General features: G+C 40.9%; 5 protein-coding genes, 1 long non-coding RNA gene and 1 pseudogene across 9 annotated transcripts; 4 read left to right on the top strand and 3 right to left on the bottom strand.

The window, feature by feature from the left end:
• Positions 1–17,443: 17,443 nt before the first annotated feature.
• Positions 17,444–44,568, bottom strand: SAAL1 (serum amyloid A like 1). 3 transcript variants are annotated; one of them, XM_023230863.3, is made up of 12 exons: positions 44,388–44,568; positions 41,437–41,550; positions 34,652–34,735; positions 29,833–29,912; positions 28,003–28,062; positions 27,747–27,862; positions 26,890–27,070; positions 24,675–24,757; positions 24,399–24,587; positions 21,061–21,257; positions 18,517–18,609; positions 17,444–17,861 (listed from the first exon to the last, which is right to left on the bottom strand). In XM_023230863.3, exons 1-12 carry the CDS (start codon positions 44,517–44,519, stop codon positions 17,790–17,792), a joined length of 1,401 nt encoding a protein of 466 aa, XP_023086631.2. In that variant the 5' UTR covers positions 44,520–44,568; the 3' UTR covers positions 17,444–17,789. The 3 variants fall into 3 exon arrangements, with proteins under 3 accessions (XP_023086631.2, XP_023086629.2, XP_023086630.2); XM_023230861.2 differs by having other exon boundaries at positions 17,449–17,597; XM_023230862.2 differs by having other exon boundaries at positions 17,449–17,597; positions 21,061–21,254.
• Positions 44,569–50,499: 5,931 nt separating this feature from the next.
• SAA2 (serum amyloid A2) lies at positions 50,500–72,585 on the bottom strand. 2 transcript variants are annotated; one of them, XM_023230779.2, is made up of 4 exons: positions 72,295–72,585; positions 70,628–70,977; positions 54,027–54,121; positions 50,500–51,319 (listed from the first exon to the last, which is right to left on the bottom strand). In XM_023230779.2, exons 2-4 carry the CDS (start codon positions 70,660–70,662, stop codon positions 51,177–51,179), a joined length of 273 nt encoding a protein of 90 aa, XP_023086547.1. In that variant the 5' UTR covers positions 70,663–70,977; positions 72,295–72,585; the 3' UTR covers positions 50,500–51,176. The 2 variants fall into 2 exon arrangements, with proteins under 2 accessions (XP_023086547.1, XP_023086548.1); XM_023230780.2 differs by lacking the exon at positions 70,628–70,977.
• A 4,004-nt stretch (positions 72,586–76,589) lies between these two features.
• On the top strand, positions 76,590–77,652 carry LOC111555051 (annotated as a pseudogene).
• Positions 77,653–83,509: 5,857 nt separating this feature from the next.
• LOC111555074 (mas-related G-protein coupled receptor member X3) lies at positions 83,510–89,444 on the top strand. The gene is made up of 2 exons (XM_023230893.3): positions 83,510–83,678; positions 88,142–89,444. The coding sequence occupies exon 2, from the start codon at positions 88,167–88,169 to the stop codon at positions 89,133–89,135; it is 969 nt and encodes a 322-aa protein (XP_023086661.2). The 5' UTR covers positions 83,510–83,678; positions 88,142–88,166; the 3' UTR covers positions 89,136–89,444.
• An 8,799-nt stretch (positions 89,445–98,243) lies between these two features.
• LOC111555005 lies at positions 98,244–101,552 on the bottom strand. Its single transcript, XR_002735389.2, has 3 exons — positions 101,087–101,552; positions 100,845–100,998; positions 98,244–99,446 (listed from the first exon to the last, which is right to left on the bottom strand). It is a non-coding gene; the product is annotated as an uncharacterized LOC111555005 (long non-coding RNA).
• Positions 101,553–114,937: 13,385 nt separating this feature from the next.
• On the top strand, positions 114,938–116,369 carry LOC111555007 (mas-related G-protein coupled receptor member X4-like). Its single transcript, XM_023230758.2, has one exon. The coding sequence runs from the start codon at positions 115,354–115,356 to the stop codon at positions 116,320–116,322; it is 969 nt and encodes a 322-aa protein (XP_023086526.2). The 5' UTR covers positions 114,938–115,353; the 3' UTR covers positions 116,323–116,369.
• A 17,527-nt stretch (positions 116,370–133,896) lies between these two features.
• LOC111555006 (mas-related G-protein coupled receptor member X2-like) lies at positions 133,897–136,639 on the top strand. Its single transcript, XM_031933822.1, is given in 3 exon segments — positions 133,897–133,934; positions 135,924–136,313; positions 136,315–136,639. Coding segments are annotated over 3 exon segments (753 nt in total).
• Positions 136,640–144,179: the final 7,540 nt, after the last annotated feature.

Raw genomic sequence — 144,179 nt, 5'->3', positions numbered from 1 at the left:
AGACCTCAGACGTTAGAAGCCATATGGCATTCTATCCATGTTCAAATTGAAACTCATTTGATGAGGCAAAGGGATGGAGGGGAGAGGTTAGGCCAGGACATAATCCTCAAGATCCAGATCTACTAAATCTCCCTGCAGAAAGCATAGTAATCTTCACAGTGTGACATCTTCAGTGAGCTCTCACATCGGATGACACCCAAATGGCTTTATAGGAAGAGTGGCATACAAGACTGTTTACACACAGCATTACACAAATTTCATTCCAAGTCCCCTTCAGTTCTCAATTACACTTTTCAAAATTACAATTGGAAACCCTGGCTATCACTTGAACTTCTCTGCTTCAACACATTACCTCATGAAATGTTGGCGTGCGGCCATTTCAAACACGCTGAGCAAAATGGCCCAACAAGTATCGATCACGACAAAGCCTTTCATTTGCTGTGCATTACAGCTTGCCAAAAGTCACACAGTAAGTGGCAGAGGGGGAACAGAACCTAAGGCCTCACTTATCCTTGGAAGCATTTCACCTTAATGTACCACAAAATTTCAAAAAGCAGATTAAGGAACCCAAAGTATATATTTCATTTTTCAGTTCCTTCAGGTTTTTAAGACTTCATTAACTTTGGGTTCTGAATCATATAGAAACCTCCTTTAGTGATAATTATGAAAGCACTCAATACCATCCGGGAGAGCCAAGACATTCTAAGACTAGGACTCATTATTTACATTAAGACAGTGTGAATGGTGCCCCCTGGAGTTGTACCATGCAGCATTCCTGCTCAAGGTAGTAAAGCAAACTGTGCAAAAATGCCATTTATATGGAAACACAGAATGGTCTGAATCATTAGCAAGTGCCGGCTACTCAGATTTTGGGGGTGAGGAAGACTATCTTATAGCATGAGAATCAACTGTGCTTGGGGAAATGGGCCCCGTTACTTGGGCACACTTGATTTCCCCCAGTGTCTGCTGACTTAATGTTTGCTTTGTGTTGTTCAAAGAGGCATTATCGCCCTGCTCGTACAGTGCCACTAGCCTTTTCTCCAACAAGTTAAACAGCATTTGTTGAGGCTGCAGAAAACAAAGCCAGTATCATTTGTCAAATTAATGACCTCTGAAGCTTTTATGAAAGGGTATGATGAGTCTACATCAGGGGAAATGAGCAAACGTGATGATTAACCTCCCTTCTTTGTTTCTCCAACTGAGCTTAAGGTACTGTGACCGAGCTTTCATGGAAATCAGGAAGATTCTGAGAATCCAAATGTGATCATCTGGGAGAGTTAAGAGAACAAAATACACCATGTGGAGAGGCAAGGAATGCCACTCCTGGAGTTCCAAATGGATAGAAGGAGAGAGCTTCCTCTCATCTTTGGGAAAATCCTATCTACATAGCATAAATGCCCCGTACCCCACCCTGGAAGAGGCTAATCAGAGGCACCTCCTCATGGGTGCCAGATGTTAGAAGACTTTACAGGCTCCATTGCGGCAGAAGGTAATCAGAAAGGCCCAAGCCCCACCTGACAGAGAGCAGCAGCATGACCTTAAACTGCCTTTATTGGTCACTTGGAGAGGGAGGGTCCATTTTCCTCAGTGGGCAACAAAGCTACTGATAATCAGATGCACACACAACGTGGATATAACCTGCTGAGGAAATGTTTGATATACCAAAGGGGCCAGGACTCACAACAAGCCTGGCCAGGAAAAAGAACCCTCAGAGAACCCCAGAGCAGCCTCTACTTTGTAGATGATATGAGTAAATACAATGCAGACAGCCACTTAGCAAGTTCAGAGCCACTTCCAAACGGCGCCGGGAGCCTGGCGTCAGCTCCTGCACAGCGAGCTCCATTCTCTCCCCTTCAGGCTGTGTGCATATTCACTCCAGTGAGTCACAGAGGCACAGTCCCAGGTGTGCACCTGGCCAAAGGCACAGAAGAGGAAGTTGCACATGTGACCATCCTCTGCCAACCGGCCCACGTGTGCAGCAGAAATCAGTATTGTTTGCCTCTGTAATAAAATAATTGAATACATTTTGTAGTGCTTTGAATCAGCCTCATAAGTGTCACCAGGCAACTCTTCCAGGAAGGGTAGGGGGATGGTGAGGTAGAGAACTCCAGGGACACAGAGAAGGACCATGGTGTGTTTCTTGCAAAGCCCTTGTGCTGGAAATGCTATGAAAGCAAAAACTTTATGCTGACCATGAAACCCAATCAATATAACACAAAATTCAGGCCAGGTACGATGACTCATGCCTGTAATTCCAGCATTTTGGGAAGCCAAGGTGAGCAGATTGCTTTAGCTCAGGAGCTCGAGACCAACCTGGGCAAACGTGGCAAAACCCCATCTCTACAGGAAATACAAAAAAAGACTGGGAGCGGTGGCTCATGCCTGTAATCCCAGCACTTTGGAAGGCCGAGGCAGGTAGATTACCTGAGGTCGGGAGTTCAAGACCAGCCTGGCCAACACGGTGAAACCCTGTCTCCACTAAAAAATACAAAAATTGGCCGAGTATAGTAGCAAGCACCTGTAATCCCAGCTACTTGGGAGGCTGAGGCAGGAGAATCACTTGAACCTGGGAGTGGGAGGTTACAGGGAGCCGAGATCACACCATTGCACTCCAGCCTGGGCAACGAGAGTGAAGCTCTGTCTAAAACAAAAAAAAAAAAGGAAAAGAAAAAACCCAAAAAAAAAAAAAAAAAAAAGCCAAGTGTGGTGGTGCATGCCTATGGTCCCGGCTACTTGGGAGGCTGAGGTGGGAGAATCACTTGAATCTGGGGGGCAGAGGCTGCAGTGAGCTGAGATCATGCCACTGCACTCCAGCCTGGGCAATAGAGCAAGATTCTGTCTCAAAAAATAAATAAATAAATAAAAATTCTCAACAAAACTACAGAATCTTGCACTTGCAGCAACCAATGCTTTCACTCCACATTGGGGTTCCCTCTAAAAGCATTGCAAAAATCCCTGTTAAGGTCATGGGCCAAAACAAAGGGGAGACAAAACCACAAAGGGTGACATCTGTTGCTTATAATGGTTTAGCTGTCATGTGGTGGTAGCCGTAAGATGGCTGCTAATCTGCATCTTCAGCCAAATTCCACTTCTGAAAAGCTCGTGCTCACTAAGCAACCAGCTGACTAGACTAAGACCACCTCAAGGATAGGGAAGGGCAGATTCAGATTTTATGGCACCTGAAAATCATTCAAGTTGGGGGCCTTGTTCAATAAAAATAATGTAACATTTCACATTCAAAATTGCTAGGCACCTCCCAGAGTCATGGAAGGAGAACACGTGACCAAGTGAGGGGCCATTAAACCCATGGTTCCCAAACTTTGTCATAGAGTAGAACCACTTGGGGAGCTTTAAAAAGTCCTGGTGCCCAGTTTGCACCCCATCTCAATTGAATCAGAATGTCTGGGAGTAGAAACCAGGCACTGGCATTTTTAAAGACCCTGTGGTGATTCCAATCTGCATCAAAGTTTGGGAACCACTACCTTAAGGGTTAAGCCTTACTGAGGTAAGTCAGCCTCCAGCTAGTGAACATAGTTTTCATTCACTTACTTAACTAACATTTGTGGAGCCATTGCCCTATGCCACGCGCTGTATCCGCCAGCATTTAGTGCTGTGCCTGACGTGGAGCTGGCCATCAGCAAATGCTTGCTGAATATAAAAATGAATACGTTCAACTGTGTCTCCTGTTTCACATTGGAGACGGGTTGTAGACTGGATGTGCAATTCCAGTTTATCTTTCTCTTTAGATGTGTCAGCATTTTAAAGGAATACTTCAGGCTTACCCCAGGATAGATATGCTTCATGGCTCCACCATACACATTAGGTGCTCCCTGTAGATTCTGGACATAAAATCAGTCAGTCAGCAAGCCTACTGAAATATAATGAAATCTCTTTTTTATCTGCCATTCTGCTCTTTGTTTTCTTGAAAATGGATCTATGTATGTGGAAGAATATTGAGTATCTCTAACTACAGGGATTCCAAAAGTCTTTAAGGATTCTTATTTTATCTACCTTATCTATTTTACCTATCATAGCTTCAGGAACTTCATCTCCCCCTACTCTTCCCCATATTGTAGGGTCTGAGTCTCAAAATTCAACTCATGCTGTTACTCAAATGCAGAGAGAAAGGTAACAGCTTCATTTTGCCTGTGACAAATCTGCTATTTCTCTGGAGCCCCCATCTGTTAGTAGCAGGAAAATTAACAAACTGAATACCCAATTCAGTTTCAATCTACTCTGGTCCAATAACTTAAATAGATCCTTTAAGAACTGCCCAGTCCTTAGTGGGGCCTGATGGCAGGTGCCTGTAATCCCAGCTACTTGGGAGGCTGGGGTGGAAGAATTGCTTGAACCCGGGAGGTCAAGGCTACAGTGAGCCAAGATTACACCACTGCACTCTAGCCTGGGTAACAGAGTGAGACTCCGTCTCAAAAAAAAAAAAAAGCTCAGTCGTTAATTAAGAAAGAAAAAAAAAGATTCAGTGCTTAAATAGCTTCGTCTTAAGATAGAGCCCAACTTTATGAAGAGAGGTACACCTATGAGACCTCATGGTAGGTGTGGAGAGGATTATGTTCTTTCCAACTCTAGCCTCTTGGTTTCTAACGAGCTGGTTGCTTCACTACTCTGTGAGGCTGTGTCATGAAGCTAATGTAATTTAAGGATTTTGTTTTTCTTGGCCTGGGTAAGACTCCACAGTACTCCCTGAGTGAGTAGGCCTCATCACAGTTCCCACTGGCAACAAACCTTTGAGCCTCTCACATATATATCATTCTTCTAGTCTCTGCTGTGGCACAATTGTTCCCTGCCATGCAGGTGTGTTGGCAGGTCCACTAACTCTCAACTCAGCATTGATATTGCATAGGAACTTGAGGAATCACAGGAAAGCTAAAAATTCAGAACCTCCCTCTACAGGTGCGATATGGCTAAGTCTTGGGTTGGAATGAGAGTGGCCTGAGTGATTTCCTTGTTAAGTCCCAAAAGAGGAGTGGGTGGAAGCATTTATCTGCTGTCCTTAACCGTCATGGAGGGTGGGCAATGGTGGAAGGGTGCTGTTGAGCCTGCATATAAACTGCAGGGAGATATTCTCTCACTAAATATATACATCTCTTATAGTTGTGTAATCCTCAAGAGACCCCCACATCTCCGACTAGCATGTAAGTTGGAAGAGTGAAAGTACATAGCTTCAGGAGAAGTGAGATGGACCTTGAACTTTCAGAAACTGATGGAATGAACAGCCATTAACTAGCCCCCTTGTCTTCCTCCTATCTTGAATTGTCACCTCCTTAGTCCCACTGACTGAGCACAGTGCTTAACACACGATAAGGTCAAATCTCAGAACACTTTGGAGTGAATGAATGAACGAGAAGTGTTGATCTGCAATTCAGTTTCTCTCTTACTGGTTCAGTAGACTTCAGCAAAGCACTTGGTGATCACACACTGGAAGTTCATCTTCGAATGAAGACATGACACTCTCAATAGGACCTATGTTCATTAACATCCTGTTTCTCCAGGGAGGGCTGCACCATCTGCCCACTGAAACTCTCCAAGGTCCAGCAGCAACCTTACTGGAGTGCAGTTGGAGAGAACTGGTCAAGAGTGATGATAGGGGCTTTACAAAGAAAAAATTGAGCTCAAATTTTAGAGCCAGAAAAAAAAAAAAAGGATTTTAACCAAAGATAAGTATTCCCAAACTCCACGATGTGGCAAATAAGCTTATGGAAGCTCCTCTGTATTAGACGTAGACACAGATGAAAATCACTAGACCAATCCAATTCTTCTGCTAACAATCACGTCAACTACCAAACTCCTCTTCTGCTCCTTCTGCACTCGTTTCCAGAACCAACGTCCACTCCCCGGGACAATCTGCCACATGTACACTGGCTCCACTGCCCAGTGTTTCTGTTGTTTGGAATTATTTAGGCACAGCTGTAACCCTTTTCCCGTAACTACCTCCTCCCCACCATTCAATTGCTTTCTTCTGGTTCTTTTTATCTACAATTTCAAAAGAAACATTTTAGCTCCCATTGGCAACAAATCCTTGAATCTCTTTCTCATCATTTCTCTAGATGAGAGGCTTAGAGGGAAAATAAGACAGGAAGAATTTTTTTTCTTTTTCAATTAACTTCAATTTCTTTCAAGTCTGAGTAAACTCTGGGCCCAGAACAACCAGGATGATATAATTATGGAAACTATTAATCTCTCCATCAAAGGAGAGCCAGCTTATGGTCACGGAGCAATTGGCACGATCCTCTAAAGGGTTTCTGCAGCATGATGCTCCTGGCTTCCCTTGGAGTCACAAACGCTCAGGGTACACCTTTTGGGAAGTAGGCAACTTCCTAAGAAAATGAAATAATCCATGAGTACTTCATGAGTTGTTCTGGGAAATTGGGCATTTTTCCTTAATTGCTCTAAAGAAATAGCCAACCCATATTAAAGTAAGTTCAAATAGAATGAAAGAGAAAAATCTAACATTTTCAGATCACTCAAGGCTCATCCAAAATTGTGCAATTTGCATCTTTAAAGACCAGTCAGATATCACTTGATGTAAGCAACAAAGGGGTGCATCTGGGACAAGAAGTCTCCAAATTGCTTTGAATATTGAACACCACTATCATGGGAATGGCAACAATCTCTAGAGGTCACTTAGGACACACAGAACAGTTATCTGGTTTGTTCAAACCTAATATAAATATAAAAATAAATTAGAGAATTTAATTTAGAGATTTTGTTCCAGGGCATCAACAAACTTTTTTCTTCCAATGACAGCAGAGTACAGACTTCTCTGTGATGGGGGACAGGGGGCAGCGTTAAAGGATTTAGGAGTTTCCTCCAGAAATTCCTGCCAATTGGCTTATTCCTGGGTACAGGTAGGAAAAGTCCAACACCTGTAGCATTTTGCAGAAAGCACATTCATAGATTTACAAATGCCATCAGCCTTCCCGAATACAGTCCCCAAAACAGAACGAATTTGCGGAGATGCCAAATTCCTCAAATGGTTTAGGTTCAGCAGGCACCACTCAAAACAAAACTACATGATCCTATGTTGAGTGACATAATAAAGCCATAGTATATGCATTTGCTTGAATTGTGGGCTGTTATTAATATACACAATCCCTACCCACCGACTGCTTTCAACGTATATTGATTCCTGGAAGCAAGCCCATACTTCAGGAAGTCAAACTCCTCCAAGAGAACAGGAGGCCTCTTTGTTCCTTCTTCCCACTATCCTGTTGTTGGAGCCTACATGCACATTGAGCCTGAGCAGGAAGGTGTCACTTCTGTGAAGAGAACTTTAATTTCTCTTGTAATCATATAAAGCCTGAATGGTAAGGGGGAAAACCCATAAAGGTCATTATAAACAGATCCTGTGATGTCAAAAGAAAAACAGCTGGAGAGAGGGAGTTTAATAAGCAGCCTTCTTTTATTATAACAGGCTTGACGTCATTGATTATTTATTATTTCCAACACTAAAACATAAAGCCATGCGCTACACTGTGGACCACGATGAAAAGGATATGTGGACTTTTCTGAGTATTTTAATATCCTCTTATTGACAGTAGATAGAAGATCTGAACAAGGACTGGGAACAGGAAATGATTTTAGTGATTTCATTACAGTAATAGAGAAAAGCATTACCAATGGCAGCATTTGGCAGATGGTCTGGTAAGTCCTCAACCTCTAAACAGCCTGCAGGTCAACGAGCTCAATATTGATACAAGGTCACTATGTAATTATGAGGTGTTCTAGAAAGCAGAATAGTTTTTATAAATACGGGCTGTAGCCTTGGCAGTGGAACACAAGAAGTTGGTGTTTAAAAGTTAATTTAGGACGGGTGCAGTGGCTCACTGCGGCCTGTAATCCCAGCACTTTGGGAGGCCGAGGTGGGTGGATTACTTTAGGTCAGGAGTTCGAGACAAGCATGGCCAACATGGTGAAACCCCATCTCTACTAAAACTACAAAAATTAGCTGGGCGTGGTGGCAGGCACCTGTAGTCCCAGCTACTCGGGAGGCTGAGGCAGGAGAATCACTTGAACCTGGGAGGCGGAGGTTGCAGTCAGTCGAGATCACACCACTGCACTCCAGCCAGGGTGACAGAGCGAGACTCTCTCAAAATAAAAAAAAAAAAAGTTAATTTAAAACCATTTCACAAGGAAAGGTATTTGAGGCAGCCCAAAGTATACAGTAAGACCACAGCTAAAGAGTTCTTGATGTTTCATTACAAATCAGATTTGCGGTGAAATACCAAGCATGGTGCATCTTTATTTAGATTAGCTCTAGTGAAAAATAAATGTGGTTGTAGAATTTTCAGAGTTTCGAGACTTTTCAGATCTCATTCAAGAAAACCTAAGATGTTATCAGCCAATTCATTTTAACCAACATCAAACATCATTTTGGTGAAGTCCCCTTAGAAACAGATTTCCTTGGAAAAAAACATTAGTGTTTGGAAGCTCCGTAATATGTGAGATTTGTACAGGCCTTTACAATTTCCAGTGTTAATTTAATCTCATTAACACTCTTCAAGTAATCCTGCAGGGTAGGCAATTTAACATCATCTCTACTCTATAGATGAGGATGCTCAGAAAAGCTAGCTGACTTGATCAAGGTCATACTGACCCTTGATCAATGGTTTTCTTTTCATTTTCACCACTAATGTGTGTTCTATTTCTGTTTGATATAATCTATTTCTGTTCAATAGTCTATGTATTGTAACATAATCAAAATCATATTTCATATCCAATGTGTTGTTTCCTTTTTTTTTTTTTTTTTTTTGAGGCAGAGTCTTGCTCTGTGGCCCAGGCTGGAGTGCAGTGGCCGGATCTCAGCTCACTGCAAGCTCCACCTCCTGGGTTTACGCCATTCTCCTGCCTCAGCCTCCTGAGTAGCTGGGACTACAGGCGCCCGCCACCTCGCCTGGCTAGTTTTCTGTATTTTTTTAGTAGAGACGGGGTTTCACAGGGTTAGCCAGGATGGTCTCGATCTCCTGACCTCATGATCCGCCCGTTTCGGCCTCCCAAAGTGCTGGGATTACAGGCTTGAGCCACCGCGCCCGGCCTTGTTTCCTTTTTTTAAAAAAACATGCTTCCCATTATGCCATACCTGCTTGGTCAAGCATGGGTGTGAAATGTAAGTTCCTCCTATATCCTTATAGCAGACCTTTCTGTAGAAGGCTGTGATTTTGAGTGTCCAGCGCCAGTTCATCATATGGAGCTATTTTTCCTGAGCCCTAGGTGGGGCAATCATGTTCAGAGGTGAGAGCAGTGGATCTGGAGTTCAGCTTCAAATGTACTATTTCCTTGTGAATTGTCACTTAATAAGCTGTAAATCTCTCCCAATTTAGTCTGGTGTCTCCCTGTACAACCCATCTCTTTTGTTGACATTGTTAGTCCTTTAAATGTTTGTATTCCTTGGAACTTTGTCCTAAGTCCTCAACCTGTATCTCTAGCCCACTCTCTCACAGAGTTCCAAGTCTGTATGGAAATGGGACATCTCCATGTGGATGTCCAACAGGTATTCAAAATTGAACACATCTTTTACCCACCTTTACCTGCAACTCTTCCTGGGTTACTTCCCTATCACAATGAATGACGCCGTCATCTATTCAGTCACCTAAGCCAGAATTCTGGATTTAACTTCTCACTCTCCTTTGCTTCCAATCGATGCCCAAATCCAGTTGCGTCTACTGCTAAACCTCTCTGTATCAAGCCCCTCCTCCTTCAGAAGGCTTTCAGTGATCATGACACTTTAAGGGCTTCTCACTGCCTTCAAGGTCACACTCAGCATAGTGATGTGCCACTGAGGACCAGAGAATTTCCCTTTTCCACTATATTTTACAAAAAAATCCTCTCAGCCCCATGAGACCTGTGGTTTAGATCTCAAGGGCACACAAGAAATCAATCAGTTGGCTCTTCGGAACCTTATATCATGGATGGCTTGTCTCTCATCCAGAATTGGGGAACTTTCACTACCCTGTACCCTACCCTTCTGTAACCCCACAGATACTTCCACATTTCCTCTGTCCCTTATTACATTCCTGGTGCCATTTTTTTTTAAAGATGGGAATGCAAATGATCATGTCCCAAGTAGAATTTATTTATTTATTTATTTATTTATTTATTTATTTATTTTATTCTTTTTGAAACAGAGTCTTGCTTTGTTGCCCAAACACTGCTGGAGTGCAGTGGCGTGATGTCCGCTCACTGCAAGCTCCGCCCCCTGGGTTCACACCATTCTCCTGCCTCAGCCTCCTGAGTAGCTAGGACTACAGGCGCCCGCCACCACGCCTGGCTAATTTTTTTTGTATTTTTAGTAGAGACGGGGTTTCACCATGTTTGCCAGGATGGTGTCGATCTTCTAATCTTGTGATCCACCCGCCTCGGCCTCCCAAAGTGCTGGGATTATAGGTGTGAGCCACCGTGGCCCGGCCCCAAGTAGAATTTATTATGAGTTAAATTTACTATAGGGATTTGGGCATATCTTACAGACAACCTAAAGCAGCAATTACTGCTGGAACCCATGAGACTGTGACATGAAGCTGTAAAGTGGCTGAGCAATTAAGGCAGCTTTTCTTTCACACTGTTTCAGTGAGAGGTTACTTCAATAATGATGTGTAACAAACTACCCCAAGATTCAATGCTTCAAAACAATAAGCATTTAACCACTGATTACAGATCTGTAGGTTGGCTGCAACTCAGCTAGGTTAGGCTGAACTCCATGCAGATTTAAAAAAAAAAATTTTTTTTTTAAAGGATGGGGTCTTGCTCTGTCACCTATCCTGAAGTGCAATGACACGACTACAGCTCACTGCAGCCTCAAACTCCTGGGCTTCAAGCAATCCTCCTGCCTCAGCTTCCCAAGTAGCCGGAATTAACAAGTGCAAGCCACCGCACCCGGCGCCGGCTGCAGATTGGGTTTAGGTTTGCTCCATGTTTCTCATCCTGCATGATCAAAGACTGCCCAGGGCATGCTCTTCTCACGGTAAATGACAGGGGCACAAGCAAACTGCTGGAAGTACTCTGCTTACATCAGCTCCATTAACATTCTGTTGGCCAAAGCAAGTTACGTGGTCAAGCTCAAAGTCAAGGGACAGGGAAGTACACTCCATTCACGGAGAAGCCATGGCAAAGGGCACGATTCACAGAGGTGAAAAATGGAGAACAATGATCCAGTCTGCTACAGGATGCATGACCTCTATGTAGACCAGCTTCTTCATCTCTTCCTCTTACACATGACTCTGGAATTCCAGGCCCATTAGGGCAAGATTTTTGTCTGCTTTGTCCACTATATTTCTATTACACATATTTTGTCTGTTTTGTTTACTGCTGTCTTCCTAGTACTTAGCATAGCTGGTACACAGTGGATGATAAATATGACTGGCTGCCCCCCCACCTCCCCCAAATAGTGCCCTCAGCCTTGTAAGTTACATGATTTAGAGAACAGTGTCCTTGAGCCAACCTGAGTTGTCCAGCTTGGGTTAGGAGTAATTCCCTTATTAAACCATATGCTGTAACCAGGGAAAGAATGTGGGCAGTCCAATGGCAATTTTGGAGAAAGGAACATGGATACGCAGATGGCCTAGCTGTCTCTTCCACATGATGTATCAAGACCTTCATGCTCCAGTCCATGCCTCCCCACAGTATGCAAGTACAGTATAGTGGGTAAAAGAATATTCATTAGGCTAGGCAGGTCCAGATCCAAGCCCTGGGTCAGCTACTTACTACTAAGTAACTTTCAGCAAGTTATTCTACCACTCTGAATCTTCATTTCTCCATCTATAAAATGGTGACAATTACCTTATGGGATTATTGCAAAATTAAATAATATACCTAAAGACCTTTAGAGAGTGTCTGACACATAGTAAATACTCAATAAATGGCGGTCATCTCTAACAGGAAATCAAGTCTGGTGTCTACCACATCCTTCTGTGTCCTTAGGTACATTTTTTATCACGTTCGTTCGAATTTCAACTTTAGCTGATTGTGTGGGGTCACACACTTAGCCCAAAGTAGCCAAACCACACGTGACTCACAACTGCTTGATACAAAAAGACTGGCAACTAGGCAAGAATTTCTCTCTCACAAATTTAAAGAAATACCAAGAGAATAAAGTGATTAAGCTGGCAGAACACAACTCCCTAAAAAGGAGAGGTTGGTGTGGTCTTGAGGGTCCACATACAAGCTGAAGTCCTAAGAAAGAAGAAACGGAAATAAGGAAGCCAGTTGAGACAGGGACTCAGAGCAGACCCTGATGCCACCTCTTTGGGGGCAGATCCTCTCCCCTCCAGGTCTGGTTTCAGTGTGGCATGGCCCTCTCCCAGAACTGTGATCCTTGCCGGAGCCCTGAGGCATGAACAATTAGGATAAAATGAGAATGCCCTACTCCGTGATGCTACTACACTATAGAATCTTGCAAACGTCCAGGGAAAACACAGCTGTTAAGAAAGGGCAATCACGTGGGCACAATCATCATGATAGGAGTAGCCTGATATCACAAAATCCTTGGCTGTGAAATGTGAACTCATGGAGGTTTTCCGGCTCTTATATTACAGATGTTCCTTGGGTTGTGTAAAATTGGATTTAAGCAAATGAGACTTCATGCAAATTATCTAAGATACATCATAAAAGCTTAGTGATGCAGAGATTTTACATTCTATATAGAAATACAAAGCAGTCAGGTTGATGAACAAATAATATGAGAGGTGAGTGGAGGCTAGCTGCACCACCACAAGGTGCCCTCCTGCTTCTAGTCTCACCTTTTTTTTTTTGGTTGCTGGACTGGCCCACAAGACTCAAGACTACATTGGCCCAGGCTCTTGTAGGTTTGACTAGCCCAATGACATAAAAGGAATAAGCATCATTCATAATCAACTTAACGCTTAAGTTGTGTATGATTTATTTGCTTTTATAAACCTTTAACAGGGAGGCCAGATGTGGTGGCCTGCAATCCCAGCACTTTGGGAGGCTGAGGCAGGATTGTTTGCGGCCAGGAGTTCAAGACAAGCCTGGGAAACATAGTGAGAACCCATCTCTACAAAATAAATAAATAGGCCAGGTGCGGTGGCTCACGCCTGTAATCCCAGCCCATTGGGAGGCCGAGGCAGGCAGATCACCTGAGGCCAAGAGTTTCAGACCAGCCTGACCAACATGGTAAAACCCTGTCTCTACTAAAAATATAAAAAGTAGCTGGGCAGGGCACGGTGGCTCATGCCCTGTAATCCCAGCACTTTGGGAGGCAGGGGTGGGTGGATCACGAGGTCAGGAGTTTGAGACCAGTTTGACCAACATGGTGAAACCACGTTTCTACTAAAAATACCAAACTTAGCCGGGCGTGTTGGCATGAGCTTGTAATCCCAGCTACTCAGGAAGCTGACGTAGAAGAATCGCTTGAACCCAGGAGGTGGAGGTTGCAGTGAGCCGAGATCACGCCACTGCACTCCAGCCTAGGTGACAGAGTGAGACTCCGTCTCAAACAAACAAACAAACAAACAAAAACACACAAAATTAGCCAGGTGTGGTGGTGCATGCCTGTAATCCCAGCTACTCAGGAGGCTGAGGCAGGAGAATCGCTTGAACCCAGGAGGGGGAGGTTGCAGTGAGCCGAGATGGCACCACTGCACTCCAGCCTAGATGACAGAGCGAGACTCCATCTCAAAAAAAAAAAAAAAGAAAAAGAAAAAAGAAAAGAAAAGAAAAAGAAAACCCACAAAATTAGCCAGGTGTGGTGGTGCGTGCCTATAATCCTAGCTACTCAGGAGGCTGAGGCAGGAGAATTGCTTGAACCTGGGAGGAGGAGGTTGCAGTGACCCAAGATCATACCACTGCAGTCCAGCCTGGGCAACAGAGTGAGACTCTGTCTCAAACTAAACTAAACTAAACTAAACTAAACTAAACTAAACTAAACTAAAACTAAACTAAACTAAACTAAACTAAACTAAACTAAACTAAACTACTAAACTAAACTAAAATAAAATAAAATAAAAATGAATAAATAAACAAAAATTAGCTGGGCATGGTGGCATGCACCCATAGTCCCAGCTATTTAGGAGGATAAGATGGAAGAATGGCTTTAGCCCAGGAGTTTGAGGCTGCAGTAACCTATGAGTGTGCCATTGAACTCTGGCCTGGGCAACAGAGCAAGACCCTGTCTCTGAAAAAAAAAAACCACCAAAAAACAAAAACCAGTATAATGGAACCCCATGTAATTGTCACCCAGTTTCAGCAACTCCAATTCACAGCCAGTCTTGTTTCATCTATTCCATCAACTTCTTTCCCTTTGCCCCAGACTAATTTCAAGACATCATACTATTTCACTATAAATATATAACTTTTAATAATCGTTCTTGGATTGGATCTCACACCAGCAACAAAAAGAAAAAAATATTCTATTCAGGATCCTGAGGCAGGAGGATCGCTTCAGCTCGGGAGTTTGAGACCAGTCTTAGCAAGAATATAGTGAGACTCATGTGTCCAAAAAAAAAAAAAAAAAAAAAGGAAAGAAAAATATGGTATGGTCAAGAGGGCCATTTGCCTATTTTCCCTTTCTTAAAACTTCTGACAGGAGCATGGAGGAAACTGAAGTTGCAAAGTGGTAAAAGAGAACACATGCTCAAGCAGAATAAATAATTCAATCCTAAATTAATATGGACCTATTTCTTCTTTTTAAAAAAGGCTATTGATTGGGTCATAAAGAATATTAGTTAAAAAAGAGTATTAGTTGCAGAAACAGAATACTAGAGTTACAGATCGCTTCACAGCTAGCTCAGACACAGCATCACTATTGCCCAGTCCTGAAGAACAGATAATGGCATTCAATATTTCATACACTTAAGATTTTCTGAACCCCTAACAGAGGTTGTTTTTTAATGTTTATAGTCGGTTTCTGCATGTGCTTCACCAAAAAAAAGTACATCAGGCTGAGAGGTGGCTCTTAAACTTTTTCCCACTTACATACTAAAATTATTCAGTAACTAATGCAAAGCAAGGCAATAGGAAATATTAAAGATAGAGTAGGAAAAGTGGGAAAATTCTTTTGATCTGGAAAAATGAACCTACCCAGAAAACAACAGTTTAGCTATATCCCATTTGCTGTAGGGGATAAAATATCTCTAAAAAAAAAAAAAAAAAAAAAAAAAACACAGTGGAAGGAAACCATGTCTACTTTCTTAGTGGTTTAGGTACTTGAAATATCAAACTCAATATAACAAATGCTAACTCAAGCTCATTTTGCATTTTTCCTCTTCCCTACCAAAGAGTATAGGGAAAAAAATGAGTTTCCATTTCATATTTGTATATAATTTCATTTGTGTATAAAATTCCATATTTATGGTTCTGGAGAAAGCACCATTTCAAAATATCACTGCAACTGATTCAAGCACTAAATCTTGTGAGTGAATACTTCAGAACATGTAGCATTAAAAAGGCTTTAACACTGGTCACTTAAAAGTATAATTTATAGACAGAGGATGTTTTCAAACATACCAAAGTACTATGAAAATATGTACCAAAACTCAAAATGTTAACAATAAATAAGTAACAAAGTAAACAGCGTAGGTCCAAGGCAGAAATGTGAGCAGAAAATAAATTGGACACTCCTAGTCTTCCCACTACTATCCTTTCTCTTTCTTCCTCTGTAATTTACCATTTTTGTGGAACACTCCTTCAGGTACAATAAGGTCCTTGTGCTTCCCCTTTTAAAAAACATGCTCTCAGAAGGCCGGGCGCGGTGGCTCACGCCTATAATCCCAGCACTTTGGGAGGCCGAGGCAGGTGGATCACGAGGTCAGGAGATGAAGACCATCCTGGATAACATGGTGAAACCCTGTCTCTACTAAAAATACAAAAAAAAATTAGTCGGGCATGGTGGCGGGTGCCTGTAGTCCCAGCTACTTGGGAGGCTGAGGCAGGAGAATGGCGTGAACCCGGGAGGCAGAGCTTGCAGTGAGCCGAGATCGTGCCACTGCACTCCAGCCTGGGCGACAGAGCAAGACTCCGTCTTAAAACAAACGAACAAACAAAACATGCTCTCAGGAAAAAAATGTGAAATTCATACGCACTGAGGTAAACATAACTAATAACCTCAAGTATTATTCTTAATCAGTATTTGCATCTTAAGCTTAAACTTTAAAAAAAAAAAACCGAGTGGAATTTTCGTGTCAGCTAGCAGGTAGGAGTGATTTCATCAGTGTCTTTCAAATCTCATGTTGAATGTAGTCAATTCAGCCTACCAATAAGGTCAGCACTGAGGACATGCGAATATGCATATACAGTGTAGTATATATAAACCTACTAATGAGATTTCACCTGTAAGATTTACTTTTATGTTCCAGTTCTTTTCAGCAGTGACACTTCCAACCATAAACCTACCTCCAAACTGGAAATTGTATTATCTCTTACCAATATTATTATTCTGTTTTATCACCAAAAACCTCTCAAGGAAAGAAAACAAAGTATGAGGCAAGACCAATGCTTTAAAGCCAAAAAACTGATAAAAATTGGGAACGGGCTATACCAAAAGTGAGGTTTAGAAAGCTGGCTTTGTTATTCATAACAGATATTTTCTTAAAATCCATTAAAAAGCACCTCCTCGCCCAGCCAAACACACGTAAAGACTTGGTAGGAAAAAGCCCCTTCTCTCCCTTCTCCTTCCTGAATGTGGATAAAGGCCCAGAGATGGCACAGCCCCCTTAACCACAAGACAATAAACATGAACACAAAGGTCCACCTGGCAGACCATGTGAAGGGCGAAAGGAGCCACCTCATCACATCTGGATTTTTGCATAAGGTTCCTGAAAGAGATCAGATTCAGCTACGATAGGAGGGTTTCTGTTACTGCGGCTGAACATACTTATAGTGGATACAAAGACGTAATTCTCACTTAAAAAAATTTAATTAGGCCGGGCATGGTGGCTCATGCCTGTAATCCCTGCACTTTGGGAGGCCAAGGTGGGCAGATCATGAGGTCAGGAGATAGAGACTATCGTGGCTAACATGATGAAACCCCTTCTCTACTAAAAATACAAAAAATTAGCTGGGCGTGGTGGCAGGTACCTGTGGTCCCAGCTACTCGGGAGACTGAGGCAGGAAAATGGCGTAAACCCGGGAGGCGGAGCTTACATTGAGTCGAGATCACACCACTGCACTCCAGCCTGAGCGACAGAGTGAGACTCCATCTCAAAAAACAAAACAAAACAAAAACCAAGTTAACAGCTATGAAGAAAATCGACACTGATCTCTCACATATCCTAAAAAGAACCTCAATGATAAGCTTACACTTTTGTTTTCCTCAATTGAGAATGATAAATATCACATACTATAAAAAGAGGGGTGACGGGGGTGAAACTCCAGATTCCAGCGTCAAAAAAAGTGAGACAAGTCTAGGACAGAAAAATGTAACACCAGACAATTATGGTCTAATAGGGCTTTAGCTAATATTTCCAATAAGTCAATTTCAACTGTCAGTGAGAAAAATAAAGTTTATTTCTTATGCAGAAGTAATTCCAATTCAGGTTTTAAGTCTGAACCTTCAAACTTGGGAAGCTTTTTTCCAAGTCATCAGCAAGCGCCTTATCAACTTCATGTAGGATTTTAATAAAATCTTCCACCTATGAGTCAAACAAACAAAATCAAACACAGAAGAGAAAAACGTGGTTTAAGGTACTGATTGCTCTACCTGTGGTTTCTAAATGGTCCAACGGAAAAGAAACGCTGGCAGATCTCCAGATGACAGTAACAGTACTTCCTAAGCAGTCTTCTAAATCATTCTCGAGGAAATGACTGTTCTTTCCCATTCCGTTTTACTCTTCAGCTAGTACTTCTCCCCCTGCCTCCTCTTTACAGTTTGTTCCCACATTCTGTCCTTCATTTTCCTGAAAAAGTTCTTATTGTGAAATCTGATTCTAATGGTAGGAAATGTGATGTCATTTGTAGAACCATAAAAACCTACTGCCTATCCCAAGAATCTGATTTTAGTTTAATATAGATGCTACCTACTTCATAACAGAAAGGAGTACTATAGATTCAGAGCTGAAGTTTTCCTCTTAGAATTATTACTCCCAATAGTAGTACAAATTTTCCAGTAGTCATCTTTTTTTCCCCCAACCTTTATTGTAGACTCAGGGGGATCTAAATGTCTAAATGTGCAGGTTTGGTACAAAGGTATATCACATGATGCTGAAATGTGAGGCACAGATGAACCTGTCACCCAGGCAGTGAGCTTAGTACCCAATAGGTACTTTTTCAGCCCTTGCCCTCCCTCTCTTCTTCCCCTCCTCCTGTAGTCCCCAGTGTCTACTTTTCCCATTTTTATGTCCATGGTATCCAATGGTTTTAGCTCCCACTTCTAAGTGAGAACATATGGTATGTGGTTTTCTGTTTCCAGCAGTCATCTATCTGACAAAGGCATTAAGTCATATAAATTGTATATACTATAATTTTTGACAATGACCTTGAAATCAAGTGCTTACTTGAAAACATTTAGTAATCCTACAAAACTTGGCCACCTATACATTTACCTATACTCACCACAGGGCTATAGAAAGGAAGAAGGTTTTGAAATGCACAGGAACACTTCTGTTTGCTCAATTGGCCTTCCTTTACTCCCTGAGCCACCGTTTCCTAAAACAACAACATTTAATGTCAAAAAAGGAAAATTTTTTCAAGCTTTAACTAGTGAATAAAAACAAATTAGGATATTCAATTCCCTCCTGACTTCATAGGCATTTCAAATGTCCCAACTGAACCCACCGACATCAAGGAGGCTTATGTAACCCAAACGTGTTCTCCACTGTTGTCTTTATTTTAGTAAAGGACACCACCATCCACCCTGCTACACAGACTACAAACTCAGAACACAGCGAAGACTTTTCCCTCCCCTCTCCTGCTGACCCTTCCCGGCAAGTGCTCAATTCTCTTCTACCAAATCTCTCTTACCCCATCCCTCCTCTCCATTCAAACTTCCATTGTTTAGGCTGCCATCCTCTTTCAGATTATTCTTGAAGATTACCAACCACAAGAGCCTGTTAGTTGATCTCCTGCCCTCCAGCCTCAACTCTCTCTACTCCTTCCTGCTCCTTCCTCTCTATTGCTTTTGGAGTAATCTTTCTAAACTGATCATATCACTTGGTGCTTAAAAGAAAAAAAATCTTTAGTAGCTCCTCAGTTTCTTCAAGATTAAGTCCAAATCTCCTAAACATGGCATATAAAAATTTGCATGACATAGCCCTAGTGTATCCTCAGCTCACCTTTCTTTGATGTTCCTACCACTTAAAAGTAGGTGCTCCAAAAAACAAAAGCAACAGCAAAGAATGGGAAAAAATACACGCCATAAATATGGAAAAGATGCATTATTACCCAAGAAATTCATACAAATGGATAAATTATAAAAAAGGATAAATTTTAATTGGATAATTAAAAATTATTATCCAATTAATTATCCAATTAATAATTTTTATTTAATTATCCAATAATTAAAAATTATCCAACTAAATCAAATGGATAAATTATAAATGGATAAATTTATAATCAAAATGGATAAATTATAAAAAAGTAGGAAACAAAATATACGACATCCAAATATTTCAATCTCATTAATTTAAAAATGCAAATCAAAATAAGACACAATTTATTACCTGAACTTTGACATAAAAATTATAATACCCAATAATAAGGGTCAAGTAAAAGCCAACATTTCACATGTAAATAGTATTTTGACAAAATATGGCCATTATGCCTTAGCTATCTTCATATTTATAATGTTGAATCCAGTAATTTAAATTCTGTAAAACCTGCTGAGGTAATAACCCCAAATCTGGAAAATACAAATAGGGAAAAGAGAAGCAAGACAACTAATAAAAAAAAATCACCAGAATAAGAGAAACCTTTTGTTTCATTTTGTTTTTTGAGATAGGGTCTCACTTCGTCGCTCAGGTTGGAGTGCAATCCTTCCATCTCTGCCTCCCAAGTAGCTGGGATCACAGGCATGTGCCACCATACCCAGCTAATTTTTCTATTTTTTGTAGAGATGAGGTTTTGCCATGTTGCCCAAACTGGTCTCAAATACCTGGCTCAAGTGATCCACCTGCCTCAGCCTCCCAAGTGCTGGGATTATGGGCGCCTGGCCAAGAGAAACTTCTTAAGGAATACTCTTTAAAAAATTCAGTGGGTATGAATAAATATATTCTTCACAGCTATATTTGTGGCATTTTATATTCATAATACAATATATTCATAACATATTCATAATATATTTCTTTCCAAATATATGGATAGAAAAAAATATGGTCAAAGGAGGAATGTTAATAACCACTGAACATATTCAGGGAGAATATTCCTTAAGAGAAGTTTGCAGTAAATTTTGAAAACTGATTATTTGGTAAATTAGGTTTAAACTGGCTCTCAGTAAAAAGTCTTTCATCTAGAATCAAGAAAAATGCTTATAATATAGTGTTAAGGGAAAACAGTAGTCCATAAAAATTGCATATGCTGGGTTAAAGTATAGGAAAAATGCATTTATAAAAATACATGCATGCAAACATATGCATATGTTTGTCATACATAAATATACCAAACCACATCAGCTAGCAGTTTTTAAGATTATAAACTCATGGTGATATTAAGATTTTACTTTATTTTCCCAAAATATATAGTACTTTCTTTTTTCTTTTTTTTTTTTTTTTTATGAGACGGAGTCTCGCTCTGTCGCCCAGGCTGGAGTGCAGTGGCCGGATCTCAGCTCACCGCAAGCTCTGCCTCCCGGGTTCATGCCATTCTCCTGCCTCAGTCTCCCAAGTAGCTGGGACTACAGGCGTTCGCCACCTCACCGGCTAGTTTTTTGTATTTTTTTTTTTTTTTTTAGTAGAGACGGGGTTTCACCGTGTTCGCCAGGATGGTCTCGATCTCCTGACTTCGTGATCCGCCCATCTCGGCCTCCCAAAGGGCTGGGATTACAGGCTTGAGCCACTACGCCCGGCCTATTAGTTTCATATTAAAAAAACAGTAATTGAAGTTGGAGCATTAAACAACCCACACTTTCTTTTGTTCATGACATCATCAATACTTCTTTCCTACCTTTGTTAATGCCTGAAAAATATTAGAAAGAAATTCACATAAAATATCCTTTAAGATTTTCAGGTGGAAATCATCTTGGGTTAAATCAGTCTTTTTAGTTTCTTCTGTGTTAGACTCTGTCGAGTTCTCTGTTTTTTTCTGACACTGTTCCATATTTTGTAAGACTCGAATGAGGCTGTCAATTAGAGGAAGATCTACTGTATAAACAAATCAAGAAACATGGAATTGGCCAGTTAAGTTTGGTTTTTCATTCATATGTATTGAATTAGTGCTAGACATTATTATTTTGGGTACTACAGATACAGTGGTAACATCAGCAAGATGTCAGCCTATAAGAGGCTTACATTTTTATACTTTCAAATAAGTAAATAAAATAGACTATTTTAGGTTTTGGTTAGGTTCTATGAAGGAAAAAGAGGAATATAGCAGTCTAGCAGGGCAAGCTCTCTGACAAGGTGACATTGAGTTGAGAACTAAAGCAATAAAGACTCAGCAATCAAAAGAGCCTAGGAGGCCAGGGGTGGTAGCTCACGCTTGCAATCTCAGCACTCTGAGAGGCCAAGATGGGCGGGTAGCTTGAGCCCAGGAGTTCAAGACCAGCCTGAGCAACATGGCAAAACCGTGTCTTTACAATAAGTACACAAAAATTAGCTCACAGGATTTTTCTACCACTACCACTGTTAACATCTTGGTCCAACTTATAACATTTCTTGCTATGAGTTAATTATCAAGAATCTCTAAAAGCCTCCTAACTCATCTCCCTTTTGTACCAATGACTCCTACATTTCTCATCAAAACAGCAGCCTATTAAAGTCAGCTCATGTGTATTCAACTTCTGCTTAAAACTCACCATGATTCCCTACCTCATTTAGAGGAAAAGGCAAAATCAGGCCCTCCATACTCCACCTCTCTGGCTCCATGTGCTACTTTGCTAAATCCACCCCAGCCACATGGGATCTCACTGTTCCCCCTCAAATATACCAGGCATACTTCTGGTTGAGGGCTTTTACACTTTCTATTCCCTCTGTCTGGAATGTTCTTCTCCCCAAGTATGCACGCAACTCCTCCATTCTCTCCCTAAGGACTGTACTCAATGCCACCTTCTCAATGAGGTAACATATTTATAAATGAAGATCTTAAAAATATTCAACGTTCTTTTTTTATTAAAAACTCTTAATAGAATAGAAACAGATTAATATATCCTTAAATGGTAAGACATATATCTTATTTTTAGGGGGACAAGGGGGTGCAGAGTCTTGCTCTGTTGCCCAGGCTGGAGTGCAAAGGCGTCATTTCGACTCACTGCAGCCTCTGCCTCCCAGGTTCAAGCAACTCTCCTGCCTCAGCCTTCCGAGTAGCTGAGATTACAGGCGCACGCCACCAAACCTGGCTAATTTTTGTATTTTTAGCAGAGACAGGGTTTCACCATGTTGGCCAAGCTGACTTTGAACTCCTGACCTCAGGTAATCTGCCCACCTCAGCCACCCAAAGTGCTGGGATTATAGGTGTGAGACACCGCACCTGGTTGTAAAACATGTATCTTATACCCAATAATGCTAAACAGTGGAACTCTAGGATTATTTCTAATAAAATCAGGGAGAAGGTAAGGATGTTTTCTACCATCACTATTATTTTACACCAGAGATTCTAGGCAACCCGGAAAGATAAGAAGAATAAACCAGAGACAGACAAGTGATAAAATATATATAATTTAAGCCAAAGCACTATCCCATAAAGCCCAAAGATTATTACTGGCACGACTACTAAAAATAGTAAGAATTTGGTAAGGTTACAGGATGCAAAGTTAATATACAGAAATCAATAGCCTTCATATATTCCAACAACAATAATCAGTGGAAGAAAATATGTCATAGACAATAGTAAACCCAAAAGATAAAATATCTAGGAATGAAACTAATAAGAAATATCCAAAATCTATATAAAGAAACCATTACTGAGAGACACAAAAAAGACCTGAACAAATGAAAGGGCATAACATATTCTTAGATATTCTATAAAGTTAACACGATGTCAATAAAAATATCAGAAAGTTTTTGTTTTTGGAACTTAAAGTTAGTGATAAGAATAGTTAAAAACATTCTGAAAACTTAGAATGAAGAGGAATTTGCCTTATTAAGTATTAAAACATAAAACCTTAATATTTAAAAACACTATGGCTACTAATATATGAACACAGTAATGGAACTGAATAGAATATATAGGGGAATTTTAAAAATAATGATGAAATTTCAAATCAGTGTGGGTAAACTGGATTATTCACTAAATGATGTTGAGATAACTGGGTAGCCCTCTGGAAAAAAAATTGATACCACTAGTACCAAAGTTATCAAAGGGGGAAAAAAGAATTAAAGCCACACTTCACATGTAACACCAGAATAAATTCTAAATGAATCATGAATTTAATTGTGGTCATAAAAATCATTCTGTGAAAGACTATGTGTTTACATAGGAAAATATTCATTTTATATTTCTAAATGAAATGTTGGCTAAAAAGCAGAATTAAATATATATGCATGTGTTGGATGATAAGATTACAGACATCATGTTTCCTCGATATTTTTTATAAGTTTTTAGGCAGGGTGCAGAGGCTCATGCCTGTAATCCCAGAACTCTGGAAGGCAAGGCAGGAGGATCATTTGAGCCCAGGAGTTTGTGACAAGCCTGGGCAAGATTGTGAGACCCTGTCTCTATAAAAAATTTAAAAACTAGCCAGGTGTGGTGTCACATGGCTGTAGTCCCAGCTACTCAGAAGGCTGAGGTGAGACAATCACCTGAGCCCAGGAATTCAAGGTTGCAGTGAGCTATGATCCTGCCATGGCACTACAGCCTGGGTGATAAAATAAGACTCTGTCTTCAAAATAAGTAAATAGGCCAGGCGGGGTGGCTCACGCCTGTAATCCTAGCACTTTGGGAGGCCAAGGCAGGTGGATCACCTGAGCTCAGGAGTTCCAGCCCAGCCTGGCCAACATGGTGAAACGCTGTCTCTACTGAAACAATACAAAAATTAGCCGGGCACAGTGGTGTGTGCCTGTAATCCCAGCTACTTGGGAGGCTGAGGCACGAGAATCACTTGAACCCAGGAGGCAGAGGTTACAGTGAGCCAAGATCACACCACCACACTCCAGCCTGGGCAGCAGAGCAAGACTCTCTTTCCAAAAAATAAAAATAAATAAAAAGTAAAATAAGTAAATAAATACGATAATAAAATAAATTTTTGAAGTTTAGCATATTTTTATAATTAGGGAAATGAAAGCATTTTTTAAATGGGAGAAATCAATGAAATGAAAAACAATATGAGCCTAGGAAATTGTACTTGCCTTTTTCTATCTTTAGATACTCTTGCTCAGTCTGTGAGGCATAAATGGCAGACAACACTGAAAAAGCAGAGGCTAGCACTGTTTTCTGTTCTTGAAGAATGATGGGTGGATCATCAGACTGGCAGAATTCATGGCAGACCAGGTCAAAAAGTAAATTCCAAATGTCTTTTCCAGTGTCAGGACAATGTACTTAATAAAGACAACAAATAAAGCAGTACTTTAAAATCGGCAAACAATTAAATGAGTAACTGTAGCGCTTCCGATAAACCATCTTACCAATTGCTTGAATTCCATCATCCACTGTAGTAAGCAGTTGTAAAATATGCATGTAAACATCAAGCCATTCTGGATTTTCAGAACTAAATAGGAAAAGTAAAAGCACTGAATCAACAACGTTACTGTCCAGGGGATTCCAATCATTCATCCATTCAATAAATATTTATTCCTCTGCCAGCCACTGTTCAAGGTGCTGAGGATAAAACAAGGAAAGGAACGAAGGCTCTGTGCTCGTTAGAGCCTTTATATTCTAATAGGGGGAACAGCAAAAAATAAATATTATTTAAAATAATCAACACACACAGGACAAGAAGTAAAAAAATCTTTTTGGCTCTATCTCATAAAAGCAACAATGCAGAAACCTGCTAGTTGATACTTTATCATTTTGGTTTGCTTGAATAATCAGAACAAAATATGACTGCGATTTTTATAGTATGAACGTAAGGTCCACTGCACCATGCATCAACAATAATGATGTTCTGAAAACGTCTCAGGATTATCCTAGCTCCCTAGCTGAGAATACTAAAAGCATATAAGTCTAATTTTTATGATCAATCATTTGGATTCTCAAAAATCTAAATAGTTTGGAAACTCATAATCTTAGTTCTTCAACCAAGCAAGTGAAAAGACAGTGAACAATTAAAACAATGGTTTGGCAAATGTTTATTTAAGTACTTACAAATTAAATTTCAGGCACTATGTTAGGAGTTGAGAAAACAGATGTACAAGATGTTATCCCTACCTTCATAAAGTTTATACTTTAATCATAAAGTTTATACTAGAAGATTGCTAGCAGGGTAATTACCATAAAGTGGTATGAATGTAACACTATAGGGCTAGGAGCCACTATATAGCAAGGAGACTTAGTTTGCAGGGTCAGGGAAGGTACCTTAAGAAAAATGATGTTTACACAGAAAATGAAGGGGCAAAGAAGTATGTGAGGTGGAGGAAACATACTGTGCAAAGGCCTGGAGACAAGAGAGCTGGTTCAGTTGAAGAAGTGAAGCAAACTTCACATGACTGAAACGCAGAGTACAAGGAATAAGGATAGCACTACTGGGCCTATAAGCTGCACTTTATTTTTCTGAGAATTTTTCATTTACTTCATTCTTTTTTCCCCTATTTTATTTATTTATATTTTGGATTCAGAAGGTACATGTTGGGGGTTGTTACATGCATGGTGCTGAGGTTTGGGAATACGGATGGTCCCATTACCCAGGTGATGTACACAGTACCCAAGCTGTGTTTGTGTTTGTTTTTGTTTTTTTCTGGACCTTATCCTAAGGAAGGTAACTGAAAAGACTGAAGCATGAGAGTGAGATGAGTGCGTAATTTGCAAAAACAGCTTTAAAGTCTAGGCTTGGGAAAAGCAAGCATAGAGGCAGGAAATTCAAGTAAAAGAATGTGGCAGTTCTCCAGATGAGAGACAATAATGGCTTGACCGGCATGGATGGAATCCCAGAAAAAGTTAGGAATAAGGGTTGGGAGTTGACTACAATGGGAAAATACTGGGGCAGGAAAGATTCTGTAACGGCTTTTCCATTTCTTCTACATTATCCAAATAGGACAGTGATTACATCATTTACTGAGATTGAGAATACTGATGAAGCACGTTTAGGGAAAGATGATGAATTTAATCCTTACTTGGATAAAGGATACAAAATTAATAGGTTTTGATGTGGCTTACTCAGCACTAAGAATGCACTAAGCAAATCACTAAGCAGACCAATTTAAAAATTAATTTTCTAGTGATTAGCAATAAACAGTTTTAATGACCTGTAAGGCTTAGTAATCACTCTTGACAAGACATCAGAGTCCCAAAATCAGTCACTTATTGAAGACTGGCATATAAACACAAGGAGCAAAAAAAAGATGTGCAACATTAATTAAGAAAGTTGTTAAATGTTCAATGTAAAAGCACAAGAAAATGTTTTCTCTTTGATTTAAATTACATAAAATATGATAAGACAGAAGCCACAGTTAATGTTGAATAACATCCTACAGCTAAATGATAATGTAACAGGAAGTTTGCAACCACTATCATTCTTGTAAAAAGCATACAGGTTGCATCACAAATATTAGTAGTGAATTAACGTAACAAGAAGTGACTGTGTACTTTATTCTGTTATAAGGAATCTAAGAAGACTTTTATATCTGAGAATACTTCTATCAATTGCATTTTCCCAGAGCACTTTGCATGAAAGAGCTCACCTACCGTACTTGTTTGGCAGCTTCGAGTATACAGGGCACGAGCCGAAACACTGGCTGCTCTTCAGACTCTTCCTGGGGTTGGTCCAGAGGCTGAGTAGCCCCATTTCTGACCCATTCCAACATTAGTTTCTCATCCAAATCAAAGAGCTTGTCTACAACCTCCCCCACCTTCACCAGCAAGTCAACTGCAGAGAATAAAACAGATATTGAAATAAAAACAAACTGCTAAAAGCAATAGGTGTTAAGCAAAATTCCTAAAGCTATTCTAACAAAACCAAATCTTGCCAAGGCAGTACTTATTCTAAAGGGTGATTTACTTATCTCACATGTTTAAATTTGCTTATTTTTCCTCATTTTTAAATGAGGAATTCATCAGTGTCCCAGGAATTTAAGAAATTTTATATCTTCAATCAAAAAACTTTCTCCAAAAAACAAACAAACAAACAAAAAGCTGGGCATGGTGGCTTACGCCTGTAATCCCAACACTTTTGGGAGGCCAAGGCTGGATGACTGCTTGAACACGAGTTCGAAACCAGCCTGGGCAAGAAATTGAGACTCCGTCTCTACAAAAAATTTTAAAATGAGCTGAGCATGGCGGTGCACGACGATAGTCCCAGCTATTGGGGAGATTAACAGAAGGATACCTTGAGCCCAGAAGTTTGAGGCTATAGTGGGCTATGATTACACTACTGCACTCCAACCTGGGTGACAGAGCAAGATTCTGTCTCAAACTAACAAACTTTATTACCTTGCACCCAAGGCTTTTTTCAAAAAGGTGACTTCTAGAAATAGTTACATGGTTTCCTAAAAATTAAATAAAATTTAAAACATTTTTTTTTTCTAGACTACATGATGACTTACCATTTGTTGAACTTGACATAATGAAGCAAATGCTATCATAAATCGCTGGATGTTCCCGGATCCTTTCAACCCAAACACTGGCCACTTCTGCCTGGGAAAGGCAAGTAAGCAACAACCTACATGGTAAACGTGGGTTGAATTTCTACTTTTCAAAACAAAAAAAAACAGTAAAGGGAATTCGAAAATAAAAAATTAGCTTTTTTTCTTAGCTACTCTTATGAGTAACCTTATAGAATTCATAAAAGGAAAAGCATACCTGCTTGTTTCCAGCAGAGTAGGTGGGTCTGAATCATACAAACAGTGCAATAATACCTGCCTACAAAAACAAAGAAGTTAACCGATATGCCTCACTTCTCGCATTTAAAATATCCGAGTTTTCATTTAAGTTTTTTAACATCTTTATTGTGAAATACAGCATGTATTCAGAAAAGCCCAAAAGATACAAATCTATAGTTAATAAAAAATTATAAAGCAAACACTCGTGTTTCCAAGAAACAGAACAGAGCTGCATCTCGGTAGTCACCATGTGTCCATTCCAAATCACAATTCTCTTTCCCATCTAGAAATGATGATCATTCTGATTTTTCCAGCAATCATTTCTTTACTTTGCTTTATAGTTTTATTATTTTATATATTTTGGTGTTGCTTTATACTGCAGGTAAAAGGATTAAGAGGACATGTTGAATAAATAGACATAATCTGGGAGGTTATTCGGATTCATGAAGATGGTCAAGGAGGGGAGACAACATATGAAATAAATTATATTATACTTATTCTTTTGAGTCTTCATTTATTTGCTGGAAACTATACATGTAAGATCCACCCATGTTGTTTCTTTAGCTGTTATTCTTTGACCAATTGCTGCAGAGCACTTCATTGTGTGAAAATAACACAATTTATTTTTCCAGACTACTGCTGATGGACATTTGCAATGATTCCATTTTGGGGCTATTTCAAGTAATCCTCCTATAATATTTTTAAGAGTTATCCTGATGCACATGTGCACAGTTTCTCTTACCATATATGCCCACTATGAGCTGGTCACAGCACATGCATATGTTCCAACGTGACCAGATAATGCCCAACCATTCTAAAGTGGTTCAACAAATTTATTTTCCCATCAGCAAAATAAATTGCACCATACTAATATTAAGATAAGCATTTACTTGAATTTATAACATTTGTTAACATTTCTCATTTTTGGAGTTTTGATAGAGAACATTATAGAGACCAAACATAATCCTAAGTCATTTGCTCCATGGATGACTGTAAATTACTGAGGAATAAATACTCTGAACTAGGATCTTAAAGTCCCTCCATAACTAGGAGTTATCTCTTTCTGAGAAACCCAGGTACTTGAATCCTGTAATAAAACCCTCACGGCCCCAGCTCTGACAAAAACTGCCTAGAACAGTTTTCTTAACCTATTTGGGTACAAATTTCTTTGAGATTCTGATTAACAGCCACGAACCCTTTGCCTAGAAAACTAATACACCCACAAAATTTAGCATATAATTTCAGGGTGTTCTCAGAACACAGTAACCAAACTTGGGTTTCCTCCGTTAAAAAAACTTCTGCCCAGAACTTTACACATGGAGAAGATAACTAGCCTCGAAGCAGAAATCTGAAAGTCTTTTCATCACAGAGGCAACCCTTTATCTTCTAGTTTGTTGGCAAGTCTTATCCTCTAAGTCAGAGCTCTCAGGATGACATTATTCAACAAATCTAGTTTCTGCAGACTCCAGCTGAGTCATTGGATTCCCTGCACCTAAAATGTTTTGGATTCCAGTTGGCTGCCCCATCTCCAAGTTTTGTCCCACTGGTTCTTCCCCTATCTGGCTTACTGCCACCAGCTGATAATTCAGGTTCCTTTGCTACCGAAGAAAACAGGCTTAAATCCTGAATCATTTCAGTACCTCCTGAAGAAGCCCCTAGCTACCATCAACACACAATGAAGTTCCTAGAGAGTATTCATCAAGACAAAGAAAAGACTATCTTTCAGATGTGCTACTTTTCCTAAGTATTAGAATTTCCTTAAGGGTATAAAAGAATATATTTTAAAACATAATTATATAGTAAGACTTACCCAAGATTTTTCTCACTGCTGATGGACACACATATCTCCTGGAAACAGGCCATATTACCTAAAATTCCCACACAGATTTCCTGCCAAATCAAATTTTACAAGTCACAATGGCTCTGAGACGAAAAACATAAACAAAAATATCAACGTGAACAAAAACTTTCACTGAGCCAACTTTTGGGGTAAGGCAGAGGGGAGGCAGGATAAAGACATATACTGCCTGTACCCTAACTTTGACAAGCTTACAGTATTTGAGAAGGGATGAAAGACATAAGAACAAGAAAGGGCAAAGGCAGGAGCTATGGAAGAAGAACTCCTATCGATAAAACGAGTGTTAAATGATTGACAGGATTGAGATATGCAAACAAAAAGACAGACGTTCAAATAAGGGGAAAGTATCAGCAAAGGCAGGAAGGGAATCATGTACGTGGCAAAGATGGTAGACAATAAAGTACTCCGGTTGTGGCACAAAGTGGGTGAACAGCATGAGGTAAATACTGCCGGTATAAAGGACTGAGATTAAGGGCTCTGAATGCTGTGCTGAAGAATTAGACTTAATCTGGGAAGTTATTTGGAATCATGAAGATGCTCAAGGAGGGGAGACAACATACTGAAACAGTGTCTTAGAAAGATTATTCTGGTGGCAAAATGCATAATGTATTAGTGTAGTCCCTCTTTATCCATGGTATCAGTTACCCATGGTCAACCTTGGTATAAAAGTACTAAATGGAAAAGTCCAGAAATAAACAATTCATGTTTTAAATTGCATGCCTTTCTGAGTAGCATGATGAAATCTTGCACCGTCTCACCCGGGATGTGACTCATTCTTTCGTTCAATGTATCCACACTGTATACACTGCCTGCCCATTAGTTACTTAGTAGCCATCTTGCCTATCAGATCGACCATCATGGTATCTCACAGGCCTTGTGTTCATGTCACCCTTATTTTACTTAATAATGGCCCCAAAGCACAAGAGTAGCGATGCTGGCAATTTGGATATGTCAAGGAGCCACCATTAAGTGCTTTCTTTACACGAAAAGGTGAAAGTTCTTGACTTCATAAGAAAAATATACAAAAATGTATGCTGAGGTTGCTTAGGATCTCTAAGAACAAATCTATCCATGAAATCGTGAAGAAGGAAAAGGAAATTTGTGCATATTATAAATAGGGTTCAGTTCTATCCTTGGTTTTAGGCACTGGGGGCCTTGGAATGTATCCCCCAAGGATAAGGGGAGACTAGTGCATAGGGAAAAGAAGTTGAAAAGAATTTAAGAATCTATCTCAGTAATAGTTAATTAATATGTAATAACATTTATTACCACTCATTATGGCCAGGCATTACTCTAAGCATTTTCCATGTATAATTTCATATAATAACTTAGGTGATAGGTACTAATAGTATCCCCATTTTTTCAGATGAGGAAACTAAGGCACAGAGAAGTTAAGCTACCTGCCTAAGATCTTGAGATCTCCAACTAGAACATGGCAGAGCTCCAGAGCTTGAGCATTTAACCACTATTCCAAACTGCACCTCAGTTATCAAGACGCAAGAGGAGGAGGGCCCTCAGGCATGGAAAAAGATGAAGCTGAGGAAGACTCTCAAGGTGAAAGCAAAATAATCCAATGTGAGGATAAGGGAGAAAGCAGCTGAACTTGACTCCTAGCTTTCAAGTTGCCTCATTTCCCCAGTCAGTGATATTGGTCCCATTGACAGGAAAACTAAAAAAGAAAGTGCATAAAAGGCTACAATGAGTTCAGATGGTACGGTGTTTCCAAGCTTGCTGGAACGTAAGAATCACTCAGGGAGCTTGTTAAAAATACAGATTTCCAAATCTCATCTCAGATCTACTGAATTATAATTTCCAGGATAGAGCCTGGAAAGCTATTGTTTACCCAGCATATACCAGGTGACTTTTATGATCAGATAAGCGTGAACATAAATCACTGAGGACATATACAATTCAGGGTTAGAGAGCACAGTTGACCCTTGAACAACACAGGTTTCAATGTGTGGGTCCACTTATAGGTGGATTTTTTCTAACCAAACTTGGAATGAAAATAGTGTCCTCAAGATGCAAAACCTACGTAATATGCAGAGCTGACTTTTCATACACACAGGTTCCACAGAGCTCACTGCAGAATTGACTATGTGCGGATTTCAGTATGGGGGAATGTCTTGCAACCATCCCCCTGTATACCAAGGGACAACTGTACAGCATGCAAGCAGAGAATGCCTGAAGAAAGTTGGAGATGTGACATCAGTTATCAGAAAGGAAGTTGAGGCTTTGCTCCTACAGGTGAGTTGCAACTTAAAGGTGTAAAGAAAACACATAAGTTCACTAGGAAAATGAATATAATGAGAGCAAAGGATCAGGCCTCCACCTTATAAAAAGTCCATATTCAGGACAGTATAAAAAAGGAAGAAAGAAAAAAGCCAATGAAAGGTGAGAGAGGAGTGAATCAAGAGGTCAGAGACGACAGTGAGATGACACAGGAACTACAGAAATGGAGTTTCAAAAAAATATGGGTGCTTAAATGTTGGGAAAAGATTAAGAGTGAGTAGGGGCAGAAAAAAACCACATACATTTCCCTTATAAACTAAAGAGGAAATAACTGAACTTCCAATCAAAGATCAAGTTTTTCTGTCTTGGCTGCTCACTGGAATCACCTGGGGAACTTTAAAAGCTGGCCAAAGTCTCACGCTTGGAGATTCTGCTTTAACTCATCTAGGGTGTGGCCTGACTCAAGATTTTCAAAAGTTCCCCAGGGCAAAGCTTCTCAGAGTGTGGCAATGCTCCAGAGCACCAGCGTCACCTGAGAACATATTAGGAATCCTAGACCTACTGGACTAGAAACTCTGGAGGGGGGCTTGGCGATTAGTGATGTGGGGACATGCTTAAGTTTGACAGCCCATGTCCCAGGTGATTCTAACATGCAGCCAAGGCTGAGAATCACTGTGACAGCAGACAGTGGCCAACGGGTATATACAACAATATGACTAAATCCTAAAAGGTGCCATTCCTGACATAAGCTTATTTCTTTATACACTAGTAGTGAGTAAATATATTTAAGCCAGAAAAACTCAGTACAAAAATAGCATAATCGTCAAATCTTACATTAATATAAGGAACCAAGGAAAAAATGGTTAATCAGGCCCTAATTCAGACAGAACATTCTACTTAAGTTAAGAATTTTAATTCAACATTCAATCTGTAAAAACACACTATGGAATTCTCCATTTTATAATCTGAAAGAAAGGAAATACAGTACAGTGGTTATACCTGAGTCAGGCCTAGGCTGAAATCTCAGCTCCATTCTTTCCTAGTTGTGTGACCCTGAACACATATCTTCACCCAAGATCTAGTTCTTTAAAAGTATACCTCATAGTAGTAAGACCAGGTATTCAGTAAACAGGAGTTCTTCATAATTACAATTATTGAACAGATATTTACTAATCCATGTATGCACAGCACATGGCAATTTACTTGGCAATAAAGCACAGTACACTGCACACAGTATATAAAGTCCTCTCCTTTAGTCTTTATCTATTGTTCTTGGCAGTTTACTAACAGCAATGACCACTGAAAGCTTACTTACTTACTTGGGAAGGTGTGGAAGGAAAAGTACTACTGTGAATAACAGATGCAAATACTGAGAAGGGACAGAAGGCACCCAAAGGGAGGCACAGAGACAGCGTGAGACAGGGAGTAGAAAGGCCTGGCTAAATCAGAAGGGTTACCTGGTTATCCAGATTTTATGCTGGAAAGATGAGTTAGGTTCAGAGAGTAGAAGTCTTGAGCAGCAGGCTGAGTTTAGAATAGTTTTCAAGCAATGGTGGATTTTGTCAGTAAAAAAGAGCAATCAACTGAAAAATGGGAGGCCCAGGCTCTGCTCCTTGCTCTGATACACAATAGCAGCATAACAGTGGTTATGCCTAACTCGTCTCCACAGCTGTCAAATGAAAGTGCTAATTTCCCTGGTCCGGCCTGACTCTATAATTCTATGATTCTAATAATTTTAAATTATTAAATCATTACAGGCATGTAGCTCATGCTTTTTTCTTTTTTTTTTTTTTTTTGAGACGGAGTCTCACTTTGTCGCCCAGGCTGGAGTGCAGTGGCCGGATCTCAGCTCACTGCAAGCTCCGCTTCCCAGGTCTACGCCATTCTCCTGCCTCAGCTTCCCGAGTAGCTGGGACTACAGGCGCCTGCCACCTCGCCCGGCTAGTTTTTTGTATTTTTTTAGTAGAGACGGGGTTTCACCGTGTTAGCCAGGCTGGTCTCGATCTCCTGACCTTGTGATCCACCCGTCTCGGCCTCCCAAACTGCTGGGATTACAGGCTTGAGCCACCGCGCCCGGTCAGCTCATGCTTATAATCCCAACACTTTGGGAGGCCAAGGTGGGAGGATCACTTGAGGCCAGGAGTTCAAGACCACCCTGAGCAACATAAGGAGACCCCTGTCTTCACAAAATAAAAATGAAAATTAGTTGGGTGTGGTGGCTTACACCTATAGTCCCAGTTACTTGGGAGGCTGAGGTGGGAGGGTCCCTTGAGCCCAGGAGGTCAAGACTGCAGTGAGCTGTGATCATGCCACTGTACCCTAAGCCTTGGAGACATAGTGAGACCCTGTCTCAAAAATAAAATAAAAAAAATTTAAATAGCAAATTACCTAGGACCTGGCAATGTTCAATTAATATCTACAGGCTGATTTGTTGATTTACTGTCAGTAAGAAAATCAAAGTGAGAAAAATAAATGACCATCCAGCACTATCTGTTCTTATTGCTTCAAAGAAGAAGGCTTTAGAAATGTACATACTTACTCTTAATCGAGGACACTTGGACTTAGCCAGTACTCCCATGAATATATCAGGAGCGTTAAATTCTTGAAGAAATAAAGCCACATCCTGAAAAGAAAAATGATTATTAGCGTGGATATTTAATATTCTTCCCTAAACCCCAAAGCTTAGGCAACCATAAAATTCTGTATTAAAATTAGAATTTTAGGCCAGGCGCGGTGGCTCACACCTGCAATCCTAGCACTTTGGGAGGCCAAGGCTGGCAGACTGCCTGAGCTCAGGAGTTCACGACCAGCCTGGGCAACACGGTGAAACTCCGTCTCTACTAAAAATACAAAAAAACTAGCCGGGCGTGGCAGCATGTACCTGTAGTCCCAGCTACTCAGGAGGCTGAGGCAGGCGAATCGCTTGAACCCGGGAGGTGGAGGTTGCAGTGAGGCGAGATTGCACCACTGCACTCCAGCCTGGGCGACAGAGCAAGACTCTGTCTCCAAAAAACATTTAAAAATAAAATAAAATTAGAATTTTAGACACAAGAAAAGAAAAAAAAAAAACCACAGGCTTAGGAACTGTGTCAACAGACAAAAGGGATACTAGAGAGTCTTTATGATAACTGGTCCCAGACAATGGAACAATTTTGTAAACAAATCTAAACTACCTACAATACTCCGGAGGATTATCCCACTCTTTTCTGCCCCGAATCTATTTACCTTAATAATGTTTCTGCCCACTAGGAATTCTCATTAAACACATCCAAACACATTTGGTGATTACCTATGAGGTATTAAGCTAGAAGTGGGGGACAAGGGAAAAAAGCAACACGCTGGGCACAGTGGCTCACACCTGTAATCCTAACACTTTGGGAGGCTGGTTAGAAAGCTGAGGTTGGTGGATCACTTGAGCCCAGGAGTTTGAGACCAGCTTGGGCAAACATGGTGAAAACCCATATCCACAAAAAATACAAAAATTAGCCAGGTGTGGTGGCACATGCCTGCAGTCCCAGCTACTTGGGAGGCTGAGGTGGGAGGATCACTTGAGCCTGGGGGCGTTGAGGTTGCAGTGAGCCATGACTTTGCCACTGTACTCCAGCCTGGGCAACACAGCGAGAAAAAAAGAGTAAAACTTGGCTGGGAGAGGTGGCTCACACCTGTAATCCTAATACTTTCGGAGGCCAGGGCAGGCAGATCACTTGAGCCCAGGGGTTCGAGACCAGCCTAAGCAAACATAGTGAAACACCATCTCTACAAAAAATACAAAAATTAGCTGGGCATGGTGGTGTACCATCTGCAGTCCTAGCTACTCAGGAGGCTGAGGTGGAAGGATTGCTTGAACCCGTGAGGCACAGGTTGCAGTAAGCTGAGATATCGCCACTGCACTCCAGCCTGTGCAACGGAGTGAGACTTTGTCACAAACAAAAACAAAATTCCTTCTTGTCCTCCAAGAGCTTAAAACACGGTAGGGGAAAGAAGTCAAGAACTGCTATAGGGTCCTGTCCAAAACCAGAACTTGTGTTTTCAAAATCATCAACAGAATAAAAAGTCTGATGACAATGTAACTGTGGTAGCCTCATAACTTTTTCCTAGAGAGTCTGCCACGGTGCTGAAAGGGGCATAACATACAGGTGACATGTGAGTGGACATGTGGCCCCAAATGGGCCAAATCTCACCTAGGAATGTAAGACACAAAAGCTAAGTAAGTTTGCTTGGGGATTTGCAATGTAAAATATATAAATGAAATTAAGTTTCTGGCTGTCTACTGCTTCAGATTTTCACTAAATTTGAGGTGTATATTTGAGAAGCCTTAACTTAAAATATAAGCTGCATGCATTAAAGGGCCCTGGAACGCCTCAAAGAGAGAGGCAATTATTCTCCACAGCAACTGAAACCAGTAACCTGCCAGACAACTGACTGGGAGAGACACACTCTACTTACTAAAAGACCATGGTCAGAGAAAATAATATTTTCAAAGATACACTCTAAACTGAAAGTCATAACAGCAGATTCTCTTCACTGTAAGTGATCAAGCTGTCTGTCCTGTGGGCAATTCTTCGTCACATGCAGAAATTTTTAAATTTAATGGTAATTCCTGGAGTAGCACAAGGGTGGCCTAACAATATCAATACCAACAGTAATAAAATTAACATTCATTGAACAAGTATTAAATGCCAGGCACAGTGAAGTGGCTTGCATGCTCTCTCACTTAATTCTCAAAACAACTCTATCAACTAGTTAACATTATTAGTCCCATTACACTCATAAGCAAACTGAAGTTTAAAAAGTTCAGCAACCTGCCCAAGATTATACAGTCTCAGTAGAGTAAAGCTAGGATTTGAACCCACCTGAGTCTGACTTGAGCCTTTGGTCTTGCTTTTTAAAAGAGATGGGGGTCTTGCTATCCTGTCCATACCGGAGCAGTGGCTATTCACAGATTCACAGGCATTATCATAGCTCACTGCAGCCTCCAACTACTGGGCTCAAGTGATCCTCCTGCCTCAGCCTTCCAAATAACTGGGAATATAGGCAAGTACCCAGCGAGACTATGTTCTTAACCACTACAACATGCTACCTCTCAGGTATTCATCTCTTCATTCATTACTCCCCACATATTTTCTGAAAAACCTAATAGGCACTGTTTTAGATTCTGGGGACACATCGGTGAACAAGCTAAATAAGGACTCAGTCCCAAGGAATTTTCTTTCTAAATAAATGAACAATAAATATATAAACAACTGAACTACACAATTTCTAAAAGAAAATAAGATGGTATGTGCTAGAAACCCAGATAAAGGGGGCTACTTTAGACATGACATTGAAGAAGGTATTTCAGAAGGGGTGACATTATGCTTTGATGAGAAAGAATTTAAATCCATCAGAGGACACATGTAACAGAGTGAAGCAATTCTGTGGGAACACTGAAATAAGAGAGGTTAATTCTGACTGGAGGGTCTGGGGTGGCATCACAGAGGAGGTGACACTGAAGCCGGGCCATAAACAGTGAGAAGGATTTTGCCAGCTGGAAGCCATTCTAAACAGAGAGGCATGAATAGCACCCATGGACACGTGAAAGTGCAGGAAGTATCTATCTGGAGGTCTCTGGTCCTCGCACACTGAATTCGTGGTTGCAGAGCAATAAGAGACAAGGCTGAGATATAAACTCACTAGACTTTGCACCACGGACTTCAATGGTCAGTGGAGAGCTTAGTTCTGAGTGATGCCTCAAGGGCACCTCTTGTAAGGGAGCAAAAGGAGGCCAAAGAACATGACTTTGCCCCGCACCAATAACCTCCTTCAAACAGCAGCACTGTTTTCTCAATTTTAAAACTGAGATTGTCACCCTAAGAGTTCATTTAAAACACAGGTTTTATTTCTTTTTTAAAAAATGTAACCATAATTTATCAATAATTGTAGAGCAAACAGAAAGCAGATCTGAACAATACTCTCTACCAACCTGATCTGACATTGGTAATAAGATACTCCACCCAACAACAGCAGAACACACATGCTTTTTAAGTGAACATGTCTTTTAAGTGATAGTAAAGACAAAGTAAAGACAAAGATAGATTGGTAAAGACAGACCATATTCCGGGCTATAAAACAAGTCTCAACACATTTAAAAGGATTCAGTGTTCAACGACCACAGCAACAGAAAGATAACTAAAACATTCCCAAATATTTGAATCTTATCTATGAATCAAAGAAAAAGTAAAGAATATTAGAAAGTATTCTGAACTTCTGTGGCCATGGTGGCTCATGCCTGTAATCCCAGTACTTTGGGAGGCCGGGGCAGGCAGATCACTTGAGGCCAGGAGTTCAAGACCAGCCTGGCCAACATGGCAAAACCCCATCTCTACAAAAAGTACAGAGCAAGCGCTGTCTTAAAAAAAAAATTGTAAACACAGCATATCAGAATTTGTGGAATACTGGTAAAGCATAAATATTTAGGGAAAATTTTATAGTGCTAGATGTCTATCTTTAAAAAGAAAGATTTCAAAGTATAAAGTATGTGGACAACTGATTTTTGACAAAGATGCAAAAGCAATTAGTGGAGAAAGGATCTCTTTTCAACAAATGAACTAGAACAATTGAATATCCATAGGCAAAAAAATAAACTTCAACCCATCCTTGCACTATGTACTATACAAAAATCAACTCAAAATGGATCACAGACTTCTATGTAAAACCTAAAATTATAAAACTTTTAGAAGAAAATGTAAGAAAACAACATAATTAAAAAACAGGCAGAAGATTCAAACAGGTACTTCACCAAAAAAGATACACGGAGTACAAATAAACACATGAAAAGATACTCATCGGCCGGACGCGGTGGCTCAAGCCTGTAGTCCCAGCACTTTGGGAAGCCGAGACGGGTGGATCACGAGGTCAGGAGATCGAGACCATCCTGACTAACACGGTGAAACCCCGTCTCTACTAAAAAATACAAAAAAAACTAGCTGGGCGAGGTGGCGGGCGCCTGTAGTCCCAGCTACTCGGGAGGCTGAGGCAGGAGAATGGCGTGAGCCCAGGAGGCGGACCTTGCAGTGAGCTGAGATCCGGCCACTGCACTCCAGCCTGGGCGACAGAGCCAGACTCCATCTCAAAAAAAAAAAAGAAAAGATACTCATCATTAGGAATTAAGGAAGTCCAAATTATAATCACAATGAGCTATCACTACACACTTACTAGCATGGCTAAAATTAAGAAGAATGACCATACTAAGTGTTGATGAGGATGAGGAGAAACTGGACCTGGAATTATGTCTCACACACTGCTTGTGGTTACGTACAACGGTAAAAACTGCTTAGGAAAACAACTTCAAAGTTTCTTAAAAAGTTCAGCATACACTTACCATATGATCCAGTCAGGCCACTTGATATGGTTTGGCTCTGTGTCCCCTGCTAAATCTCACCTTGATTTGCAATCCCCATTGTCCCCATGTATCAAGGCCAAGACTAGGTGGAGGTAAGTGAATCATGGGGGCGGTTTCCCCCATGCTGTTCTCATGATAATAAGTGAGTCTCATGAGATCTGATAGTTTTATAAGCATCTGGCATTTCCCCTGCTCACACTTCTCCTTCCTGCCACCATATGAAGAAGGTGCCTGCTTCCCCCTCCCCTTCTGCCATGATTGTAAGTTTCCTGAGGCCTCCCCAGCCATGCTGAACTGAGAGTCAAGTAAACCTCTTTCCTTTATAAATTACCCAGTCTCAGATATTTCCCTATAGCAGCGTGAGAATGGACACACCGCTCTACGTATTCATCCAAGGAAAAGAAAAGTATATGTCCATACACACTTGTATACAAAAGTTCACAACAGCTTTATCTGTAATAAACCTTAAACAACTCCAACATTCATCAACAGGTAAAAAATAAATTGTGGTATATACATATAATGGAACACGATTCGGCAATAAAAAAAAATAAGCCATTGATATACACAACATGGATGATTCTCAAAATAATTATGCTGCATAAAAGAGCCAGACCAAAAAGAGAATACGAGCACATTTACATAAAACTCTAGAATACACACTAATCTGTAGTGACAGAAAGCAGATCAGTGGTTGCCTGGAGACGATGGAGGAAGGGAGAGGCAAGAGGAAGAGACGACCAAGGACCATAAAGAAACTTTTAGGGGTGATGGATATGCTCTCTATCCCGATTACAGTGACAGTTTCATCTGCGTACACATTGTCAAAGTTTATTGGCTGGGTGCGGTGACGCACACCTATAATCCCAGCACTTTGGGATGTCAAGGTGGCTGGATCATTTGAGATCAGCAATTCGAGACTAGCCTTGCCAACAGGGTGAAACCCTGTCTCTACCAAAAATACAAAAATTCGCCGGGATTGGTGGTGCATGCCTGTACTCCCAGCTACTCCGGAGGCTATGGCAGGAGAATCACTTGAGCCCTGGAGGCGGAGGTTGCAGGGAGCTGAGATCGCACCACTGCACTCCCGCCTGGGTGATAGAGACTCCATCTCCAAAAAAAATATTATCAGTGTCAATGATACTTCAAAACAATAGGCAGTTTTTTTTGTGTTAATTATACCTCAATAAAGTTTTAAATAAAATGACTGAAACAATGAATAGCCATTGATAATTTTTAAGAAAATGAGTACAATTAAGTCTGTATTTCTGGAAAAAAAGATAACAGGGGTGGCAAAGTAGAGGACAGAAGGGAGGTGAAAGAGACTAAAACAAGGATTTTAATCAGGAAGCTACTGCAAAAGTCTAGGCAATAAAACAAGAGAGATCACATAGGCCATTTAATCTCTTTTGGCCTCTATTTTCTTAACTGTAAAATAAGAGTACTACCTACATTACAGGGTTATTGTGAAGATCAAATAGAATACTATACATGAAAATGCTTTTGAGCTATAGAATAAAATACAGATATTAAAACAATGATTAATATTGCAACTATAGACATATTGTTTATTTTCCTCTCCTTCTAATACTATTATGGTATATTAGTGGTCTTCTAACTCCTCACCTGCTCTCAAATATATGGCCAGAGTTCTTTTTAGGTAGGTAAGTATCAGAACTTTCCTGGCCTACATGTGTGTAGGAATACATTCATAAAAGCTATGTATTTAGTCCCAATCTATTGAGAGCTCAGATCCTCCAGCCTCAAAGACAGAAGTTTAGCACTATAGCTCATAGGATCTCATTCCCTATATCATATATGAGTGTGATTACAGACAGGAGATAAAGCCTTTCCCCAGAGTGAAGGACTGAACCGTTTTTAAAACTCCATTCACCATCTCCTCACCCAACAGTCTTTTCAGAGTTTTGTTTCCAGCCTCATACCTCATCCATTGACATATCCCATACTCTGCAAATTTCATTCTCCATTTCTTCATCAAGTTCCGTCTGCTGCTCCTCATCATCTGAGCTAGATTTGGTGTTTTCAGGGCTAACAATCTTCAGAAACACAAAGAAAGAAAACATGAATAAAAGTTGTCTACAATACTAACCAGGCACCCAAATACAGCAGGTGATTGAATAACATCTCCTTGTAATGCTGATGAGAAAAAATTACTTGATTCCTGGCCAAGGCCACCGTCTGTGTGGAGTTTGCATGTTCTCCCCATGTGTGCATGAGTCTGTTCCAGATACTTTAGTTTCCTCCCACATCCCCCACATTTGCACATTAGCATAACTGGTGTGTCTACATGGTCCCAATCTGAGTGAGTGTGGGTGTGTGTGTACCTGTGATGGGATGGCATCCTGTCCAAGGCTGGTTTCTGCCTTGCACCTTGAGCTGCTGGTATAGGCTCCAGCCACCCTCAACCCTGAACCAGAGCAAGTGGGTTGGGAAATGGATGAATATAAATTATTATAAAACAAAAATCTGTAAAGAAGACAATAATCATAGAGATGCACGACAATAATTATGGGGTAGGAACGTGCTCAGTAAGCCTGACTTATTTGTTATTGTTTTTGGACTGTACAGTAGTAAGAGGTGGTCATTTTTGCTTTGTAAATATTTATTCCTTGATTTAACATAATCAAACAATAAAAGTTGTAGTGATAATCACTACAACCACCGTCACTCACTAACTCACCAAAATTAGGTAAACAGTTATCTTGTTTTTATTAACCTTTCTTAAATGTATTTATAGCTCACATTTATCTCAATATTTAATACTAGATGTGTTTTGGGTCCTCATTTAGAAGTTTGGTGATGTTCTTGTGTCCAGAAATATGCCACAGGAACTTAACTCTTGTTTATATCAATTAGCTATATAAAATTGGTTTCATTATCAGTAATTTTGCTTAAAGTCACAATTTCCAAGAACCTACTGATGTTAAGTGAGGACTTACTTTAATAATAACCCATAATCGTTTAGAAGACACAAAGAGGCTACCAGCAAAGTATCTTTTCTTGCAAAAACCTTCTTTTAAAAACTTAGTGCCTTGGGTAAATCTATTCTTTCAACATTCACAAAATAAATACTGTTGCTAGGCACTGGGGTAGATATACAAAGACGAGTTAGATATAATCCCTTACTTTTAAGATTTTTTTTTTTTTCAACTTTTAGGATCTAGTGGGGAAAGACATGTAAAGGGATAGTCATATTAGAAAAAGCAAAGTGGGCAGGGCGCGGTGGCTCAAGCCTGTAATCCCAGCACTTTGGGAGGCCGAGACAGGCGGATCATGAAGTCAGAAGATCGAGACCAGCCTGGCTAACACAGTGAAACCCCGTCTCTACTAAAAAAAAATACAAAAAACTAGCCAGGTACTCGGGAGGCTGAGGCAGGAGAATGGCGTAAACCCGGGAGACTGAGCTTGCAGTGAGCTGAGATCCGGCCACTGCACTCCAGCCTGGGCGACAGAGCGAGACTCCGTCTCAAAAAAAAGAACAAAAAAAGGCAAAGTGATTCAAATGAATTGTGGACAAAAAGTTGTGGCAGCAAAAATGATGGACCAATGATCTATTCCCGGGAGAAGATGGGGAACTTTATCTTAGGTGTTGATATTTAAGCTAAATTTTAAAGGAAGAATAGTATTGTCACGTGAAGGAGGAGAGAAGTGAGTATTCAGAGGAAAGTACAAGAGTTCAGAGTTGAGAGAGGGCCTAGCATGTTTGGGGATGGTGAACAGTTCGCTGTTGATGGCACACAGTGTATCACGAGAAGATGAGGCTAGAAAATGCACAAACAGCCCTCGATCCCAAGCTTCAAGAAATATGCATTTTTCTCCTATGCAAAGGGAACTAAGCAGTGTCATGAATAGCGCTGTCTTTAAAGAAGATTATTCTGGCAGCTGTGTAGAAAATTAACTGGAGAGGATAGAGAAGAGAAGCAGAGGAACCAATGAGGGAAACATGAGAAGAAAACTCACATTTACTGACAGCCTCCTATAAGTCAAACACCATGCTAAGCCCTCTATGGCCATTATAATCTCACTTAACCTACACAATAACCCTATATATGATAATATAAATATTATAATCCCATTTTACAGAAATTAAGAAACAGAGGTTCTGAGCCGTTAGGTGACCTGCAGCTAGTGGGTAATGAAGCTGTGTTTTTTGTCTTTTTGAGACAGGGTCTCCCTCTGTCCCCCAGCCTGGAGTGCAGTAGCTGGATCATAGCTCACTGCAGCCTCCAACTCCAGGCTCAAACGATCCTCCAGCCTCAGCCTCCTGAGTAGCTGGGACTACAGATGTGCACCATCATGATCGGCCTTTTTTTTTTTTTTAGTTTGTAGAAACCAGTTCTATGTTGCCCAGGCCGGTCTCGAACTCCAGGCTCAAGCGATCCTTCCGCCTCGGCCTCCCAAAGTGTTGGGATTACAGACATGAGCCACCGCGCCTAATCAGAAGCCACGTTTTTTATATAAAAGTTGTATAACCCTAAAATCACCATTTATTCTATTACAACTATAGTCCATGAAATATATAAACTAAGGACCTGGGCTTCAGAAATGACAGTGGGGATGGGGAGCAAAACCCGAGCAATGCAGTTACACGATCGTGTATTTTTGGAGAACTTGCGAAACTAAAATAGAACCCCAAGTATTCCAGCATCCCTACCATTATACTTCCTTTTGTGTCGAGAGACCCCGAGGGGCCCCAGATAGTTCTGAGGTCCGCAGCGGCCGGCGAAACGCAAGGAGCGAGGTCCCGCAGCGCACGCCTGGGGAGGGGTCTTCGTGGGGACGGCGGCTCCCGGGGCAGGAGGAGCCGCCAGAGGCGGAGCCCGGGTGCCTGGGGGATGTGGGGAGAGCCCACGCGTGGCGCGAGTTTCCACACCTGGATGAGTCCGCTGAGGACGCCGAAGAGCCAGTGTTTGCTGTAAACCGTGCTCCCTATGCAGTCTCCACCGGCCACCTCCTCCTCCTCCTTGTCGCGACCCGGGGACGGCGGCGAGGGGTTGCGATCCATGACTTTGCCGCGTTCCGCGCTCGAAGGCCGTGCCGGAAGCTGCGGAGGAGACGACCGGCACCCTAGTGCCAGAGCGCCCGGCGCTCCCGGCGGGACTCCCCCTACAGCGCCCCCTGCTGTTCGAAGCTTGGCCAGCCAGCCAAGATGGCTTGACCTCACCCACCCCATTCTACCCAGGACCCAGGCACGAACATACTCATAATTATTTGTCACCCTCACTGAATCAGGTGTTCCATTTCTCCAGGAGCTCTTAGCCTCATTGAAGAAGGAAGGGTGGGGGCAGGGAGGAAGGCTTAGGAACAGATGTGAATCTCAAAGCTAGCGAACTTACTCTATTCGCCCTCTGTTCCTACAATCCTCTGATCTCTGGTCAACGTTGCCATTCCTAAAAATATGCGTGGGCGAAGCTGGATGACTTGTAAGGGATTCCAGGGATCCAAACTGATTCGTAAAGCTAAAAAGGCACCATTTGTCCCCATTGGAATGGCAGGTTTTGCAGCAGTTGCTGCATATGGATTATACAAATTGAAGAGCAGGGGAAATACTAAAATATCACATCACCTGATCCACATGCGTGTGGCAGTCCAGCTTTGTTGTAGGAGCAATGACTGTTGGTATGGGCTGTTCCATGTATCCGGATTTCTATGCAAAACCTAAACCTTAGAAGAAGAGATGTTGTCGTTGTCTTGTTGGAGGAGCTTGACTCATTAATGAGTCATCTCATTATTGAAGTTACATGTTTATATTAAAAATAAATTATTTGAGTAGGTTCAGATGATACTATGATATTTTGAGTTTTCACTTCCTTTCGTGTAGGCTTGATTTGCCTTGTGACCAAATTATTAGTGACTCTAGTTCACTAACTAGATCATTCAGGGGAGTCAAGTTAACACACCAGAAACACGTCACCTAAATGAACTTGATGGTGTTAAAATGTTCAAATTCTTAAACTGTTAAGATGAAATTAATACTAAAGAAGATAGCAGGCCAATCCCAAAGTACTCCCAGTTTGCTGCAGAATCTTGCATGCTTTAAATGTTAAGAGTCCAATTTACTCCAGTTAATTTAACTTTTTTCTGTCTGTCTTGTGGACTGGCTGACTCTTTTAGAACTCTTTCAAAAAAGTGCATGAAATATAACTTGTAAAGCCTCACACAACTGGCAGTATTGTGTGCATGTGTTTAACCCAAATCTAGAAATCTTACAACAGACCTGCATAGTATTAGTGTTGATTAAATAACCATAATTGTAAACATGAGAAAACCTTAATTATGAATTTCAGTTTTGCACTTTTGTAACTACAGAATTACATCTTTGCTGCTGTTATATTAGAATAATTTTTCAGTGTCATCTTGAAACAGAAATATGTATTTTAAGCACCTATGCAAAGGTAAATGAAAAACACTTTTTAAATGATTGCATTGTTTATTTTCTCCATAAGAATCATAAACATTAAACTAAACAAATTACCTATGATGGAATTGATTTACAACTATCCACTTTGATTTAATGGAATTAAATTTATAGATGATATAACCTACTTCCACATGAAATTTCAAAAATATCAATATAATGTCCAAACAGGAATGGAGACATGCAATTATTTAAAATAACATAATGTCCACTTGAATATTTTAAATACTGAGTCATAACTATATTAGAAAACATAATGAAGGTGCCCAATGTTTGCCTAGAATTACTGTGATAGTTAAGCCAAAGTCAAATAAAACATAGAGGTGAATCTCTAAATTTAAAGCATTTTATTTAGGAAGTAAGAATTGCAATTCAGGGCATACAGACAGATGAGACAGGTGGTTGTCTTCGATATATCGGGGGTTTTATAAAAAGAAGTGTTACACATTGTTTTGAAAGAAATTTCATTGGTTTTAGTAAGGTTTGGGGGAGCGTGCACGCTAGGATTGGTGAGAGATGACAGCAGGTAAAATTAGTCTTAGAGGCACAGTAGGTTGTTTCAGCAGCTGTTAGGTAAAACTGGTCTCCATTTACAAGAGGCAGTTTCAGCAGCCAGGCTTGAAGAGAGTTACCTTTTTGGAGACAGAGGGTCACCCTATGTTGCTCAGGCTGGTCTCCAACTCCTGATCTCAAGTGATCCTCCCACCTCAGCCTCCCAAAGCGTTAAGATTACAGGCATGAGCCACCACACCCAGCTCATTTCTTTTATTATATACACACATATAGGTTGTGTTTACCAACCATCATATTGATGTAAGTCCGCAGTCCAATACTTGCTGGTTTATGCTATATAATTTATGGTAAATTTTGACGTATACTCATGGTATATTATTCGTTTTATTCTTAATAAAATAAAAATGAGTTTCAAAAAGAAGAGGCCAGGACTGGGAGCGATGGCTCACGCCTATAATCCTAGCACTTTGGGAGGCTGAGGTGGGCTGATCACTTGAGGTTAGGAGTTCAAGACCATCCTGGAAAACATGGAGAAACCTGGTCTCTACAAAAAATATGAAAATTAGCCAGGTGTGGTTGCACACACCTGTATTCCCAGCTGGGAAGATGGCTTGAGCCTGGGAGGTGGATGTTGCAGTGAGCTGAAATCGCACCACTGCACTCCAGCCTGGGCGACAGAGTGAGATCCTGTCTCAAAAAAAAAAAAAAGAAGAGGCTAGTCTAAAATTCATTTATAAGTTGTTGACATTGCTGAGATAACCTCCCAATGTCTTCTCAACTTTTATTTGCATCTGATACTCACAGCTAGGCTTCATGAGTTTTTTTTCTTTTCTTTTCTCTTTGGATCTCAGGTGCACAGAATTGGATTAATCATAATCCTTAGTTATTACAGAGTCTCGTATGTCATCAGTGTGAGAATGAAACAGAATTACATTTTATAACCAGAAGTCAGTGTTTTTTCCTTTTTTTGTGTGTGTCCCCAATGTTTCTCACTTTGATCCTGAACACAGGTCAATTCATACCTTCCTTAGTTACTCAAAGGTTATTGAAAGTACTATACAGGGCTGGGCGCGGTGGCTCAAGCCTGTAATTCCAGCACTTTGGGAGGCCAAGACGGGCAGATCATGAGATCAGGAGATCGAGACCATCCTGGCTAACATGGTGAAACCCCGTCTCTACTAAAAAATACAAAAAAACTAGCCGGGCGAGGTGGCGGGTGCCTGTAGTCCCAGCTACTCGGGAGGCTGAAGCAGGAGAATGGCGTAAACCTTGGAGGCAGAGCTTGCAGTGAGCCGAGATCCGGCCACTGCACTCCAGCCTGGGCAACAGAGCGAGACTCCGTCTCAAAAAAAAAAAAGAAAGTACTATACAGGCCAGGTACGGTCTCTCACGCCTGTAATCCCAGCATTTGGGGAGGCTGAGGTGGGAGGATCACTTGAGCTCAGGAGTTGAAGACCAACCTGGGCAACATAGTAAGACCCTATCTCTACAAATATATATAGTTTTTAATTAGCCGGGTGTGGTGGGGAGCACCTGTAGTCGCAGCTACTGGGGAGGCTGAGGTGGGAGGGTAGCTTGGGCCCAAGAAGTTGAGACGGCAGTGAGTGGTGATCATGCCACTGCACTCCAGCCTGGGCAACAGAGCAAGACTCTGTCTCAAATAACAAAACAAAACAAGAAAACAGTGTTATACAGGTAGTAATTTAAAGCCATAGGTTTGATGGCCTTTAGTTTGTCTCAAAATGGTAACTAGAAAGTCCAGGTCCAAGTCATGATTTCAAGCTTCCAATTCATTTAAAATGAAAATTTCTCTCCCCTTTCCTAGTTCAGCCCACTATAGAAGGGTACTTGAGTCTGGAGGGGGGTGATGACTTTGTTTCTCTCCCCACTTTCTCGTCGCACAGATAGACAGCTGCTATTTCTGACCTCTCGCTGATTAGCAGGGAAGGATTGGAAGTGAGAGGAGAGGGAAAGGAAAACGCTTACTTGACTGGTGTTTTCATAAGATGGTTTCATGTTCTTTGGACCCAGCAGGTGTTTAAAGCTGATTGTGTGTGTGTGTGTGTGTGTGTGTGTGTGTGTGTGTCGTGGATTCTTCACATATACCACCTGTATTGCTGGAGACGCCTCTCCACAGCTCCCTTGAGTAGTGAGGCAACCTCCTCCATCTTGCTTGTTTTTTTCTCAGCTCCTTATTGCTCCCCACATATACAGATTTGATATGAGTTTCATAGATTAGTAACTAGGGTAGTTCATGGAACACATTCATAGGAGGAGTGATTACATGAACTCATGTGCAAGTGTGTTTTATAAGTTCTAAACTCCAATGCAATTGCTAGTTACAGCAAATGGTTAAGAATGTTGACTCTAGCATCAAACTAGCAATGCAACTTGTGTATGTTATTTAAATTGTCTGTGCCTCAAATTTCCTGAGCTCTAAAATAAGGATAATTAAAGTATGAGGATCCAGTGGATAACACAAGAAAGCACTTAGGCCAGTGCCTGGCCCCTGGTCACCGCATCTTGAATAGCAACTGTCATTCTACCACCTTTATCATGATCACATTTTCTTTCACTGCCATTGACTCATTTAGAGGAGCTTGAAAATCAACCAGCAGGAGGACTGCCATATTAACCACTGACTCTGACAAGGATGGACCTGGATTCTCAAGAAGGCATGAACAAAGTGCTACCGACGCATTCATTATTACCCCAGGGTAAGGATTTAGGAGCTGACAGATCTGATTCACTGAGAAGATGACATTTTACCCTGGCACGAACCAAGGAGTAGGCAAAGAGGAGAAATAGCTTTGAAAGGTATTTCTTAGTACCATGGACAGGGACTGGTTGACCCTGGGTTTGGCAAATGAAGTGGGGAAAGATTCCTGGGATTATGCCTCCGTGGCAGGGAAAGAGAACACTGAGGAATCCAGATTCCTGGGGGGAAGAAAAGAAGAAAGGACACAGCTGACTGGACAGAAAGGAGGCCTGGACATAGAGGGGCCTAGAAACAGTCCACTGTAACCAGAGATACTTGTGCCAGCAAGACCCAGGAGAGAGGGCCCAACTTGGGAAATAAACTATGTGGAGTGTCTGAGAACACCCTTCTCCAAGAATCCAGGATTTTCTGGGATTATGAAACGAATAGCCTCAGGCTACGTAGTGAACCTGGAGATGGTCACTGCTGGGGCCAATTCATTGTAACTCCAGGTACTTTTGCTTTTTTTTTTTTTGCATTTTTATTTGATTTCTTTCTTTCCTTCTTTCTAACTTTCTTCTTCCTTTCTTCATTTTTTCCTTTCTTCTTTCTTTTTAGAGACAGGGTCTTGCTCTGTTACCTGGGCTGGAGTGCAGTGGTGTGATCATAGCTCACTGCAACCTTGAGTTCCTGGGCTCAAGCTATCCTCTGGCTTCAGCTTCCCAAGCAACTGGGATAATAGGTGCACATAACCACACCTGGCTGTTTCTTGTTTGTTTGTTTGTTTTTGGTTTTATAGAGATGGGGGTCTTCCTATGTTGCCCAGGCTGGTCTCAAACTCCTGGCTTCAAGCAACCCTCCCACCTCAACCTCCCAAAGTGTTAGGATTACAGGCATGAGTCACCATGTCCGGCCCTTATTTGCCTTTTTGAAGGTGTATTATTTGTCTACAAAACCATCTGGGCCTGCTGTTTACTTTGTAAGAAAATTCAATCTCTTAAAATAATTACAGGCTAATCTAGATTTTCATTTCTTCTTTAGTCAGTATTTGTAAATTGTATTTTTCTATGATTTGTTGATTTTTAATTTAGTTTTAGACTTCATTGCTGAAGTTGTTCATAGGATTCTCTTACTATCTTTCTATTTTATGAACCCTATAATTATAGGCTTATAGTTGGTCCATATTATGGTCCATACAATGCGGTCCGTGTTTAGATATAGTTTTCTCCCCAATTCCCACTACTGTGCATTAGTGCCTTATGTTTTAAAACATGAAACAGTGATGTTTATTGGTCATCCCTGTGGTACTAAACAGGCCCATGATCCCAGGAAAACTGTCATATTCTGCTTCCAGATTCCAGAAACAAACTGGATTTCACAATCATTTATTAAGCATTTTTATGTGTTCTGTATCAAGTACTAGGGATATAGTATTCAGTAACTGTAGGTCAACAAATGTCCCTGCCCTCAGGGCTCACAGCCAGGTCTCCTGAGAGCAGTGTGAAGAGGAAGCTCAGTATTTCTCAGGCAGGCCAGCAGGTTGGAAGTGATTGGGGTCTTTGCCACTCTGGCCCCATTTGTTTGTAGCGTGGCCAGACAGCGAGTCCTCCTTATGGTCTCCTGTGAGTCTCTGGACATTCTCTCTGGCATTGCTGCAGTCCAGGCAAGCAAAGAGATTAATCACCAGGCCAGTGAGCAACAGCCCACCCTCCCATTCTCCGCTTTCCAAGGGGGGACTCTGAGAGGAGCCCAGAAAGGCCAAGGAAGTGGTGGTGAAAACACTGACCCTGCCTGGGCACCGCCCCACTCAGCCAGGCTGGGCTCCCCTAGGCTGGATGAACAGCACCCAGAGAGGGAGAGTGAGGAATCACTCTTGCACTAAGATCACCTTGCACTAAGCACAAAGGCAAACAGAGAGCAAGAGGAGGAGGGTCTGCAGCCTCTAACTTCTCTACAAGGAGCTTGCCTCACTCCTGACTGTCCAAGGCGGGCAAGCTCTGCTCACCCATCACCGGCAACATCAGGAATGTGCATTACTTGATCACTTCTGCAGCCCAGACTCCCCCAGGCCCCCTTTGTACAGCGTCATAGTTCCCCCAAGCATGGAAGTATTTGTCTGAATTTTTGTAATTGGCTTCTTTCATGTCAGAGTAGGCTCTCCACATGTCTTTAGTCTCTGGAAAGGAAAGAAAATGATCAAAACAAATATGTCTGGGAAAATAGAGGAATGAACAGTTCTCTTCTCACTAATTTCCTCCCGAAGATTTCAGCCTTTAACAAAGCCCTTAGAAATTGTACTGGTTTGGAATAAATATTCTTCTACTTTTCACTTCCCTGGGTTAATGTAATGAGAATTGTACTTGGTGTAAGTTTCATTCTGTTTGATTCCATTCAAAGTTCTGTTATTACTTTGTTTTTAACCATGTGTGATGCACCTAAAGAAGAGATGAAATGGGCCTTAAGGGATGTTTCATTGTACAATGAACTTCTTCCTGGAAGGACCCAGGGAACCCTTCGACCAAGGTGTGAGAACACAGGGGATTGTGAGGGAGGCTGCAGACATACGGCGCTCCTAGTCTAGTCAATGGGAGAAATTCATGCCTGTAGTTAGAGTGAGGACAACTTGGTCCTGAGTACATCTGAATGTTCAGGCTGTATTTAGAAACTGACATCTGTCAGAATTCAGTCAACAAGTGATAAAGGTGAGTTATTTAAGAAAGCTTTATACAACTGGGTAATCAAATTCAGAAAAAGGACAACTGACCCACTAGTTCAGAACCTCAGTGTCCCCCCCAGTGAAATGGAGGAGTATTGCCTGCCTCAGAGTGATTATGCAGAAGAACAGAGAAAATGCATGTATGATGCCTAGAACATTGTGGGTGGTCAATATATTATCATTTCACTTCTCTGGTCCTTAGGAAAGGTGGCATAAGAATAAAGAAGGGCTAAACTAAGATCAGGAGCAGGGAGTTATGGACCGAAGGGATCTGATCAAGCTAGAATTAAGTGACGAATATTTTTTTAAAAATTAGCTGATTAGGGAAAAGGGGGAACTCAAATGTAGAGTTACAATCATGACTTATATAATTTCTCTATGAGATAATTCATCTTCATTTTATGCATTTATTATTCCTAGTGTTAAATTGATTGCTTTTATTCAGAGTTTATAACATTTTACTCGACTCATTCCTCTGAGTTACTGACTTAAATGGCTCCTTGATGTTCAGGTTGGCTTAATAAGCACTTCAAAAATTCCTGGCACATTTTATCACTTTGGGCAGCAAAACAAGAGGTAGTGGTTCTCAGCCCTTACTGTGTATAAAAATCTACTGAGGTGCTTGGTAAAGGCAAGATTTCTAGGCTCTATCCCAGGAGACCATGGCTGCTGGGGGTGGGGGGTAGGGTATGGATCCAGGAATCTTCATTTCATTTCACAAAGCATCCCAGACTCCAGGTGAGTCTCAGGTAAGTGGTCCCAGAACAACCCTTTGAAAAATATTAACCTAAGGAATGAAAGATATTTGTAGTTGAGTGTGTGAACATGTAAATAGGATTAAAAGCAAATCCTTAAAACCATTTTTCAGAGGCTCAGAAAAATAATAATACCTGAAATTTAAAATACTGCATTCTGAAAACAAAATTTTGCCAGTTTATTATGGCTAGTGGGGTATATTTCTCCCTCTCTCTCTTTCTCTCTCTCTCTCTCTCTCGATGGAGTCTTGCTCTGTCTCCTAGGCTGGAGTGCAGTGGTGTGATCTCGGCTCACTGCAACCTCCACCTTCTCCCTCGGCCTCCCGAGTAGCTGGGATTATAGACGCATGCCACCACACCCGGCTAATTTTTGTATTTTTAGTAGAGACAGGGTTTTGCCATGTTTGCCAGCCTGGTCTCAAACTCTTGACCTCAGGTGATCTGCCGACCTCAGCCTCCCAAAGTGCTGGGATTACAGGCGTGAGCCACTGCGCCCAGCCTTGGGTTATATTTCTCTTGCTAGCAGTTTTCTGGCCACGTGTAAGCCCCAATAGAACCACCATCAAGGTAATTCACTGTATCTTTTACTGGGATAAGTGGAGCTAGACTTACCTTCCAAAGGCATCGCATCCTATTTGCCATTTCTTAGATAAAGGATGAGCTATGTGTTTACAAATGCAAAACTCTTGTTTTGAAAGCAGCAGAGCACCATGATTAAGAGCAAGGTCTGCAGAGCAAGACTGCTTGGGTTAAATTCTGCTCTGCTTTGGAACTTCGCTTGGTATCTTGGGGTGTGTGTGTGTGTGTGTGTGTGTGTGTGTGTGTGTGTGCGTGTGTGTGTGTTAGCTTCTCCGGTTAAGAGTTTACTTGCATCATAGGACTAAATGATGGAAACCAATTTATTAGTACATTTAAACAGTGCCTAGTACGTATTAAAATATCAGCTAAGCTTGGTTGTTTTTATGGGAACTGTTGGCTCCATTCTGCTTCCCCGTGGACTCGCCTCACACGATTCACAGGATCGCCTCACACGATCAAAACAGGTTTGATCTACCTGCTTCCTGGCTTCCCAGGAGACATAGACATGAGCTGTCCCAGATTCCCCACTAGGGGGCAGTAGAGCCCCACCAGTATTATGAGAACATGCATCCCTGAACACCGCATCGCTCTCACGCTCCTGCTGAAAAGAGGCAGCTCACACCTTATGCGGCCCCAGGCTGGGGGATCCTCATAGAAGAGTGTCAAAGCTGGCCATAAAAGCATGAGGAACCACGCTTATGAAAAACCATGCCCCTTCTCTATCCATCTGTGGCATCACTAGCACCTTCGCCCAGTGGGGATGTGGCCTCTGCTCAGCTGAATTTTGGGGGCAGCCAGAAGCAGCCTCCTGCCCCCTATCCTGTGGACCTTACCTTGGCCAGCTTCCTTGAGGAATGTTAACCATCGTTGGCTGCTGACACCCAGTACCAGGGAGCAGAAAATGATGCCAATGGAGAGCTTCATCCTGCTGCAGGGCCAAGGAAACACAACCAATGATAATACACATTCTGTTTCAAGTTTTTATTTTTTGTAATGTTGGCCCATTCTTTCATTCCAAGGAAAAAAGCCCACTCGGTTTTACACACACACACACACACACACACACACACGTGTATGTGTATAGATAAAAGATAGAAGGTCAGAGGGTCTAGGGCTCCATTTCCATTTGTCTCACTGGAATCCCAGTGTCTGACAGAAGAGGAGCAGTGACCCAGGATAAAGCAAATCAGGCAAAAGTTACACCATGTTTGAGAATCATTATTTTAGATTTAGAGCCCGGCAAAATGAGGAATTATGCCTCTTTCTGGATTCTGAGCGTATTTTAGGCACAGTAAGATGAAAGTTATAGGGCAGATAGCTGTCAGAAGACTTCACTGTCCCTTTGGTTCTTATCTAAGGCAATGCTAAGCAACATTTGGATATTCCCTACACAACTTCCATTCCATGGCAAAGGTGAGGTTTCCTGTGGTCAGTGTAGTATCTGAGCTGGCGTGGCTCACTTTGTCCCAGGAGTAGACAGTAGAGGAGGGGGAAGAGTAGGGGAGTTGTCAACCATCCACAGCCACTGGTCACGTTGTACTTGGTGGAGCTGCTTCATAAAGCAAGGCATGTGATGTCCAGACCTCCTTTTTCCTACTCTTCTTCAGGCGGAAATTGCAGGCCAATGACCATATCCTGTCACAATTATTTTACTCCCTTTGGGACCATTCAATGCTGGAAATCTACTTTCTCGTTTCATTCAAATCATTCTCATCTTTGATAGAAGTTGATATGGTTTGGATCTGTGTCCTCACCCAAATGTCATGTTCCATTGTAATTCCCAACGTTGGGAGTGGAGCCTAGAGGGAGGTGACTGAATCATGGAGGCTGTTTCTCATGAAAGGTTTGACAGCATCCCCCTTGGTACTGTCGTCGTGGTAGTGAGTGAGTTCTCTTGAGATCTGGTTATTTAAAAGTGTGCAGTACCTCCCCCCTCACTCTCTTTTGCTCTTGCTCCTGCCATGTGAGATGCCTCATTCCCCCTCTACCTTCTGCCATATTGAAAGTTTCCTGAGGCTTCCCCAGAAGCAGAAGCCAGTGTGCTTCCTGTACAGCCTAAAGAACCATGAACCAATATAACCTCTTTCCTTTATAAAGTACCCAGTTTGAGTCATTTATTTATGGCAGTAGGAGAACTGACTAATACAGAATTATTAGGAAGCAAGTAGGGTGGGGACAGTGGCTCATGCTTGTAATACCAGTACTTTGGGAGGCTGAGGCAGAAGGATCACTCGAGGCCAGAACTCAAAACCAGCTTGGGAAACACAGCAAGACCTCATCTCCACTATATATGTGTATGTATATATTTTTAATTAGCTGGGTGTGGTAGCATGCACCTGTGGTCCCAGCTGCTCAGGAGGCCGAGACAGGAGGACTGCTTGAGCCCGGGAGTTGAAGGCTATGGTGAGCCATGATCACGCCACTGCACTCTAGCCTGGGAGACAGAGTGACACACTGACTCGTAGGGAAAAGAGCAAGAAAGCGAGTACGATTTCTAGATGCCAAGAGGAACTCCTCACAGGGACTTTGACAAGCCTTGCCTGTTCTATTCCTTTGTTACTTAATGTATTCTGCCTTCTGGGAAGGTACACACAGTTTCTTATGGTGCCAAGCTGAGAATAACAGACAATAGCGGCAGTCGGTTCTTTTCACTTGTTTCTCCTGAAAAAGAAAGATTTCCTGTCATCATGATATCAGAGTCCCCAGGCCTTAAAGGGATTTTCCAACAGTCTCTTATAAGTGACTACTTGTCCTGGTTTGCATGAGATCAGTGTCGATTGTCCAAGCTTAATAGTGGCACATCTTTTCATTGTCTACGATGGCCTGGGTTGAAGAGTAAATTAGATGGTAGCACTACTCTAATAACCTTGTGCGACCAGGCTGATTGAGAGGCCCAAGAGACCTCCATTCTTTTATGTTACAATTAATTTAAGTGGAAGAGGAGAATACCAAGGCTTAATTCTCTTAAGAATTAGAAAAATAAAAATCACAAAAGTCCGAAAGTCCACAGGTATCATGACTACGAATGACATCTCAGACCTAAGCCCCAGTCTTAGAAGACCAGGAATATATTTATATTCCCTATATATAAAATGAAGAAAATAATGATACAAAATCACTACCCTAAAAAAATTCAAGTTTAATGAATCCTAGTTATCTGAATAGTAGATACAGGAAGGATGCCGAAAAATACTAGAGTTGTTGTGAGGACTAAATGATTAACGCTGACAGGGGCTTGGATTAATTCTGGGCGCGTGTAAAGAATGTAATGAATTTTACAGCTTCCACCTTAAGCAAGGAAATGCATAATAATTTATATTTTCCAGGAGACAGAAATATTAATTACAATATTATTACCAAGGCAACCTATTATCAAGACATTAGTAAGTAAGATTACCAGTTAGAACTACAGTTATAAGGACCAAGGTTTATTTTCACATAGTGTCAGAGATGTTTGAACCAGAGCGACTCTATTTGGCATGAGCGCTAGGAAAATGAGGCTGAGATTGCTAGGCTCCATTCTCAGAAAGTTAGGCCTTCCTAACCTATAGATGTTTACAGTTAAGGGAACAAATTCATAATGTTTACTAAACAGACCCAGACTTGGGAATGTACAGATATCCCAATATCTGGAGAACAAAGACATTCCTAATTTTGCTTTAACGATAATAATATTGGCTGGGTGTGGTGGCTCATGCCTGTAATCCCAGCACTTTCGAAGGCCGAGGTGGGTGGATCATGAGGTCAGGAGTTTGAGGGCAGCCTGGGCAAAATGGTGAAACCCCATCTCTACTAAAAATACAAAAAACAAAATTAGTTGAGCGTGATGGCACGCACCTGTAGTCCGAGCTACTCGGGAGGCTGAGGCAGGAAAATTGCTTGAACCTGGGAGGTGGAGGGTGCAGTGAGCCATGATTGAGCCACTGCACTCCAGCCTGGGCAACAGAGTGAGACTCCATCTCAAAAAAAAAAAAAATTATATATATATATATATAATGATATTGATTCTTGCAAAATATAGTAATTAAGAAAACAGGGCTGGGCCCAGTGGCTCACACCTGTAATCCCAGCACTTTGGGAGGCCAAGGTGGTGGTTCACCTGAGGTCAGGAGTTCAAAACCAACCTGCCCAACATGGCAAAACCCTGTCTTTACTAAAAATACAAAAATTAGCTGTGCGTGGTAGTGGGCACCTGTAACCTGAGCTGCTTGGGAGGCTGAGGCAGGAGAATCACTTGAACTTGGTAGGCAGTGGTTGCAGTGAGCCAAGATTGTGCCACTTCACTACAGCCTAGGCAACAAAGCGAGACTTCGTCAAAAAAAAAAAGAAAGAAAAGAAATCTGTTATCACAAACCCTTGTGGCAGAAGACATCTCCCCATATATACAAGCAATTGTACCTAGGGTGGACACGTTCCTCTCCTGACTTTCAGGAACATTCTACTCTGTCTATGGAGTAGTTGTCCTTTTGCCTCTTTACTTTCTAAATAAACGTGCTTTTACTTTGCACTGTGGACTCAACATCCAAGAATCCTCTCTTGGGGGTCTGGGTCTTGAGCCCTGTCCTGTAACAATAGAACATACAATTATCTTTGAAGTCTGGGTGAAAGACTTGAAGGAAAAATCTTTCAAGACTTTTTTTGTTAGAAATAATTGTTGCAAGGATATGTTTATGATGCAAAAAACAAAACAAAACAAAACTGCATTGCTTGCATGCAAAAAATATCTGCATTGCTTACAGCTGCAAGAGATAACATTCCTTCAAACTTTGCTGAGACTTTTTTTTAAAATTATTATACTTTAAGTTCTAGGGTACATGTGCACAGTATGGAGATATGTTACATATGTATACATGTGCCATGCTGGTTTGCTGCACCCATTAACTTGTCATTTACATTAGGTATTTCTCCTAATGCTATCCCTCCCACAACAGGCCCCGGGGTGGGATGTTCCCCTTCCTGTATCCAAATGTTCTCATTGTTCAATTCCCACCTATGAGTGAGAACATGCAATGTTTGGTTTTCTGTCCTTACGATAGTTTGCTCAGAATGATGGTTTCCAGCTGCATCCAAGTCCCTGCAAAGGACATGAACTCATCCATTTTCATGGCTGCATAGTATTCCATGGTGTATATGTGCTACATTTTCTTAATTCAGTCTATCATTGGTGGACATATGAGTTGGTTCCAAGTCTTTGCTATTGTGAATAGTGCCGCAATAAACATACATGTGCATGTGTCTTTTTAGTAGCATGATTTATAATCCTTCGGGTATATGCCCAGTAATGGGATGGCTGGATCAAATGGTATTTCTAGTTCTAGATCCTTGAGGAACCACCACATTGTCTTCCACAATGGTTGAACTAGTTTGCAGTCCCACCAACAGTGTAAAAGCTTTCCTGTTTCTCCACATCCTCTCCAGCATCTGTTGTTTCCTGACTTTTTAATGATTGCCATTCTAACTGGTGTGAGATGATATCTCATTGCGGTTTTGATTTGCATTTCTCTGTTGACCAGTGATGATGAGCGTTTTTTCATGTGTCTATTGGCTGCATAAATGTCTTCTTTTGAGAAGTGTCTGTTCGTATCCTTCGCCCACTTTTTGATGGGATTGTTTTTTTTCTTGTAAATTTGTTTAAGTTCTTTCTAGATTATGGATATTAGCCCTTTGTCAGACGGGTAGACTGCAAAGATTTTCTCCCATTCTGTAGGTTGCCTGTTCACTCTGATGGTCATTTCTTTTGCTGTGCAGAAGCTCTTTAGTTTAATTTGATCCCATTTATCTATTTTGGTTTTTGTTGCCATTGCTTTTGGTGTTTTAGTCATGAAGTTCTTTCCCATACCTATGTCCTGAATGGTATTGCCTAGATTTTCTTCTAGGTTTTTATGGTTCTAGGTCTAACATTTAAGTCTTTAATTCATCTTGAATTAATTTTTGTATAAGGTGTAAGGAAGGGATTCAGTTTCAGCTTTCTACATATGGTTAGCCAGTTTTCCCAGCAACATTTATTAAATAGAGAATCCTTTTATCTAACAAAGTTGTGAGTTGTTTTTCAGTTGCTATGGACCCCCAGATAAGCATACCCAGAAGAACTAAGGGTACAGCCATGGATGAAATCTAAGTCCTCAGACTGAGGAATGGGAACTGAATTAAGAAGCAGATAATACATGTCAGAATTGAGGATCCAATCAGATTGAGCCCTGGTATCACCCATGGCAAGATCCAGTCAGATCATGCCTATCAACATCACCTCATTGGAAGATCCAATCAGATAATGTCTCATTACCCTATGCTTATAGAACCTGACCCAGCTCCCAGCTCAAGAAGACAGATTTGAGTATTTCCTCCCATCTCCTTGCCAGTCAACTTGCAGTGAAGCTTTTCTTTTCTCAAAAGCCAGTGCCATGCTGTTGGCTTCTATATGCATCAGACCATGAGCCCATTGATTGTTTTGTAAAAATATTGTTTATGAATAAACACATGTGACAAAAACAATTTTAACAAAGCAAGGGAATAAGAACAAAGTTTAGGGTGGGGGTTACCCTGGAGAAAAAGCAGGCAGGAGCATGCGGCCAGAGAGAGGAGCATAAGGAGCTTCGGCAGTATTAGTCATTTCTATTTCTCGGATTGCTTGGAGAGCTCACAGGGGGATGAGAGCTCAAAAATTTTAACTAGTAAAGTAATACAAATTAATATGTTAAAGGTTAACATATTAAATTTACAAATTAGACTACTGCTCCACCATATGAACACATAAATATAAAACTGCTTATCAAAAGGTATGGTTGTAGCACAAATTATTCCTCAAATATTCTTAGAATTTCTAAATAATTTGTTGATTTTTTTAGTTGGTGTGTGTGTTTGACACCGATGTCATTAGTGAAGTCATGCCCCATTCTCTGTCTTGATTTGAAAAGAAGAAACATGTATACTTCTTCCAATGACTTGGCCATCAAATTGACAGTAGTTGGATGATGTATAGTCTCAAAAGGTAGAGAAAGAAATGGTCCAGGGTATTGAAATTTTTTTCTACAATGCAAGACAATATATTCTCAGGTTCCAGAAATTAGGACATGAACATCTTTGGAATTGGTGTGAAGTTGGGGGGATGATTTTATCTACAATACTAACACACTTTTTTTTTTTCTTTTGAGACAAGGTCTTGCTCCATCTCCAGTGCTAGAGTGCAGTGGTGAGATCTTGGCTCACTGCAATCTCTGCCTCCCAGGTTCAAGCGATTCTCGTGCCTCTGCCACCTAAGCAGCTGGGGTTACAGGTGTGCACCACCATGCCTGGCTAATTTTTGTGTTTTTAGTGGAGACGTTGTTCCACCTTGTTGCCAGGCTGGTCTTGAACTCCTGACCTCATGTGATCGGCCTGCCTCAGCCTCCCAAAGTGCTGGGATTATAGGTATGAGCCACTGTGCCCAGCCCTAACATACTCTTTTAGCTAAGGTTTTCCTGACTTAAATTTTTTAAAAGGCATTTTAATGATGCTGGATATAATAATTTCTAAACCCCATATCATTTTATTTATTTTTCTGCTTATTTTCGAGATGGAGTCTCTCTCTGTTGCCCAGTCTGGAGTGCAGTGGCATGATCTCGACTCACTGCAACCTCCGCCTCCCGGGTTCAGGCGATTCTCCTGCCTCAGCCTCCCAAGTAGCTGGGATTACAGGTGCGCGCCGCTACGTCCAACTAATTTTTGTATTTTTGATAGAGATGGGGTTTTACCATGTTGGCCAGGCTGGTCTCGAACTCCTGACCTCAGGTGATTCGCCCACCTTGGCTTCTCAAAGTGCTGGGATTACAGACGTGAGCCACCATGCCTTGCTATATCATTTTATTCTATTCATTTATTCATTTTGAGATGGGATCTTGCTATGTTGTTCAGGCTGGTCTTGAACTCCAGAGATCAAGCCATCTCCCACCTCAACCTCCAGAGTAGCTGGAACTATAGGTGCCACCATGTCTGGTTTAATAAAATTTTATTTTTTTATATGAGACATGGTCTTACTCTATCACTCAGGCTGGAATGTAGTGGCACAATCATGGCTCACTGCAGACTTCACCTCCTGGGCTCAAGTGATCCTCTCACCTCAGCCTCCCAAGTAGCTGGGAGTACTGGCATGCACCACCACACCTGGCTAATTTTTGTATTTTTGGTAGAGGCAGGGATTCTCCATGTTGCTCAGGATGGTCTCGAACTCTTGAACTCAAGCAGTCTTCCCACCTCAGCCTCCCAAAGTGCTGGGATTATAGGCATAAGCCACCGTGGTGCGGAGCCAATAGTTTTAGTACATGAATTACAGGTTTAAAAGATGTCCTCAAACATTCTCATCTGGTTATCAAATGAATAGTTCATACTGAAAAGAGAAATCTTAAGGGTAAGAGCAAAAGGAGCTCATGCAGAGAGAAATTCTGCTAAAGTGTTGTTTATAACAAAACGAGGAATTTAGATGCAAAAGATTATATACTCAGTATTCCATCTGTTAATAATTGTACTCTGGGTTTTTTTTCTTTTCCTTGTGGTAAGCTTTGAGCTTCTCCAACTGATCTCTTTTTCTAAGTGCTACCCAGTGGAATTCCAGGGCTTACCTTTAAAAACCTACAGGTCACCTAACTGCTTGTGAAAGAAGTCTCAGCGGTAGGAGAATCACTTGAACCTGGGAGGCAGAGGTTGCAGTGAGCCGAGATAGCACCACTGGACTCCAGCCTGGGTGACACAGCGAGATTTCATCTCAAATAAATAAATAAATAAATACACCCTCTCAAGACTAAACCCCAGGAAGAAGTTGAATTTCTGAATAGGCCAATAACAGGCTCTGAAATTGACGCAATAATTTACAGCCCACCAACCAAAAAAAGTCCAGGACCAGACGGATTCACAGCCGAATTCTACCAGAGGTACAAAGAGGAGCTGGTATCATTCCTTCTGAAATTATTCCAATCAATAGAAAAATAGGGAATCATCCCTAATTCACTTTATGAGGCCAGCATCATCCTGATACCAAAGCCTGGCAGAGACACAAAAAAGAGAATTTAAGCATAGGGTAATGAGACATGATCTGATTGGATCTTCCAATGAGGTGATGCTGATAGGCATGATCTGACTGGATCTTGCCATGGGTGATACCAGGGCTCAATCTGATTGGATCCTCAGTTCTGACATGTATTGTCTGCTTCTTAATTCAGTTCCCATTCCTCAGTCTGAGGACTTAGGTTTCATCCATGGCTGTACCCTTAGTTCTTCTGGGTATGCTTATCTGGGGGTCCATAGCAACTGAAAAACAACTCACAACTTCGTTAGATAAAAGTTGAACCAGACTGGTCTGCTGCGGTTACGGTACTATTTAGTTTTTGCCTGTTTTTGAACTTCCTGTAAACAGAATTATATGGATTCTCTGGTCACTGACTTATTTTGATGAACAATATGTTCTTTAGACATAAGCATGTTGATGTCTGTTATAGTAGTTCTACATTTTCAATGCTACATAGTATTCCAAAATATGACTAGATCACAACTTGTTCCAATATTTGGGTTGATTCTGTTTTTGCTACTAAAAACAATGGTGTTTTAAACAATCCTACACATGTGTCCCGGTACAAGAGTTTCTATGGGTACAGACCCAGGAATGGAATAGAATATGATTGTGTTGAACATAATAGAATATGATTGTGTTGCCAGATTGTTTTTCCAAAGTGATTGTACTAATTTATATCCCCACCAGCAATGGATAAGTGGCATCCTCACTCCGTATTCTAGGCCATACTTGTTTTTTATGTCCAATTGGTTAGTGGCAAGTAGTATTAAAACTACCTTTCCAGAATTATAACAGTGAGAAAATTATGATAGTGAACGAGATCTGATCTAATCAAGCCCCATCTTGCCTTTAACCTCCAAACTGTCCTTAATCATTCCTAGGCTTAGGCCAAACTAACTTTGGGAGACATTTAGTTTATAGTTTAATCAATACTAGCACTTCCTCCAAACTAAATTGCCTTTGTAAAGCTAATAGAAAACCACCACGTTAGGAGGATGAGAGGAGCCTGAATTCTGCTAAGGCATAGACATACATGATTACCAGCCATTATTCCAGAAGCCACAAGATTTGCAACTTCCCCGATTACTCCTGAAGATAACACCACTATTCTAGAACCTACGACTGGCTTTTGAGATGTCTTTTCAGGTTTTTGCATTTCAGGTGATGATGACTTTACCAGGACTGGCCAACCAGTCCTGTGATCCCACCCAGAAGAAGAACACTTTCCCACATCTCCATTCCCTTGCCCACCAAACTATTCTTGAAAAGCCCTAGCCTCCCAATTTTTAGGGAGATTGATTTGTGTAATAACACTGTCTCCCATGTGGCGTGGCCGGCCTCATGTTTCCCTTTCTTTCTCTCTTTCTCTCTCTCTCTCTCTTTCTTTCTTTTTTTCTGAAACAGAGTCACTCTCTGTCACCCAGGCTGGAGTGCAGTGGTGAAATCATGGCTCACTGCAGCCTTGACCTCCCAGGTTCAAGCAATTCTCCCACCTTGGCATACGGACTAGCTGGAACCACAGGCATGCACCACCACGTGCAGCTAATTTTTGTATTTTCTGTAGAAACGAGGTTTTGCCATGTTGGCCAGGCTAGTCTCAAACTCCTGACCTCAAGTCATCTGCCTGCCTTGGCCTCCCAAAGTGCTGGGGTTACAGGCATGACCCACCACGCCCAGCCTTCAACTCTTTCTTTATTACAATGCCCTGGTCTCCATGAATTGGTTTGTGCAATGAACAGGGAGAACCCGTCTGTCAGTTGCAGTATCACATTGTAGTTTACATTTGTATTTTCTTGATTATTACTTAGATTGATCATTTTTACACATTTATGAGCCATTTGTGCTTCTTCTTCTGTGAAATTTCTACTTGTTCTTTTGCCCTTTTTAAAAAAACTGATGTTTAGGAGTTTTGTTTGTTTGTTTTTGAGACAGGGTCTCACTCTGTCATCCAAGCTGGAGTGCAGTGGTAAACATGGCTCGCTGCAGTCTCAAACTGCTGGGCTCAAGTGATCTTCCTGCCTCAGTCTCTTATGTAGCTGGGACCACAAGTACATGCCACCGTGCCTGGCTAATTTTTTTATTTTTATTTTTTTTGAGTCTTACTTTGTTGCCCAGGCTGGTCTCAAACTCCTAGGCTCAAGCAATCCTCCCATCTCAGCCTCTCAAGGTGCTGGGATCATAAGTGTGAGCCACCGTGTCCAGCCAGTTCTTCATATATTTTATTATGTGTGTTGCAAATACCCCAATTTGTGGCCTTTATTTTTCACTCTATTGTCAATCATTTTGTTAATGGAAGTTGTGGGGTTCGGAGTGACTATATTTTAGATGCTAAGCCACCATGTGACTCCTGACTAGCCTTGAGTCCAGGGATGCCTCCAAGATGTCTAATAAGTATATTATTCTTTATGTAGAAACACCTATTCACTGTAAGTTTTGTCTTTCCCCCAAAACAACCCTAATGTTGTTGCACACACTGGCTGTGAAGCCTGTAAGCACCTACACATTTGTTCCAGAGCACATTTACATCTTCCCCCAGATGTAAACTCTGTGTCTGGGGAATTGCAATGAGGAAATATACCTGTTTTGTGGCAGTTCAAGACTATGTGGCAGCCCATACATTCCCCACATAAATTGTCTTTTACCAACAAATTGGATTTTTCTGCCTCATTCTTTGATTTCTTGGCTCCTTCTGTGTTTGGGAGCCACTTTGCAAATACAGCTGTTTCACAGGTCAGAAATAAATATATTTGATTTTATATTTAATAAACTCATAATTCAATAAAATTATAATTTATAACCAAACACTAATTCTTTTTAGTGCTTTTTTTCTCTTTTTTAAAAATAAATTTTTAGAATAATGGGTTGTAATCCTGTAAGCAGATAGGGAAGGTCTCCCAGGGGCTATCATGTTGTTAGTGGACCAGTCAGGCTCTTGACTTCACCACACAAGATAATTTGAGAGGAAGTCCGAAGTAAGAGTAGGCAAAGAGGTTTATTAGAAAGCAAAATATACCCTAAGAGGCAGAGTGGGCTGCTCAAAGCTAGAGACAGCAGCTAGTGCCTCAAGAGGAATTTGTTTTATGGGACTTATAGATACATACTCATAAAATACTGGTGAGGGGTAGGCACAGTGCCTCACGCCTCTAATCCTAGCAATTTGGGAAGCTGAAGTGGGTGGATTACCTGAGATCAGGAGTTGAAGACCATCCTGGCCAACATGGTGAAACCCTGTCTCTGCTAAAAATACAAAAATTAGCCAGGTATGATGGTACAAGACTGTAGTCTCAGTTACTCAGGAGGCTGAGGCAGGAGAATCTCTTGAAGCCAGGAGGCAGAGGTTGAAGTGAGCTGAGATCATGCCACTGCACTCCCACTTGGGCAAGAGAGTGAGACTCCGTCTCAAAAATTTAAAAAGTAAAAAGTAAAAAAATAAAATACTGGTGAGTTCAAGTATGCAAAGGTGGACCTGTTGTTGGTGTATGTGCTCAGCATCTACATGCTTTAACATGGACTGCACGTATCATTAGCATATAAAATCTCAACCTAGGGACATGAACGGACACTTTTCAAAAGAAGACAGACACTTTTCAAAAGAAGACATACATGTGAACAACATGAAAAAATGCTCAGCATCACTGATCATTAAAGAAATGCACATCAAAACCACAATGAGATATTATCTCACCCAAGTCAGAATGGCTATTATTAAAACGTCAAACAACAACAGATGCTGGTGAGGTTGTGGGGAAAAGAGAACACTTACACACTGTTGGCGAGAATGTAAATTAGTTCAGCTATTGTGGAAAGCAGTTTAGTGATTTCTCAAAGAACTCAAAGCAGAATTACCATGTGACTCAGCAATCCCATTATTAGGTATACACCCAAAGGAATACAAATCATTCCACCATAAAGACACATGCATGCATATGTTCATCATAGCACTATTCACAACAGCAAAGACATAATGTCCATCAGCAGTAGACTGGATAAAGAATCAACCTATATGTCCATCAGTGGTAGACTGGATAAAGAAAATGTGGTACATATACACAATGTAATACTATACAGTCATAAAAAAAATCTTGTGATCATATCCTTTGCCGCAACATGGATGAAGCTGGAGGCCATTATCCTGAGCAAACTAACACAGGAGCAGAAAAGCAAATACCATGTGCTCTCACTTGTAAGTGGGAGCTAAACACCAGGTACAAATGGACACAAAGAAGGAAACAACAAACACCAGGGCTTACTTGTGGATGGAGAAGGTAGGAGGGTGAGGATCAAAAAACTTTCTATCAGTTACTATACTTATTACCTAGGCGATGAAATAATTTGTACACCAAGCCTCTGTAACATGCAATTTACACATATAACAAATCTTCACATGTTTCCTTGAACCTAAAAGTTAAAAAAATAGGCCAGGTGCAGTGGCTCACACCTGCAATCCTAACACTTTGGAGGCTGAAGCGAGCGATCCTGACCTCAGGATCACCTGAGGTCAGGAGTTCAAGACCAGCCTGGACAACATGGTGAAACCTTGTCTTTACTAAAAATACAAAAACTAGCTGGGTGTGGTGGCAGGTGACTGTAATCCCAGCTTCTTGGGAGGCTGAGACAGAATCGCTTGACCCCAGGAGGCAGAAGTTGCAGTGAGCCAAGATCACACCACTGCACTCCAACTTGGGTGACAGAGTGAGACTCTGTCTCAAAAAAATGAACAAATAAATAGGCCTGGCGTGGTGGCTCATGCCTGTAATCCCAGCACTTTGGGAGGGCAAGGTGGGCTGATCACGAGGTCGAGAGACCGAGCCCATCCTGGTCAACATGGTGAAACCCCATCTCTACTAAAAATACAAAAATTAGCCAGGCGAGGTGGCACGTGCCTGTAGTCCCAGCTACTCAGGAGGCTGAGGCAGAAGAATCACTTGAACCGGGGAGGTGGAGGTTGCAGTGAGCCGAGATCACACCACTGCACTCCAGCCTGGCGACAGGGTGAGACTCTGTCTTAAAAATAAATAAATAAATAAATAAATAAATAAATAAATAAATATTTTAAAAAATAAACATCCACCTAGGGGTGTGGTTTTTACTATTAAAATGAGGAAAAGATCACTATAAGCTAAACCTTGATCCTAGCTGAGCATGCGGGACCCTGGAGAAGTCCGTAGCCCCACCCAGGCAGGAATTTGTAGCTAATAGCTTCTTGGGCTTTGGTGCTGGTTGCCTGGACAGTGGGGAAGCTACATTAGGAATAAGGAGCTTTTGTTCTCTTCCCTGGGCTCTACTAGGTATCAGGAGCTTGTAACCATCTGGCAGTTGGCTGATATCCGCAGGACTACTCATCTTGCAAAAGGCAGTCTAGGCCATAAGGACTGCAATTCATAGGCCAGTCCTAGGGCTGAACTAGGCCAAGAGGCCGTGAACTTGGGGGCTAGAACACACAATCTACTCAGACGCTAGCTGGGGTGGCTAATGCAGTGTTAGAATCAACCCTCTCCTAACCCAGGCTGCATAGCCTGTGGCTCCAAAAAAGACCCCTTCCTTCTGCTTGAGGAGAGGAGAAGGAAGAGTGGGGAGGACTGTGTCTTGCATCTTGGATACCAGCTGAGCCACAGCAGGATAATGCACAGGTCAGAGTTATGAGACCCCTATTCCAGGTCCTAGATCCCAGATAACATTTCTAGACACACTGTGGGCCAGGAGGAAACCTGCTGCCTTGAAGGAAAGGGCCAGTCTCACCAACATTCATAACCTGCTAACTGAAAAGCCCTTGGGTCCTGAATAACCAGCAACAATACTCAGGTACTACATCGAGGGCCTTGGTGAGCCTCTGAGACTTGCTAGCTTCAGGTACCCATACTGCCACAGGGGTGTAGAGCACCAAGCAGACTCTTGGGGTCCCCAGTTCCAGGAATTGACTCTTAGATGACGTTTCTGGATGTGCACTAGGCCAGAGGGGAGTCCATTTTCTTGAAGGGTTAGTCCCAGCTCAGGCAGTATTTACCACAAGCTGATTTAAGAGAACTTGGGTCTTAAGGGAACATCGGTGGTAGTCTGGGAGAACTCCTTGTGGCTAGAGATGGCCACAGTAGCTGCAGTGTGAGGCTCCTCTGCCTTTGGAAAGGGGAGGAAAGAGTGGGAAGGACTGTGTCTTGTGGTTTGAGTGCTAGCTCAGCTGCAAGACAATAGAATACCAGTTAGACTTCTAAGGCTGTTAATTCTAAACCCTGCCTCCCAGATGATGCTTCTGGACTCACCCAGAGCCTGGGGGACCACACCTCCCTAAAGGGAAGGACACAGGCCTGGTTGACAGGCAATAACAAACGCTGGTGAGGGTGTGAAGAAAAGGAAACTCTTGTATGCTGTTGGTAAGAATATAAATAAGTATGACCACTATGCAGAACAGTTTGGAGGTTCCTCAAAAAACTAAAAATAGAGCTAGTATATGATCCAGCAATCCCACTCCTGGGTATATACTCAAAAGAAAGGAAATCAGTATATCAAAGAGATAGCTGCACTCATATGTTTGTTGTAGCACTATTTACTATAGTTAAGATTTGGAAGCAACCTAAGTGTCCATCAACAGATGAATGGATAAAGAAAATGTGGTATGTATACACAATGGAGTATATTCAGTAATAAAAAAGGATGAGATCCAATCATTTGTAACAACATGGATGGAACTGGAGATGATTATGTGAAGTGAAATAAGCCAGGCACAGAAAGACAAATGTTGCGTGTTCTCACTCATGTGTGGGATCTAAAAATCAAAAAAGTTGAATTCATGGACATAGGAGAGTAGAAGGATGGTTACCACAGGCTGGGAAGGGTCGCGAGGGTGTGTGCGAAGGAAGTGGGGATGGTTAATAGGTATACAAAATAGTGAGAAAAAATGAATAAGGCCTACTATTGATAGCACAAAGTGCGACTATAGTCAGTAATAACTTCATTATATATTTTTAAATAACTTAAAGAATGGAATTGATTTGCATTTCTCTGATGGCCAGTGATGATGAGCATTTTTTCATGTGTCTGTTGGCTGTATGCATGTCTTCTTTTGAGAAATGTCTGTTCATATCCTTTGCCCACTTTTTGATGGGGTTGTTTGTTTTTTTCTTGTAAATTTGTTTGAGTTCTTTGTAGATTCTGGATATTAGCCCTTTGTCAGATGAGTAGATTGCAAAACTTTTCTCCCATTCTGTAGGTTGCGGGGGAGGGATTGCATTGGGAGTTATACCTGATATAAATGACGAATTGATGGGTGCTGACGAGTTGATGGGTGCAGCACACCAACATGGCACAAGTATACATATGTAACAAACCTGCACGTTATGCACATGTACCCTAGAACTTAAAGTATAATAATAAAAAAAAAGAATAAATATTTAAGTAAATTATATATGGTTTAAAAAAAAAAAAGAATGGAATTGGATTGTTTGTAACACAAAGGATAAATACTTGAGGGGATGGACACACCATTCTCCATGATGTACTTATTTCACATTGCATGCCTGTATCAAATCATCTCATGTACCCCATAAGTATACACATCTACTATATACCCACACAAATATAGAAAAATAAAAAATTATAAATAAAATAAAATGAGATATGACAGTACTATGTTTCCATATGTATTAGGGTTAGTTTTACAACTTTTTCACTGATTAGATTTTCTATACGTGAGTGTGACTACTACAATATTGTGCTTATTCAGGCTTTACACTATGTTTTAATCATCCTCATTACCCTTCTTTTTCAGAAGATGTGGTTGGGGTTCATTTTTCTTATTTCTTCCTACTCCTTGTTTTGTATATAGAAACACTGTTTGTTGCTTATACAGTAACATGGCAGGCAAACACCTACCTGAACTGTATTTTTTTGTTTGTTTGTTTTTTGAGACAGAGTCTTTGCTCTGTCACCCAGGCTGGAGTGCAGTGGCGCGATCTCTCGGCTCACTGCAAGCTCCGCCTCCTGGGTTCACGCCATTCTCCTGCCTCAGCCTCCCGAGTAGCTGGGACTACAGGTGCCTGCTACCACGCCTGGCTAATTTTTTGTATTTTTAGTAGAGATGGAGTTTCACCGTGTTAGCCAGGATGGTCTCGATCTCCTGACCTCGTGATCCGCCCGTCTCGGCCTCCTAAAGTCCTGGGATTACAGGTGTGAGCCACCATGCCCAGTCTGAACTGTATTCTTGTCTGTGGTGTTTCAGATAGTTCTCATCTTCGGTGGCCAGGAATCCCATCACACCACCTGCCATTCTCTAGGACACCTGCTCCCCTTAGTCTTCAGGCCACTCTGCAACCACTTTGACAATATTGGCAATGACTCCTCATTGCTCAGCCAAAGGTCAATTTTGCAACCACATAGCTGCTACTGAAACTATTTACTCACCAGTCACTCCATGGCTTGGAATTCTGGAAAATCATAATCTTCTTGTTCTCCTCTTTCTTCCACAGTTTCTCCTTTTCATGTGTTGCCCACAATTTTAATATGCAACCTTTATCACAAAGTAATTTCCCATATACACTCCTGTATAAGACCTCTGCTCCATTGGTCAGTTTCTCTATGCATGGTTTGCTGGATCCAACTTCTCCTCCAGAGCTTAAATGGATGGAGACTCTTCAGACCTTTTTTCTTTTCATTTACTTTCTGAGGACTCAGCTTCAACCCTTTAATGATATGCTCCAGAAGATCATGGTCTAGTTTTATTCACACTGAAGCTCAAATGTCTGAAATTAAGCCTGGGGCATGATACATCTGTATTAGTTTTCAAGGACTACCATGACAAAGTACAACAGACCAGGTGGCTTAAACAACACAAGGTCATTTTCTCATAACTTTGGAGGCTAAAAGCCTGAGATCGAGGCATGGACAGGGTTGAATGTTGCCTTCTCATGCCTGTGTCTTCACATGGTCTTCCCTCTGTGTGTCTAAGCCCTAACCTTCTCCTATTATAAAACTACCAGTCCTGTTGGATTAAGGCCCAGGCTAAGAGCCTCTTTTAAACTTAATTACCTTTTCAAAGCCCCTGTGTCCAAATCCTGTACAGTAAGATTATGACTTACTGGGGATTGGGACAACAACATATTGATTATTGTAGGGGAAAAAAAATTCAGCCCATACAAAGTCCTTATTAAATATTTGCTGAAAGACTCAATTGAAGGATTTTTCTCAATTGTTGATAAACAGTCTAATTCAAAAGGTATTTTTAAAAAGATAAGCAGCATAATTTGGTTGTAGCATGAGGCACATGAATGGAAGCATAGGATAAAACATAGCATTTTGAGTATCTACCCAAAACAAAACTTTTAGAATAACAAATTTCATGAAGTGGCCGAAAAAAGAATATATTATATATGTTGAACTTTTTATACTTTAAAAGGTAAATCAATTGATCCACTGGTTCGTACTGATGAAGTAAAATTAAACATACATTTACTATTCAGAGTTGATAATAACAAAAGAAGCAAGAATGAAAAGTGCAGAAAGTGGTAGCCTCTGGACAATGGGATTCTGTATTTTCCACCTTGTATACACTTCTCTATGTTTTGGAAAGTATACTCATAAATATATTACCACTATGATAAAGAAAACACCCAAAAAAATGGTGTCAGGCCATTGGCAGCTTTGAATGAACCTATGATCTACCTTTTTCTTTTCTTTTCTTTCTTTTTTTTGAGATGGAATCTCGTGCTGTCACCCAGACTGGGGTGCAATGGTGTGATCTCAGCTCACTGCAACCTCTGCCTCCCAGGTTCAAGCAATTCTCCTGCCTCAGCCTCCTGAGTAGCTGGGATTACAGGCACATGCCACCACACCGGCTAATTTTTGTATTTTCAGTAGAGACAGAGTTTCACCATGTTGATCAGGCTGGTCTTGAACTCCTGACCTCGTGATCTGCCCACCTCAGCCTCCCAAAGTGCTGGGATTACAGGCGTGAGCCACCGCGCCCGGCCTACTTTTTTCTTTAGTTACAAAGCCTCACAACAAAAGCTCACATTGCTTAATGTTGATACCAATGCCCATGACTGATTTTAAATGTTCAGGACAGCACTTACATTCAGGAGATGGGATGTGATGGGAGAGGCGAATATGTACTGGACATGGGACACAGGTCAAGAATCATCTTGGTTAGGGTTTGTGTCTCAAACACCTCTGGCCTCTGATTTGTCCATAGTTCTTATACAGGAAATTACAAAGCTGTCCAGCATCTCCATAAACCTGGATTGACCACCAGCTTTCATTCCTGCTCCTGTAGGCATCTCCTGAATTAAGCAACACAGAAGGGTCCTCAGAAGTCACTGACTCCCAGAATGGCTCTCCACCTTTAGCACAAAGGAGGTCTTTACCGTTTCCACTGGACAAAAGAAAAAGGAAAGATAAGGGTAAGTACCAAGAACTGTCTTCTTTCATAGTCAGTTATCATTTTTGCTATAAGGTCACGTCCCTGTGTTTCCACCTTGGGGTCCTACATGTAGGAGGTCATGAGCTTGTTTCAGGAAAAGGCAAGAGACATGAAGCTTCCCTCTGGAAATACTGTGCTGGCAGACCAGAGTGTGGCAACTCCAGATGGGTTTGGGCAGAACTTCCTTCCGATTTATCTCTCAGTATTACACCCATTATTTCAACCATTCAAGCTGCCCTCGTGGAGAGAATGCTGCCTCTTATATTCATTTAAGGAGCAAGGGGGCATGCAGGCATTGCTTCTCAGAGTTGAACTGTTGAACTGCTGTAGGAGCAGGTTTTGTTTTACTTACTTTTCAAAGTTATTCTTCTTTGCCTATCTGGAAAGGCCCAAGGAGGAAACAGATAGTCCAAATTGAAATAATTGAGGAGTGTTTCATGAGGGAAGTATTTACAAATATATGCTGGGTTAAGGGATAGAGACAATGCATGGGGCAGCACCCTAAGTAGCAACGGTGGAGCACTACATCTTCCCCTAGCCTGAAAGGGACAGGGAAGGAGAAGTTACCAATGACAGCATAACCATAGCTGTAGCTATAGGGATGAAAGAGGCTGACTAGGCAGGTGGAAAAGCCCTGCATGGCCAACACACAGCCAAATAGGCTGTTTGGATCTGTCTCCACCCAAATTCCCAATGTGGGAGGTAGGGCCTGGTGGGAGGTGATTAGATAATGGGGACAGTTTCTCACGAATGGTTTAACAACATTCCCCTTTGGTATTGTTGTCATGATGGTGAGTGAGTTCTCATGAAATCTAGTTGTTTAAAAGTGTGTAACACCTCCTCCCTCTCTCTCTTGCTCCTGCTCTCACCATGTAAGATGCTTCGCTCCCCCTTTGCCTCTGCCACGTTGGAAGCTTCCTAAGGCCTCCCCAGAAGCAGAAGCCACTATGCTTCCTGTAAAGCCTTTAGAGCCATGAGCCAATTGAACCTGTTTCTTCATAAATTAACCACTCTCAGGTATTTCTTTATAGCAATGTGAGAACAAACTGATACACAGTGAAGAGCCAGGAGGTAGGAATCCCAAATCGCTTCCCTACTGCCTGCCAGTCTCCTGCCGGTATCTCAATTCAGGAAGAAACCAGACTAAAAAGAACCCCACTGATGAGGTACATAGAAACCACTCTCTTAGGATGTCAGACAGGATAGAGAAGAATGGAAAGCAAATCCTCATGGCAAATGAGACGATCCCTCTCATCTTCTTATAGCCTCCTAATTCCCGGTGCTTTCTCTATCTAAATGTCATTGATTCTTATCTCATTTCAGCTTTACCAGACTGTTATATGTTTCACACATCTTTCTCTACTGTCACTTTTATGCAGAAACATTTGCATTTATCGAAAGTGCATAAAAAATAAAATGTAATTTTAAAAAGAGAAAACATGCCTTTTGTTTAGAATCTATGTTTGGCTGCTCTAATAGAGACACAAACTAGAAATATCTTAAAGAAGGAAGTACTGTTGTCCCTCTGTGTCACTAGGTTCTGAACTTGCAGGCTCAACAAATCACATGTTGAAAATATCCCAAAAATAGAGATATGGTGGATTTGTGTATGTACTGAACAGGTACAAACTTTTTTTCTCATCATTATTTTCTAAAAAATACAGTATAACAAGAATTCACATAATGTTTACATTTTATTAGACATTATAAATAAACTAGAAATGACAATGCATAAAGGAGAAAGTACACAGGAAATATATAAATACTACATTATTTTATATGAGGAAATTGAGAATCTGCAGATTTTGGTGTGTGCAGGGGTTCTGGTAACAATCCCCTGTGAATACCCAGGGATGACTATATTTAAGATCTGAGCTGAAATCTCAGGCCTCAGATAATTAGGACTCCAAAAATTGTTGCTCCCAGGTCCCTAGAGTGACGTCCTCATCCATGTGGTCCTACAGGGCTCCCAGGCACCTCAGCATCCCAGTCTGATGGAGAAGGAAGAGGGGAAGGAGACGCTATACTCCTTCTATTGATCCCATGAGCCAGGACTTGCTTACATCACATCAGCTCACCTCCCATTGACCAGAACCTGGTCATATAATGTCATCCAGCATCAAGATAAACTGAGATGCAGATCCTTGTGCTACTTTTAAACCCTCAGAATTGTTATGTGACTGAAGAGGAAAATGGATATTGTAGCCACCTAGTAGTTTCTTCTAGCCCCTGATTGTCTCTGATTCTGTGCTCACATCAAGATTTTTCCGGAGCTCCTCAGAAATAATGAATTGTGGGGTAGAGAGCAATAGACAAGTCTCATGCAGGGCTTCAAGGACCAGGGGTTGCTATTGGGTTTGCTCTTCATGGTGCGATCTCAGGAAGACCCTTTAATTCTTCAAGCTTCAACTGCTTCCTATGTTATATGAGGATATTACAATAGATGGTCTTTAAGGAATACAGGCTAAAACTGGTGATACTGCAGTGAACAATGGCTTAGTCCTTATGGAGCTTCAGGTTTCATGAGAAAGACAAATATATCATACCCTAAATATAGATGGATAAACAGGTTAGTGCCCTGAGTGTGGATAACAGAGGTTCTCCTTTTCCTCCCATTTCCTTTTCTGGTCAAGCAAGGCTGCGGCAGCTTTTCTCTCTAGGAGAGCTCATGATGGACGCACTCACTCCAGATGCTCCTCTGTACTCCTAGAGGAGGGTGCATCTTCTTTTTCCACCTGGAGGCCTCCTGCCCCTATGCATCCTCAGGATTCCAGAGCAAAAGGGGCCTTTGATAGGCAAAAGGGAACACCTGAATTTATTCCTGAATGGCGTTCACTCACCTCTGTTTTGTTCCCTATTTCATTCGCTTCTCATCCTCTATCTGGAGTTTAAGGGACAAATAATTCTCTCTCTTAGTGCTCTAATTCATTATCTCCCATACAGGAATAATGCTAATTCTTACCTCCTAGGCTCTTCAGATAATTAAAGGAGACAATACCTTAAAAACTCTTAATCAGCTGCTATTATTCTCGCAAATTAGACCCAGTCCTCATTCTCCTGTTGAAATCTGCATGAATATCTCTCTTTATACTCCAAGCCCTACACATCTCCTATTTCCCCTCATGGACATACAGAGGTTTGCATCAACAAAGAAACACTACCAAATATCTCCTGAAAGAGAGAATGAAATAGGTTTACACTGTGGATACCCAGCAGAACACTTAGTAGTGCCTCATGGATATTCCCACACTTCAATTACCTGCTTCAGTGGCACTCAGACCTCACCCTCACCTACTCTTTCCTCTGTTCTATTGCTGAGCAATTCAGCTCAGACCCACTCCTGACCCAAAACATTGTGTACAAAAATGCTTCTAGGTGTTCAGCAAAGCCACACTGGGTCCTCATTTCAAAGTCACATCAGTGGTCAATTTCAGGTTTTGGGAACTTATCAATAATTCTTCTCAACACAGATAGAGCTGTCCACAAATAGAGTTCTGATTAATGAAATTTTCTTCATCTAATTATACGTGTGTGTTCTAATGCCTTACATTGTGCTTTCATTTTTATTTTCCATTTCATCTAAAACTACCATTACAATTAGGCTCCTCATGCATGCACCCCTTCATCCAATGAACGTTTATGAAGAGCACAGTGTGCTGCTCATGGAAATAGGCACTGGGGGTATAAAACGTAAAATGTGGTCCTGTCTGCAATGACCGACACACTGAGTTATTTCTCACCCACCAGGCCCAGCCATTTTCACACTTATCCTAGCGAAGGTCACATTTTCCTCTGATTCATAATGCATGGTCTTCTTTCCTGTCCATGGATGAGCAGTACTGGTCATGAGGGTGTCACAACCACCTCTTTGTGTATCTGACTTTCTCCACCTGAGAGAAAATGTCAGGCCCATAATACAGTAATGATCAGGTCCACAGCCCTGGCGGGATGAGTGGGGGTGCTTTGACCATAATGTTTTCCCATGTCAGCGCAGAACTTGTGTGGCAGTAGAGAGAGGTCAGGCTTCAGACTCAGCAAGAACTGGATTTCAAACTGGATTTGAGGACCCTCACCTTTTGATACCTGACTTATTCTCTGTGAGCCTCTGATTTCTCCTCTTTAAATGAGGACAGTAAATCCCATATGGCAGGGTGGTGGAGAGAATCAAAGATCATACAGCTGGTGATCACATCTGGTTTCTGTTTCCAGGGTCACCAGACTGGGGTTTCTGACCCCATCCCAGCCTTGGACACAGAACTGACACCAATCAACGGAAACGAGGAGACTCCTTGCTACAAGTAGACCTTGAGCCTCAGGGTGCTGACGTGCATCATTTTCCTTGTGGGACTGGCAGGAAACGCGGTTATGCTCTGTTCTCCATCTACATCCTCAACCTGGCCGCTGCCAACTTCCTCTTCCTCAGCCGCCACGTTATACTTCCCAATTACACCTCATCAATATCCTCTATCCCATCTCCAAAATCCTCAATCCTGTGATGACCTTTTCCTACTTTGCAGGCCTGAGTATGCTGAGCGTCGTCAGCACGGAGCACTGCCTGTCCATCCTGTGGACCATCTGGTACTGCTGCCGCCGCCCCACACACCTGTCAGCGGTCCTGTGTGTCCTGCTCTGGGCCCTGTCCCTGCTGCCGAGCATCCTGGAATGGATGTTCTGTGACTACCTGCTTAGTGGTGCTGATTCTGTGTGGTGTCAAACATCAGATTTCATCACAGTCACGTTGCTAATACTTTATCTGTGGTTCTCTGTGGGTCCAGCCTGGTCCTGCTGGTCTGGATCCTTTATGGGTCCCAGAAGATGCCGCTGACCAGGCTGTACGTGACCATCTGGCTCACAGTGCTGGTCTTCCTCTTCTGTGGGCTGCCCTTCGTCATTCAGTGGGCCGTTTTCCAGGATCCACCTGGATTTTGATGTCTTATTTTGTCATGTTCACCTAGTTTCCATTTTCCTGCTCTCTCGTAACAGTAGTGCCAACTCCACCATTTACTTCTGAACACGGATCACATCACAGGACCCTTTGCAGACACTCCCCACTACCAGCCAGAAGCCTAATAGCTCCCTTAAGTGGCTAGACTCAAAAGAGAAATAACAGTCACTGCAGTCTGGCTCTCAGGAAGCCCCATACCTAGGGAAAGGGAGAGAGCACCACATCAAGGGAGTACTCCCATGGGACAAAAGAATCTGAACAGCAGCCCTTGAGCCCTAGATCTTCCCTCTGACAGTCCATCCAAATGAAAAGGAACCAGAAGAACAATTCTGATAATATGACAAAACATGGTTCTTTAACACCCCCAAAAGATCACAGTAGCTCATCAGCAATGGATCCAAACCAAGAAAAGATCTCTGAATTTCCAAAAAAAAAAAAAAAAAAAGTGAATTCAGAAGGTTGATTGTTAAGCTACTCAAGGAGGCACCACAGACAGGTGAATATCAACTCAAAGAAATTTAAATATTACAGGATATGGACAAAAACTTTCTCAGAGAAATAGTATGAATTTAGAAAATCACAACTTCTGAAAATAAAGGACACAGTTAGAGAAATGCAAAATACACTGGAAAAATCTCAATAATATAATCAAACAAGTAGAAGAAAGAAATTCACAGCTGGGAAACAAGGCTTTCAAATTAACCCAGTATGAAAAAGGCAAATAACAAAGAATTAAAAAAAATATATACAAAGCTTCCAAGAAATTTGGGATTATGTTAAATGACCAAACCTAAGAATAATTGGAGTTCCAGATACGTTAAATGACCAAACATAAGAATAATCTGTGTTCCTGAGAAAGAAGAAAAATCTCAAAGTTTGGAAAACATATTTGAGGGAATGATCAAGGAAAATTTCACTGGGCTTGCTAGAGATCTAGACACCCAAATACAAGAAACTCAAAGAACACCCGTTAAATCCATCAAAAAAGATCATCACCTAGGCACATACTCATCAGGTTATCAAAAGTCATGATGAAGGAAAGAACCTTAAGAGCTATGAGGCAAAAGCACCAGGTAACCTATAAAAGAAAAGTGTCAGATTAACAGCAGATTTCTCAGCAGAAATCCTACAAACTAGAAGAGATTGAGGCCCTATCTTTAACTTCCTTAAACGAAACAATTACCAGGCAGGAATATGATGAAACTAGGCTTCATAAATGAAGGAAAGATAGAGTCTTTTTCAGACAAACAAATGCTGAGAGATTTTGCCACTACCAAGCCAGCACTGTAAGAACTGCTGAGAGGAGCTCTAAATCTTGAAATAAAACCTTGAAATACACCAAAACAGAACCTTCTTAGAGATTAAATCTCACAGGACCTATAAAATGATAACAGAATGAAAAAAATAAGGCATTCGGGCAACAACTAGCATGATGAATAGAATAGCACCTCACATCTCAATACTAACACTGAATATAAATGGCCTAAATGCTCCACTTAAAAGATACAGGATGGCAGAAAGGATAAGAATTCATCAACCAACTATCTGCTGTCTTCAAGAAACTTACCTAACACATAGACTTACAGAAACCTATGGTAAAGGAGTGGAAAAAGATAGTCCACTCAAATGGACACTAGAAGTGAGCGGAAAGAGCTATTTTTGCATCAGACAAAATGGACTTGAATGCAACAACAGTGAGAAAAGACAGAGAGATATTGTATAACGACAAAAGGTCTAGTCCAACAAGAAAATATCACAGTCCTAAATATATATGCATCTAACACTGGAGCTCACAAGTTTATAAAACAGTTACCAGTAGGCTTAAGAAATGAGACAGGTGGCAACACAATAATAGTGTGGAACCTCAACAGTACTCCACTGACAGCACTAGACAGGCCATCAATTCAGAAAGTCAACAAAGAAAAAACGGATTTAAACTATACCCTAGAACAAATGGACTTAACGAAGGTTAAGGATATTCACAGAAGGTTCTACCCAACATTTTGCAGATATACATTCTATTCATCAGCACATGGAACATTCTCCAAGATAGACCATACTATAGGCCACAAAACAAGTCTCAATAAATTTAAGAAAATTGAAATTATATCAAGTTCTCTCTCAGAGCACAGTGGAATAAAATTGGAAATCAAATCTAAAAGGAACCTTCAAAACCATGCAAATACATGGAAATTAAAGAACCTGCTCCTGAATTATTATTGGGTCAACAATGAAATCACGATGGAAATTTAAAAATTCTATAAACGGAATGATAATAGTGATACAACCTATCAAAACCTCTGGAATACGACAAAAGTGGTGCTAAGAGGAAAGTTCATAGCATTAAATGCATACATCAAAATGTCTGAAAGGGCACAAATAGACAATCTAAGGTCACATCTCAAGGAACTAGAGAAGCAAGAACAAACTAAACCCAAAACAAGCAGAAGAAAAGAAATAAAAACCATCAGAGCAGAACTAAATGAAACTGAAACAAACAAACAAAAGAAAAGAAAAATGAAACAAAAAGCTGGTTCTTTGAAAACCTAAACAAAATTGATACACCATTAGCGAGGTTAACCAAGAAAAGAACAGAGAAGATTCAAATAAGCTCAATTAGAAATGAAACAAGAAATATTACAACCAATACCACAGAAATACAAAAGATCTTTCAAGGCTACTAGCAATCAACTTTGCATGCACAAACCAGAAAACCTGGAGGTTATGCATAAATTCCTGGAAATATGCAAACCTCCTAGATTAAACCAGGAAGAAACAGAAAATCTGAACAGACCAATAAAAAGCAGTGAAATTGAAATAAAAAAAATTTTTTTAAATTGCCAGCAAAAAGTACAGGATCAGATGTATTCACAACTGAATTCTATCAGATATTCAAAGAATTGGTGTCAATCCTACTGAAGCTATTCCAAAATATAGAGAAAGAGGGAATCCTGCCTAAAACATTGTATGAAGCCAATGTCATCTTAATACCAAAACTAGGAAAGGACATACAAAAAAGAAAACTACAGACCAGTACCCTTGATGAATATACATGCAGAAATCCCCAACAAAATACTAGCTAACCCAATCCAACAGCATATCAAGAAGATAATCCACCATTGTCAAGTGTGTACCAGGGATGCAGGATAGGTTAACATACACAAGTCAGTAAATGTGATACATCACATAAACAGAATTAAAAACAAAAATCACATGATAATCTCGATAGATGCTGAAAAAGCACTGGACAAAAACTAGCATATCTTTATGATTTAAAACCTTCAGCAAAATTGACATAGACGGTACACACCTTAATGTAATAAAAGCCATCTATGACAAACCCACAGCAAACATTATACTGAATGGGGAAAAGTTGAAAACATTGTCTCGTTGAAAACATTGTCCCTGAGAACTGGAACAAGACAAGGATGCCATTTTCACCACTTCTATTCAACATAGTAGTGGAAACTTTAGCCAGAGCAATCAGACAAGAGAAAGAAATCAAGGGCACCCAAATCAATAAAGAGGAAGTCAAACTGTCCCTGTTCACTGATGATATGATTGTATACCTAGAAAACCCTAAAGACTCATCCAGAAAGCTCCTAGAATTGATGCCTAAATTCTGTAAAGTTTCAGAATACAAATTCAATGTACAGAAATCAATAGCGCTGCTATACACCAACAGTGACCAAGCTGAGAATCAAATAAAAAACTCAAACATTTTTACAATAGATGTAAAAAAATATACTTAAGAATATTCTTACCCAAGGAGGTGAAAGACCTCTACAAGGAAAACTACAAAACACTGCTGACATCATAGATGACACAAATAAATGGAAACACATCCCATGCTCATGGATGGGTAGAATCAATGTTGTGAAAATGACCATACTGCTAAAAGCAATCTACAAGTTCTATGCAATTCCCACCAAAATATCATCATTCTTCACAGAACTAGGAAAAAAATTCTAAAATTCATATGGAACAACAACCAAAAGAAAAAGAAAAAAAAAAACTAAAACAAAATCAAAAAAGAACCACAAAAAAAAACAAAAAACAAAAACAAACAAACAAAAACTGCATAGCCAAACCAAGACTTAGCAAAAAGAACAAATCTGGAGGCATCACTTTTGCCATCTTCAAACTATACTGCAAGGCTATAATCACCAAAACAGCATGGCACTGGCATAAAACTAGGCACATAGACCAATAGAAAAGAAGAGAGAATCCAGAAATGAAGCCAAATACTTATAGCCAACCGATTTTTGACAAAGCAAACAAAAACATAAAGTGGGGGAAGGACACCCTGGTTAACAAATGGTGCTGAGATTATTGGCAAGTCACATGTAGAAGAATGAAACTGGATCCTTGTCTCTCATTTTATAGAAAAATTGACACAAGATGGATCAAAGACTTAAATATAAGACCTAAAACCATAAATATTCTAGAAGATAGCATCAGAAAAATGCTTCTAGACATTCGCTTAGGCAAAAACTTCATGGCCAAGAACCCAAAAGTAAATGCAACGAAAACAAAAATAAATAAATGGGACTTAATTAAACTAAAAAGCTTTTGCACAGCAAAAACAATCATCAGCAGAGCAAACAGACAACCCAGAGTGAGAGAAAATCTTCACAAACTATGCATCTGACAAAGGTCTACTATCCAGAATCTACAAGGAACTCAAACAAATCATCAAGAAGAAAGCAAATAATCCCATGAAAAAGTGGGCTAAGGACGTGAATAGACAGTTTGCAAAAGAAGATATACAAGTGGCCAACAAATAGGAAAAAATGCTTAACATCAGTAATGATCAGGAAAATGTAAATCAAAACTGTAATGAGATACCACCTTACTCCTGCAAGAATGGTCATAATTTAAAAATCTAAAAATAATAGATGTTGATGAGTATGTGGTGATAAAGGAACACTTTTACACTGCTGGTAGGAATGTAAACTAGCACAACCACTATGGAAACCAATATGGAAATTTCTTAAAGAACTAAAAGTAGATCGACCATTTGATCCAGCAATCCCATTAAATATGTATAAATATATATATTTATATACCATGGAATACTACTTAGCCATAAAAAGGAATAAAATAATGGTATTCACAGCAATCTAGATGGAATTGGAGACCTTATTCTAAGTGGGGTAACTCAGGAATGGAAAACCAAACATCTTATGTTCTCACTTACAAGTGGGGGCTAAGCTGTGAGGACACAAAGGCATAGAATAATATAATGAACTTTGGGGACTTGTCAGGGAAGGATGGGAGAGGGGTAAGGGATAAAGACTACACATTGGGTATAGTGTACACTGCTCAGGTGATGGGTGCACCAAAATCTCAGAAATCACCACTAAAAAACTTATCCATGTAAACAAACACCACCTGTTCCCCCAAAACCCATTGTAATAAAAAAAAGATTTAATTTCACCGAACTTAAAAAGTTCACTGTTCAGCGTTGATAATAATAAAAGAAGTAAGAATGAAAAGTGTAGCATGTGGTAGCCTCTGAACAATGGGACTCTAGATTTTCACCTTGCATACACTTCTCTAGCATTTGGAAAGAAAGTATACACATGAGTATATCACCACTATAATAAAGAAAACATCAAAAAATGGTGTCAGGCCATTGTCAGCATTGAATGATCCTATGATCTGCTTTTTCATTTGGATATAAAGCCTAATATTGGTAGTTCACATTGCTTAATGTGATACCTAGACCCATAATTGATTTTTAAAATCAAGACAGCAATTACTTACAAGAAGTTGAAGAAGATGGGATGTGATAGGAGAGGCTTATATGTAATGGATATGGGACATAGGCCAAGAATCACCTCAGTTAGGATTTGTGACTCATATACCTCTGGCCTCTGATTTGTCCATAGTCCTCATACAGGAATTAACAAGGCTGTCAAGCATCTTCATAAGCCTGGATTGCTAACCAGCTTTCATTTCAGCTCCTGTAGACATCTCTTGAATTAAGCAACACAGAAAAGTCCTCTGAAGTCACTGAATCCCAGAAAGGCTCTCTACCTTTAGCACAAGTGAGGTCTTCACCACTGGACAAAGAAGGAACAATAAGGGTAAGTACCAAGAACTGTCTTCTTCCGTAGTCAGTTATGGTTTTTGCTATAAGATCATGTCCCTGTGCTTCCACCTTGGTGCTATATGCAGGGGTCATGAGCTTGTTTCAGGAAAAGACAGGAGACACAAAACTTCCTTTCAGAAACTGAGTGCTGCCAACCCAAATTGTGTGAGTTCTAAATGGGGTCCCCCCTTCTAGTTTATCTTCTCATATCACCTAATTCATTCCAACCATTCAATCTGCCCTCCTGGAGAGAATGCTGCCTCTTACATTCTTTTAACGAGCAAGGGGACATGCAGGCATTTCTTCCCAGAGTTGAACTGTTATAGAGTCAGTTTTGTTGTTTTACTTACCTTTCAAATTTATTCTTCTTTGCCTATCTGGAAAGATCTAAGGAAGATATAGATGGTCCAATAATTAAGGAGTGTTTCATGAGGAAAGTATTTACAAAGATGCACAGGGTTAAGGGAAAGAGACAATGCATGAGTCAGCACCCTAAGCAGCAATACATGGGGGAGCACTACTTCCTCGCCTAGGCTGTAAAGGACACGGAAGGAGCCGTTACCATTGTCGCCATAGCCATAGCTGTAGGCATAAGGGTAGGAGAGCATGAGCAGGCAAGTGGAGAAACCCTGCATGGCCAACACACAGTCAAACAGACTGATACAGTTTGGATCAGTGTTCCCACCAAAATCTGATGTTGATTGTAATTCCCAATATTGGAGGGAGGGCTTGGTGGGAGATGATTATTGGATCACGGGGATGGTTTTGCATGAACATTTTAACACCATCCCCTTTTGGTATTGTGATACTGATGAGTTCTCATGAAATCTAGTTGTTTAAAAGCATGTAGCACCTCCTCCCTCTCTCTCTTGCTCCTGCTCTCACCATGTGAGATGTCTCACTCTCCCTTTGCCTTTCACCAGGATTGGAAGCTTCCTGAGGCCTCCCCTGAAGCAGAAGCTGCTATGCTTCTTGTACAGTCTGTAGAGCTATGAGCCGGTTAAACCTGTTTTCTTCATAAATTTCCCGGTCTCAGGTGTTTCTTTTTAGCAATGCAAGAAGGAATTAATACACAGGCAAAGAGCCAGGAGATGGAAATCCCAAGGTGCTCTCCTACTGTCTTCCAGTCTCCTATCAGTGTCTCCCAGTGTCTCAATTCCACCAGAAACCAGAAATAAAAAGAATCCACTGACGTAGTACATAGAAGCCATTCTCTTGGGATGTCAAACAGGATAAAGAAGAATGGAAAGCAAATCCTCATGGCAAATGAGACTATCCCTCTCACCTTCTTGTATCCTCCTAAATCCTGGGGCTTTCTTTATCTGATTGATTCCTGTCTCATTTCAGCTCTATCAGACTACTTTAATGTTTGGCATGTCTTTCTCTACTGTCACTTTTATGCAGAAATGTTTGCATTTGTCAAAAATGCATAGAAAATAAAATGTAATTTTAAAAAGAGAACATATTTATTTTGTTTAGAATAGAAGTTTGGCTGTTCTAATAAAGACACAAAGTAGAAATATCTTAAACAAGAAAGTATAGTTGAGCCTCTGGGTCACTAGGTTCTGAATCTACAGATTCAATAAACCACAGGAGGAAACTTTTCCAAAAATAAAGGTGTGGTGGAATTGTGTATGTACTGAACAGGTACAAACTTGTTTTACCTTGTCATTATTTCTGAAAAACTACAATACAACAAGAATTTACATAGTATTTGCATTTTGTCAGTTATTCTAAATAACTTTAAAGGATTTAATGTATCTGGAAGAGTACGTTAAAGAGTGCATAGAGTATAAAAAAAATACCACATATAAGGAAATTGAGCATCTGCAGATTTTGGTTTGTGCTGAGATTCTGGAAACAATTCCCTGTGAATACACAAAAATGACACTCTTTGAGATCGGAACTAGAAGCTCCAACATATCATACATCAGAATTCCAAAAATTGCTGCTCCCCAGTTCCTAGAGAGTTGCCCTCATCCTTGTGATCCTATCTGATTCCCAGCAACATCAGTATTCCAGTCTTATGGAAAAGGATGAGGGGAAGGAGAGGCTTTGCTCCTTCTGTTAATCCCATGAGCTGGGACTTGGTTCTATCACTTTTGTGATTCTTCCACTTAACAGCACCTGGTCATGCGATATCATCCAGCATCAAGGAAAACTGGGATGTGGGTCTTTGTGCTGCTTGTACATTCTCAGAATTGTTACGTGACCAAAGAGGAAAATGAATATTGGGGCAACTTAGCAGTCTCTTCAGCCCCTGACTGTCTCTGATTCTGTGTTCATATCAAGATTTTTCAGGAACTCCTCAAAAATAATAGATGATGGGGCAGAGAACAGAACCGGAGTCTCATGCAGGGCTCCAGGGACCAGGGGCTGGTATCGGACCTGCTCTTCCTGTTGTGAACTCAGGAAAACCTTTTAATTATCTAGGCCTTGGCTTCATCTCATGTTATATGAGGATAATACCATAGATGGTCTTTAAGGAATACATGTTAAATGTTGGTGATACCACAGTGAAAGACAGGCATGACTTACTCCTTACGGAGCTTTGGGTTTCATGAGGAAGGCAAACATATCATACCATACAGATGGACAAACAACTTAGTGCCCTGAGTGTGGATAACAGAGGTTCTCCTTTTCCTCCCATTCCCTTTTTGGGCCAATCAGAGCTGTGGCAGCTTGTCTCTCTAAGAGAGCTCATGGTGGACGCACTCACTCCTGATGCTCCTCTGTACTCCCAGAGGAGGCTGCATCTTCTTTCCACCTGGAGAGCTCCTGCCCATGTGCATTCTTGGGATTCCAGAGCAAATGTGGCCTCTGATAGACAAAAAAGAACTCCTGAATTTGTCCCTAAATGGCGCTCTCTCACCTCTATTTTGTTCCCTATTTCATTTGCTTCTCGTTCTCTATCTGGAGTTTGTTTAGGTTAGTTTTTTTTTTTTTTTTTTTTTTTCAGCCCACAATTTTGACTGCCAACTTGGATTTAACTTGAGAATCACTCCTCTACTTTACTCCCTCTAACATGTATAATCGACACATAGTGGTGCTGGGTCCAAATGGCTGATGAAAAACTGGATCGTGAGTCAGCCCTGCTGGGTTCACATTCATACTATATAATATATAACCCCCAGGAAAAACAATTCCCTCTCTTTGTACTCTAATTGCGTTATCTGCAATACAAGAATAATACTAATTTTTACCTCCTAGGCTCTTCAGATGATTAAAAGAGGCAATACCTAATAAACTGTCAATCAGTTGCTGTTATTCTCCCAGAGTAGACCTAATCCTCATTCTCCAGTTGAAATTTGCATGAATATCTCTCTTTACAACCCAAGCCCTACACTCCTCCTATTTCTACTCATGGACTCCTCTCATACAAATGTTTGCATCAAGAAAGAAACGTTACCAAAGATCTCTCAAAAGAGAATGAAATAGGTTTACATTGTGGATACCTGGCAGAACACTTAGTAGTGCCTCATGGATATTCCCACACTTCAATTACCTGCATCAGTGGCACTCAGACCTCACCCTCACTTACTCTTTCCTCTGCTTTATTGCTGAGCAATTCAGTTCAGACCCACACCCTACCAAAAACATTGCTTACAAAATGTTTCTAGGTGTTCAGCAAAGCCACACTGAATACTTACTTCAAAGGCACATCAGTGGTCAATTTCAGGTTTTGGGCGCTCATTAATAATTCTTCTCAACACAGATACGGCTGTCCACAAATAGAATTCTGATTAACGAAATTTTCTTCATCTAAATGTATGTATGTGTTCTAATGCCTTACATTGTGCTTTCATTTTTATTTTCCATTTCATCCAAATCTACCATTACCATTAGGTTCCTCATGCATGCATTCCTTCATTGAGTGAATGTTTATGAAGAGCACATTGTGCTGTTCATGAAAATAGGCTCTTAGAGTATAAAACATAAAATGTGGTCCTGTCTGCAATGACTGACACACTGAATTATTTCTCACCCACCAGGCCCAGTCATTTTCACACTTATCCTAGCAAAGGTCACATTTTCCTCTGATTCATAATGCATTGGTCTTCTTTCCTGTCCATGGATGACCAGTCCTAGTCATGAGTGTGTCACAACCACCTCTTTGTGTATCTGAATTCCTCTACCTGAGAGAAAATGTCAGGCCCAGGATACAGTAATGATTAGTTCCACAGCCCTGGCCTGATGAGTGGGGCTGTTTTGATCCTAATGTTATTCCCATGTCAGTACAGAACTTGTGTGGCAGTAGAGAGGGGTCAGGCTTTAGAGTCAGTAAGAACTGGATTTCAAACTGGATTTGAGGACCCCCACCTTTTGGTAGGTGACTTATTCTCTGTGAGCCTCTGTTTCTCTCCTCTTTAAAATGAGAACAGTAAATCCCATATGGCAGGGTGGTGGGGAGAATCAGAGATCATACAGCTGGTGATCACATCTGGTTTGTGTTCCCAGGGACACCAAACTAGGGTTTCTGAGCATGGATCCAACCATCCCAGCCTTGGATACAGAACTGACACGAATCAACGGAACTGTGGAGACTCCTTGCTACAAGCGGACCCTGATCCTCACAGTGCTGACGTGCATCATTTCCCTTGTGGGGCTGACAGGAAACGCGGTTGTGCTCTGGCTCTTGGGCTTCCGCATGCGCAGGAACACTGTCTCCACCTACATCCTCAACCTGGCGGCGACCGACTTCCTCTTCCTCAGTGGCCACGTTATCCGTTCGCCACTACGCCTCATCAATATCCTCCATCCTCTCTTCAAAATCCTCAATCCTGTGATGACCTTTCTCTACTTTATAGGCCTGAGCATGCTGAGCGCCATCAGCACCGAGCGCTGCCTGTGCGTCCTGGGGCCCAATTGGTACCGCTGTCGCCGCCCCAGACACCTGTCAGCGGTCGTGTGTGTCCTGCTCTGGGTCCTGTCCCTGCTGCGGAGCATCCTGGATTGGATGTTCTGTGAGTTCCTGCTTAGTGGTGCGGATTCTGTTGGGTGTGAAACATTAGATTTCATTACAATTGCGTGGCTGATTTTTTTATCTGTGGTTCTCTGTGGGTCCAGCCTGGTCCTGCTGGTCAGGATCCTCTGTGGATCCCGGAGGATGCCGCTGACCAGGCTGTACGTGACCATCCTGCTCACAGTGCTGGTCTTTCTCCTCTGTGGCCTGCCCTTCGGCATTCAGTGGGCCCTGTTTTTCAGGATCCATCTGAATTGGAAAGTCTTATATTGTCATGTTCATCTAGTTTCTATGTTCCTGTCCACTCTTAACAGCAGTGCCAACCCCATCATTTACTTCTTCGTGGGCTCCTTTAGGCAGCGTCAAAATAGGCAGAACCTGAAGCTGGTATTCCAGAGGGCTCTGCAGGACATGCCTGAGGTGGATGAAGTTGGAGGGCAGCTTCCTGAGGAAACCCTGGAGCTGTCGGGAAGCCGATTGGAGCAGTGAGGAAGAGCCTCTGCCCTGTCAGAGGGGACTTTGAGAGCAACACTGCCCTGCCACCCTTGACAATTATATGCATTTTTCTTAGCCTTCTGCCTCAGAAATGTCTCAGTGGTTCCTCAAGGTCTTCGAATAGATGTTTATCTAACCTGACAGTTGCAGTTTTCACCCATAGAAAGCATTAGTCTGATAGTATAATGTTTAGATTCTCCTTGATATTACCAACACATTTTTCCTGTTATCTTACACCGAATCTTTCTTACTGAATACTTTTTCTGCAATTTTCATTGTAATAAAAGGAGCTCCTGTCCACAACCCTAAAACTCTTCTTTATACTTGTTTTCTACCTGATAGTGTCAAAAAGGAGGATTCCTTATTAATCTCTCAGATTATGTTTCACTCAAAATCATGTTCCCTTCTATGTCTAGAGGCTTTACCGTAGTTGGAAACTCAATTCTGAATAAGTGAATTCTGCTACCTCTAAATTCCATTGAATTCTCAGATATAAAGCAAAATAATGTCCTTACAGACTCTCTCTTCATAAAAACACTCTCACAAATTGGTTTTATGAAAAGTCCTCTCCTGTCATTTGTCCACAGCATGGTGACATGTTGGCCTTGGTTTGTAGTAAAGACATCTGTGGCCACTTCTCTTTGAAAACAGGTAAGTTCTTGTTTAGCCCTTCCTGAACGAACGGACCAGTGAGGAGCCTATAAGTGTGCCCCACCAGTTTCATTTTGGCCATTGGAAACCTCAATATTGATTTTAAAGTGGAAATTATCTTGAACACCATTTATTATTCACTTACAGATTCTTTCAGTTGTAGGAGAATTCTTCATACTTCCGGTTTTGTATAAATTGTTCTGACTGTAACTTTCAGTTAGTGTTATGGCTGTTTACATGAGAAGCAAAACTGAAAACATCTGACCTTTCCATGCCAATCTCAATTACGGGATCGGGATAATTGGTACAGAATTCTGTGACATAGATGAACCTGGAAACATTGTGCTAAGGAAAATCAGCCAGATGCCAAACAATAAGTAAGTTCAAATTCTACGAGGTACCCAAACTAGGAAATTCTTGAACACAGAAAATAAATTAGGATGATCCTGGTGCTGGAAGATGGAGATATTGTGTAGCCATTATTAAATGAGCACAGGATTTCTGTGTTGAATAATGAAAAGTTCTTAAAAGGGACAGTGGTAACCGTTACGACTTATTGTGAATGTACTTACTGACACAGAATTGGACAATTAAAATGGTTAAAGTTATCAAATGTATGTTACGTAAACTTTACCACAATTTAAAACATTTAATTATAAAAACAGGATTAGTACAAAATTCAGGACTGTGCTCCACCAGTGGTTATCCCTTCCACAAATAAGCAGACAGAAGAGACCACCAAGAGAAGATGTGACATCACAGTGGACTGTGTGCTGCTCACAGACAGTGAGGCTGCCCCTCAGATTGTCCCTCACTGAGGGGAGCTGACAAGTGCAATCTGAGTATGCAGGAGGCAGTACAAAGCAGTTTTGAAAGTAATAAAGAGGTCTATACTTTTCCATTTTTCAAACCATATTTATTGGTGGCTCTTATCACACTGTTCACAATGTTGAACTCAGGTCACCTGAGTCCAGATCCATTGCTCTTCCAGGCCCAGCATTTTGCTGATGCTCAATCCTATCTGTCCACCCTGGATTTCCAAATGCTGTAGTAGGGCGTAGCTGTAGGTGAGAATTTCCTACAGGTGAGAGGAAGCAGGAAAGCAGTGTTTGCAGCCAATGCTCTGGGCCAGAAGCTTTGCTGTGATGTCTTTAGTTCACACTGAGGGCTATTGAGAAAGTCCACTCTGGAAGTCTGTGATATCAATTGTACAGTTTTGGCTAAAGATGTTGTCTATCATGAGGAATTCTGTAGAGAATTTTCACCTGGCAATTGAATCAAATAATGTTGGTTCTTACCTGGGATTCTGTTTATTTTGATGTTAGTGACATTCTTTTTCTTTTGATAGAAGAAAACTTCAACTTCATGAAGGCTTAGATTCTGTCCTTGAAGCCCATTCTGAACGCACTTGGCCTCACACATTGCTCCACCACAGCACTTAAAACAGTGTACTTCAAGTATTTGTACCCACATCTTTCTCTTCAACCGCAGCCTGGGGTCTTTAAGAGCAGAGAACTTGTCTTTGAATTTCTAGTGCAACAGACTAGGTGTGGAATTTAGAAGAGTCTTGGTAACTATTTTTCTCAAGCAGCTCCCACCTGAAAATCTCATGGTCATCCAGCATCTTGCAAAGGCTGGCTCAGTCACCAGGTCTCACTGGAACTCCTATAGGCACCTCCCACTCAACAGTGTCCTCTGCAGCTGGTCGTTCTGAGAACAGCTGTTCCCTTTCGTTGCAGGTCTGCCCACTGCCTTTGGGAAGAAGAATGGAGGGGATGTGTGAGTCTGCTCATGAGCTGCCTTATTTCCAAGGCCAATGATATTATTTTGTCTCGGTTACATGTCAAGGCAGAGCATGCAGGACATCCAGGAGTGTTCTCCAGAAAGTGAGAGATGATATGAAAATCTCACATGGCACCTTTTGGGAGCTACTGTTCATGAATGCTTTTTTTTTTTTTTTTTTTTTTTTGAGATGGAGTTTTGTGCATTTATTTATTTATTTATTTATTATTTTTTGCCCAGGCTGGAGTGCAATGGCATGATCTCGGCTCATTGCAACTTCCACCTCCTGCATTCAAGCGATTCTCCTGCTTCAGCCTCCCAAGTATCTGGGATTACAGGCGCCTGCTACCATACCCGGTTACTTTTTTTGTATTTTTAGTAGAGGCAGGGTTTCACCATGTTGGCCAGGATGGTCTCGATCTCTTGACCTCGTGATCCGCCTGCCTTGGCCTCCCAAAGTGTTGGGATTACAGGTATGAGCCACCGCGCCCGGCCCATGGCTACTTTTTAGGCATGAATTCAACAAACAAATTTATCAAGCACTGTGCTAATTCTACATAATAGCAAACACCTTTCAAATAAGTTTCTCACTAATACATTCTATCTCTATATCCAATCCTTTCCATTTCATGGAGAAAATACATTGATTGATGCTGAGCAAATGCTGAGCCTTCATGGTCATTCACTGATGCTATAGTACACCTGGGCTCAAGGGCACTGGGTCATCAGCCTCACAAGAACCAATTGGATCTGTTTCCCGTCCTGCTTTTGACAATTAGGCTTGTCAATACAATTACCTAATTTGTCAAAATACAGCACAAATCAATGAAATACGAGTATGAAAGAAGAACTGTGGTTTCCATACAAACTAATGTGAATGCTTAAAGGGACAGTAAAAGCAGGTTCCAAAATTATTGTTAGTTTAATAGGTGTGAGTCTGCCAACTCTATCAGATTAAACAAAAATGAACAATATGGAACAATATCTTCAGCGAGAATGCTATGCATCTGATGCTAGGATCTACACTTAAACTAATCCACACTGCAAATCATAGACAATGAGTGATAGATATGCTTTCAGCAAGATAGAATAGAATTCTATTTGTAAACGCTATACAAAGGAATGTTCTGTAGTCTGGTTCTATTACAGTGAATGAATTCTAGGTAAAAATGAAATATTCATGTTACAAATGTATTCTTTCTTAATAATACTTATTAACAGACATTTTCAATTAATCTATCCACTTGCATTTCTGAATATATCATTAAGTGGGCTTTTCATAACAGTATCTCTCACTTATTCTACTCTTTATTGTATAAATATATACTAAGAATCTTCTATCCTCTAGCTTGCATGCCAGACACTTAGGAGTCAAAGTAAACTCACCTACATTCATAGAGTGCACAGCCTGTGAAGGAAGGACAGTAGTGCAGGAAAGACTGCCTCCCAAAGTGACACATGCTATCCAAGTATTGTGTTTGTGGCTCAAGGGTGCTCAGAGGAGAGGCTATCTAAAAATTCCCAGTTATCTTGCTGCCATCCTGAAGAGGAATGCCACCCCCAAGCACCCAGCTGAAGCAGGACAATAAGATTCCAGTAAATTAGAGAATGTTCACCAGGTGACTGCTCATGCAAGACAACAATCTTAGCAACGGTTTTATAGTTGATGACATCAAAAGATTAATAGGCTGAATCTTACAACAGCCCTCAGTCTATAGTCCAACATCACACCAATGCACAATTCCTGAAAAGATTTTCAAGAGACCCTGCAGGTGCTTAGGTCACAGGCACACAGAACTACCTACTACCATTACCCTGTGTTCCAGCAGAAGAAGCCCTTGCCTCCAGGCAAACCCAAATCAGCATCTAGACATCCCAGGATACAGAAGGATGCAGAATATGCAAGTGCTAAAATGGGAAGAACATGGACATGGTTTCAGGGATTTGGGATTCTCAAGCTGACAGCATGGCCAACATGAGTCACATGCTCATTCCAGGGAAACCAAGCAGATAGTGAGATTATGGGATTTCTCCGGTCTGAAACTATGCCATTTGTGCATTTGTGCTCAGGGATCTCTTTTCAGAATATGTGGGTAAAGTGTGACTTTGCCATAACCATGGACTGAAGATAAGTACTGTTATGATCCAGACCACCTGAGAAATTCATGTCTCTACACAGTGACTATAATCACAGTAATCGTATGTTCTTCTCACCTATGTGGCAGCGACCTAGAATCCGAAGAGACTGCTGTGGTGCTTGTTCTGTATGACGGTGTGGTATCCATTGGGCACCATTATTGTCAATGTACCAATGCTGACTATAGATATAGATGGCATTTGTTTGCTGTATTTAACAACAACAGCAGAGTATAGAAGAAGAAATCTCAATGCTCATGCATATCATATTGGTTCAATTGTTCTGAAACCTTGCAGGATGCAAACACAAAGAAGGAGAGCAGAGACAGAGCAGATCTCATTCCTAAGTGTGTATGTAGAAGTCAGTGGATCATGGAAGGCTTCATGTAATAGGTAGAATTTTAACTGATGACTACAACTTACCCAGCATTATTATTAATAATTATACCCTCTGTAACTTTTGCCAGTCACACAAATTTTTGTATTGTGCAAGGAGAGATAAATAGGATCTGGACAGATGGAAATAGAAGAAGAGATAATTTATATTGACACTGTTAATAAAAGCATAGAGTTTTTTAGGGAATGGTGAATAATTCATACATGAGTTTTATTCCTTGTGTTCCCACCCCTCCCATGTATTTGGTAATGGTGGCAAGATCCCTTTTAAATAGAATCACAAGGCTAGAATGCTCTGAATAATGAGCATTATCTTTTGTGGCCTTGAAGTGATAGGGGTTGGTGTTAATTTTGTGATATTCATAGAAATGAACTCCATAATAATGTAAAGTCCAGAGCAGGCCAGGCAGGTCAGGTCAACAGGACAAGCCACAAAGTCAATGCTCTGCTGTCCATACTCTCCTCCAGCCCTCCAGAGTCAGAAGGCGTATGTCCAGCCCTCCAAGGTCAGAAGGCATACATAAAAGATAAGAAAAAGCGTGGGGGTTAGGGGAGAAGACAGAAACAGTGGAATGCAGCCCCTTCTCTGCAGCAGCATTTTTACCTGCAAAAGGCCCACATTTAACTCTAAACTTTTGCATAGTCTTGATATGGATGCTAGCTTAAGAGTTGGTAACCAGTTCTCCAAAAAATCCCTATTCAAATTCTGTGTGTCACCTTGCACCTTTTTTGTAATGTAGTATCTACAGTGTCTTGATATTTGGCTCAGTACTCCTGGTTTAACATCCTGATACACATGTGAAAGAATAATGCGTACCAACCTGAGAAGTTCTAAAGAAGTTGATGAGAATTGTCATTCCCTGTTCAAGTCCTCAGGCTTCCTTCCTTCTTATCAATTCATGTACAGTTACTAAAGAGTAGAAATGTAGGATTCAGCCTTTAATTGTGTCTGTAAAAGTTTATATATTCATTGCAAGAGAGATTGGAAGCAAATATGATAAAAATTTAATATGTACTCAATTTTGTGGTAGGTGTGTGACTGATTATTACAATATCTTCTAGCCTATGTCCCTGGCTTGCAAACTTCCTTCCAGTGTACCCCATGTCCTCATTCTTGGTGTATTAGTCTGTCCTCACACTACTAATAAAGGCACACCCAAGACTGGATAATTTATAAAGGAAGGAGGTTTAATTGACTCACAGTTCTACATAGGTAGGTAAGCCTCACAATCGTGGTGGAAGGCGAATGGGGAGCAAAGTCACATCTTACATGGTGACAGGCAAGAGAGCATATGGAGGGGAACTCCCCTTTACAAAACCATCAGATCTTGTGAGACTTACTCACTACCATGAGAACAGCATGGGAAAGGCCCACCCCATGATTCAGTGCTCTCCCACCAGGTTCCTCCCACGACACATGGGAATTATGGGAACTACAATTCAAAATGAGATTTGGGTGGGGACACAGCCCAACCATATCACTTGGTGACTTCAATATCTATGGAGGTAGTCCATACAAGAAAAAGGCCTTTCAGTTGTTTTTACAGTTTTCATTCTCAATTTATTGTAGACTATGAAGAAGTTACAAAAATAGTACAGAGAGTTTCTGTATGCCTACCACCCAAACTACAGCAATAGTAACATGTAACATAAATATCTTATCAAAACCAGAAAATTGACATTGGTACCATCTAATTACTACACTTCAGATCTTATCAGATTTCACCAAATATCTACAGTAAAATTTTATCAGATTTTACCAGTGTTGGCATGTACTCATTTGTGAAGTGAGCTATGCCTCTGTGCTTCATTCCATAACATTTTGTCCCATGTATAGATTCATATAGCCAAAACCACATAAACCACATTGAAGACCTAGAACAACTGCCTTGGGCTCCTCCTACTGTCATATCCACACTATGTTTCTTCCCAAATTCCTCTAATCACTGATCTATTTTCCATCTCTATAATTTTGTCATTTCAAATGTGTTACATAAATGGAGTCATACAGTAGCCAATCTTTTGACTTTGGCTTTTTTCATTCAGCACAATGTTTTCAAGATCCACCCAAGTTGTTGCAGGTATCAGTAGCTTTTTGCTGATTGTTTTTTTTATACTACCGAGGTACAGATGGACTGTGCTTTGTTTCACTATTCATAAGTGGAAGGACATTGTCATTTTTTTCTAATGTTGCATTTAAAAATAAAGCAACTAGAAACCTATGTGTACAGATTTTTAAGTGAACTTAATTTTCCTCTCCATATGATAAAATCTAGAGCTAGATTTCTGGGTTGTATGAAAATAGGATTTCCCAGCATAGCTCTATCATTTTACTTTCTCACTGGTAATCCTTCCAAATCTCAGCCAATATTTGAGATTTTTTATTTATTGCCCGAAATATTAGTGATGTTCAGCATCTTTCATGCATTTATGTGCCATGCATACATCTCCTTGCTGAAGCATCTGTTCATCTTTTGCCCTGGTTAAATCCAGCTCTCCGCTAACTCCGGGCCTGCTCCCATAGAACTGAATGTGGCTGGAGCACAGTAAAGAACCATGCCCTATTGTTTTACTTTATATTTATGTCTTTCAACCTGAAATGTCCATTTATTTCTCCTGAACAATCATCTAGCATTTCCATAATTGCCTCTCACTCTGCAAGCAAAGCTGTTCACACCATCTCTCTCTTGAAACCACTTCCTCATTCTTTTTATCATTCTCAAGTGATGCACTGCGGAGAATTATCCACCTCCCCACACAAGCTACCTGCCCATCTGCCTCTGAGCCCATTGCTCTGCCTTTTCTCTCATCCCAGGAAATGGGCTCTGTGTGCTCCTGTTTGAAACCATCCTTTCCATTCGAATGCAGTTTCCCCTGCCCCCTCGCCCTGGATCATTTTATAAAATCATTGGATCTCCCTCCCGCATCTTTCATATTTTCTTCTCTAATGGATCCTTCCATTATAGTTGAAACCCACTATCCTATTCCTGGCTTAAATCACCACCCATGTCCACATTTCCCTTCATCTACAGCCTGATTTCTTTTCTTTACTTTAGAAAAAAATCTCTTCCAAAGAGTTTTCTACACTCATTATCCTCATTTCCTTTCCCATTCATATCTTCTCAAATCTCTGTCTCCCTCTTTTAGCTAGATCATTAAATTCATTTTCCTTGTTTGAAAATTTATTTTGTCAAAGTAATAAAGTCACGGGTTTCAAAAAAATTTTAATGCACGCAGTGAAAATTGACATTCCCATGCCAGGTCCTCAGGCATACCTGCATATATATATTTGTTTCAACTGTAATGGAAGGATCCAACAGAGAAGGAAACGTTGCAGGTGCAGGAGGGAGATTCAATAATTATATAAAAGAATTCGGGGGAGGGGGCAGGGAAACTGCATTCAAGTGGAAAACAACTTATATATGTAGTTGTTTTAGTATGATAAAGAATATATATGTATTCTTTTATATATGTATTCTTATATATATTCTTTTACATATATTTATTCCTTGTCATACAAAATATAAATTGGTATTTTTTAATGTTTATTTTTATTTTAAGTTCAAGGGTACATGTGCAGGATGTATAGGTTTGTTACACATGTAAACATGTGCCATGGTAGTTTGCAGCACCTATCAGCCCATCACCTAGGTATAAAGCCCAGCACGCATTAGCTATTTTTCCCAATGCTCTCCCTCCCCTGACAACAGCCCCAACAGGCCCCAGTGTGTTTTGTTCCACTCCCTGTGTCCATGTGTTCTCATTGTTCAGCTCCTACTTAAAGTCAGAACATGTGGTGTTTGGTTTTCTGTTCCTGCATTAGTTTGCTGAGGATAATGGCTTCCAGCTGCATTCATGTGTCTGAAAATGACATGACCTCATGCTGCAATGAACATATGTGTGTATGTATCTTTGTAATAGAATGACTTATATTTCTTTGGGTATTTATATTTCTTTGGGTATATACCCAGTAATGGGATTGCTGGGTCAAATCTTATTTCTGGTTCTAGATCTTTGAGGAATTACCAGACTGTCTTCCACAATGGTCGAACTAATTTACATTCCCATCAACAGTGTAAAAGCATTTCTTTATTTTTAAAAAAAAGAGAAGAAAACACTAAAATAAGTGGTGTCAGTCCATTATGAGACTTAGATAACTCTATGGTATACATTATTATTTTGGTTAAAGACTCACATCACAAGCTTACATTGCTTGACACTGATACCTAAGCTCACAGTTGGCAATTAAGTGCTCTAGAACAACAATTACTAACAAAGAGGTGGATCAGATGAAATGGGATGGGAGAGGCTGATATGTGAGTAAAAATATGACAGAGGCCAAGAAACACCTCAACTAGGGATTATGCCTTAGCTGTCTGTGGTCTCCAATTTGCACCCATTCCCTGTAAAGGAAAACACAGGGCTGTTCAGTATCTTGATAAGCCTGGCTTGGTCACCAACTTTCCCTCCAGCTCCTGAAGGCATCTCTGGAATTACAGGACACAGAAGGGTCCTCTGGAGTCATTAAATCCCAGAAAGGCTCTTCTACTTTAGCACAGGATGGCGGCCTACTTCTGGATAGAAGAATGAGCAAAGGTAAGGGTATATATCAAGAATTGTCTTCTTTCCAAAGTCAGTTATGGGTTTTTGCTATAAATTCACATTCCTGTGTTTTCATCTTGGGGTGTGTATTAGTCTGGTCTCATACTACTAACAAAGTCATACCTGAAACTGGATAATACATAAAGAAAAAGTTTAATGAACTCATAGTTTAACAGGCCTCACAATCATGAAGGAGGAGCAAAGGCATATCTTACATGGCAACAGGCAAGAGAGCATGTGCAGGAGAATGGCCCTTTATAAAACCATCAGATCTTGTGAGAGTTATTCACTATCATGAGAACAGCACAGGGAAGACCCAATCCATGATTCAATACCTCCCACTGGGTCCCTCCCCTGACATGTGGGGGCTATGGGAGCTACAATTCAAGATGAGGGACACATCTTGAATTGGGGACAAGCCAAACCATATCAGGATGCTACATGCAGGGAGTCATTAGCTTGCTTGAGGAAAAGTCAGGAGACATGAAGCTTCCTTCTGGAAACTGAGTGCTGGCAAACCTGATTGTAGGAGTTCCAAATGGGGTCAAACAGACTTTTCTCCCTACTGATCTGTTTCTCCATGGCTTCTCCTCTATTTCAACCATTCAAATCTTCTGTCATGGAGACAATGCTGCCTCTGATATTCATTATGGAGCAAAGAGACATGCAGGCGTTGCTTCCCAGAGCTAAACTGCTATTAACCCAAGTTTCATTGCTTTGCTTGCTTTCAAAGTTATTCTGAAATAATAATAATAATAGTTATCCAGGAAGAAGCAAATGGTCCAACATTAAATAATTGAGGAGTATTTTATGCCAGGATTACTTACAAAAAATTCTGGCTTAAAGGAAAGTGACAATGCATGGTGATGCAACCTAAGGCAAGCGATAAACACTATTTCCTCCCCTGAGCTTAAAGGAACAGGAAAACAGCAGTTACTATTGAAAGCATAGCTGTAGCTGTAACTGTAAAGGTGGGAGAGGATGAGGCAGGTGGAGAACCCTGCATCACCATCACACAGCATCACAGGCAGAGAGCCAGAAATCCCAAAATCACTGTCCTCCTGCCCTCCAGTCTCCTGACAGTGTCTCCTAGTTGCTCAGTTGAACCAGAAACCAGAAGGAAAAGAATCTCACTTATGAAGTACACAGAAGCCACCATCTTGGAATGTCAAATAGGGTAGAAAAAGAGGGACAAAAAATCCTTAGGGCAAATGAGACCATCCCTCCCACCTTCTTATATCCTCCTACTTTCTGAGGTTTTTCTCAATCTAAATGTCATTCAATTGTATATCATCACAGCTCCATCTATGTTATTTTTTTTTTCTATTTCCACCTTCTCTCTCTAGTGTCAATTTTATGGACAAATACCCACATTAATTAAAAATGACTGATTGGGGCCGCGCACGGTGGCTCAAGCCTGTAATCTCAGCACTTTGGGAGGCCGAGATGGGCAGATCACGAGGTCAGGAGATCGAGACCATCCTGGCTAACACGGTGAAACCCCGTCTCTACTAAAAAAAATACAAAAAACTAGCCAGGCGACGTGGCGGCCGCCTGTAGTCCCAGCTACTTGGGAGGCTGAGGCAGGAGAATGGCGTAAACCCGGGAGGTGGAGCTTGCAGTGAGCTGAGATCCGGCCACTGCACTCTAGCCTGGGTGACAGAGCCAGACTCCGTCTCAAAAAAAAAAAAAAAAAAATACTGATTGGAAGGTAATTTTTAAGAGAAAACATAGTTCTTTTAGTTTGAGTATAAGTTTAGTTGTCCTAATACAGATATCTTTATTAAATCAAAATATCTTCAACAAGAAAGTACAGTGGGTTCTCCATATACATAGCTTCCACATCTGGGGATTCACCCAATGGCAAATCAAAAATGGTCAGAAAAGGAAAATTAAAAAATGATAGTGGCATCTGTACTGAATAGGTACAGACATTTTTATCCCTTCTTTATTCCCTAAAAAAACCCAACTATTTATATAGCATTTACATGGTCTTAGGTATTATTAGTAAAGTAGAAATCATTTAAAGTATATTGGAGAATGTGGGTAGGTTATATATAAATGCTATGCCATTTTCTATAAGGAAACTGAACATCTGAAGATTGTGGTGTATGCAGGGATCCCAGAATGAATCACCTGTAATGCCCAGAAATGAGTGTATCTTAGACATAAGTTGGAGGCTTCAAGGCATCATACATTAAGACTCCAAAAACTGCTGCTTCCCAGTCCATAGAGCGGAGTCCTCATTCTTTGTGGTCTTACTGGTTCCCATCCACATCAGCATTCTAGCCTGATGGAAAAAGAAAGAGGGAAAGGGGAGCCTGTACTCCATCCATTGATCCCATGAGCCGGGACTTGCTTACATCACATCTACTCACCTTCCACTGATCAGAACCTGGTCATACGATGTCATCCAGCATCAAGGAAAACTGGGACATGTGTCCTTGTGCTGCTTTTAAACACTCAGAATTGTTATGTCACTGCAGAGGAGAATGGAGATTGGGGCAACCTTGCAGTCACTGAAGCCCCTGATTATCTCTCAGACTTGTTGCTCACATCAAGGCTTTTCAGGAGCTCCTCAGAAATAACCAATGATGGGGCAGAAAATAGTACATAAGTACAGGGATGTTGATATGGGGTCTGCTCTTTGTGATATTGGAAAAACAAGTCTGACTCTTGTAGCCTTAACTCCTTCTTACATTAAATGAGAATAGTACAATAGATGGCCTTTAAGGAACACATGCTGTATTAGTCCGTTCCCATACTGCTATAAAGATACTACCTGAGATTGAGTAATTTACAAAGAAGAGAGATTTAACTGACTTACAGTTCCACACGATTCGGGAGGCCTCAGGAAAATTATAATCATGAAGGAAGGTGAAAGGGAAGCAAGGCATGTCTTACATGGCAGCAGGATAGAGGGATAGAGAGAGAGAGAGAGAGAGAGAGAGAGAGAGAGAGAATGGGGAAGTGCCAGACACTTAAACAACCAGATCTCGTGAGAACTCACTCACTATCATGGGAACAGCAAGGAGGAAATCTGGCCCCATGATCCAATCATGTCCAACCAGCTCCCTCCCTCCACACATGAGGATTACAACTCAAGATGAGATTTGGGTGGAGACACAGAGCTAAACCATATCACATGCTAAATGTTGGTGATACTACAGTGAACAAAAACAGGCATAGCTTAGTCCCTATGGAGCTTCAGGTTTAATGAGGAAGACAAATGTTTCAAATATTAAATAGGATATATCAAATATATACCCTAAATATAGATGCACATGCTGTTAAGTTCCCTGGGTGGGGATCACAGTTTTCCTTCCATTTTCTTTTCTGGCCAACCGAGGCTGTGGCAGCTTGTTTCTCTAACACAGCTCAGGATGGATGCACTCACTTTTGATGTCTCTCTGTACACCTGAGGAAGGACGCATTTTCTTTCCACTTGGATGCTTTCTACCCCTGTGGCTCCCCAGGATTCCAGAGGAAAGCTCACCTTCTTGAGGAAGGAAAGGGTGCCTGAATTCCTTATTGTGCTCCTAATTGGTTTCCCTTCACTCTCATTTGCTAGATATTAGGTTCGCTTCTCATTGTCTCCAGAGTTTGCTTAGGTTATTTTTTTTCAGTCCACAGTTTTGACTACCATCTTGGATTTATGTTGGGAATTACAGTCTCCTCTGCTTTCCCATACAGTCATGTGTAACCAACACACAGTGGTGCTGGGTCCAAAGGGCTGGCAAAAAAGATAAACTCTGAAGCAGCCCTGCTGGGTTCTAATCCACATCATGTGAGACTAAGAAATAATTACACATCCTTTATGTCTTCCTTTGTCATCCCCTGTAAAATGGGAATATTACTAATTCTTACCTCCTAGGCTCTTGAAAAGATTAAGAGGGACAATACCTGATAAATACTCAATTAGCTACTGTTATTCACCCAGATGGAAGCTAGTCCTCTTTCTTCAGTTAAAATCTGCATGAGCATCTCTCTTTACATTCGAAGCCCTGAAATTTTTCTGGTTCCCCTCAGGGACTCCTCTGAAACAAAAGTGTGCATTAGCAAAGAAATTCTACCGAAGATCTGGGAGAGAGAATGAAGTAGGTTTATATTGTGCACACCCAGCACACCACTTAGAAGTTCTCCAGGTCTATTTCCACATTTCAGTTGCCTCCTTCAGTGACACTCAGGCCTCATGCTCACTTACTTTTTCCTCCTGTATATGCTGAGCAATTCAGCTCAGACTCGCACCCTACCCCAGCACTGTATACCAAAACGCCTCGAGGTGCTCAGCAAAGCCAACACTGAGTCCTCATTTCAAAGGCACATCAGTGATCAGATACTTAGGCTTATGTGGGTAATTCTTTTTAACACAGACAAAGCTGTCCACGAATAGAATTCTGATGAATGAAATTTTCTTCATCTTATGCATATGTGTGTTCTGATACCTTTAATTGTGCTTTCATTTTTTACTTTCTATTTCACTCAAATCTCCCACTACCATTAGGCTCCTCATGCATGCATTCACTCATTGAATAAACGTTTGTGGAGAACACAGTGTGCCTTCCATGGAGCTAGGCACTGGGAATATAAAAAGTGATGCTCCTTCCTGGGGCTTAGCCCAAGTGGGTTCTTGGCTTTGTACAGAAAAGAATTCAAGGGCAAGCCAGTGGTGATAGATAGCAAGTTTTATTAAAGCAGCAGAGGTACTGCTCCTTGCCAAGCAGGGCTACCTCATAAACAATGTGTCCAGAGTAGCAGCTCAGGGGCAGTTCTGCACTCATATTTTTGCCCACTTTTAGTGATATGCAAATTAAGGGACAGTTTATGCAGAAATTTCTAGGATAAGGGTGGTAACTTCCAGGTAATGAGGTAGTTGCCATGGAAAAAAGTGATAATTTCTAGGTGTTACCATGGCCATGATAAACTGACATGGCACACTAGTGGGCATTCTTATGGAAAACTGCTTCCACCCAGCCCTATTTTAGTTAGTCCTCAATCTGGTCCAGTGTCAAGAGTCCTCACCTCCAGAGTCGAGTCACACCTCCTACCTCAATGGCACACTGGTGGGCATGTCCTATGGAAAGCTGCTTTCACCCTGGCCTTGTTTTAGCTAGTCTTCAGTTTGGTCTGATGTCTAAGTCCCTGGCTCTAGAATCAAGTCCCACCTCTTACCTCACTGTCTTCAGTGACTGACATGCTGAGCCCTTTCTAGCCTATCAGGCCCAGCAATCCTTACACCTGTCCCAGCAAAATGCTACATCCTTTCGTGTCCCTTAATCATGATATTCTTCCTCCATGGATAGACCACTCTTAGTCATGGGGGTGTCACAGTCACCTCTTTGTCTTTCTGAATTCCTGCACCTGAGAAAATTTCTGGCCCAGTCCAGAGTAAAGCTCGGGCCCATAGCCCTAGCTGGTTGAATGGAGGTGTTTTGATCAAGGAATACTTCCATGTGATTAGAGAATCTTGTTGCAATAGAGAGAGCCCAGGCTTTAGTGTCAGCAAGAACTGGTTTGAAACCAGATCCAAGGCCTCCTGATATTTTATTTGGTTATTCTCCATACGCCCCTGTTTTTCTCCTCTGAAAAATGGGAACAGTAATTCACACATTGCAGGGTGATCTTGAGAATCAGAGATCACACATCTGGAGCTCAAATCTCCTTGTCTTTCCCCAGGCACCAGTGAAGGGTTTTGGACCATGGATTCAACCATCCCAGTTTAGAGGACAAAACTCACATCAATGAATGGAAATAAAAAGAACCTTTCTTAAACTTGTGACTTGGAGATCCTGATCCCAAACTTACTGATGTGCATCATTGCCCTGGTCAGGCTGGCAGGATACGTGGCTGTGCTTTGGCTCCTGGGCTTCCATGTGCCCAAGAACACCTTCTCTATCTACATGCTCAACCTGGTCAGACGGACTGCCTCTTCCTCAGCAGCCACATTATACGTTCACCAGTGTAATTCATCAGCACTTTCTCTTCCATCTCCATCTACTTTCCTAGCTTCTTCAATGCTGTGATGATCCTTTACTACCTTGCAGGGCTGAGCATGCTAAGCACCATCAGCACCAAACACTACATGTCCACCCTGTGGCCCATCTGGTACTGCTGCCATCACCCCACACACCTGTCAGCAATCCTGTGTGCCCTGCTCTGAGCCCGGTCCGTGCTGCTTGCCTTCTTGGAGGTTACTACTGTGCTTTTCTGTTTAAGATTGGGGACTACAGTTGGTTTCAGACATTTTATTTTGTCACAGGTACGTGGCTGATTTTTAGATTTGTGGTTCTCTGTGGGTCCAGCCTGGTCCTGCTGGTCAGGATCCTCTGTGGCTCGGGCAGATGCCGCTGACCAGGCTGTACGTGACCATCCTGCTCACAAGGCTGTCTTCCTCCTCTGCAGCCTGCCCCCCAGCATTCAGTGATTCCTGTTCTTCTGGATTCACAAAAACTTTCATGTCTTCCTTTTTCATGTTCTTCCAGTTTTAGTTGTCCAGTCCTCTCTTAAGACAGTGCCAACCCCATGATTTACTTCTTCCTGGGCTCCTTTAGGCAACGTCAAAATAGGCAGACCCTCAAGCAGGTTCTCCAGTGGACTCTGCAGGACATGCCTAGGATGGATCACAGGGAAGGATACTTTGCTCAGGGAAAGCTAGAGCCATTGGGAAGTGGACTGAGGCAGCAATTTTCATCTGATGCGATGAATCTCTGTCCAAAACCGTACAACTCTTCTTTATTGTTTCCTCCCTGACAAAATTGAAAAAGATTCTTTATTTATCTCTCAGTCTATGTTCCCCTGAAAATCATATTCCGTTCTGAGATTGGGGCTGGGGACATTGCTGCAGGTGGAAAGCTCGGTTCTGAATAAGTGAGCTCTGCTATCTTTCAATTTCATTGAATTCTCGGGTGTTAGGGAGAATAATGTCCTTGGAGACAGACTCTCTGCCTGCATAAAAATAGTCTAGAAAATTGGTTTATAGAATAAGGAAATTTAAAAAACCAATTTCGTACAATGAAGAAAAAATATAGTCTTTCAGATAAATAAATGCTGACAGATTGTGCCACTACCAAACCAGTACTACAAGAACTGCTGAAAAGAGCTCTAAATCTTCAAATAAAACATTGTAATGCACCAAAATAGAACCTTCTTAGAGATTAAATCTCACAGGACCTATAAAATGATAACACGATGAAAAAAGTAAGGCATTCAGGCAACAACTAGCATGATGAATAGAATAGCACCTCACATCTCAATACTAACACTGAATGTAAATGACTTAAATGCTCCATTTAAAAGGTACAGAATGGCAGAATGGATAAGAATTCATCAACCAACTATCTGCTGTCTTCAAGAAACTTACCTAACACATAAAACTCACAGAAACCTACAGTAAAGCAGTGGAATAAGATAGTCCACTCAAAGGGACACTATAAGTGAGCAGGAGGAGCTATTCTTACATCAGGCAAAACAGACTTTAAAGCAACAACAGTTAGAAAAGACAAAGAGAGATATTACATAATGATAAAAGGTCTATTCCAACAGGAAAATATCACAATCCAAAATATATATGCACCTAACACTGGAACTCCCAAGTTTATAAAACAGTTACCACTAGACTTAAGAAATGAGTTAGATGGCAACACAATAATAGTGTGGAACCTCAGTAGTGCTCCACTGACTGCACTAGACAGGTCATCAAGACAGAAAGTCAACAAAAAAACAATGGATTTAAACTATACCCTAGGCCTGGCGTGGTGGCTCACACCTGTAATCCCAGCATTTTGGGAGGCTGGGGCAGGTGGATTGCATGAGTTCAGGAGTTTGCGACCAGCCTGGGCAACATGGTGAAACCCTGTCTCTACTAAAATACAAAAAAATTAGCCAGGCGTGGTGGCATGCACTTGTAGTCCCAGCTACTTGGGAGGCTCATGGAGGAGAACTGCTTGAACCCAGTAGGTGGAGGTTGCAATGAGCCAAGATGGTGCCACTGCACTCTAGCCTGGGCAATAGAGTGAGACTCCGTCTCAAAAAAATAACAATAATGAATAAATAAAATAAAATAAAAAACTATACCCTAGAACTAATGGATTAACGATACTCACAGAAGGTTCTACCCAACATTTGCAGAATATACATTCTATTCATCAGCACATGGAACATTCTCCAAGACAGACCATATGATAGGCCACAAAACAAGTCTCAATAAATTTGAGAAAATTGAAATTATATCAAGTATCCTTTCAGACCACAGTGGAATAAAATTGGAAATCAACTCCAAAAGGAACCTTCAAAACCATGCAAAAACCTGGAAGCTAAATAACCTGCTCCTGAATGATCACTGGGTCAACAATGAAATCAAGATGGAAATTTAAAAATTCTATGAACTAAATGATAATAGTGGCACAACCTATCAAAACCTCTGGACTACAGCAAAAGTGGTGCTAAGAGTAAAGTTCATAGCATTAAATGCATACATCAAAATGTCTGAAACAGCACAAATAGACAATCTAAGGTTACACCTCAAGGAACTAGAGAAGCAAGAACAAACTAAACCCAAACCAAGCAGGAAAAAAAGAAATAAAAACAATCAGAACAGAAGTAAATGAAACAAACAAACTAACAAACAACAAAAGAAAAATGAAACAAAAAGCTGGTTCTTTGAAAACATAAACAAAATTGATACACCATTAGCGAGATTAACCAAGAAAAGAACACAGAAGATTCAAATAAACTCAATTAGAAATGAAACAGGAGATATTACAACCAATACCACAGAAATACAAAAGATCCTTCAAGGCTATTGTGATCACCTTTATATGTGCAAACTGGAAAACCTAGAGGATATGCCTAAATACCTGGAAATATACAAACCACCTAGATTAAACTAGGAGGAATAGAAACTCTGAACAGACCCAAAAGAAGCAGTGAGATTGAAATAAAAATTAAAAAGACATTGCCAACAAAAAAGTACAGGAGCAGACGTATTCATAGCTGAATTTTATCAGATATCCAAAGAATTGGTACTACTGAAACTATTCCAAAATACAGAGAAAGAGGGAATCCTACCTAAAGCATTGTATGAAGCCAGGGTCACCTTAATACTAAAACCAGGAAAGGACGTAACAAAAAAGGAACTGCAGACCAGTATCCTTGATGAATATAGATTCAAAGATTCCCAACAAAATACTAGCTAACCCAATCCAACAGCATATCAAGAAGATAATCCACCATTGTCAAGTGCGTTACATACCAGGGATGCAGGGAGAGGTTAACATACACGAGGCAATAAATGTGATACATCACATAAACAGCATTAAAAACAAAAATCACATGATCATCTCAATAGAAGCTGTAAAAGCATTTGACAAAATTTAGCACCCTTTATTATTAAAACCTCCAGCAAAATTGTCACAGAAAGGACATACCTTAATGTAATTAAAACCATCTATGATAACCCCACAGCCAACATTATACTAAATGGGGAAAAGTTGAAAACATTCTCCCTGAGAACTGGAACAAGACAAGGATGCCCGCTTTCACCACTTCTATTCAGCATAGTACTGGAAGCTTTAGGCAGAGCAATCAGACAAGAGAAAGGAATCAAGATCATCCAAATCAATAAACAGGAAGTCAAACTGTCCCTGTTCACTGATGATATGATTATATACCTAGAAAACCCTAAAGACTCATCCAGAAAACTCCTAGAATTGATACATAAATTCAGTAAAGTTTCAAGATACAAATTCAATGTACACAAATCAGTAGCACTGCTATATACCAACAGTGACCAAGCTGAGAATCAAATCAAGAACTCAAACACTTTTACAAGAGCTGTAAAAAAAATACTTAGGAATATACTTACCCAATGAGGTGAAAGACCTCTACAAGGAAAACTACTAAACACTGCTGAAATCATAGGTGACACAAACAAATGGAAACACATCCCATGCTCATGGAAGGGTAGAATCAATATTGTGAAAATTACCGTACTGCCAAAAGCAATCTAAAAATTCAATGCAATTCCCACCAAAATATCATCATCATTCTTCTCAGAACTAGAAAAAAACAATTCTAAAATTAATATGGAAACAAATTTTAAAAACCCGCATAGCCAAAGCAAAACTTAGCAAAAAGAATAAATCTGGAGGCATCACACTACCCATCTTCAAACTGTACTACAAAGCTATAGTCACCAAAACAGCATGGCACCGGCATAAAACTAGGCACATAGACAAATGGAAAAGAAGAAAGAATCCAGAAATAAAGCCAAATACTTACAGCCAACTGATTTTTGACAAAGCTAACAAAAACATAAAGAGGGGAAAAGACACCCTTTTAACAAATGGTGCTGAGATAACTGGCAAACCACATGTAGAAGAATGAAACTGGACCCTCATCTCTCACCTTCTACAAAAATCAACTCCAGATGGATCAAAGACTTAAATCTAAGACCTAAAACAATAAAAATTCTGGAAGATAAAATCAGAAAAATGCTTCTAGACATTTGCGTAGGCAAAGACTTCATGGCCAAGAACCCAAAAGTAAATGCAACAAAAGCAAAACTGAATAGATGGGACTTAATTAAACTAGAAAGCTTTAACACAGGAAAAGCAAGTGTCAGCAGAGCAAACAGACAACCCACCGAGTGAGAGAAAATCTTCACAAACTAAGCATCTGACAAAGGACTAATATCCACCATCTACAAGGAACTCAAACAAATCAGCAAGAAGAAAGGAAACAATCCCATTAAAAAGTGGGCTGAAAGCACGAATAGACAATTCTGAAAAAAAGAGATGCAAATGGCCAACAAACATAGGAAAAAATGCTTAACATCATTAATAATCAGGGAAATGCAAATCAAAAACCATATTGCGACACCACCTTACTCCTGCAAGAATGGCCATAATTTAAAAATTTAAAAATAATAGATATTGGTGGGGATGTGGTGAAAAAGGAACACTTTTGGACTGCTGGTGGGAATGTAAACTAGCACAAGAACTATGGAAAATAGTGTGGAAATTTCTTAAAGAAGTAAAATGGATCTACCATTTCATCCAGCAATCACATTAAATATATAAAAATATATATTATATATATACACTATATATTTAATATATATATATTTATATACCATGGAATAGTACTCAGCCATAAAAAGGAATAAAATAATGGCATTCACAGCAAACTAGATGGAATTGGACACATTATTCCAACTGAGGTAACTCAGAAATGGAAAACAAAACATCATATGTTTTCACTTACAAGTGGGAGCTAAGCTGTGAGGATGTAAAGGCATAGAATAATATAAGGAACTATGGAGACTTGAGGGGAAGGATGGAAGAGGGACAAGGGATAAAAGACTACACATTGGGTATAGTGTACTCTGCTCAGGTGATAGGTGCACCAAAATCTCAGAAATTACCACTAAAGAACTTATCCATGTAAGCAAACACCACTGTTCCCCTAAAAGCCCGTTGAAATAAAAATAATAACAATAAATGATTTAACTTCACAGAACTTAAAAAAAGTTCAATGTTCAGAGTTGATAATAGTAAAAGAAGTTAGAATAAAATGTGCAGCAAGTGGTAGCCTCTGGACAATGGCATTCTAGACATTCACCTTGCATACACTTCTCTAGCATTTGGAAAGAAAGTATACACACGAATATATCAATACTATGATAAAGAAAACACCAAAACATGGTGTCAGGCCATTGTCAGCCTTGATGATCCCATGATCTACTTTTGTCTTTAGTTATAAAGCTTCATAATGAAAGTTCACATTGCTTAATGTGATACCTAGGCCCATAATTGATTTTCAAAATCAGGACAGCAATTACTTACAGGAAGTTGAACAAGATGGGATGTGATGGGAGAGGCTGATACGTATTGGATATGGGACAGAGGCCAAGAATCATCTCAGTTAGGATTTGTGCCTCAAATACCTCTGGCCTCTGATTTGTCGACAGTCCTCATAAAGGAAATAACGAGTTTGTCCAGCATCTTCATAAGCCTGGATTGCTAACCAGCTTTCATTTCAGCTCCTGTAGGCATCTCCTGAATTAAGCAACACAGAAAAGTCCTCTGAAGCCACTGAATCCCAGAAAGGCTCTCCACCTTTAGCACAAGAGGAGTCTTCACCACAGGACAAAAGAAGGAACCATAAGGGTAAGTACCAAGAACTGCCTTCTTCCATAGCCAGTTATGGTTTTTGCTATAAGATCATGTCTCTGTGCTTCCACCTTGGTGCTACATGCAGGGAGTCATGAGCTTGTTTCAGGAAAAGACAAGAGACATGAAGCTTCCTTTTGGAAACTGAGTGCTGCCAGCCCAAATTGTGTGAGTTCCAAATGGGGTCCCCCTTCTGATTTATCTCCCCATATCACCTCCTTCATTCCAATCACTCAATCTGCTCTCCTGGAGAGAATGCTGCCTCTTACATTCATTTAAGGAGCAAGGGGACATGACGACATTTCTTCCCAGAGTTGAACTGCTGTAGAGCCAGTTTTATTGTTTCACTTCCTTTTTAAATTTATTATTCTTTACCTATCTGGAAAGGACCAAGGGAGTTATAGACAGTCCCAACTGAAATAATTAAGGAGTGTTTCATGAGGAAAGTATTTACAAAGATGCACAGGGTTAAGGGAAAGAGACGAGTCATGGGTCAGCACCTTAAGCAGCAGTACATAGGGGAGCACTACTTCCTGCCGTAGGCTGAAAGGGACAGGGAAGGAGCAATTACCATTGTTGCCATAGCCATAGCTGTAGCCTTAGGGGTGGAAGAACATGAGCAGGCAGGTGGAGAAGCCCCGCATGGCCAACACACAACCACACAGGCTGATATGGTTTGGATCTGTGTCCCCACCCAAATCTCATACTGGTTATAATTCCCAATGTTTGAGGGAGGGCCTGGTGGGAGATGATTATTAGATCATAGGGATGGTTTCGCATGAATGTTTTAACACCATCCCCCCTCGGTACTGCTGTTGTGACAATGATGAGTTCTCACGAAATCTAATTGCTTAAACGCGTGTGGCACCTCCTCCCTCTTTCTTTTGCTCCTGCTCTCACCATGTGAGATGCCTCGCTTCCCCTTTGCCTTTCACCAGGATTGGAAGCTTCCTGAAGCCTCCCCTAAAGCGGAAGCTGCTATGCTTCCTGTACAGCCTGTAGAGCCATGAGCCAATTAAACCTGTTTTCTTCATAAATTTCTCAGTCTCAGGTATTTCTTTTTAGCAATGCAAGAAGGAATTCATACACAGACAGAGAGCCAGGAGGTGGAAATCCCAAGTCACTCTCCTGCTGTCTTCCAGTCTCCTGCTGGTATGCCCCAGTGTCTCAATTTCATCAGAAACCAGAAATAAAACGAATCCCACTGATGTGATACCTAGAAGCCACTCTCTTGGGATGTCAAACAGGATAAAGAATGGAAAGCAAATCTCATGGCAAATGAGACTATTCTTCTCACCTTCTTATATCCTCCTACTTCCTGAGGCTTTCTCTGCCTGAAGGTGATTGATTCCTGTCTCATTTCAGCTCCATCAGACTACTTTAACGTTTGGCATGTCTCGCTCTCCTGTCACTTTTATGCAGAAATGTTTGCATTTTTCAAAAATGCAGAAAATAAAATGTAATTTTAAAAAGAGAACATATTTATTTGTTTAGAATATAAGTTTGGCTGCTCTAAACAAGACATGAAGTAGAAATATCTTCAACAAGAAAGTATAATTGTGCCTCTGGGTCATTAGGTTCTGAATCTGCAGATTCAACAAACCACAGGTGGAAACTATTCCAAAAATAAGGGTATGGTTGAGTTGTGTATGTACTGAACAGGTATAAACTTGTTTTTCCTTGTCATTATTTCTGGAAAAACTACAATATGACAAGAATTTACATAGTATTTGCATTTTGTCATTATTCTAAATAACTAAAAACGATTTAACATATCTGGGAGAAAGTGCATAGGCTATATACAAATACCACATACAAGGAAATTGAGCATCTGCAGATTTTGGTGTGTGCTGAAGTTCTGGAAAAAGTCCCCTGTGAATACCCAGAAATGACTGTCTTTGAAATTTGAACTAGAAGCTCCAAGGCATCACACATCAGAATTCCAAAAATTGCTGCTCCCCAGTCCCTAGAGAGTTGCCCTCATCCTTGTGATCCTGCATGGCTTCCAGCTATATCAGCATTCCAGCCTTATGAAAAAGGACGAGAGGAAGGAGAGGCTTTGCTCCTTCTATTGATCCTGTGAGTGAGGAATTGCTTACATCCCTTTGTGATTCTTCCACTTAACAGCACCTGGCCATACGATGTGATTCAGCATCAAGGAAAGCTGGGATGTGGGTCCTTGTGCTGCTTTTACACTCTCAGAATTGTTATGTGACCAAAGAGGAAAATGAATGTTGGGGCAACCTAGCAGTCTCTTCACTCCTGATTGTCTCTGACTCTGTGCTCACATCAAGATTTTTCAGGAACTTCTCAGAAATAATGAATGATGGGCCAGAGAACAGAATTGGAACCTCATGCAGGGCTCCAGGGACCAGGGACTGGTACTGGACCTGCTCTTCCTGTTGTGAACACAGGAAAACCCTTTAATTCTCTAGGCCTTGGCTTCATCTTATGTTATATGAGGATAATACCATAGATGGTCTTTAAGGAACACATGCTAAATGTTGGTGATACTACAGGGAAAATGACAGGTATGACTTAGTCCTTATGGAGCTTCGGATTTCACGAGGAGGACAAACATCATACCACAAATATAGATGGAGAAACTCTTTAGTGCCCTGAGTGTGGATAACAGAGGTTCTCCTTTTCCTCCCATTTCCTATCTCGGCCAATCAGGGCTGTGCCAGCGTGTCCCTCTAAGAGAACTCATGATGGATGCATTCCCTCCTGATGTTTCTCTGTACTCCCAGCAAAGGGTGCATCTTCTGTCCACCAGGAGGCCTCCTGCCCCTGTGCATCCTTAGGATTCCAGAGCAAACGTGGCCTCTGATAGGCAAAAAGGAACTCCTAAATTTATTCCTAAATGGTGTTCACTCACCTCTATTTTGTTCCCTCTTTGAATTGCCTCTCATTCCCTATCTGGAGTTTGCTTAGGTCAGTTTTTTTTCAATCCACAATTTTGACTGCCAACTTGGATTTAACTTGAGAATCACTCCTCTGCTTTACTCCCTTTAACACGTATAATCGACACAGGATGGTGCTGGGTATAAATGGCTGCTCCAAGACTGGATTGTGAGTCAGCTCTGCTGGACTCAAATTCATACTATATAATATATAACCCCTGGGACAAATAATTCCCTTTCTTTATGCTCCAATTACATTATCTGCCATATGGGAATAATACCAATTCTTACCTCCTAGGCTCTTCAGGTGATTAAAAGAGACAATACCTTATAAACTCTCAATCAGCTACTGTTATTCTCCCAGATTAGACCTAATCCTCGTTCTCCAGTTGAAATCTGCATGAATATCTCTCTTTACACTCCAAGCCCTACACATCGCCTATTTCCCCTCATGGACGCCTCTCATACAAATGTTTGCATCAACAAAGAAATGCTACCAGAGATCTCCTGAAAGAGAGAATGAAATAGGTTTACATTATGTACACTCAGCAGAACATTTAGTAGTCCCCCATAGATATTTCCACACTTCAATTACCTCCGTCAGTTATACTTAGATCTCATCTGCACTTACTCTTTCCTCTGTTCTATTGCTGAGTAATTCAGATGAGACTCATACCCTACCCAAACACTGTGTACAAAAATGCTTCTAGGTGTTCAGCAAAGCCACACTGAGTCTTCATTTCAAAGGCACATCAGTTGTCAATTTCAGGTTTTGGGCACTCATCAATAATTCTTCTCAACATAGATAGAGCTGTCCACAAATAGAATTCGATGAATGAAATTTTCTTCATCCAGTTATACATTTGTGTTCTAATACCTTACATTGTGCTTTCATCTTTATTTTCCATTTCATCCAAATCTACCAGTACAATTAGGCTCCTCATGCATGCATTTCTTCATTGAAAGAATGTTTGTGAAGAGCACAGTGTGCTAGTCATGGAAATAGGCACTGTGAGTATAAAATGTAAAATGTGGTCCTGTCTGCAGTGACTAATACACTGAGTTATTTCTCACCCACCAGGCCCAGCCATTTTCACACTTATCCTATCGAAGATCACATTTTCCTCTCATTCATAAAGCATGGTCTTCTTTCCTGTCCATGGATGACCAGTCCTAGTCACGAGTGTGTCACAGCCACCTCTTTGTGTGTCTGACTTTCTCCATCTGAGGTAAAATATCAGGCCCATGATACAGTAATAATCGGGTCCACAACCCCAGCTGGATGAGTTGGGGGTGTTTTGATCCTAATGTTATTCCCATGTCAGTACAGAACTTGTGTGGCAGCAGAGAGAGGTCAGGCTTCAGAGTCAACAAGAACTGGATTTCAAACTGGATTTGAGGACCCCCACCTTTTGATAGGTGACTTATTCTCTGCGAGTCTCTGATCTCTCCTGTTTAAATGAGGACAGTGAAAATCCCACATGGCAGTGTGGTGGGGAAAATCAGAGACCACACAGCTGGTGATCACATCTGGTCTGTATTCCCAGGGGCACCAGACTGGGGTTTCTGAGCATGGATCCAACCACCCCAGCCCTGGGTACATCAGTGACACCAATCAATGGACGTGAGGAGACACCTTGCTACAAGCTGACCCTGAGCCTCACGGTGCTGACGTGCATCATTTCCCTTGTGGGGCTGACAGGAAACGCGGTTGTGCTCTGGCTCCTGGGCTTCCGCATGCGCAGGAACGCTGTCTCCACCTACATCCTCAACCTGGCCGCGGCAGACTTCCTCTTCCTCTGCGGCCACGTTATACGTTTTCTGTTAAGCCTCATCAATATCCCCCATACCACCCGCAGATTCCTCATTTGTGTGATGACCGTCCCCTACCTTACAGGCCTGAGCTTTCTGAGCGCCATCAGCACCGAGCGCTGCCTGTCCGTCCTGTGGCCCGTGTGGTACCGCTGCCGCCGCCCCACATACCTGTCAGCGGTCGTGTGCGTCCTGCTCTGGGCCCTGTCCCTGCTGCGGAGCATCCTGGAGTGGAGGTTCTGTGACTTTCCGTTTAGTGGTGCTGATTCTTGTTGGTGTGAAACATCAAATTTCATCACAATCGCATGGCTGACTTTTTTGTGTGTGGTTCTCTGTGTTTCCAGTCTGGTCCGGCTGGTCAGGATCCTCTGTGGATCCCGGAAGATGCTGCTGACCAGGCTGTACCTGACCATCCTGCTCACAGTGCTGGTCTTCCTCCTCTGCGGCCTGCCCTTCGGCATTCTGGGGTCCCTAAATTACATGATCCACAGGGATCTGGAAGTCTTATATTGTCACGTTTATCGGGTTTGCATGTTCCTGTCCTCTCTAAACAGCAGTGCCAACCCCATCATTTACTTCTTCGTGGGCTCCTTGAGACAGCGTCAAAATAGGCAGAATCTGAAGCTAGTTCTCCAGAGGGCTCTGCAGGACAAGACTGAGGTGGATGAAGGTGGAGGGCGGCTTCCTGAGGAAACCTTGGAGCTATCCGGAAGCCAAAGCAGGCAGTGAAAGAGCCTCTGCCCTGTCAGTCAGACGGGACTTTGAGAGCAACACTGCCCTGCCAACCTTGACAATTATATGCGTTTTCTTAGCGTTGTGCCTCAGAAATGTCTCAGTGGTAACTCAAGGTCTTCAAATAGTTGTTTATCTAACCTGACAGTTCCAGTGTTCACCCACGGAAAGCATTAGTCTGACAGTACAATGTTTAGATTCTCCTTGATGTTACCAACACATTTTCCCTGTTATCTTACACTGAATCCTTCCTACTGAACACTTTTTCTGCACTTTTCATTGTAATAAAAGGAGTTCCTGTCCAAAACCCTAAAACACTGTTTATACTTGTTTTCTACCTGATAGTAGCAAGAAGAAAGATTCCTTATTTATCTCTCAGATTATGTTTCCCTGAAAATCATGTTCCCTTCTATGACTAGAGGCATTACTGCAGTTGGAAACTCGATTCTGAATAAGTGAGTTCTGCTACCTCTAAATTCCATTGAATTCTCAGATATAAAGCAAAATAATGTCCTTAGAGAGAGATTCTCCCTTCATAAAAACAGTCTTAGAAATTGGTTTTATGAATAGCCCTCTCCTGTCATTTGTCCACACATGGTCACACCTTGGCCTTGGTTTCTAGTAAAGACAACCATGGCCCCTTCCCCTTGAGAACTGGTAAGTGCTTCTTTAGCTCTTCCTGGACTAACGGACCAGTGAGGTGCCTATAAATATACCCCACTAGTTCCATTTTGGCCACTGGAAACCTCAATATTGGTTTCAAACTGGAATTATCTTGGAAACCATTTATTATTCATTTACAGAGTCTTTAAGTTGTAGAATTCTTCATTCTTCCAGGTTTTGTACAAATTGTTCTGGGTGTAACTTTCAGTTAGTTTTATGGCTGTTAACATAAGAAGCAAAACTGAAAACATCTGACTTTTCCATGCTAATGTCAATTATAGTATCTGGATAATAACTTACAGTTGGTACGAAATTCTGATACATGGTACAAAATTCTAAGTTGTGACTTAGATGAACACAGAAACATTGTGCTAAGGAAAATATGCCAGATACCAAAGAACAATATTGTAAGATCAAATTCTACAAGGTATCCAAACTAGGGAATTCGTGAACACAGAAAATACATTAGGAGGATCCTGGTGCTGGATGATGGAGAGACTGTGTAGCCATTATTTAATGAGTACAGACTTTCTGTGCGGAATGATGAAAAGTTCTTAAAAGGGACAGTGGTAACGGTTACGACTTCTTGTGAATGTACTTAATGATATTGAATTGTACAATTAAAATGGTTAAAGTTGCAAAATGTATGTTGTGAACATTTTACCACAATTAAAAACATGTAATTATAAACATAGGATCAGTAAAATATTCAGGACTATGCTCCATCAGTGGTTATCCCTTCAACAGATAACTCAAGCAGACAGAAGAGACCACCAAGAGAAGATGTGACATCACAGCAGGCTGTGTGCTGCTCACAGACAGTGAGGCTGCCCCTCAGATTGACCCTCACTGAGGGGAGCTGACACATGCATTTTGAGTATGCAGGAGACAGTACAAAGCAGTTATGAAAGCAATGAAGAGGTCTATAGTTCTCCATTTGTCCAACCAAATTTACTGGTGACTCGTATCACATTGTTCACAATGTCGAACTCAGGTCCCCTGAGTCCAGATCCATTGCTCTTCCAGGACCAGCACTCTGCTGATGCTGAATCCTATCTGTCCACCCTCAATTTCCAAATGCCATAGTAGGACATAGCTGTAGGTGAGGCTTTCCTACGTGTCGGAGGAAGTGGGAAGGCAGCGTTTGCGGCCAATGCTCCAGGCAAGGAGCTTTAATGTGATGTCTTTAGTTCAGGCTGAGGGTTATTGAGAGAGCCCATTCTGGGAGTCTATGATATCAATTGTACAGTTCTGGATAAAGATGTTTATCATGAGGAATTCTGTAGAGAATTTTCACCTGGCAATTGAATTAAATAATGTTGGTTCTCACCTGGGCCACTGCTTACTTTGACGTTAGTGACTCTTTTTCTTTTGATGGAAGAAAATTTCAACTTTATGAAAACTTAGGTTCTGTCCCTGAAGACCATTCTGAACTCACTTGGCCTCACCCATTGCTCCACTACAGCACTTAAAACAGTATATTTCAATTGTTTGTCCTCACATCTTTCTCTTCAACCACACTCTGAGGTCTTTAAGAGCAGAGAACATGTCTTTGAATTTCTGGTGCAACAGACTAGGTGTGGAATTTAGAAGATGCTTGGTAACTATTTTTCTCAAGCAGCCCCCACCTGAAAATCACAGGTTTGTCCAGCATCTTGCAAAGGCTGGCTCAGTCACCAGGTCTCACTGGAACTCCTGCAGGTACCTCCCACACAACAGAGTGTCCTCTGCAGTTGGTTTTTCTGAGAATAGCTGTTCCCTTTCATTGCAGGTCTGCTCACTGCCTCTGGGAAGAAGAATGGAGGGGATGTGGGAGTCTGCTAGTGAAACGCTTTCTTTCCCAGGCCAATGGTATCATTTCCTCTCAGTTCCATGTCGAGGAAGAGCGTGCAGGACATCCAGGCATGTTCTCCAGAAAGAGAGAAATGATATAAAAGTCTCTAATGGCACTTCTTGGGAGCTGCCATTCATGACTATTTTTTAGGCATGAATTCAACAAACATTCAAACCTAATTCATCAAGCACTATGCTTATTCTGCATAAAAGCAGATACCTTTCAAATAAGTCTCTCACTAATACATTCCATTTCTATATCCAATCCTTTCCACTTCCTGAAGAAAATATATGGATTGATGCTGAGCAAATGCTGAGCCTTTGTGGTCATTCACTGATGCTCTAGTACACCTGGGCTCAAGGGCACTGAGCCATCAGCTTCACAAGAACCAATTGGATCTGTTTCCTGTCCTGCTTTTGACAATTAGGCTTGTCGATATAATTACCTAATTTATCAAAATACACCACAAATCAATGAAATACGAGTATGAAAGAAGAACTGCGATTTCCATACAAACTAATGTGAGTGCTTAAAGGGACAATAAAAGCAGGTTCCAAAATTGTTGTTAGTTTAATAGGTGTGAGTCTGCCAATTCTATCAGATTAAACAAAAATTAACAATATGGAACAATATCCTCAGTGAGAATGTTATGCATCTGACGCTAGGATCTACACTTAAACTAATCCAATCCACACTGCAAATCATAGACAATGATTGATAGATACGCTTTCACCAAGATAGAGTAGAATTCTATTTGCAAACCCTACACAAAGGAATGTTCTGTAGTCTGGTTCTATTATAGTGAATGAATTCTAGGTAAAAATGAAATATTCATGTTACAAACGTTTCCCTTTTTATGAATACTGATTAACAGACATTGTAAATTAACCTATCCACTTGCACTCCTGAATATATCATTAAGTGGGCTTTTCATAACAGTATCTCTCACTGATTCTACTGCTTGCTGTATAAATACATACTGAGCATATTCTATTCTCTAGTTTGCATGCCAGACACTTAGGAGTCAAAATAAACACACCTACATTCATAGAGTGCACAGCCTGTGAAGGAAGGACACTAGTGCAGAAAAGATTGCCTCCCAAAGTGACACATACTATCCAAGAGTTGTATTTGTGGCTCAAGGGTTCTCAGAGGAAAGGCTATCTAAAAATTCCCAGTTATCTTGCTGCCATCCTGAAGAGGAATGCCACCCCCAAGCACCCAGCTGAAGCAGGACAATACGATTCCAATAAATTAGAGAATGTTCACCAGGTGACTACTCATGCAAGACAACAATCTCAGCAATGGTTTTATAACTGATGACACCAAAGATTAATAGGCTGAATCTTACAATAGCCCTCAGTCTATAGTCCAACTCCACACCAATGCACAATTCCTGAAAAGATTTCTAAGAGACCCTGCAGGTGCTTAGGTCACAGGCATTGTGGAACTATCTACCACCATTACTGTGTGTTCCAGCAGTAGAAAGAAGCCCTTGCCTCCAGGCAAAACCAAATCAGCATCTAGAAATCCCAGGATACGTAGAGAAGGAGAATGTGCAAGTGCTAGAAAGGGAAGAACACCTGACCTGGTTTCAGGGATTTGGGATTCTCAAGCTGACTGCACGGCCGACATGGGTCACATGCTCATTCCAGGCAAACCAAACAGATAGCGAGGTTATGGGATTGCCCCAGTCTGAAACTGTGCCATTTGTGCATTTGTGCTCAGGGATCTCTTTTCAGAATATGTGGGTAAAGTGTGGCTTTACCATAACTCTGGACTGAAGATAACTGCTGTTGTGATCCTGGAAGCCTGAGAAATTCATGTCTCTACACAGTGACTATAATCACAGTAATCGTATGTTCTTCTCACCTATGTGGCAGCGACCTAGAATCTGAAGAGACTGCTGTGATGTTTATTCTGTATGACGGTGTGGTATCCATTGGGCACCATTATTGTCAATGTACCAATGCTGACTATAGATATAGATGGCACTTGCTTGCTGTTACCTAACAACAGCAGAGTATAGAAGAAGAAGTCTCAAAGCTCATGCCCATCATATTTGTCCAATTGTTCTGAAACCTTGCAGGATGAAAATACAAGGAAGGAGAGCAGAGACAGAGCAGATCTCATTTCTAAGTGTGTATGTAGAAGTGAGTGCATCATGGAAGGCTTTGTGTAATAGGTAGAATTTTAACTGATGACTACAATTTACCCAGCATTATCATTATAATTATACCCTCTGTAAATTTTGCTAGTCACCTCAATCTTTGTACTGGGGAAGGAGAAATAAATAGGATCTGGACAGATAGAAATGGGAGAAGAGATAATTTACAGTGGCACTGTTAATAAAAGCATAGAGTTTTTTAGGGAATGGTGAATAATTCATTCACGAGTTTTATTCCTTGTGTCACCCTATGTGTTTGGTCATGGTGGCAAGATCCCTCTTAAATAGAAGGAAAGATATAGTCTTTTTCAGACAAACAAATACTGAGAGAATTTGCCACTACCAAGCCAGCACTACATTAACTGCTAAAAGGAGCTCTAAATCAGGAAATAAAACCTCAAAATACAACCTTCTTAAAGCCTAAGTCTTCCACGGCCTATAAAACAATAACTCAATGAAAAAAAACCCCATGTATTAACACAATAACTAGCATGATGAATAGAATAGTATCACACATCTCAATATTAATATTGAATGCAAATGGCCTAAATGTTCCACATAAAAGATATAGAATGTCAGAATGGATAAGAATTCACCAACAAAGTATCTGCTGTCTTCAAGAGATTCACCTAACACATAAGGACTCACATAAACTTAAGGTAAAGGGTTGGTAAAAGATATACCATGTAAATATATACCAAAAGCAAGCAGGAGTACCTATTCTTATATCAGACAAAAAACTACTTTAAAGCAACAGCAATTAAAAAAACAAAGGGGGAAATTATATAATGATAGAAGGATGAGTCCAACAGGAAAATATCACAATCCTAAATATGTATATACCTAACACTGTCACCCCTAAATTTATAAAACAATTACTAATGAACCTAAGAAATGAGATAGACGGCAACATAATAATAATAGTGGACTTCAATACTCCACTGACAGCACTAGACATGTCATCAAGACAGAAAGTCACCAAAGAAACTATGGATTTAAACTATACCCTACAACAAATGGACTCAACAGATATTTATAGAACATTCCATCCAACAACCACAGAATACACATTCCATTCAACAGCACATGGAACTTTCTCCAAGACAGACCATATTATAGGCCATGAAACAAGTCTTAATAAATTTAAGAAGATTGAAATTATATCAAGTATCCTTTCAGACCACAGTGGAATAAAACTGGAAATTAACTCCAAAAGGAACCCTCAAAACCATGAAAATATATGGAAATTAAATAATCTACTCCTGAATGATATTTGGGTCAACAATGAAATCAAGAAGGAAATTTAAAAATTCTTTGAACTGAGTGATAATAGTGACATAACCTATCAAAATCTCTGGGATAAAGCCAAGTGGTGCTAAGAGCAAAGTCCATAGCATTAAATGCCCACATCAAAAAGTCTGAAAGAGCACAAATAGACAACCTAAGGTCACACCTCAAGGAAGTAGAGAAACAAGAACAAACCAAAGCCAAACCCTGCAGAAAAACAAAAAAGAAACATTGGAGCAGAACTAAATGAAATTGAAACAAACAAACAAACAAAAAGATAAATGTAACCAAAAGCTCGTTCTTTGAAAACATAAACAAAATTGATAGACCATTAGTGAGATTAACCAAGAAAAGAAGAGAGAAGATCCAAATAAGCTCAATTAGAAATGAAACAAGAGATAGTACAACTGATACCACAGAAATTCAAAAGATCATTCAAGACTACTATGAATACCTTTACACACACAAATTAGAAAACCTAGAGGAGATGGACAAATTCCTGGAGATTAAAATAGGAAGAAATAGAATCTCTGAACAGACTAGTAACAGGCAGCAAGTTTGAAATGGTAATTTGAAAATTACCAACAAAAAAAGTCTAGGACCAGAGAGATTTACAGCTGAATTCTATCCGACATTCAAAGAAGAATTGCTGCCAATCCTTTTGACACTATTCCAAAAGATAGAGAAAGAGGGAATCCTCCCTAAATCATTCTATGAAGCCAGTATCACCCAAATACCAAAACCAGGAAAGAACATAACAAAAAAAGAAAACTAAAGTCCAATATTCTTGATGAATACAGATGCAAAAATCCTCAACAAAATACTAGCTAACCAAATCCAACAGCATATCGAAAAGATAATCCAGCATCATCAAATGGGTTCATACCAGGGATACAGAAATAGGTTAACATACACAAGTAAATAAATGTGATAAACCATATAAACAGAATTAAAAACAAAAATCACATGATCATCTCAATAGACACAGAAAAGCATTTGACAAAATCTAGCATCCCTTTAGAGAAAAAAACCTCAGCAAACTCAGCATAGAAGGGACATACCTTAATGTAATAAAAACTATGACAAACCACACAGCCAACATCATACTCAATGGGGAAAAGTTGAAAGCATTCCACCTGAGAACTGAAACAAGATAAGGATGCCCATTTACACCACTTCTATTCAACATAGTACTTGAAGTCTTAGCAAGAGCAATTAGACAGAGAAAGAAATAAAGGGCATTCAAATCAGTAAAGAGGAAGACAAACTGCCATGGTTCACCAATGACATGATTGTATACCTAGAAAACCCTGAAGACTCAACCAAGAAGCTTCTAGATCTGATAAATGAATTCAGTAAAGTTTCAGGATACAAAGTCAATGTACACAAATCAGTAGCACTGCTATACACCAAAAATGACCAAGCTGAGAATCAAATCAAGAACTCAACCCCTTTTACAATAGCTGCAAAAAATAATAAAATACTTAGGAACATATCTAACCAAGGAGGTGAAAAACCTCTGCAAAGAGAACTACAACACACTGCTGAAAATAATTATAGATGACACAAACAAATGGAAACACGTCCCATGCTCATGGATGGATAGAATCAATATTGTGAAAATGACCACACTTCCAAGAGCAATCTACAAATTCAGTGTAATTCCCATCAAGATACCATCATCATTCTTCACAGAACTATAAAAAATGATCCTGAAATTCATATGGAACCGAAAAAGAACCTGCATAACCAAAGCAAGACTAAGCAAAAAGAACAAATCTAGAGGTGTCACATTACCCAACTTCAAACTATAAGGCTATAGTCACCAAAACCCACGGTACTGGTATAAAAATAGGCATATAGACCAATGGAACAGAATAGAGAACCCAGAAATAAACCTAAATACTTACAGCCAACTGATCTTCAACAAAGCAAACAAAAACATAAAGTAGGGAAAGGACATCCTTTTCAACAAATGGTGCTGGGATAATTAGCAAGCCACATGTAGAAGACTGAAACTGGATCCTCATCTCTCACCTCATACAAAATCAACTCAAGATGGATCAAAGACTTAAATCTAAGACCTGAAACCATAAATTCTAGAAGATAACATAGGAGAAACCCTTCTAGACATTGGCTTAGGCAGAGACTTCATGACCAAGAACCCAAAAGTAAGTGTAAAAAGAAAACAAAGATAAATCAATGGGACTTAATTAAACTAAAAATTTCTGCACAGGAAAAAAATAATAATAATCAGCAGAGTAAACAGATAACTCATGGAGTGGAAGAAAATCTTCACAAACTGTGCATCTGACAAAGGACTAATATCCAGAATCTACAAGGAAATCTAACAAATCATCAAGTATAAAACAAATTATCCCATTGAAAAGTGGGCTAAGGACATGAATAGACAATTCTTAAAAGAAGATATACCAATGGCCAATAAACATATGAAAAAATGCTCAACATTACTAATTATCAGGGAAATGCAAATCAAAACCACAAAACAATACCACCTTACTCCTGCAAGAATGGCCATAATTTAAAAATCAAAAAATAATAGATGTTGGCATGGATGTGGTGAAAAGGGAATACTTTTACACTGCTGGTAGGGATGTAAACTAGTAAAACCACTATGGAAAACAGTGTGGAGACTCCTTAAAGAACTAAAAGTAGATCTGCCATTTGTTCCAGCAATTCCACTGCTGGATATCTACCCCGAGGAAAGGAAATCATTTATGAAAAAGACATTCACACATGCATGTTTATAGCAGCACAATTTGCGATTGTAAAAATATGGAACCAGCCCAAGTGCCTATGAATCAATGGGTGGATAAAGAAAATGTCATATACACACACACACACACACACACACACACACACACACACACACACCATGGAATACTACTCAGCCATAAAAAGGAACAAAATAACGGCATTCACAGCAATCTGGATGGAGTTGGAGACCATTACTCTAAGTGAAGTAACCCAGGAATGGAAAACCAAACCTTGAATGTTCTTACTTACAAGCAGGAGCTAAGCTATCAGGATAAAGGCATAAGAATGATACAATGGACTTTGGAGACTCAAGGAAAAAGAGTGGGAGGTGGTTGAGGGATAAAAGACTACCCACTGGGTACAATGTACACTGTTCTGGTGATGGGTACATCAAAATCTCAGAAATCACCACTAAACTACTTATCCATGTAACCAAACACCACTTGCTCTCCAAAAAGTTACTGAAGTAAAAAAATAAAATGTATAATCTCAGCTATTTTCAAATGAATAATACATTATTATTTACTATATTTACCACGCTATGTAATATATCTCAAAGAAAAAATTTTTCATCCTATTTAATTAAGGCTTTACACTCTTTGACCATCAATCACTTCTCCATGGGTGTTGAAATTTGTCAAATCCTTTTGCTGTGTTTATTGAGATATTCACATAATTTTTCTCCTTTATTCTGTTAATGTGGTAAATTTCATTGATTGATTCACAAATGTTAAACAAACATTGCACTACTGAGATAAACCCCACTAGCCATTCTGTATTATCCTTTTGATATATTTCAGGATTCTACCTGCTACTACTGTGTTAAGAATTTTTGCATTTGAGTCATAAGAAATTTTGGTCTGTAGTTTTCTTTTGTAATATCTTTTCTAGATTTTGCTATCAAAGATATACATGGTCTCATAAAATAAGTTGGAGAATATTCTTTCCTGTTGAAATTTATGATAAAATATTTGTATAAATTTGATATGATTTTTCCCTTTAAATATCAATAGAATTTATCCAAGACTTCTGGATCTAAATTTTCGCATGTGCATGTGTGGAAAGTTTTAATTAAAAATGTAATATCTTGGCCAGGTGCGGTGGCTCATGACTGTAATCACAGAACTTTGGGAGGCCAAGGAGGGTGGATCATCTGAGGTCAGGAGTTCAAGACCAGCCTGGCCAACATGATGAAACCCTATCTCCACTAAAAATACAAAAATTAGCCAGGTTTGGTGGTGTGCGCCTGTAATCCCTGCTGCTCAGAAGGCTGAGGCAAGATAATCACTTGAACCTGGAAGGCGGAGGTTACAGCACTCCAGCCTGGGCAACAGAGTGAGATTTCATTAAAAAACAACAACAGCAACAACAAATTTATATATATACAGATATAGAAAGATATATAAAATGTCTTTCACAGACATACAGCTATTCACATTTTCTATTTCTTCTCATGTCAGTTTTGGTGAATTATGTCTTTCAAGGCAAGTGCCCCTTTCATCTAAGTTTTGAATTTATTGACATAAATTTGTTCATGATAGTTCTTTATTATCCCTTTAACATCTTTAGAGACTATAGCAATATCCCCACTCTCATTCTTGATAATGATGTTATTCTCTGTTTATTGTTCAGTATTGCTAAAAATTTGTGAATATCATTAATATTTTCATGGTACTATCATAGCTTTGATTTTATCTCTATTGTTTGTTTTCTGTTGCACTGATTTCTGCTTTTTATTGTTTCTTTCTATTTATTTTGGGCTTAATTTGTTCTTTTTTTATAGTTCTGAAGCTTGAAGGTTAGATCTTGATTTTTTAAATTCTTAAATGTTTGATAGAATTCACCAGTGTGGCCATGTGTGCCTGGAGCTTTCTTTGTAGAAGAGTTTTTAATTATAAATTCAATTTCCTTAGTAGGTACAGGATTATTTGCAATTACTGTATCTTCTTGATCAATTTTGGGAAGGTGTGTTTTTAAAAGAGTACTTATATTTCTTCTAAATTGTCAAATTTTGACAAAAAATCATTCAAAAGAGCTTTTTATTTCTGTATTTTTAATATTGGTAGTATGTATCATGATAGTCTCTCTTTGATTCCCAGTGCGAGTTTCGTGTTTTCTCTATTTATATTTTTCTTCATTGGTATTGATAGGAATTTATCAATTTTATTATCTTTTCAAAAATATAAATTTCATCTTCGTTGTTATGTTTCTATTGTACCTTTGCTTTTTATTTAGTTTTTTCCCCAACCTTTATTATTTCCTTCCTTTTACAGTAGTTCTGTCTTCTTTAAGGGATAAATTCCAAGACCCCCCACTGGTTGCATGAAATGTGTTTCAATTGACAGCAACCGAAACACATTTCTCTTCATGTTTTCAACCCACAAATTTAATGCTTTTTCTATCTTAATTAAGCAATTGTCATGTATTGTGGTCATAGCTTTTGCAGTTTGAGGTGCAACAGCAAAACTAGCATGAATTTCTTTTGCCTCCTTTATGATTTTAGTTTTTACTGTAGACCTTAGCAGCCTCCACATTCTATATTTTTTTCCTTCCTTACTAAGTTGCAAACTTCACCTTTACTTAGAGGGAGCACTCTACCACTTCTCTTTGGCATATCTGAATTGCCAGCATCCCTACTCCTAATGCTTTGGAGCCATTAATAAGTAAAATGAGGTTTACTTGAACACAAGCACTGTGATACCACAACAACTGATCTAATAACTGAGAGGGCTACTAAGTAACAAATAGGTGGGTAGGGTACACAGCATGGATATGCTAGGCAAAGGGGTGAATCACATCCCAGGAAGGAGAGAGTAGGACCATAAGAGATTTCATCACACTATTCAAAATGGTACATAATTTAAAGCATATGAATTATTTATTTCTGGAATTACTGAATGGAGAAAATTTGCTTACCTTTTAAAAACAACTCTTCATTTCATTGATCTTTTCTTTTGTTTTTCTAGTCTTCTTTTCACTTATTTCTACTCTGATCTTTATTATTTCTTTCCTTCCTTCTACTAATTTTGCAAAATATACATCTGATAAGGATTAGCATCCAAAATATTTAAGAGACTCCAACAACTCAATAGCAATAAAACAAATGAACCAGTGAAAAAATGGGCAAAAGAACTGAATAGATATTTCTGAAAAGAAGACATAAAAATGACCAATAGATATAAGAAAAAATGTGCAGTGTAACTAATCATCAGGAAAATGCAAATCACAACCACAATTACGTATCACTTATCCAGTTAGAATGGCTACTATCAAAAATACAAAAGATTACAAGTATCGTAGAGGATGTGGAGAAAAGAGAACCCTCATACACTGTTGGTGGGAATGTATTTTAGTACAGCTATTAGGGAAAACAGTATGGAAGTTCCTAAAAATGTTAAAAATAGAACTATCTATATTCAGAAATCCCACTCCTGGGTTGATGTCCAAGGGAAATGAAACCAGTATATTGAAAAGATATCTGTATCCCCATGTTTCTTGCAGCACTATTCACAATGGCCAAGATACAGAATTAACCTAAGTGTCCATCAATAGATAAACTGATGAAGAAAATGTGGTACATATGCACAATGGAATACTATTTAGCCTTTAAAAAGAATGAAATTCTGTCATTTCCAGCAACTTGGATAAGCCAGAGGACATTCTGTTAAGTGAAATATGCAAGGCACCGGAAGAAAAATAGTACATGATCTCACTCATATGTAGAATCTAAACAAGGTGATCTCACATAAGTCGAGAATAAAATGGTGGTTGCCATAGGTTTGGTTGGTTAGGTGAAAGGGGAGATGAGTAGACATTGGTCAAAGGATATGTAATTACATTTAGATAGAAGGAACAATTTTTCTTTTTTTTTTGAGATGGAGTCTTGCTCTGTTACTCAGGCTGGAGTGCAGTGGTGCGATCTCAGCTCACTGCAAACTCTGCCGCCTGGGTTCAAGTACTTCTCTTGCTTCAGCCTCCCAAGTAGCTGGGATTACAGGCACCCACCACCACAACCAGCTAATTTTTGTATTTTAGTAGAGATGGGATTTCATCACATTGGCTAGGCTGGTCTCAAACTTCTGACCTCAGATGATCCACCCGCCTCGGCCTCCCAAAGTTCTAGAATTACAAGCGTGAGCCACCGCGCCCAGCCTGGAGGAACAATTTTCAGAGTTCTATTATACAGCATGGTGACTGTAGCTGATGATAACATATTGTGTTCTGAAAAATGCAAAGAGTGGGTAAGTGTTCTCACCACAAAAATACTATATGAGTTAATATATTTGTTATTTAGCTAAATTTATACCACAACGTCTAGGTACTTCAGCATCATATTCTACAGGATAGATCCATACAATTTGAATTGTCCAAAAACTTTTTAAATTTAATTGCTGGGGAGTATTTCCTTGTACGGATACAGTAAACTTTGTGTCATTATTCATGGTGAAAATACATTTGCTCTGTTTCCATTTTAGCTATTAAATAAAGCTGCTATTAACTTTAGTGTACAAACATTTAAGTGAACATCCTTATCCACTCTCTTGGATGCATCCCAAAGATAAATTTCTGGGTGACATGGTAAGTGTATATTTAACTTTTTAAGAAGATTAAAACAGTTTTCTAGAGTACTGTACCATTTTACTTCTCCACTGGCAATGTATAGAAGATCCACTTTCTCCAAATCCTTGCCAGTATTTGAAACGAGTATTTTTTACTTTAGCCTTCTAAGAGCTATATATTGCTGTATCATCATGGTTTCTTCTGAGACCTCTCTCCTTGTCTTGTAGATGGGGTCTTTTTCTCCCTGTGTCTTCACAGGGTCTTCCCTCTGTATGTCGGTGTCCTAGTCTCTTCTTCTCATAGGGACATCAGTCATGTTGGATTAAGGCTCACTCTAATGAACTCATTTTAACTTAACTAGCTCTCTGAAGACCTCCTTCCCCAATATACTCATATTTTGAGTTACTGGGGCTAAGTATTTCAAGATATGAATATTAGAGGAACACAATTCAGCCCATAACAAGGTCTTTTTAAAATATTTGCTCAGCATTGAAGACTATTTCTGGATATTTTAAATACATTCTAATTCAAATGATATTATTTTTTAAATGCCAAGTAGCTTAATTTGGTTACAGCATGAGGCACAAGAAGGGCAATGATAGAAGATAAAACTTTAATTTTTTAATATTCATACCAAATGAAAATAAATAACAAATTTCATGAAGTAGAGGAAGGAAGAATAAGGATATGTTGTATGTACTGAACTCTTTACATTTTATAAGGGATGTCCATTGAGCCACTCCTTAACACTGATAAATTAAAAATAGAAATACGTTTACTATTCAGAGCTCCTAAGTTTAAAAAGTAAGAATAAAAAGCGTAGCAAGGGGAAGCCTCTGGAGAATAGATTTAGGGAGTCTTTCATTTTGTATATACTACGCTTTCATTTGGAATTAAAACACACATATAGATGAATTATCACTGTGATCATGAAAACATACCAAAAAAAGTAGAATCAGGCCATTGTAAGTATTGAATGACCCCATGATCCACTTTATTCTTTAGTTATAAAGCTCCACAATGCAAGCTCTCATTGCTTGATGGTAGTACCTAGGCTTGCAAATGACAATTAAGGGTCCAGAACAGCAATTACTTACAGGGAGGTGAACCAGAAAGGATGGGATGAGAGAGGCTAATGTGTTAGTGGAAATGGGGTACAGGCTAAGAAACATCTCAGTGAGAAATCCTGCCTCAAATGCCTCCGGTCGCTAATATTTCTGTAGTTCTTGTGCAGGAAATCACAAGATGTCCAGCAACTTGATAAACCTGGCTTAGTCATCAACTTTCACTTCTGCTCCTGTAGACATATCCCCAATTAGAGAACATAGAAAAATCCTCAGGTAGAAAAGAAGTCATATTAAAAAGACACTTGTAAACACATAGTGTTTTGTTTTGTTTTGTGATGGAGTCTCGCTCTATCACCCAGGCTGGAGTGCAGGAGCGTGATCTTGGCTCACTGCAACCTCTGCCTCCCAGGTTCCAGCAATTCTCCTGTCTCAGCCTTTTGAGTAGCTGGAACTATAGGTGCACACCACCATGACTGGCTAATTTTTGTGTTCTTAGTAGAGACAAGGTTTCACCATATTGGTCAGGCTGGTCTTGAACTCCTGACCTCAGGTGATCCACCTGCCTCGGGTTCCCAAAGTGCTGGGATTATAGGCATGAGAAACCATGCGCAGCCATAAACACATGTTTATAGCAACACAATTTGCAATTGCAAAAATATGGAACCAGCCTAAATGCTCATCAACCAATGAGTGGATAAAGAAAAAGAAACAACATAACGGCATTCGCAGCAACCTGGTTGGAGTTGGAGACCATTATCCTAAGTGAAGTAACTCAGGAAGGAAAAACCAAACATTGCATGTTCTCACTTATAAGTGGGAGCTAAGCTATGAGGGCACAAAGGCATGAGAATGATATAATGGACTTTGGGGACTCGGGGGAATGGTGGGAGGAAAGTGAGGGATTAAAAAACTACACGTTGGATACAGTGTACACTGCTTGGGTGATGGGTGCACCAGAATCTCAGAAATCACCACCAAAGAACTTATTCATGTAACCAAATACCACTTGTTCCCCCAAAACTATTTAAATAATAATAAGTTCATTAAAGAAAAAGGAAAAACAAGAAAAGTCCTCAGCCATCACCCAATCCAAGAAAGGCTGTCCCCATTCAGCACCAGACAACTCTCCACCTCTGGACAAAAGAATAGAGGAAAGGTAAGGATATATACCAAAAACTGTCTGGTTTCCAGTTATAACTTTTGCTCTAGTTTTATATCCCTGTGCTTATACCTTGGAGTGCCACATGCAATGGGTAATGGTGCCTCCCTCAGGAAAAGGAAGGAGACATGAGGTCTCATTCTGGAGACTGAGTACTGGCAGCCCAAACTGTGGCACTTCCAGACAGAGTCAAGCGGACTTTCTCTCTTCAGATCCATCTCCTTATATCACTCCCTTTATTCCAACCATTCAAATCTGCTTTCATGGAAAGAAGCTGCCTCTTACATTCATTTAAAGAGTAGGATAATATACATGCATTGCTTCCCAGAGCTGAACTGCTGTACACCCAGGTTTTATTGCATTACTTGCTTTTCAAAGTTATTCTCCTTTGTATATTTGGAAAGGTCCAGGAAGAAACAAATAGTCCTAATTGAAATAATTGCAGAGTGTTTCATGAGGAAACTATTTACTAAGATGGGCAGAGTTAAGGGAAAGAGACAATGCCTGGGGCAGCACCCTAAGCAGCAATAGTGGAGCACTGCTTCCTCTCCTAGGTTTAAAGGGACAGGGAAGGAGGAATTATCACTGAAATCATAACTTTACCTGTAGCTAGCTGTAGGGGCGGGAGAGGATGACCAGGCAGGTGGAGGAGCCCTGCATCACCAACACACAGCCACATAGGCAGAGAGCCAGGAAGTGAAAATCCGAAATCACTCTCCTCCTGCTGGGATCCCCAACTGGCTCAATTCAACCAGAAACCAGAAGGAAAAGAATCCCACTGATGAGGTAAACATCCCTCTTGGGATGTCAAACAGAATGGAAAAGGGTGAGAAAAAAGTCTCCAGGGCCAATGAGACTATCCCTCAAACCTCCTTTTATTCCTGGGGTTTTCTCTATCTAAATGCTATTAAACCATTTTTTTCATCACATCTCCATCAGTTACTTTTTTTCCTGTTTGCACTTTCTTTCTCTAGTGTCACTTTATGAAATAATCTTCCACATTCATTAAAAATTTCCTGAAAATGGAATGTAATTGAAAAAGAAAAAACTTTTTCCTTATTAGTCAAAGTGTAAGTTTGGCTGCTCTAAAAATGTCCCATAATAGCAATGACTTCTGTGACAAAGTTTACTAGACCTGGGCTGGAGGTTCCAGGCATCAGACACCAGGACCCCTTCCATGTTGCTGCTCCCTAATCCCTAGAGAGGTGCCCTCATCCTCGTGATTCTGCAGGCTTCCAGTGACATCAACATTCCAGCCTGAGGTGAAGAAGAGGAGGACAGAGGGAGACCACACTTATTTCATCAATCCAAGAGTCAGTTACATCATATCTGCTCACCTACCATTGTCTAGTGTCTAATTACAAGATGTCATGAGCATCAAGGCAGGGGTTGGGGTAAATAGGATCCTTTTCTTGATTTATAACTCTCAGAAATACTATGTGACAGGGCAGGCGCAGTGGCTCACACCTGTAATCCCAGCACTTTGGGAAGTCAAGGTGGGTGGATCACCTGAGGTCAGGAGTTCCAAACTGGCCTGGCCAACATGGCCTGGCCAACGGGGGTTTAGTAGAAACCCCCGTCTCTACTAAAAACACAAAAATTAGCCAGACATGGTGGCAGGTGCCTGTAATCCCAGCTACTAGGGAGGCTGAGGCAGGAGAGTCACTTGAACCTGGGAGGCGGAAGTTGCAGTGACCTGACATCACACCACTGCGTCCCAGCCTGGGCAGCCGAGTGAGACTTCGTCTCAAAAAAAAAAAAAAAAAGAAATACTATGTGACAGAGGAGAAGAATGGTTAGCAGGGGACACTAGCAGTCTCTACAGACCCTAGTAATCTCTCAGATTCTGTGTTCACATGACAATTTTTTGGGTGTTCCCCAAAAAATAATGATTGATAGGGCAGAAAACAGTGGAAAAGCCTCAGATAGGGCTCCAGGAGACAGAGGCTGGTATTGGCCATGCTCTTCATGATGTAAACAGGAAAATCCAATGTACTCTTTAAGCCTCTTTCTGTATCAACTGAGAGTATTACAAAAAGTTGTCCTTAAGGAGCACATGCTAAATGTTGAGGACACAATAGTGAACAAATACAGGTATGACTTAGTTATGAAGGTTCAGCTTTGATAAGGAAGACAAATGTATCACACCCTAATAATACATTTACAAACTGTTCAGTACCTTGAGTGGGAGCAACAGAAGTCTTGGTTTTCCTTCCTTTTATTTTCCTGGCAAACCAAGGCTGTGGGAGTTTGTCTGTCTAAGAGAGCTCATAGTGGATGTATTCATGCCTGATGCTTCTCTCCACCCTTGGAAGAAGATGCATCCTCTTTCCACTTAGAGGCCTCCTGATTCATTGAGTCCCCTGGATGGCCTAGTGATGGCTACATTTGTAAGGTAGAAAAGGGCTCCTGGATTCTTCTAGCTGTTCCTAATTGGCTTTCACTCGTCTCTCTTTTGTTTCCTATTTGATTTGCTTCTCATTCTCTCTCTAACTGAAGTTTGTTATGGTTAGCTTTTTTTTTCAACCCCCAATCTTAACAATTAACTTGGATGTAACTTGGGAGTTACTCCCCTGCTTTCCCCCTCAAACACGTGTATTGAACTCTTGGTGGTGTTGGGGCCAAAGGGCTGGACAAAAGGTTGAATCCTGACGCAGCTCTGTTGGGTTCAAATTCACATTGTGTGAGACCAAGGAATAATTATGCATCCATTTTCTGCCCCTATGCCATCCTCTGTAAAATAGGAATATTAATAATTCTTCCCTCCTAAGGGTTAAAGGAGATAGTAGCTCTTAAACTCTCAGTCAGCTGCTGTTGTTTACCCAGATAAGAGCTAGTCCTCTTTCTCCAGTTGAAATCTGCATGAGCATCTGTCTACATTCCAAGCCCGGCACTTTTTCTACATCCCAACATAGACTCTTCTCACACAGAAGATTTAGCCAGCAAAAGAAACTCTTTTAAAGATCTCCTGGGAGAGAGTGAAGCAGATTTATGTTGTGCGCACCCAGCACCCCACTTAGTAGCCCTCCATCTCTATTTGCATACTTCCATTTCCTCCTTCAGTGGCACTCAGACCTCACACTTGCTTACTTCTTCACCCACTATATTGCTGAGCAATTCAGCTCCAATCCACTCCCTACCCCAACACTGTGTACCAAAATGCTTCCAGGTGTTCAGCAAAGCCACATTGAGTTCTCATATCAAAGGCACATTAGTGATCAACTTCAGTTATTTGGACACACATCAGTAATTACTGTTAACACACACAACTGTCCAGAAAAAGAATTCTGAATAAATGAAATTTTCTTCCTCTCATTTTATACATGTGTGTTCTAATGCTTTTAATTGTGCTTTCATTTTTATTTCCCATTTAACCCACAAATCTGCTGCTACCATTAGGCTCTTCATTCATGCATTCATTCATTGAATAAATATTTGTGGAGAACACAGTGTGCTGAACATTGAGCTAGGCACTGGGGTTATAAAAAGTGCTTCTGACTTCAATGACTGACACAAGGAGCCATTTCTAACCCACAAGGTCCAGCCATTCTTACGTCTGTGCTAGCAAAATGTTACATTGCTTTCATGTCCCTTAAATCATGGTCTTCTTTCTCCTCCATGGATAGACCACTCCTAGTCATGGGGGTGTCACAGTCACCTCTTTGTCTTTCTGAATTCCTGCACCTGAGGGAAAATTTCTGGCCCAGGAGAGAGTACTGCTTGGGTCCGTAGCTCTAATCAGTTGAGTGAAGGTATTTTCAGCATAGAGTAGTCCCATGTCAGCAGAGGACCTCTGTTGCAATACAGCCCAGGCTTTAGAGCCAGCGAGAACTGGGTTTGAATCTAGTTTCAACGGCTTTCTACCTTTTGATTTGTTATTTATTCTCTACAAGCCTGATTCCCTTCTCTGTAAAATGGGGACAGTAATTCACACATTGCAGAGCGGTCCCATGAATCAGAGATCATACAGCTGGTGTTCAAATCTTGTTTGTGTTCCCACTAACCTTCCAGGGGTACCAGTGGAGGGTTCTGAGCATGGATCCAACCATTCCAGCCTGAAGGACAGAGCTCACACCAGTAAAGAAAGACAAATGAGACCCTTCTCCTAACTTGTGACTTGAACACTCTGAACTTCTTCACCAGGGTGATGACCTTTGCCTACCTTGCAGGCCTAAGCATGCTGAGCACCATCAGTACCGAGTGCTGCCTGTCCATCCTGTGGCCTTTCTGGTACTGCTGCCACTGCCCAAAAAACCTGTCAACAGTCATGTGTGCCCTGCTCTGGGCCCTGTCCCTGCTGCTGAGCACCCTGAAAGGGAAGTTCTGTGGTTTCTTAGTTTGTGATGGTGACTATGGTTGGTGTTGGACATTTGATTTCATCACTGCAGCATGGCTGGTTTTTTTTTTTTTTTTTTTTTTTTGGTTCTCTGTGAGTCCAGCCTGTGACTCCCTGTGCATCCTGCTGACCAGGCTGTGTGACCATCCTGCTCACAGTGCTGATCTTCCTTCTCTGCAGGCTGCCCTTCAGCATTAAGTGGTTTCTATTATTCTGGATCTTCATGGATTTTGATGTCTTCCTTTGTCATTTTCATCTAGTTTCAGATGTCCTGTCTTCTCTTAACAACAGTGCCAACCCCATCATTTACTTCTTCATGGGCTCCTTTAGGCAGTGTCAAAATTGGCAGAATCTGAAGCTGGTTCTCCAGAGGGCTCTGCAGGACACGCCTGAGGTGGATGAAGGTGGAGGGCGGCTTCCTCAGGAAACCCTGGAGCTGTTGGGAAGCAGATTGGAGCAGTGAGGAAGAACTTCTGCCCTGTCAGTCAGATGGGACTTTGAAAGCAACACTGCCCTGCCAACATCGACAGTTACCTGCTCTTCTCTCAGCCTCATGCCTCTGAAGTGTCTTAGTGATTCCTCAGTGACTTTGGGTAGATTAATTTCAGCCTTGTTTTTCCTGGTTTTTTCCTTAGAAAAAGCAGTCTAAACTAAGAACATCTCCATCTTTCTCGACTGTACCAATAAATTCTTTTTTTTTTCTGGAAATGGGAAAGGAGGGAATTCATAGTAGCATTGTTAATAACAGCATAGAAATAATTTAGGGAATGGAGATCAGTATGTAAATGAGTTTCTTTCCTTGTGCCACCCCAAGTATTTTGTCATTGATATGGTTTGGCTATGTCCCCACCCAAATCTCATCTTGAATTTTCATGTGTTATGGGAGGGACCCAGTGGGAGGTAATTGAATCATGGGGGCAAGTTTTTCCCATGTTGTTCTTATGATAGTAAGTCTCACGAGATCTGACAGCTATAAAAAGAGGAGTTCCCAGCCGGGCGCAAGTGGCTCAAGCCTGTAATCCCAGCACTTTGGGAGGCCAAGACGGGCGGATCACGAGGTCAGGAGATCGAGACCATCCTGGCTAACACGGTGAAACCCCGTTTCTACTAAAAAAATGCGAAAAACTAGCCGGGCGAGGTGGCGGGCGCCTGTAGTCCCAGCTACTCGGGAGGCTGAGGCAGGAGAATGGCGTAAACCCAGGAGGCGGAGCTTGCAGTGAGCTGAGATTCGGCCACTGCACTCCAGCCTGGGCGGCAGAGCGAGACTCTGTCTCAAAAAAAAAAAAAGAGTTCCTCTGTACAAGTTCTCTCTCTTTGCCTGCTGCCATCCATGTAAGACGTGACTTGCTCCTCCCTGCCTTCTGCCAAGATTGTGAGGCTTCCCCAGTCACATGGAACTGTAAGTCCAATTAAGCCTCTTTATTTTGTAAATTGCCCCATCTTAGGTATGTCTTTATGAGCAGCATGAAAATGGACTGGTCATAGTTGAAAGATCCCTCTTAAGAGGGCTCTAAAGGCTGCACAGTGACTCATGCCTGTAGTCTCAGCACTTTGGGAGACCGAGGCAAGAGGATCTCTTGAGTCCAGGAGTTTGAGGCTGGGAGTTCAAGACTAGTTGGGCAACATAGCAAGACCACATCTCCACAAAAAATTAAAAATTAGTCAGGCACAGTGGCACATGCCTGTAGTCACAGCTACTTGGGAGGCTGGGGTGGGAGGATCACTTCAATGCAGAAGGTCAAGGCTGCAGTGAGCCAGGATTGCATAACTACACTCCAGCCTAGGCAACAGAGCAAGACTTTGTCTCTAAAAAACTTTAACTTTTAAAAAAGAAGGCTCATAAGGCTGGAGTGCTTTAAACTATGACCAGTGTCTGTAGTGGCCTTGAAGTGACAGGGGTTGACAATCCTTTTGTGAAATTAGGTGGAATGAACCGTTCAATATGGCCAAGTCTTGTGCAGGCCAGCCAGGTCAGCCCAGCAGGAAATGCCAAAAAGGAAATGTCTTAACCTCCCAACATTCCTCCCTGGAATATGTCAAATCCTTCAGGGTCAGAAAACATTGGTAAAAACAACAGAGAGACAGAAAAAAGAGAAGTGTGGGAGTGGGGGGAAGAGAGAAGCAGTGGAAAGCACCCCCTTCTCTGGTGCAGCATTTTTACCTGCAAAAGACCCAAATTGGAATTAGGGAAGACAGTTCATCTTTAAATTAACTTCAACATTTTGTTCCTCACATAAAAATCCAACTCTAAACTTTTTTATAGGCTTGATATGGATGATGGATTGAGAGTTGGTAATTGGTTATCCAAAATCTTCACATTTAAATTCTGCATTTCATCTTGCACCTCTTTTGAAATGTGGTATCTATAGTGTCTTCTTTCTTTTCTTTTCTTTTCTTTTCTCCTTCCTTCCTCCCTCCCTCCCTCCCTCCCTCCCTCCCCCCCTCCCTCTCTCTCTCTCTCTCTCTCTCTCTTTCTTTCTTTCTTTCTAGAGATGTGGTTTCACCATGTTGGTCAGACTGCTGGTCTTGAACTCCTGACCTCAAGTGATCTGCCTGCCTCAGCCTCCCAAAGTGCTAGGATTACAGGTGTGAGTCACCCCTCCCAGCCTAGTGTCTTGGTATTTCAATTAAAACTCCTGTTTCAACATTCTGTTACACATATGAGAGAATAATGCATATCAATTTCAGAAGCTCTGAAGAGATCAGTGAGAGGAGAGATGCAGGTCTGAGCCTCTAGGTATATCTGTAAAATTGTATTTATGTATTTTAAAGACCAATTGTAAGAAAATATGACAAAATTTTAATATATGCTTCATTTCAGAGATGTGTGTATGATGCTTATTATATGATCTTATGGCCTGTGTGTCTTGGTTTACTAACTTCTCATTAACATACCCCATGTCCTCATTCTTGATGACTTCAGTTATTCACATAGGTAGTCAATCCAACCAACCGATCTTTCCATTGTTTTTTAACTTTTCATTCTAAATTAATTACACATTAACCAGAAGTTTCAAAACTAGTACAGAGAGTTCCTGTGTACCCTACACCCAGCCTACACCAATGATAGATTGCATAAATATAGTATATTATCAGGCAATTGACAATGGTGCAATAAAATTATCTATACCGTAGCTAACCATTCAGATATCACTAGTTTTCTATACACTCATTTTTTTTTTTTTTTTTGGTTGCAGATTTCACTTTGCGAATCATTCTATGACATTTTCATTTTATCACATGTATAGATTGACATAACTACCACCACATTCAAGATATGGGACTGCTACTTCACCACAAAAGAACTCTCTTAGGTTACACATTATAGTCACACCCACACCCATCCCCCTTCCCAAATCCCTGGCAACCACTTACTTGCTCTTCATCTCTACAATTTTGTCATTTCAAATGTGTTATAAAACGGAATCAGATAGTATATAACCTTTTTGAGTTTGACTCTCTTCACTCAGCATAATGTCCCCAAGATTCATCCAAGTTGTTGCAGTAAGTAATTTGTTGTTGATTTTCTTAAATTGTTACGTAAAATTCTATTCTCTAGATGTATTATAGTTTCTTTCACTATTCACAATTGGAAAGGCATTTGGATTGTTTCCAGTTTGGCTATTATAAATAAAGCTGTTTGTATTAGTCTGTTTTCACACTGCTGATAAAGACATACCTGAGACTGGGTAATTTACAAAAGGAAGAGATGTAATTGGACTCACAGTTCCACATGGCTGGGGAGGCCTCATGATCATGGCGGAAGGCAAGGTGGAGCAAGTCACATCTTATGTGAATGGCCGCACGCAAAGAGAGAACTTGTGCAGGCAAACTCCCATTTTTCAAAAGCCATCAGATCTCATAAGACTTATTCACTATCACAAGAACAGCAAGGGAAAGACCTGCCCCCATAATTCAATCACCTCCCACCAGTTTCTTCCCACGATATGCAGGAATTGTGGGAGTTACAATTCAAGATAAGATTTGAGTGGGGACACAGCCAACCCGTATCATTCCACCCCTGGCGACTCCCCAATCTCATGTCCTCACATTTCAAAACCAATCATTCCTTCCCAATAGTCCCCCCAAAGACTTAACTCATTTCAGCATTAATTCAAAAGTCCACAGTCCAACGTCTCATCTGAGACAAGGCAAGTCCCTTTCACCTATGAGCTATAAAATCAAAAGCAAGTTAGTTACTTACTAGACACAATGAGGGTACAGGCACTGGATAAATACAGCCATTTCAAATGGGAGGACTTGGCCAAAACAAAGGGGCTACAGGCCCCATGCAAGTCTAAAATCCAGCAGAGCAGTCAAATCTTAAAGCTCCAAAATGATCTCCTTTGACTCCATGTCTCACATCTAGGTCATGCTGATGTAAGTGGTGGGTTCCCATGTGGTCTTGGGCAGCTCTGCCCCTGTGGCCTTGCAGGGTACAGTCTCCCTCCAAGCTGCTTTCATGGGCTAGCATTGAGTGTCTGTAGCTTTTCCAGACACATGGTGCAAACTGTCAGTGAATCTACTATTCTGGGGCCTGGAGGACAGTGTCCCTCTTCTCACAGCTCCACTAGGCAGTGCCCCAATAGGGACTCTGTGTTGGGGTTCTGAACCCACATTTCCCTTCCACACTGCTCCAGCAGAGGTTCTCCATGAGAGCCCCGCCCCTACAGCAAAATTCTGTCTGGACATCCAGGCATTACCATACATCCCCTGAAATCTAGGCAGAGGTTCCAAAACCCCAATTCTTGACTTCTGTGCACTAGCAGGCTCAACACCATGTGGAAGCTGCCAAGGCTTGAGGCTTGCACCCTCTGAAGCCGTGGCTCAAGCTCTACATTGGCCCCTTTCAGCCACAGCTGGAGTAACTGGTACACAAGGCACCATGTCCCTAAGCTGCACACAGCACATGGACCCTGGGCCCAGCCCGTGAAACTATTTTCTCCTAGGTCTCTGGGCCTGTGATGGGAAGGGCTGCTGTGGAGACCTCTGACATGCTCTTGAGACACTTTCTCCATTGTCTTGGGGATTAACATTCAGCTCCTGGTTACTTATGCAAATTTCTGCAGCTGGCTTGAATTTCTCCTCAGAAAATGGGTTTTTCTTTTCCATCACATTGTCAGGCTGCAAATTTTACAAATTTTTATGCTATGCTTCCTTTATAGAACTGAATGCTTTTAACAGTACTCAAGTCACCTCTTGAATGCTTTGCTGCTTAGAAATTTGTTCTACCAGATACCCCTAAATCATCTCTGTCAAGTTCAAAGTTCCACACATCTCTAGCGCAGGGGCACAATGCCACCAGTCTATTCGCTAAAACATAACAACAGTCACCTTTGCTCCAGTTCCCAAGAAGTTCCTCATCTCAGTCTGTGACCACCTCAGCCTGGATCTTATTGTCCATATTGCTACCAGGCTTTTGGTCAAAGCCATTCAATAAGCCTGTAGGAAATTCCAAACTTCCCCACATTTTCCGGTCTTCTTCTGAGCCCTCCTAACCGCTCCAACCTCTGCCTGTAACTCAGTTCCAAAGCCACTTCCTCATTTTCAGGTATCTTTTCAGCAACGCCTCACTTTACTGGTACCAATTTACTGTATTAGTCCATTTTCATGCTGCTGATAAAGACATCCCCAAGACTGGGCAATTTACAAAAGGAAGAGGTGTAATTGGACTCGCAGTTCCCCATGGCTGGGGAGGCTTCATCATCATGACGGAAGGCAAGGAGGATCAAGTCACATACGTGGATGGCAGCAGGCAAAGAAAGAACTTGTGCAGGCAAACTCCCATTTTTTTAAGCCATCGGATCTCATGAGGTTTATTCACTATCACAAGAACAGCATGGGAAAGACCCACCCCCATAATTTAATCACCTTCCACTAGGTTCCTCCCATGGTATGCGGGAATTGTGGGAGTTACAATTCAAGATGAGATTTGGGTGAGGGCACAACCAAACCATATCATTGCTATAAACATTTGTGTGCAAATTTTTTCAGTGAACATAATTCCATTCTCTAAGATAAATGCCCAGTATGGATTGCTAGGTAGTATGGTGTATATAGTTACACATGAAAGAATTTCTGAAGTAGTTATACTATTTTACTTTCTTACTGGCAATGTATGAAAAATCGAGTTTTTCCAAACCTCTGCTAGCATTCGAAACTATGAACTTTTTTTAGCCATTCTAAGAGGTGTATAGTGATATCTCATAGTGGCTTCTTCTGAGGACTCTTTCCTTGGCTTATTTATGGGGCCTTCTTCTTCCCTCTTCACATGATCTTCTCTCTGTGTGTCCTTGTCCTAACCTCCTCTTCTTATAAGGACATTAGTCATATTCAATCAAGGCTCATCCTAACAGGCTCATTTTAACTTCATTTGCTCTGTAAAGACCTTTTCTCTAAATATGGTCGTCTTCTGATATACTGGGGATGAGAACTTCAATACATGAATATTGCAGAGACACGATTCAGCCCTTTACATGATCCTTAATAAATATTTTCTGAATGAATCTATTAAAAAACTTTTCTAAATATTTTAAATAATTTTTAATTCGAATGGCATTTTTTTAAATGACAAGTAGGTTGATTTAAGTGTTGCATGTGGCCCAAGAAGTTAACTCATAAGAGATACCATTGTGAGTCTATACCAAATGAAAATAAATAAATAACAATTTTCATGAAGTAGAAAGAGAAAGAAGAAGGATCCTTACATGTGATGAACTCTTCACCTTTTAGAAGGGAAGTCAATTGATCTACTTGTTAATATTGATACATTTAAAACAAAACTATAGAGGAGGGGCTTTGAGATGGCTGACTAGAGGCACTGGACACTAGCGTACTCCACAAAGAAGAATCAAGATAGCTACAGGATTATCACACTAAACAGAGAATGCCGGAATACAGCAAAAAAGTGACAGAAAACACTTGAGGCATGAAAAGATGGGTAGACAAGTAGGAAAGCCCAATTGGGATCAGCTGGAAGCCCTGAGCAGCTCCCCAGTGTGGGGAAAGTGTAAGAAAGAGATCTCCAGCAGTTTCACATTCCCATCATGAACTTCTGCAATCTTAGCCACCGGAGAGCCCCTCAACTGCCATGGGCCCTGAGACTGATATAGAGAACCCCCTGGAGTCTGTATTACAACATTGCTCCAGAAAGGGAGCTCATGTGATGTCACACACATTTCCTGGAGACCCGGACAGCTGCAGCATGGCACCTTTCTGAGAGCCCAGACCCCATAAGACTGCATCCTGCGCTGGGGTCCAACAGCTCCTGCATCACCACATTCCAAAGAGCCCCACCGACATTGCCCCATGTTCACCTGGAGTGCCACAATTGAACACAACAGACTTGCAGGGGTTCCAGCACTCTAGTCCACATGCCCTTCTGCACCCTGGGGAAAGGGTAGTGCAGCCCTCAAAGGAAACTGCCCCCACGATAAAGGGAGTCAAATCACATTTTCCCTAGAGCCTGAATCCCACCTGCCTCATGCCACTGCCACTGACAGCATCTCTGCTCCCACCAGCAGCTGGACTACCATGCACTTGCATGCACTCTGAGAATAAGCTCCCCCTCCCAGCCAGTGACACTAGGAGGATGAAGTGTGCACTCCTCATATCCTGAGAGCCATCTGTCTGGGGTGACTGCCACTGTCAACAACTCTACCTCTCCCAAGCAGCAGGGCCGCCATGCACTTGCCCATGCCCTGAGAAGACAGGCTCTTCCCACCCACTGCCACCACTGCCAACCAAGCACGCCACCTAGAGACTGAGGATAGCCTCACCTCTCCCACTGCAGCCTGCACCTGTGTGTGCTACTGGAGGGCCTATGGACCGACCTGCTCAGCCTGACACTGCGACCCAAGGCCCAAGCCCCCTGCTTGGGCCTACCTGAGCAAGTGCTGTCATCACTGGCACCCAGGAAAGCCGACTGGAAGCCCAAGAATCAGCCTGCCAAGACCCTCTAATACTAGTGTCTGTGTAGATGCCACCCAGGGGCCCAAGAACAG

The sequence above is a fragment of the Piliocolobus tephrosceles genome, chromosome 13 (assembly GCF_002776525.5).
Source record: "Piliocolobus tephrosceles isolate RC106 chromosome 13, ASM277652v3, whole genome shotgun sequence".
Taxonomy (NCBI): domain Eukaryota; kingdom Metazoa; phylum Chordata; class Mammalia; order Primates; family Cercopithecidae; genus Piliocolobus; species Piliocolobus tephrosceles.
The sequence above is the reverse complement of the archived record's forward strand: the minus strand, read 5'-3'. Positions and strand labels throughout refer to the sequence as shown.

What these genes read in the sequence shown, in the direction of transcription:
- SAAL1 (XM_023230861.2), bottom strand. Translation starts at nt 44,519, where the DNA reads ATGGATCGCAACCCCTCGCCGCCGTCCCCGGGTCGCGACAAGGAGGAG. An exon ending in TCCTCAGCGGACTCATCCAG is followed by an intron (nt 41,551 to 44,387) that starts GTGTGGAAACTC and finishes GTGTTTCTGAAG; the next exon opens with ATTGTTAGCCCTGAAAACAC. An exon ending in TTTTTCAGGCATTAACAAAG is followed by an intron (nt 18,610 to 21,060) that starts GTAGGAAAGAAG and finishes TTGTTGTTTTAG; the next exon opens with GAAACGGTGGCTCAGGGAGT.
- SAA2 (XM_023230779.2), bottom strand. Translation starts at nt 70,662, where the DNA reads ATGATTTTCCAGAATTCCAAGCCATGGAGTGACTG. An exon ending in TCCAAGCCATGGAGTGACTG is followed by an intron (nt 54,122 to 70,627) that starts GTGAGTAAATAG and finishes TTGGCCCTGCAG; the next exon opens with CAGGATGAAGCTCTCCATTG. An exon ending in CCTCAAGGAAGCTGGCCAAG is followed by an intron (nt 51,320 to 54,026) that starts GTAAGGTCCACA and finishes TTTCCTTTCCAG; the next exon opens with AGACTAAAGACATGTGGAGA.
- LOC111555074 (XM_023230893.3), top strand. Translation starts at nt 88,167, where the DNA reads ATGGATCCAACCATCCCAGCCTTGGATACAGAACTGACACGAATCAAC.
- LOC111555007 (XM_023230758.2), top strand. Translation starts at nt 115,354, where the DNA reads ATGGATCCAACCACCCCAGCCCTGGGTACATCAGTGACACCAATCAAT.